Source organism: Podarcis tiliguerta (assembly GCF_965153285.1).
Source record: "Podarcis tiliguerta genome assembly, chromosome: 3".
NCBI classification, from domain to species: domain Eukaryota; kingdom Metazoa; phylum Chordata; class Lepidosauria; order Squamata; family Lacertidae; genus Podarcis; species Podarcis tiliguerta.
This window is the reverse complement of record NC_139536.1, coordinates 5,015,975-5,151,862: the sequence shown is the minus strand read 5'-3', so window position 1 is coordinate 5,151,862 and position 135,888 is coordinate 5,015,975. Positions and strand designations below refer to the sequence as shown.

At 46.9% G+C, this 135,888-nt stretch overlaps 3 protein-coding genes and 1 pseudogene across 7 annotated transcripts; 3 read left to right on the top strand and 1 right to left on the bottom strand.

The window, feature by feature from the left end:
- Nucleotides 1-887: 887 nt before the first annotated feature.
- On the top strand, nucleotides 888-8,579 carry SOX7 (SRY-box transcription factor 7). Its single transcript, XM_083432757.1, has 2 exons — nucleotides 888-1,246; nucleotides 7,157-8,579. Exons 1-2 carry the CDS (start codon nucleotides 1,006-1,008, stop codon nucleotides 8,035-8,037), a joined length of 1,122 nt encoding a protein of 373 aa, XP_083288883.1. The 5' UTR covers nucleotides 888-1,005; the 3' UTR covers nucleotides 8,038-8,579.
- Nucleotides 8,580-33,330: 24,751 nt separating this feature from the next.
- On the bottom strand, nucleotides 33,331-116,398 carry LOC310673929 (uncharacterized protein C8orf74 homolog). 2 transcript variants are annotated; one of them, XM_083432765.1, is made up of 7 exons: nucleotides 116,342-116,398; nucleotides 109,800-110,099; nucleotides 100,970-101,076; nucleotides 80,297-80,376; nucleotides 74,628-74,820; nucleotides 37,366-37,766; nucleotides 33,331-34,279 (listed from the first exon to the last, which is right to left on the bottom strand). In XM_083432765.1, exons 4-7 carry the CDS (start codon nucleotides 80,342-80,344, stop codon nucleotides 33,914-33,916), a joined length of 1,008 nt encoding a protein of 335 aa, XP_083288891.1. In that variant the 5' UTR covers nucleotides 80,345-80,376; nucleotides 100,970-101,076; nucleotides 109,800-110,099; nucleotides 116,342-116,398; the 3' UTR covers nucleotides 33,331-33,913. The 2 variants fall into 2 exon arrangements, with proteins under 2 accessions (XP_083288891.1, XP_083288892.1); XM_083432766.1 differs by lacking the exons at nucleotides 100,970-101,076; nucleotides 109,800-110,099; nucleotides 116,342-116,398 and having other exon boundaries at nucleotides 74,628-74,817; nucleotides 80,297-80,359.
- LOC310674897 lies at nucleotides 64,941-65,404 on the top strand (annotated as a pseudogene). Its single transcript has one exon. The product of its transcript is annotated as an uncharacterized misc_RNA (transcript).
- On the top strand, nucleotides 83,784-133,559 carry RP1L1 (RP1 like 1). Of its 3 annotated transcripts, none has more exons than XM_083432408.1 (5): nucleotides 83,784-84,299; nucleotides 95,931-96,070; nucleotides 109,463-110,123; nucleotides 123,242-123,410; nucleotides 126,318-133,559. In XM_083432408.1, exons 3-5 carry the CDS (start codon nucleotides 109,485-109,487, stop codon nucleotides 132,740-132,742), a joined length of 7,233 nt encoding a protein of 2,410 aa, XP_083288534.1. In that variant the 5' UTR covers nucleotides 83,784-84,299; nucleotides 95,931-96,070; nucleotides 109,463-109,484; the 3' UTR covers nucleotides 132,743-133,559. The 3 variants fall into 3 exon arrangements, with proteins under 3 accessions (XP_083288534.1, XP_083288535.1, XP_083288536.1); XM_083432409.1 differs by lacking the exon at nucleotides 83,784-84,299 and adding an exon at nucleotides 94,163-94,266; XM_083432410.1 differs by lacking the exon at nucleotides 83,784-84,299 and having other exon boundaries at nucleotides 95,855-96,070; nucleotides 126,318-129,838; nucleotides 129,914-133,559.
- Nucleotides 133,560-135,888: the final 2,329 nt, after the last annotated feature.

The window sequence follows — 135,888 nt, the reverse complement described above, 5'->3', positions numbered from 1 at the left end:
AAGGGGGCGCTCTGCACTTGCTCAGGCATACTGTCCTCCTGGCTTCACATTTGCCCTAATAAAATCCAGCCCGGCTGTGAAAAGAGGGGCGCTCTGCACTTGCTCAGGGGTACTGTCCTCCTGGCTTCACATTTGCCCTAATAAAATCCAGCCCGGCTGTGAAAAGAGGGGCGCTCTGCACTTGCTCAGGGGTACTGTCCTCCTGGCTTTTGTTGTCGTTTAGTCATGTCCGACTCTTTGAGACCCCATGGACCAGAGCACGCCCGGCACTCCTGTCTTCCACTGCCTCCCGCAGTTTGGTCAAACTCATGCTGGCAGCTTCGAGAACACTGTCCCACCATCTTGTCCTCTGTCGTCCCCTCCTCCTTGTGACCTCCATCTTTCCCAACATCAGGGTCTTTTCCAGAGAGTCTTCTCTTCTCCTGAGGTGGCCAAAGTCTTGGAGCCTCAGCTTCACAATCGGTCCTTCCAGTGAGCACTCAGGGCTGATTTCCTTCAGAATGGAGAGGTTTGATCTTCTTGCAGTCCATGGGACTCTCAAGAGTCTCCTCCAGCACCAGAATTCAAAAGCATCAATTCTTCTGCGACCTCCTGGCTTCACATTTGCCCTAATAAAATCCAGCCTGGCTGTGAAAAGAGGGGCGCTCTGCACTTGCTCAGGGACACTGTCCCCCTGCCTCCCCCCTACCCACTTAATGGTTGGAAAGGAAGCTACCCGAGCCCTGGAGGCCCCCCGCGTCCCTTCCCCACGCCTCCCTCCCGACGGCGCCAGGCCCTCCTACCCCTCCCCGCGTTCTCTTCCTCCGGCGAGGCAGGCAGGGCGCGCCCGAGGCGGAGCCGGTCCCTCCCCAGGCGGCCCGGGAGGAAGCTCATAAATAGAGCGCGGCCGGGCGGAGGAGGGCGCCTGCCGGAGCGTAGTGCAGTGGATAGAGGGGGACGCCGCCCGTTTGCGCGCCCGCCTGCCGGGGACTCGCCGGTTCGAGACCCGCCAGCCGCCCTCCTGGCATGGCTTCGCTGCTGGGCTCATACGCCTGGTCCGAGAGACTGGAGTGCTCCCCGCTGGAGCTGCCCGACGGGGGCGCAGCATCCGCCGGCGCCGTCGGAGGGAGCCGGCCCGAGAAGGGGTCCCCCGAAAGCCGCATCCGACGCCCCATGAACGCCTTCATGGTATGGGCCAAAGACGAGAGGAAGCGATTGGCTGTCCAGAACCCGGATCTGCACAACGCCGAGCTGAGCAAGATGTTGGGTAAGGCGGACGCGGGAAAGAGCGCGCGCGCAAGGAGTGCGGGAAAGAGCGCACCTCGCCATTCGAGTTTTGTTTTTTTTTTAAAGTTTTCAGGTTTGATAACTTTTTTAAAGCTTTAACATTCGGTTCTGTGTTTTTAGATATCTCAGTTTGCTTTGCAGGCCGTCTGATTTAGCCCGCGCTCTGTGCGTAAAAATCCTTTCTGCGCGTAAAAATCGGTTCAGGGCGCGGGGTGACTGCCCAAAGGCGTTTAACAAGGAGGAAAGGCCTGATCCGGCCGCAGTTCAGCAACCTCTAAGCCCGTTGAGGTTTACTTGGTGGTCCGTTCCCGAGTTCCCATCAAAAACACCGACAAAAGAGCCCCGGGTTTGGCTGTAGCTTTGGAGTCAATGGGGACTTTGGAGTGATGGGGTTTGGTCGGCGCGCTGGGGAGTCGCTCCGAAACGGGTCCCTTTCCAATGGAAGTTCTTAGGTGGGGAAAATCCATCCGTCAGCTGCGGTTTGCTCAGCATATCGGATCGGGGCCCTCAGTATCTCGGAATCGGGAAAAGCCGGTGAAAAGGAATAGAGTCACTTTCTTTTTCACAAAAGATTTTCATTATAAGATTTCGCCATATTTAAAAAAAAAAAAAAGTGGGGAAAAGCGCGAGGATGGTGGGGGTTTTTTGCACGCGTCTCCCTATTTTTTATTTGCTTAAAGCTACTTTAAAACCGTGCGAAAGTTTAAAAGATGCCTCCCTAATTCCACACCCCCACCCCAATAAAATTAAAGCTAAATAAATAAATGACCGTGCTTTTTTATGATTAAGAGCTCACCTTTGCAAATAAGCCGTTGGGCAGAATGAGATCAGTTTTCCCGGAATAAAGGTGAGGGGAAAAGGCCTAAAAATTATTGCAAACTTGACGTGTCGCAAATGCACACAATAAATCCGGGGGGGGGGTGTTTTCTTAGCTATGTTCTGTATGTATTGTTCTGAAAAGTGTCAACGACCTAATACTGTATAAACAATATCGTACATATTTTAGGGGAGGTGCTTGGAAAACTTTGAAAGCTCTCTGTTTTCTTCCCGAAGTAGTATTAAAGGGCAGGAGGGAGGAATAGCCATACATAACATCACTTTTATTTTTATCTAGGAAATTAAATTACAGCTTTATTTATTTTTAAATAAATGAATAGGGCATTTAAATTTGGTTTTAATGTTGGATACGGCACACCAAGAAGAATACTGCCGCATATATATACATATTTTTAAGGAATGAAGGATATTTAAATCATGTATAATTAAATCAAAAACAACACAACAGCTGTGATGTACTTATTCATATTTGTATAGTCGTTGTTTATTAAACTCATGAGTCCCTCAAGTAAGCAAAAAGGTCTCCAAGCCACTGGCAACATATTTAAAAACATAAAGAAAGAGTAAATATTATACTAAAGTATAGACACATTTACACAGAAATGGATGTAATGATATATAAAAAAAAAATACACAAAGCAACCCCCAATGATAGCAGCAAAACAAAACAAAACAAAACAAAAACACACATTAAGAACAAGGAACAGCAAAGCGTCAATCAAAAGTCTAAGGAGAAAAGGTAGCATCTCCAGGTATTATTTTTATTTTTTTATATGAGCACTACATGTTAATAAATATTTATTTATCATCTTCCTAGCCATGTTCTACATAAAAAGTGCCTAAAGCAATACACTGTGCTAAAACATTTTTTTTTAAAAAACAAAAGTTCAACAGCAATAAGGACAAAAAACACTTATAAAATCAAGATAGCACAAACATATTCAACACTTAAAGCAATTCAGCACATCCCGTATCAAGCACAAATACCAAAGGTTTGTTACACCCGCAATTGCTTGATCTGAATTCGTTCTTTTTCTGGGGAGGTGCAGAGAGACACTTTCCCTTTCAAAACAATAATTTTATTTACAATAGAATTTGGGATCAATTTAAAATCACATGTGGGGAAGTGGTAATGAGTAGCTAGCTTGCAGTTTTCAGCGCTGAATACTTTTCTGCAGCTCTAGATGTAACCATTTAAGCCACTTATCCTAAGTTTATGTGTCCGTTGGAAGCAAATTCCACTGAAAGGTGCATTAAGCGCTTAGTCGGAACCAGTTTTCAATAGAGCACAAGGAACATTTAAATATTTGCATCAGTATTTCAGGTTTGCGCTGCCTCACCCTGACCAGGCTGACTTAGAAATAAATGCCTCTGATTTCAATTGCATTTACTTCCAAGTAAGCGTATGTAAGGTTACAGCCGTAACTTGCTACGGGGTTGTGCAAGCGTAATCTGCAGGGATATCTGTCCTTGAAAACATTTTTATGCCCGTGATGCTTTTCATTTGATTTCTCAAATGCTGGAAATTCAGCACATTTTCTTGGTGATCTTCATAACTATACAAACCTCTGTCCCACAGGTGAAGATCCTTTACCTGTAAATTAGGCTGCTGCCCCTTTCCCCCCACCTGTCCCCAGATTTTCAGCACCCTCTTGAAAGATGCTGTGCTCACAGTACCCATTGGGTTGCAATGCTGTGTTAGTTTCATGTCAGAGGCGATGCATCGAAATTAGCAGACGTCGCTTGAATTAGCAGACGTCCATGAATTTCAGTGGGACTTCTTCAACTAAAACTTACTTCAATACAACCCACTTTCCCAAGCAGAGATTTATATAAGGTTCGGCCACATCGGAGGTTCCATGTCGAACCCCTTTCCTAAAAATTCCTGCCCTGGGTTTTCCTTTATCACAGCTTCCACGCAGCGCCTTGACATTTCCCTCAAGCTCGGGCGTCATGACCCCAAGATCTATTTCCTGCGTAATCACTGCCAGTTCAGTGTATTGTTTTCATTTAGGGTTTGGTTTTATTTTCCTCCACTGTGGACCACTTTACAGCTCGGGGCACTGAATCTCCTGAAGACCCATTTTGCTGCCTGATTCCCCAGTTTGGAGACATCTTTTGGGGGCTCTTTGTGGTCTGTTCGTGGTTTCGCGCTCCTGAGTCACTTAATGTTGTCTGCAGACCTGATTCCCACACCGTTCGACTCCTCGTTCTGCACTCCATCGCGCTGTGTTACGGAGGATCAAGCCCCAGTAAAAATCTCTGCATCCAAAGGAAATTCCATCAATAGGAATGCCTTGGAACCCTGGGAATTCTACAGTTTTTTGGTTTTTAAAACAAGATCCCCCCAGAGTCTATGACCAGACACTCTTATGCTGGTGATAAATGATACAAGCTGGACTTCATCTGCACTGTACATTAATTAATTTGCAGGTTCTAGAAGAATAGCTGCGCAGGAGCGAAAAGGGCTGAGGAGTTAACAAGGTTTTCATTTCTGTATCACTTATCATTTCCATTGGTAGACAGCTTGTTATCTGAGATCTCAAAGAGTAGTTTGCAATAGATAAATACCATATTTTTCGCTCTATAAGACGCACCAGACCACAAGACACACCTAGTTTTTGGAGGAGGAAAGCAAGAAAAAAAATATTCTGAATCTCAGAAGCCAGAACAGCAAGAGGGATCACTAAGCGGTGAAAACAGCAATCCCTCTTGCTGTTCTGGCTTCTGGGATAGCTGCGCAGCCTGCATTCACTCCATAAGACGCGCACACATTTCCCCTTACTTTTTAGGAGGGGAAAAGTGAGTCTTATAAAGCAAAAAATACGGCAAGTACAAACACAGTAAGTGCCATGAAATCCATATTCTTATTATTATTTATTAAGTGTAAATCAAACGATCTGCCAGACAAAAATATATAAACAATATCCTTGCGCAGAAACACAAAATTAATACCAACACAAAATCAATACAAAAATCAGAGAGTCTTACAATGCAAAATTTCAAACAACGTAACATGCAATATTCACATGACCTCTCAAGTCAAGGCAGGATAGAAACGGCACAGATTTGCCAAGCTCATGGTAAAGATTCTTGCTTTAAAACGAAGTGTGGTGCTGATAATGCCGAGGTCGTAGGTTCGATCCCCGTATGGGACAACTGCGTATTCCTGCACTTTCAGGGGGTCAGACTAGATGATCCTCAGAGTCCCTTCCAACTCTACAATTCTATGATCCTAAGCAAAATTTGATATTCCTCCCTCCTCCCCGCCCCAGGAGCATCGCTCAGCATTTAAAACATCAGGCTCAGATTCGGATTGGTGGCTTTGCATGTGGGTTGATCGTCTGTCCTTAACCAAGTTGATGTCCATAGTAGGAACACAGACAGCTGTTTTAGGCAGAGTCAGGCCACTGGGTCCATCTAGTATCGTTGACACTGACTGGCAACAGCTCTCCAGGGTCTCCCTCCCAGCCTTACCTGAACATGCATACTGGGGAGTGAACAGCCACTCAGCTGCATCTAAATCCACCTTTTGCTCTTTCTGCGATGCTGCAGATTAGAGTGGCCAAAGGTGCGTAAATTCACCCACGGAAGCTTTTGCTCCTTGCGAGGAGGAGAAGCTGCCTCTTGACATTTCCTTTTTCCTTCCTTGACGCAGCAACACTCCAGGAACAAAAGTGCTCTCAACCCACAAACCTGTCGATTACATTTGAGCTCGCTAATTAAATTAGCCCTGATCCGGCTATAAACAACGCCATCTGTTGCCAAATTATTTCAGATTTATCTCTCGACCTTCATTGATTTTGCTCTCTTCTCAAATTTTGGGTATATTTGGGTGTCGAGAATGAAATGTTGAGTGACGGCAAAAGTGTGCTCACTCAGGAACATTTAGGTGTAAAGCGGGTTTTAAGGGGGGGGGGTCATCAGTTTGCTCTGAGGCTGCCGGCACACTTGGCAACTGTGGAAGTGGAGCATGCTTAGCAAAGTCCATTGAGTTCAATAGGTCTACTCTGAGTACAGCTAGCGCTGGACATCCCCCTGTAAAGCCTTAAAGTTGCATTTCCCAGTTTTCCAGGGGTGTGCAAAGAATCGCCTCTCCCCATATGAACTGACCCAGACCCTGTGATCAGCCTCTCAGGGTCTTCTTCATGAGCCACACAGTACCCCTTCCACATTTATAAGAACTTGATTGTTTAGTGTGGCAGCCCCTGAACTTTGGAACTCCCTGCCACTTGAAATCAAGAGGTGCCTTTGCTTTTCTTTTTTCGGCACCTGCCAAAAACCATTCTTGTTTAGACAAACCTGTCCAGATGCTTAGAAACTTGAGGTGATTTCCAGATGTTTTGTTTTTTGTATGTTTTTAAGTTTGGCTGTGAATTTTTCTCGGTTTTATTATTTCATCTTTTCGTAAACCGCTTTGAGGGTTTTTTTCAAAAACAATCAAGCGGTGTAAAAAATGTATGAAATAAATGAATAGGTTGCACCAAACAAGCTGAATCATTATTATTTAATTTGCGCAGAACAGACAATGTTAAATGCGTAGCATTGGCGGTGTAACATAATAATAAATTTTTATTTATACCCCGCCCTTCCTGGTTCAGAAAACCGGGCTCAGGGTGGCTGACAACAAATTTAAAACACTTAATTGATGCAACAAAACAGCATAAAATACAGTATAAAATGTGAGTAACAATAAATTCAAATTCAAAAATCAATTTAGGGGGGAAATCCATCCAATAAACATTAGATGATCACCAGGGCTAGCTGGCTAAATTGGTCCTATTTGGGCCAGCGAGGAGACCAGGGGAGAACATAAGCCGAAACTTTAAAATGACCGCAGTCCTCTGCCCCAAGCAGCTTACAATCTCATCACAAACAGTCTGACTATAACAGGCACATAGAGGAGAGGACTGGAAAGGGAGCCGATGTTAACAGAGGGTGACTGTGAGCCAGTGTGCCGAGTCCAGCTGATTGCAGCTCATGCTTTGCTGAATTTCCTGTGTGTGTGCCATCCTTACAGGCGTTTTCCTCCTCCTCCTTGCTCTCCCTGCAGGCAAATCCTGGAAGGCTTTAACGCTGTCCCAGAAGCGGCCGTACGTGGAAGAGGCTGAAAGGCTGAGGGTTCAGCACATGCAAGACTACCCCAACTACAAGTACCGGCCGCGGAGGAAGAAGCAGATCAAGCGGATCTGCAAGCGAGTGGATCCGGGTTTCCTGCTGGGCCACCTCTCCAGGGACCAGGACTCCGCGCCGGAGAAACGCAGGGAGAAAGACGGGCAGGCTGACTACTCTCCCGGTCCGGTGCTGCCCAGCCTTGGGAGATACCGGGAGGTTCAGAGCAGCGGCGCCGGTACCCCCATGGACACCTACCCCTACGGCCTGCCCACCCCCCCAGAAATGTCCCCCTTGGATGCGATAGACCCTGAGCAGAGCTTCTTCTCCTCCGCCTGCTCCGAAGACCCTTGCCGCTCCAACCTGCCCGGGGGGCCCTACTCTCTGGAGTACGCCGGCGGCTCCCTGCAGTGCGGCCGCCCTCTGGGCCACCTGCCCATCTCTCAAACCGCCCACCCTGCTTCTTCCCCTTGCTCGGCTCCCCCCTCATGCAACTACTACCCCCCTCCATCTTTCCACCCGGCCATGCAGCCCCACGGCCTCCACCCTCACCTGGGCCAGCTGTCGCCGCCTCCTGAGCACCACCAGAACTTCGACAGCCTGGAACAACTGAGCCAAGCGGAGCTGTTGGAGGAGATGGACCGCGATGAGTTTGACCAGTACCTGAATGCCCCCGGACACCCGGAGCCTGGCGGGTTGGTGGTCAATGGGCATGTGCAGGTGTCTCAGGTGCCGGGCGGCTCCCATTCCTCCGAGACCAGCCTCATTTCCGTCCTTGCCGACGCGACGGCCACTTACTACAACAGCTACAGCGTTTCTTAGGCCCATGGGGCGAGATCAGCTCCACAAGCTGACTGAGGACAGGCTTTGGGGTGTTTTGCCGGACGATAAAAACCTGTGTGCCACCTTTGGCCTCGCTCTACCCTTTCTCCTCAGGGTTTCTCTCCCCCGTCTGATCTGAATTCGCCTTGGACGTTGCCTGCTAGGCTTAAGGACTCCTAACATCTTAACTTCAGAAAGGCCGTTTGAAAGTTTTAGTTTGAAAGGCCTTTTCGGTTCCACTTCAAAGGGCCGTGGGAACCTTTTGATGGCCAGATGCGTCTTAATCGGGAAGCATTCTTGTCCCTCCCACTGGATCGAAGGGTCTGCTCTGATTTTTAGGGTGAATGGAGGGGCAGGGGAACCATGGGACTCTTGCCACAATAGGGGCCTGAAATGCTTGGGGGTGCCCCCGTTGGATTTGCAAACTGGAGTTGAAGATGGGGAACTCAAAACTGGCCTCTGTATTGATCTGAGCAGTTTCCTTCCCACCCTTTAACTCTCGCCCAGGCAGCAGGGGAACAAAAATAAATCTGGAAAGTGAATCTGCTTGGCTGCTCCTCTTGCTTCTCTAAGACGGCAATCGCCATAACCAAAGATGTTCTTGGGTGTAACGCCTTGGAACTAACTCCTAGGCCGATGGTGGGGGGGCCTGTGTCCCTCCAGGTTTTTCTGGACACACACACCCTTGTCCCCATCAGCATGGCCGGTGATCGGGGATGATGGGAATTGTATTCCGGCAACATCTGGAGGGCCAAAGCTTTTCCCCTCCCTGACCTAGGCAGCCCCCGTTAAACAGAGTGTGGTTTGTGCCTTGGTACCATCAGGCAGAGCTGGATCTACACCAGGGGTCAGCAAGGTTTATCTTCCCTGGGCCGGATCGGTCCCGCAGAGATCCCTTCGTGGGTCGGATTGTGTGTGTGAGCGCCCACGATTTTTGGCATGTGCCTCTGCGGAGACGCAATTTTTGGTGCCGCAGAAGCGAGTCCCCGCGCTGTGCCGATTTAGTGCCGTGCGCAAGCAGGCAGCTCAGTTCGGGGCAGCTCAGGGGCCGGTCAAACATCCTCCAAGGGCCGTTTCCAGCCCATGGGCATTAGGTTGCTAACCCCTGATCTACACCGACATGTTAAATGTCATTTCCCCCTACTGGAACAATATTAGATATGTCATTCTAAAATGACACAGGGCATACTTGTCAATTAAAATGTTTTTCACCTCGGTCCCAGTCCCCCCGGTCAAATGTAAGTAATCCCCGACTGGTTACCGGTTACTACACTCCTCCAGTTTCGCATTTTAATTCTTCCTTCCTCTCTCTCTCCTTCAGTTCAGGGGAAACTGAACACCGCCCCTTGAATACCATTGGAACGGGGCGGGGTTGTCTGTTGGAGTTTGAATGGAGTAAAAAAATAATAAGTAAAACACTACATGGGGACACAGGAACAGTGTTTCACCGATAGAGCAGTAAAAAACATTTAAAAATTAAGTGAAAGACAAGGCACAACACAACAATGATGTGTTATGAACATAGAACGTCATGTGTCCCTCTGAGTCATCGAAACCATTCCTTAACGATCCCTTGACGTTAAAAACCGTGAGTGTAGATCCGCTCCAGGTCTTCGTAACAGAGTAATGCAGGAGGTCTATGCTCAGATTTCTGTCCTTTCATTCCTTTTTGTGGGGCTGGCGTGGGATAGTTTCTCAGGTTGAAGCCAGAAATAGCCCGTCAGAAGGGTACCTGCCACCAACTAAAAAACCTCTTTTTAAAAATTATGTTAGTAGGATGAATATTCACACTTTGGAACCGATACCTCTCTCCTCCACTCCATAAAATCTGACCATCAGCATTGCAATAACTCCTTTGTAGATATGGACTTATTTGAAAGGCTTATTTTAGCACCTGTATTTTCAAACTGGGGAGCGTAGTTCATGTAGAAAGCAGTGAGGGGTTGGTTTGTTTTTAGGTAGGGCAAGATCCCTGAAAACGTAGCTGTTTCACCCCTGGGAGAAAGTGCATGCTTGAGTCATCGGGATTGCTGATCCCCAGAGCAATCACAGCAGCAGGAAGAGAAGGGATACTATGGGACTCCTCAATGATGGGTGCAGCATTTCTGGAAATAAAAAATAAAATGCAGTAATGCCACCAAGTCTCAACATGCGCCCTGCATCTTGGGAAACACAAAAATCCCTTAAGTGTGCCTTGTGAAAGGCAACCTTTGCATCATGGGATTTTTTTCCAGAGCAAGGGTGAAGTTGGTTGACTTCCAGGGATGTCAATCTTTCATGCACGCATCTGCAGAATGACTAAGCTGCACAGGGAGAATTTCACTTCTGACGCTTGGCGCAGGATCCTTCCCTGGCGAAAGGGTCCCACTCGGGTCTCCTCCATAGCAAGAAAGCAGAGAGAGAGAGAGCGCTGCTGGTCCAGCCCGTTTGGGCCAGCATCCTATTCTCACATTAGACAACATGAAACCTACAAGCAGATATTGAGCAGAATACCACTCTCCTCACCTAGTTGTTGTTGTTTAGTCGTGTCCGCCTCTTCGTGACCCCATGGACCAGAGCACACCAGGCACTCCTGTCTTCCACTGCCTCCCGCAGTTTGGTCACTCATGTTGGTAGCTTTGAGAACACTGTCCCACCATCTCGCCCTCTGTCGTCCCCTTCTCCTTGTGCCCTCCGTCTTTCCCAACATCAGGGTCTTTTCCAGGGAGTCTTCTCTTCTCATGAGGTGGCCAAAGTCTTGGAGTCTCAGCTTCAGGATCTGTCCTTCCAGTGAGCACTCAGGGCTGATTTCCTTCAGAATGGATAGGTTTGATCTTCTTGCAGTCCATGGGACTCTCAAGAGTCTCCTCCAGCACCAGAATTCAAAAGCATCCATTCTTCACCTAGTAGCTGTGGTTATTCTTTGACTCCAGTGCCTGGCATTCAAGGATACATTGCCTCTGAACCTGAAGGTTCTGTTTAGATCATCAAGCCTTTGAGACGTCTGTCCTCTGTCAATCTGCCCTAAGCCCCTTTGCAGGTTCTTTGAGTCACTGGCAATGGTGGCAACTCAAACAGTGAATGCTCAATGTTTTCTGTGCCTTGTGCAAAGAAGCATTTTATTTCGTCCGCCAGGAGTCGACTGCTCGTCAGCCTTGCTTGGTGACCCCCAGATCTCATCTGGAAGGAGGAGGAGGAGGAAGCAAATTTCTCCCTCTAACCCCAGATTTCTTCTCACCATGCATACTTTTTTATAAACCTCTGTTTACATTTCATCAACAGATAGTACCGAATTAGGGTATTTTCAACGGGGACCAGTGCTTCAGAGCAGACCGTTTGCTAGGCAAGGTGAAGTTTGGATGCTCTCCAAGAGCCCTGATAGAAGTCACCTGGCGACCAGCCAACTGTCTCCTCTAAGAAACCTCCCCCAAGACAGCTGCCCAATGATGGCAACAGAGAAAGTGGACACACCCATAGAGAAAATCCCCTCTCTTGTAAGGCCAGAACTATCCAATGCAGCTGAATGTTGGAAGGTTCAGGCCAGATTAAAGGAAGCATTTCTTCAAGGAATGCCATAGTTCACCTGTGGAACTCCCTGCCACAAGAGGCAGCTGTGGCCAGTAACTTGGGTGGCTTTGGAAGAGGATTAGACAAATTCCTGGAGGAGGAAGGGCTCTTGTGCTCAAGACCTGCTTGCAAGTTTCCCACAGGCATCTGACTGGCCGCTGCGGAGGAGACGGTCCACTGTTCTGATCCGGCCAGCTCTTCTAAGGTTCTTAATCGTCCTTCCCTAGAAGCTCCCAGTCTTCCAAGCCAGCTCGTTCCATCACTTAATGCAGGCTTCCTCAACCTCGGCCCTCCAGATGTTTTGAGACTACAATTCCATCATCCCGGACCACTGGTCCTGCTAGCTAGGAATCATGGGAGTTGTAGGCCAAAAATATCTGGAGGGCCGAGGCTGAGGAAGTCTGACTTAATGGCTCTCTTGGCAGTGACGTTTTTGCCCAAACCTTTTAATCCAAATCAAAACAAAAAAAACTCCAGTAGCACCTTAGAGACCAACTAAGTTTGTTCTTGGCATGAGCTTTCGTGTGCATGCACACTTCTTCAGATACACTGAAACAGAAGTCACCAGACCCTTATATATAGTGAGAGGGTGGGGAGGAGTATTACTCAGAAGGGTGGTGGGAGATGGGTGATTGGCTGATAGGTGTGGTAAGCCTGTTAACGACTGCAATTGGTCTTACAGGAAAAAGCAAGCGGTGAGATGGCCAGAAATAGCTTTATCATGAATAATGAGATGAGAATCCAATGTCTCTATTCAGACCAGCTCTCTCCATGGTTTTAAGTTTGGTAATAAGTTGCAATTCAGCAACTTCTCTTTCCAGTCTATTTCTGAAATTCTTTTGAAATATGACAGCTACTTTTTAGATCTTGTATAGGGTTAGATCTTTCTCATCCCTTGCTTTTTCCTCACCCTTCTGAGTAATACCCCTCCCCACCCTCTCACTATATATAAGGTTCTGGTGACTTCTGTTTCAGTGTATCTTAAGAAGTGTGCATGCACAAGAAAGCTCATACCAAGAACAAACTTAGTTCGTCTCTAAGGTGCTTGTTTAGTCGTTTAGTCGTGTCCAACTCTTTGTGACCCCATGGACCAGAGCACGCCAGGCACTCCTGTCTTCCACTGCCTCCTGCAGTTTGGTCAAACTCATGCTGGTAGCTTCAAGAACACTGTCCAACCATCTCGTCCTCTGTCGCCCCCTTCTCCTTGTGCCCTCCATCTTTCCCAACATCAGGGTCTTTTCCAGGGAGTCTTCTCTTCTCATGAGGTGGCCCAAGTCTTGGAGCCTCAGCTTCAGGATCTGTCTTTCCAGTGAGCACTCAGGGGTGATTTCCTTCAGAATGGAGAGGTTTGATCTTCTTGCAGTCCATGGGACTCTCAAGAGTCTCCTCCAGCACCAGAATTCAAAAGCATCAATTCTTCGGCGATCAGCCTTCTTTATGGTCCAGCTCTCACTTCCATACATCACTACTGGGAAAACCATAGCTTTTACTATACGGACCTTTGTTGGCAAGGTGATGTCTCTACTAGAAGGATTTTTTTAATTTTGTTTCAACTACGGCAGACCAACACGACTTGCTACCTATAACGAGAACTTTTAATCCAAATGTAACTTGGGGGAGGGGCTTTTTTCCGCCCCCCCCCCCCAGCTCCTGTGCTTTGTGCCTCTGGAACATCCTTTTTCAGTATGGAGAGGACCTATTGTCTCGTCTCCTCCTGCGTCATTTGTTTTTGTCCTGGTCAGCATTCATTAAATTAGATGGTAGGGTGACAAGCAAACCACTCCCTGATCCGCCACTCTGGGCCATTTCCACACTTCATGAAACGGCTCTTTGTAGGCCCAGCGTGGCAGATCAGGTCAGGGTGTGGCTTGTCATCCACAAGCACTCCTCCGCCTTCACGTTGCTTTGCCGTGCTCGGTGTGGCAAGAAAACCAGAGAGGTTTCCATGTCCCGGCCATCTGCAGCAGCCGTTGTGTTGCAAGTCGAACCATCCCATTCTTCTCTGAATCTAAACCGGGGTTTCCCAAACTTGGGTCTCCTGGTGTTGTTGCGCTACAACTGCCACCATCCCTAGCTAGCAGGACCAGTGGTCAGGGATGATGGGGACTGTAGTCCAAAAACCACAGGAGGCCCAAGTTTGCGAAACCCAGCAGGGCTCCTCTTAGTTTCTTAAGGCTACAAACTGGTGGATCTAGGAAAGGGGGATAAATTTGTGTTTGATTTCCTTTTATTGAGAAACTGCCCCATTTGCCTCTTCTTGAGCCAATATGCAAACTGAGACGTCTTTGTCCTTTGAAATGAGGGTTTGAATTTTGCAGTGCCACCCCTCAACCAAACAGTCTGTGCCCTGCTGCATATATTGGGGAAAGTGCACCCAAAATGTGTATCTTAGCAAAAAAAAACCCACCACATTTTATTGGGGGAAGCAGCTTGCCGAAATGTGTACGTTACTCAAAAACTGGATGCAAAAAATGTGTTCTTTCAGAGGAATTGGCGCTGAAGTGTGGATGAATTTTCATGGGGAATAATAATTTCAAAAATGCAAATTTCTGCCAGTGGAAAAACGAGAAAATGAAAAGATCCTTCCGGTCCTGCTTTCTATGTTTCATTTTGCGGTGCGCACGTGAGTTGCGCACTGAAAATGTGTGTCTTTTAAATTGGAAGTTAAAGGGGGAAATACGTGAAACAGGAATTCTCTTTCCTTTGGCAGAGACGGCAGGCAAATTCTCACCCTCTCTCTCTAAGAGGGACATTTCCCATGTAAGCAGCTATGTTCTGGCAGCCTCTGTGGTCCAGCCTCTCCAAAGACTTTGCCATTTTAAAGATGATAAGTTGTTGTCCTTGTTTCTTCCCGCGATCCGGCGACTGCTTCCACACTGTTCCAACCCCACTGACGTGAGTGGGAATGCCATAGAGTAAATGATTGACGGCCCCGTCTTTAAAAGTCACCGCCCAAGTTAAATGTGTGTCAAGGGTGCGGTTTCATGAGCAGACTAAAATTCGGGGGGCCTTGCAGAAATAGTGTGTCACTTTTGCAGGCTGACGCTGCCAGTTGAAAAGTTCAGACGTTTCAGGTGCTTTGCGATTCATTTCAGAGGCTGGCTATTGGGATAGCAGATTCTCAGAGATGTGATTCATTCGTGTGCTCCAGGGCTGAGTCTTGGCTTTAACTAGATCCCCTGACTGTGTGAAATTAATTAATTTAACAGCCTGTTCTGTACACACACACACACACACACCCAATTAATCTTCTCCGTTTCACATCCAAATGTCTTCCTCATCACTGGCACAAAGTCTCTGCAAAGCTTTGCTGGAAAGGATTCCACAACCTCACAACGCTCTGGTGTTTTTATCAAACTGTCACTGAAGGAAGATGCTTTTGATGTTTTCACTTGTCCCTTTCTCCGCATCAGTGTATCTCTGCCTGAAATGACATTGTACATATCTGCTTCACAGGATCTCCCCCTTTTCCACCATTTCTGGGACTTTCTTGTATCGGTGGAAATTGACTGGTTCCTGCTTCCTCCTTTTCTAATCAGTTATTTAATAGAGTTATTCTTATTGTAATGATTAGTTAGCGGGTTTATATCATTCTTGTTTTTTGTTTTTCTAATAATGTCCCTGAAGTGTGTGATTTAATATACAAATAATACTTATATATATAAATATATATAAAAATAAATGAATTAAACACCACAATGTTTAAGCTAAAACGTTCCTTTTAATTTTGCTTCCCTCTGTGATCTTAAGTGTGGACATTTTCCATTGGCATAAAGTATTTAAGTTAAATAAATGCATTTTTATATGAAAATTGTCATTTTTTTTTCAGAGAGCGGAAGGCTTGAGGAAGCTGGATTCTCATTCCTTTCACAGAGATAAAAGGCCACACGCTACATTTGAAACACTTATTGGAATTCTTCTATAAAATGTTAATAGAAAACAAAATTAAAAAGAAGAAAAATACATTTAAAGCGCTCTAATGCCACTTTAAACAGATGTGGCACCCCCTAAAAAAAATTCTGGGAGCTGTAGAGTAATAAAGCTACTGAGATTTGTTAGGATCTCCCTCCCAGACTTCCCTGAGGACGGATTGATTGACAAACGACTCAGGGAATTGTAGCTCAGGCGTGGGGAGGGGCTGAACAAGGGTTTCCTAGCAACTCTCAGCGCCTTTCACAAACTATAGCTCCCATAATTCTGTGGAGGAAGCCATGGCTGTTTAAAGCAGCGGTTCTCAAAGGGTGCGGCAGGAGAGGATGGCAAGTGTGGCAGGAAGATTCAAGGGCAATCAAAAAAATATTTAAACATAGAGTTGGAAGGGGCCGCTAGAGTCATCTAGTCCAACCCCCTGAAATGCAGGGATCTTTTGCCCAATGTGGGACTCAAACCCCCAACGCTAGGATTAAGAGTCTCAAGCTTCAGTGTAGTGTAGTAGTAGAGCCAGTGTGGTGTAGTGGTTAAGAGCGGTAGTCTCGTAATCTGGGGAACCGGGTTCGCGTCTCCGCTCCTCCACATGCAGCTGCTGGGTGACCTTGGGCCAGTCACACTTCTCTGAAGTCTCTCAGCCCCACTCACCTCACAGAGTGTTTGTTGTGGGGGAGGAAGGGAAAGGAGAATGTGAGCCACTTTGAGACTCCTGAAGGGGAGTGAAAGGTGGGATATCAAATCCAAACTCTTCTTCTCTTCTTCTAGTTGCGTGGCGAGTCCCCCCACCCAGTGAAAATAAAGACACATGACACAATTATTTAAGGTTAATGGGCTAAAAATGGCCACAACTTTATTGGTTACAGGTGATGAGCGGTATTGGCTTAGGCATCGGTCCTAACTGACTATATCCAACTCCAGCCTGTCTGCTTGAAGTCCGGGAAGGGTTAACCACCAGTAGGGGGAGTCCTGCTGATGCACATCAACTAGGAACTCCCCCGGGGTCACCGATAGGGGGCGTGGCTTAGGCCCTCACCTCCATAGGCTTCGGACAGGGCCACGCCCCCCGGAATCCTGTAACGGAATACCCTTCAATATGTGGGGCAGGCGATGGCGCTTCCTCCCCTCTTCCATCTACAAAACAATACCAATACCAATGCCTAATTGCCAATACCAAGAAAGTTGTGAAGATTTACTATGAGGTAGGTGAAAACCAAGTGGCTGGTGCCAATTTGCTGAGTGGAAAAATTCCTACCAGGCCCCTCAATGGCGACCAACCAAGGTCCATAGCAAGGTCAAGGAACAAAAACCTTGTAGGGCAGGAGGGTGGGAAACAGGAACAGCTGGTAGGGGGGAAAAGAGGGAGATCTCCGGCCGCGCCTGCATTTAAATCAGGTGGGCACGCCTCCAAGCCAGCTGATTGGTTGGCCAGGGGGTGACACGGCCAGGGATTCCCCCAATCGTGTGGGGACTGGGCTCCGGCCACCGCGCACATGGTGGGGCCATGATGTCCGCAATCTCACCTCCTCTGCAGGGCAGAAGTGCTTAGTAATAATAATAATAATAAATTTTATTTATATCCCGCCCTCCCCAGCCAAAGCCGGGCTCAGAGTGGCTAACATCATACAAGTAAGACAATGCATAAAAACAAGTGATTGATAAATTAAGATACATCCCACAATTAATTCAAACAAATTAAAGTTAAAGTTAAAACTGGGCAAGTGGCAATCTTCAGGTTAAAATTGAAGGCGGTTGCTAACTGTTTCCACTGATACTATAAGCACCTGTGAGTGGGCTAGAAACCTCCTTCCTGCTTGTTCTTATACAAGGAGAAAATGAGTACAAGGAGTAGAATATCAAAATATTATTTTGTTGTCTTTAGTTGTGTTCTAGGTTAGGGTTGCCATATTTCAGAAAGTGAAAAACCAGGACACCCCTGAATTGTTTAACTTTCTTTAAGAAAAACCCCAAAACTGTTGAGTTTTGTTTTGTTTTTTACAGGCTCCGGAAAGACGCAACTTTGGATTGCTTCAGATGCAATTCAAAGTGCCTTTGAAATCCCAGTAATGTTTAAGAAAATCTGGATATGTATGGTAGCCCTATTCTAAATCAGGCACTGCTGGGAGTTTCTTCTTTTCGTTTTCCGATGTATTTCTTGCCCCCCCCCCCCCCAATTGATGTGGCACAAGCAAATTTTTATTCCGAAAGTGTAGAGTGGAGAAAAAAGTTTGAGAACCAAGTGATATCATTGTGTTTTAAATGGATAGTGTGGATGAGGCCTAAGTTCCTTACCTTTCAGATGCGTAAAGGTAAAGGGGCCCCTGACCATTAGGTCCAGTCGTGACCGACTCTGGGGTTGCAGCGCTCATCTCGCTTTATTGGCCGAGGGAGCTGGCGTACAGCTTCTGGGTCATGTGGCCAGCATGACTAAGCCGCTTCTGGCGAACCAGAGCAGCGCACGGAAACGCCATTTACCTTCCCGCCGGAGTGGTACCTATTTATCTACCTGCACTTTGACGTGCTTTCGAACTGCTAGGTTGGCAGGAGCAGGGACCGAGCAACGGGAGCTCACCCCGTCGCGGGGATTTGAACCGCCGACCTTCTGATCAGCAAGTCCTAGGCTCTGTGGTTTAACCCACAGTGCCACCTGCGTCCCTTTCAGATGCATAGCTTCCCCCAAATAATCCAGGGAACTCAACTCCCCACCAGTGCCACAGAGCTACAATTCCCAGCACCCTTAACAAACTACACTTCGTCGCATGCTTTGGATGAAGCCATGCACTTCAAATGCGCTTTAAATGTATGCTGTGTGCATGACACACACATACAGTGGTACCTCAGGTTAAGAACTTAATTCGTTCCTAACCTGAAACTGTTCTTAACCTGAAGCACCACTTTAGCTAATGGGGCCTCCCGCTGCCGCCGCGCCACCGGAACACAATTTCTGTTCTCATCCTGAAGCAAAGTTCTTAACCCAAGGTACTGTTTCTGGGTTAGCGGAGTCTGTAACCTGAAGCGTATGTAACCTGAAGCATCTGTAACCCAAGGTACCACTGTATTCACAAAACTTTAGCAAAGAGGGAGGATGTTCATGGGATTTTCTCTCTTTGGATGTATTAACACTGAATCATAGAATAGAATCATAGAATCATAGAGTTGGAAGAGACCACAAGGGCCATCGAGTCCAACCCCCTGCCAAGCAGGAAACACCATCAGAGCACTCCTGACATATGGTTGTCAAGCCTCTGCTTAAAGACCTCCAAAGAAGGAGACTCCACCACACTCCTTGGCAGCAAATTCCACTGTCAAACAGCTCTTACTGTCAGGAAGTTCTTCCTAATGTTTAGGTGGAATCTTCTTTCTTGTAGTTTGGATCCATTGCGCCATGTTCGCTTCGGGAACATGGATTGTATACGGGATTGACCCGCTGGAGAGAGTGTCTGGGCGAAATTTCAGAAAATCTCAAAAAAATCTGGGGAAACCCAGAGGTACGGCAGCCTTACCATATTGGAAGTGTTGTGTTTTTCTTGAATTTCCTTAAAATAGCTGAATGAAAAAGTACATTCCAATTATAGTAATATAATAAAAATAATGTATTCTTTTTACCCCGCCCATCTGGCTGGGTTTCCCCAGCCACTCTGGGCGGCTTCCAACAAAATATTAAAATACAGTGGTCTGTTAAACATTAAAAGCTTCCCTAAAGAGGGCTGCCTTCAGATGTCTTCTAAAAGTCTGGTAGTTGTTCTTCTCTTTGACATCTGATGGGAGGGGGTTTCACAGGGCGGGTGCCACTACCGAGAAGGCCCCCTGCCTAGTTCCCTGTAACTTGACTTCTCGAAGTGAGGGAATCGCCAGAAGGCCCTCCGCGCTGGACCTCATTACTCTTTTAGAGATTTTTTTTTGGGGGGGGGAATCTCAACAACTGTGCCCCAAAAAGCTCAACAACAACAACATCAAATTATTTATAACCCGCCCCAGGCACTCTGGACGGCTCCCAACAGAATATGAAAAACCTGATAAAACATCAAACATTAAAAACTTCCCTAAACTGTCCCCTTGGAACTGGCAGAGAGCGTTATTTCTCTAGGTGCATTTACCCACAACTTATTTTAATTGTTCAGTTCAACAGCACCCCCTCCCTCACATACACACAGCCAGGGAATACTGGAGAGCCACGACGGAGCAGGGTTGTGGAGGAGATCTTCCCGGAAAGTTTCCTTCGCTGCTATTTACGCCCTCGGTTCTCCAGATGGAACAAAAGCAAAGTGCATGTTAAAAGCGATGGTCTGGTTTGCTTGTTTGTTTATTTCATAAAAGTCATATGCCACTTGGTTGTCATAAAAACCTCAAAGTGGGTTACGGAGAGAATAAAGCAAGTAAATAGTTAAAAACATTCCAGGGAAACAAAATCAGCAATGAAATAAAAATGGATTAAAACACACGCCAACATTCTACACATCCAGTGGCGTAGCGTGGGGGGTGCAGGGGGGCCCGGCCGCACCGGGCGCAACATCTGGGGGTTAGGGTTAGGGGGCGCAAATCCACGGGTTAGGGGGCGCAAATTACTTGCCTTGCCCCGGGTGCTGACAACCCACGCTACGCCACTGTACACATCTGAGTAGACCTATCTAAACAAGAAGAAGAAGAAGAAGAGTTTGGATTTGATATCCCGCCTTTCACTCCCCTTCAGGAGTCTCAAAGCGGCTCACATTCTCCTTTCCCTTCCTTCCCCACAACAAACACTCTGTGGGGTGAGTGGGGCTGAGAGACTTCAGAGAAGTGTGACTGGCCCAAGGTCACCCAGCAGCTGCATGTAGAGGAGTGGAGACGCGAACCCGGTTCCCCAGATTATGAGACTACCGCTCTTAACCACTACACCACACTGGCTTTAGCAGGCACCAAAGAGCACACAGCTTGATATCAATAGGCGGGGAGTTCCAAAGTGTAGCCACTGCCGGACTAAAAAATGATTTCTTACAAACGTGGAACAGGTATTATGTGGGACTTGCAATAGTGCTGGTTCTGTGGTGATGGCAAGAGGTTATTACTGTACTTTTCCGTGTATAAGACTAGGGTTTTTTTTACTCTGAAATAATGTTCAAAATCTGGGCTCGTCTTATACATGGAGAGTATCTCCCCCCATTTTCTTAAATCGTAGTCCCCCAAAATATGGGGCGTCTTATACATGGGGGTGTCTTATAGACGGAAAAATACGGTATAGCCCCATTGAAATGCATTGGGGATGCCTCTCTTACTTCATCTGCCAGCCCTAGGAACTGCTGCGGAAGGAATCGCATTAAATATCGAGCAATTCTGAGAACATGGAATGCAATGCAGAGGCGGTTTGTTGATCTGCGTTCGTGTGTTGCTTTGAAGAGGGTTTATGCAACTGCTGGGCGGGACGATGCTATCTTCGTGATAAAGGAGCTATCGACATCATTTGCCTCACCTGCAATCGAGGCACTTTGAACGAGCCTATTCTGCATCTTAGGTCTGGGTAGAGAAAACCGGCGGTTGCCAAATAGTTCATCCTCCCTGCCCCCCCCCACGCCCCCTGCTAAAAGGCACCCATCAATCAACAAGTCGTTGATAAACCTGGCGGGCTGATGATTGCGTGTCAACCTTTGCGAAGAGCAATCTAACCGCAGCAACCCAATTAAGCCCAATCAAGTAATGATAACGTTACAGGTCATAAAAAAATAATGACACGTTTGGACATTGCTTCCAAAAGCATTCCATGTGCACATCAGAACATCAGAATAGACTGCAGGATCAGGCCAAGGGCCTGTCTTAGTGCAGCATCCTGTAGACCGGGCATTTCCAAACTTGGTCCTCCAGCTGTTTGGGGACTACAGTTCCCATCATTCCTGACCGCTGGTCCTGTTAGCTGGATGATGGGAGTTGTAGTCCCAAAACAGCTGGAGGGGCAAGTTTGGCCCTGCCTGGTGTAGACAATCAGGTGCTTCAATGGGAACCATAGAAGCAGGATCTGAGAACAAGAGCCCTCTCGCGTCCTGTGGTTTCCAGCAAATGGAATTCAGAAATGAGAGCATTGCCATCACAGCTAAAAGCCATTTCTCCAAACTAAAAAGCGGCAATTGCGTTCCATCGACCGGCCTTCTCCCGCCAATCTCAGGGAAAATCCATGCCATGGAACTGAGGTGGGTTAACCTGGCATTCCCTGGGAACTGGTAGCTGAAACCCTACTGCTCATTTCACAGCAGGGACAATGGTACCATCTCCCGGGAAGTTGTCCTAAACGGCCTCGGCCCAGTATACCTGAAGGAGCATCTCCATCCCCATCGTTCTGCCTGGGCACTAAGGTCCAGCTCCGAGGGCCTTCTGGTGGTTCCCTCCCTGCGAGAAGTGATGTTACAGCGAACCAGGCAGAGGGCCTTCTCGGTGGTGGCGCCCGCCCTGTGGAACACCCTCCCATCAGATGTCAAGGAAATAAACAACTATCTGACTTTTAGAAGACATCTGAAGACAGCCATGTTTAGGGAAGGTTTGTTTTTCCCCCCAATGCAAAATTACAACAAAAATTACAGACACTGAATCCAAAATAAAACAGTGCAAACAAGGGGGGGGGGGAGCAAAACACGAGAGAAAAAAACAGACAAACAAAAAACAAAAGCACACTTCTACAAATAAAACCATATCATCATTCCAATCATTATGTACATATACACATATTGACTTCCTTCCTTTGTTCTAAGACCTCGAAATTTTTACTCTTTCTAAATTGTTGTGTCTAATGTAGATTACCTCTATCTTTATACTTTTTGCACCATTTTTCTCTTTCTTTAACCCTGCAAAGCTTCATTCGTTACGTACCGATATGCTTACTCCAGGGGAGTTTTTAATGTTTGATGTTTTATTGTATTTTTAATATTTTGTTGGAAGCCGCCCAGAGTGGCTGGGGAAACCCAGCCAGACGAGTGGGGTATAAATAATAAGTTGTTTGTTTGTTGTTGTCAATCTTTTTTCTCAGCGGGGGACGTGGTGTATGTGTGTTATGTCAGCATGCAAGTCTGAGTTAAACTGCCGCTTTTATTTTGGAAAATAAAATCCAAAACCCTGTTAACAAAATAGCAAAACAACTTTTGGGTTCTCCAGAAAGAGTGGAGGATTGACAGGGCTCAATGATCAGCTTGTCTAGAAGTAGCCCCAGATGTTCCAAGGAGGGCTGGGAAGTTGCTGTCTGCAATGAGGCCTTCATGATCCTAGCGAGACAGAAGAAAAGAAGCTTTCTCCCTCTGGCACATTTTTGCAGCGGTCGCTCTGCTATGAAGCAATTAGAGGCAGCGCCTTCCAACGGTGAGAGCCACAAAGAGGGAGGGAGACAGGATTACCTGTCCAGTGTGGTGCAGTGGTTAAGAGCGGTAGACTCGTAATCTGGTGAACCGGGTTTGAGTCTCCGCTCCTCCACATGCAGCTGCTGGGTGACCTTGGGCCAGTCACACTTCTTTGAAGTCTCTCAGTCCCACTCACCTCACAGAGTGTTTGTTGTGGGGGAGGAAGTGAAAGGAGAATGTGAGCCGCTTTGAGAATCCTGAAGGGGAGTGAAAGGTGGGATATCAAATCCAAACTCTTCTTCTTCTTCATGTGTATGGCATGACCCACCAGTTGGGCTGGAGAAGAAATTCAATTCAGTTCACGCTGACAGTCAATCATACCCAATTTGCAATTTCCAAGACAACCCACAAACCAAAACACAGCCATCTTCCAAAATCCCCACTTCTCTGAATTTTGCAATGCAGTTCTCCAGCCAAGAAAATTGCAGATAGTTGGGTAAAGTGTTGTTGTTTAGTCATTTAGTAGTGTCCGCCTCTTTGTGACCGCATGGACCAGAGCACGCCAGGCACTTCTGTCTTCCACTGCCTCCCACAGTTTGGTCAAACTCATGCTGGTAGTTTCGAGAACACTGTCCAACCATCTTGTCCTCTGTCGTCCCTTTCTCCTTGTGCCTTCCATCTTTCCCAACATCAGGGTCTTTTCCAGGGAGTCTTCTCTTCTCCTGAGGTGGCCAAAGTATTGGAGCCTCAGCTTCAGGATCTGTCCTTCCAGTGAGCACTCAGGGCTGATTTCCTTAAGAATGGATAGGTTTGATCTTCTTGCTGTCCATGGGACTCTCAAGAGTCTCCTCCAGCACCATAATTCAAAAGCGTCAATTCTTCGGCGATCAGCCTTCTTTATGGTCCAGCTCTCACTTCCATACATCACTACTGGGAAAACCATAGCTTTTACTATACGGACCTTTGTTGGCAAGGTGATGTCTCTGCTTTTTAAGATGCTGTCTAGGTTTGTCATCGCTTTCCTCCTAAGAAGCAGGTGTCTTTTAATTTCATGACTGCTGTCATGTGCATATGTCAGTGCAAACATGCATTAGGGACGATTGCTTTGCAGAAATGCAAAAGAAGAATTGCATGCAACAATGCATACATTTGAAACGCTCGTGAATTTTCACGATGACTTTTTAAAAAGACAGTCACCAGTTCAGTAGTACCCTCTGGGGGTACTACTTGCAGAAGCTCATTTGAATTGTCAGGGGCTGCACCAAGATCCCTGAAGCTAGAGGAGCGGAAAGTCTATTTTACTTTTTTAAAAATAAAAAATTACCCATCATTCAGGTCCATCTGCAGCCGATATGATTGCCGTGCAGACTGCTGTGTTAGTAATCATGAGACATCATTACATCACCCTTCCCGGATAGCCGCTGGAACATGGCCCGTGTGTGTGAGTCCATCCCTGGAAGATCATTTCCTTGAATCTTGAGAATCGGGTAGTGATTACCACCACCCCCCCAACACCCTTGATTGCCAGCCCCAGAATTTCGGGAGTTAAAACCTTTGTCAGCCAAGAAAGGAAATGTTGTGGATGCTGCAGCCTTCGGATCAGGACTCTGCAAAATGCCTGCTCATAAGAGGAGCAACTTAGTTCTGATTTTAGAGTAGGCTGCAAATCGTGTTGTGTTCCTGCAAATCGTGTTTTCTGCTGCTCCAGAGAGTGGGGATTCAAATTGTAAGAAAAGGAGTTTCCAACTAAATCTCAGAAAGGACTTTCTGTTGGTAAAAGCTGCTTGACAGTGGAGCGGATTCTCTCACTGGACTCTGCTCCTTTCCTTGGCGGTTTTGAAGCAGAGGCCGTGGGCGCTTTAGCTGAAATTCCACAATACACAAAGGATAACAACTGTGGAAATTTTACTGGTTATTTCCTATCGTAAAGGTCTAGCCCAATATGTGCAACATATACAGTTCGTTCATATGTACAGTGTATAACTTATGAGGCTAATTCCAATATAAATTTATTTCTTCTTTTCTTATCTTTTCTTACTGCCTCTTCTTGTAAGTTCCTGTGTAACACAATCCTTAGGTTACTTACAAGAAGTAACTTACAGGAAATAACCATAAAATTTTCACAGTTACAGTGGTACCTCGGGTTAAGTACTTAATTCGTTCTGGAAGTCCACTCATAATAATAATAATAATAATAATAATAATAATAATAATAATAATAATAATTTATTTGTACCCCGCCCATCTGGCTGGGTTTCCCCAGCCACTCTGGGCGGCTTCCAACATAGATGAAAAATACACTAAAATGTCACATATTAAAAACTTCCCTGAACAGGGCTGCATTCAGATGTCTTCTGAATGTCAGGTAGTTGTTTATTGCTTTGACATCTGCTGGGAGGGCGTTCCACAGGGCGGGCGCCACTACCGAGAAGGCCCTCTGCCTGGTTTCCTGTAACTTGGCCTCTCGCAGTGAGGGAACCGCCAGAAGGCCCTCGGCGCTGGACCTCAGTGTCCGGGCAGAACGATGGGAGTGGAGACGCTCCTTCAGATATACTGGACCAAGGCCATTTAGGGCTTTAAAGGTCAGCACCAACACTTTGAATTGTGCTCGGAAACGTACAATTCTCTTAACCTGAAACTGTTCTAAATGGCACTGCGTCACTGGAGCACGATTTCTGTTCTCATCCTGAAGCAAAGTTCTTAACCTGAGGTACTATTTCTGGGTTAGCAGAGTCTGTAACCTGAAGCGTATGTAACCTGAAGCGTATGTAACCCGAGGTACTACCGTTTTATCATTCAGCCTGTTGCGCTCTTTGAATTGTGACAACTGTATATGCATAGCAAGGTACGGAACTTGTTTTAGCTGAGATTCCTGCATAACAGGGGGTCGAACTAGATAATAATAATATAATATTAATGAATTTTATTTATGCTCCGCCCTCCCTGGCCAGAGACGGGCTTGGGGTGGCTAACACCAGTAAAATTACAGTAAAAACATAATGGGGGGGGAGCCAATTTAAAATACAGGTCAAAATGCAATTCAAAATGCAGCCTCATTTTAAAGTAGCCGATAAATCAAGACCATAAGGGGAGGGAAACATAAGGGTCAGACTGAGTCCAAACCACAGGCCAGGAAGAACAGCTCTGTCTTGCAGGCCCTGCGGAAAGATGTCAAGTCCCACAGGGCCCTAGTCTCTTGTGACAGAGCATTCCACCAAGTCGGGGCCAGTACTGAAAGGGCCCTGGCCCTAGTTGAGACCAATCTAACCTCCTTGCAACATGGGACCTCCAAAATGTTGTCATTTGTGGACCTTAGGGTAAAGGGACCCCTGACCATTAGGTCCAGTCGTGACCGACTCTGGGGTTGCGGCGCTCATCTCACTTTATTGGCCGAGGGAGCCAACGTACATGTGGCTAGCATGACTAAGCCGCTTCTGGTGAACCAGAGCAGCGCACGGAAACTCCGTTTACCTTCCCGCCAGAGTGGTACCTATTTTTCTACTTGCCCTTTGATGTGTTTTCGAACTGCTAGGGTGGCAGGAGCAGGGACCGAGCAACAGGAGCTCACCCCGTCACGGGGATTCGAACCGCCGACCTTCTGATCAGCAGGTCCTAGGCTCTGTGGTTTAACCCACAGCACCACCCGCGTCCTGAAGGTCCTATAATTCCATGAAAGAGGTCAATCTTTATCATAGGCCTCTCAAAGCTGGGTTTGCGGCCACCTCTGGGACAGGTCCACTAGGCGAGACATTAGCCGTACAGATCCGCCTGCTTTCCCAAGTCAGAAAACTTTCTCTTGCTCTAATCTGTTAGGGAAGGCAATATATTTTCCCCGCCCCGAGCTGCAGAGGCACGGCTCCTGCTGAGCAAAAGGCGAAGGAATCAAGGCACAACACTCGTGTTTTCCTGCCAGATCTTGCCACTGAAGGTGGCTTGGGCTGCCGAGGCGAAGGAGCGGATGTATCCAGAGCTGTTTCCTGCCTGATAACAGAAGCCGGCCCCTCGAGCCGGATGTTATGAGCCCTGGTACTGCCTTCATGTTTAAGCAAAGGGCCGAGGAGGAGAAATCACGGCTTGTTTATTCTTCGGGGAAAATAGCCGCCCCCTCTTTCTCTCTCGCTCTCTTTCTTCCTCCTCATGAACACACGTAGAGGGGCTGCCTTGAAGGCACGGGGAAATAAATGGTTCCGTTTCTCTCAGTTCCTCGTTTTGCCCCGATCTTAGATTCTGCACTAATTTGCAAACTGGGTTTTTTTAAAAAAGTGCCCATGAAAATCCACCAGCATTTTAGCATGAATGTCTCTCCCAATAACACACATTTTTGTACCATTGTCCTTACACAGATTTTGGAGAAAGCTCTCCTCTTTGTCCTGATTTTTGATGCTTGAGGTGCAATGCTGTTAGAATCCACCTCATTTGCATGGTTATAAATTGTTTTTGATTTTGTTTTTAATGCTGTAACCTGCTTTGGGACCTTAGGGTGAAGGCCAGGTAATAAACACAGCCAGACCTCTCCTTAGGTCCGCCTCCGTTTCTGTCCATTATGCCCAACGTCCACGGCAAACCCAGAAGTAACCAGCAGTTTTGCCGCTGGTCGGACATGCGCAGGAGCGGCGATCACCGTTCGCGCATGCGCATGGCCGGCAGTTGCTGCCAGCGCCTGCCCACAATGGCACCTCTCCCAACAGCCCATTTCGACCTCTGGACGGACCTCCAGAATGGATTATGGTCGCAGGTAGAAGTTCCACTGTAAATAGGTAAAGGTAAAGGACCCCTGGACAGTTAAGTCCAGTTAAAAGTGACTATAGGGTTGTGGCAGGATGCGGGTGGCGCTGTGGGTTAAACCACAGAGCCTAGGACTTGCCGATCAGAAGGTTGGCGGTTCGAATCCCCGCGATGGGGTGAGCTCCCGTTGCTCGGTCCCTGCTCCTGCCAACCTAGCAGTTCGAAAGCACATCAAAGTGCAAGTAGATAAATAGGTACCACTCCGGTGGGAAGGTGAACGGCGTTTCCATGAGCTGCTCTGGTTCGCCAGAAGCGGCTTAGTCATGCTGGCCACATGACCCGGAAGCTGTACGCCGGCTCCCTCGGCCAATAAAGCGAGATAAGCGCCGCAACCCTAGAGTCGGTCATGACTGGACCTAATGGTCAGGGGTCCCTTTACCCTTTACCTTTATAGGGTTGTGGTGCTCATCTCGCTTTCAGCCCAAGGGAGCCGGCGTTTGTCCACAGACAGCTTTCCGGGTCATGTGGCCAGCAGGACTAAACCACTTCTGGCGGACGGAGGACTGTGACAAGTGCCAGAGCGCACGGAAAACGCCATTTACCTTTCCGCAGCAGCGGTACCTTTTTATCTACTTGCACTTTGACATGCTTTCGAACTGCTAGGTTCGCAGGAGCAGGGACCGAGCAACAGGAGCTCACCCCATCGCAGGGATTTGAACCGCCAACCTTTCAATCGGCAAGCCCGAGGCTCAGTGGTTTAGACCACAGCACCACCCCTGTCCCTTAATAAATAAATAAAAATAATGTGCCCCCTTTTTTGCAAAGCAATTTTTATAATCCCCAGTGGAGATTTGAACCCTGGTCTGCAAAGTCTCAGTCTGACACCAGAACCACAAAACCACACTGGCTCTGCTAACCATGATACTATACTGCAAGTTATCACAGCCTCCTGTTCTTACAAGACACATAACTCGCAACTTGAGCACGCTTCAAATGAGCGATTTCAACTTTATGTGATTGAAGATTGTATACCCATAGATCTTGAGGCAGTTCACAACACACACAAAATACAAGATAAAAAAAAAACCACACACCACAAAATACATAATAAAAATAAGATTTGGATAACGTTTAAAACTGCATCGGATGTCCATCTGCCAAAGGCCTGGTCAAATAGGAACATTTTTGCCTGGATGTTTAGGGACACGGGTGGCACTGTGGGTTAAACCACAGAGCCTAGGACTTGCCAATCAGAAGGTCAGCAGTTCGAATCCCCGCAATGGGGTGAGCTCCCGTTGCTTGGTCCCTGCTCCTGCCAACCTAGCAGTTCGCAAGCACAAAGGGCAAGTAGATAAATAGGTACCGCTCTGGTGGGAAGGTAAACGGCGTTTCCGTGCGCTGCTCTGGTTCGCCAGAAGCGGCTTAGTCATGCTGGCCACATGACCCGGAAGTTGTATGCCAGCTCCCTCGGCCAATAAAGCGAGATGAGCGCCGCAACCCCAGAGTGGGTCACGACTGGACCTAATGGTCAGGGGTCCCTTTACCTTTACTTTAAGGGTGTTTAATGAAGGTGCCAGGTGAACCTCTCTGGGGAGAGCGTTTCACAAATGGAGAGCCACCGCAGAAAAGGCCCCGTTCTCTTGTTGCTGCCCTCTAGCCCTCTCATTGAGGGCATGAAGAAGGGCCTCAGAGGATGACCACAGGGACTGGGAAGAGGCAGTTCTTGAGGTATTGCAGTCCTGAGCCATTTAAGGCTTTATAGGTCAAAACCAGCACTTTGAATTGGGTATGGAAACTAATTGGTAGCCAGTGCAGTCGGACCAGGATCGGTGCAATATGCTCAGACCATCTTGCCTTGGTGAGCAACCTGGTTGCTGAATTCTGCACCAGCCAAAGTTCCTGAGCTGTCTTCAAGGCAGCCCCATGTATAACGCGTTGCAGTAATCTAACCTTGAAGCCTAGACAACAGTAGTTAGGCAGTCCCTGTCCAAATAGGGGCATAGCTGGGCCACCAGCCGAAGCTGATGGAAGGCGCTCTGGGCCACTGAGGCCACCTGAGTCTCAAGCGACAGCAAAAGATCCAGGAGCACCCCCAAGCTATGAACCCGCTCCGTCAGAGGGAGAGTAACCTCACCAACACCCTAGAGGTCCCGGGCCCTAAGGAAGTCAGGTTAGCCTCAACCAGAGACAGGGACTTTTCAACACTGGCACCGGCCTGGTGGAACACTCTGTCTCATGAGACCAGGGCCCTGCAGGATCTGATTTTTTCCGCAGGGCCTGTAAAACAGAGTTGTTCCGCCTGGCCTTTGGCTTGGAGCCAATTTGATTCCCTCCCTCCCTCCCTCTTTCCTTTTTCCTTCTGTGATGGAACCCCTATTTGGGGACTTCCCTGGCCTTTTTCTGGCCCACGTAGGACCAGTCTGGATAGTTGGCCTTGGTGAAGATTTGACATTTTCATCCCCAAAATGTTTGAGTTTCTACTGAAATGAGGCTGCATTGTAATGTTGCATTTTAATCTTGTTTTTAAGTTGTATTTCAATCAATTGTTTTTATACCTGGTGTTAGTCGCCTTGAGCCTGGTCTTGGCTGGGGAGGGCGGGGTATAAATAAAATTTCTTCTTATTATTACCCTCCGAAGCAGCAGAAAACGACAGGATCTTCCACGGGACAGCCCATCTTTGAAGATGGCTATCATGTCATATCACACCCTGAAGTCTAAGGGCCAATTCCCTGGGGAATAATGTCTCTTCCTGGAAGTTCTTTATGCCATAATTAACAAGGCTGGGGTTGCTCCTCAATTACCTTCATTAACTGCGGCATCACTGTTTGAACACAGCCTGGAAAAGAGAAGACTCAAGGGAGATAGGATAGCCATCTTCAAATTCCTCAAGGGCTGTCACATGGAAGATGGAGCAAGCTTGTTTTCTCCCACTCTGGAGGGTTGGACTCGAACCCATGGCTCCAAGTTACAAGTAGGGAGATTCTGACTAAACATATGCAGAAACTTTCTGACAGCAAGAGCTGTTTGACAGTGGAACTGACTCCCTTGGGAGGTTGTGAATTCTCCTCCTTGGAGGTTTTTAAGCAGAGGTTGGGTGGCCATCTGTCAGGGATCATAGAATCATAGAATCATAGAGTTGGAAGAGACCACAAGGGCCATCGAGTCCAACCCCCTGCCAAGCAGGAAACACCATCAGAGCACTCCGGACATATGGTTGTCAAGCCTCTGCTTAAAGACCTCCAAAGAAGGAGACTCCACCACACTCCTTGGCAGCAAATTCCACCGTCAAACAGCTCTTACTGTCAGGAAGTTCTTCCTAATGTTTAGGTGGAATCTTCTTTCTTGTAGTTTGGATCCATTGCTCCGTGTCTGCTTCTCTGGAGCAGCAGAAAACAACCTTTCTCCCTCCTCTATGTGACATCCTTTTCTATATTTGAACATGGCTATCATATCACCCCTTAACCTCCTCTTCTCCAGGCTAAACATGCCCAGCTCCCTTAGCCGTTCCTCATAAGGCATCGTTTCCAGGCCTTTGACCATTTTGGTTGCCCTCCTCTGGACACGTTCCAGTTTGTCAGTGTCCTTCTTGAACTGTGGTGCCCAGAACTGGACACAGAACTCCAGGTGAGGTCTGACCAGAGCAGAATACTATTGTGGCACTATTACTTCCCTTGATCTAGATGCTATACTCCTATTGATGCTTTAGCTGAGATTCCTGCCTTGCAGGGGGTTGGACTAGATGACCCTCGGGTCCCTTCCAACTCTTAAGATTCTATGAACATATCCCCATTCAACTGATGCTTCTTTCATCTTAGATATTTCCATCGTATTAGTTCCTCTCCCCACCCCTCAACCACAGACCTTTCCCTCTTATTTCCAGTAAGTTCTGGGTCTTGGGGACCCTGTCATGGTGATCACATCCCTCCCTATGAGCTCTGGGGAGAGTGGGGGGGGTGTTATTTCCTAACCTTGGATCCTAGAACAATAGACAAGTAGGATCCTAGAACGCAACACCTGGTTGGCTTGCAGGAAAAGACCAATCAGGCTCCAGGAGGGAAGCAGAATCAGCCAATCAGACGGGACTCATTGTGTAAATAATGTATATAAAAGCCTGAGGTTTGAGGGGCAATTCAGTCATTGTTTTACACGCTGCAATAAAGAGCATGAAATCACTACAGGACTCCGAGTATATTTCAAGGACATTAGTCGTCTTGCCGTGGTCTCAGGAAGGAAATTGCCCAATCTGCTTGGATTCAGGGCACCAGCCCCAACCGATGTCTGATCTTCCCCTGAAACCCCACGGAAGGCGAGAGCAAGACTCCCGAAAATATGGCTCAGAAGTCGAAAGCAATGGATGGGGTGTTTGGAAAGGGTGGGGTCTCCAAGGCTGACTTACCTTCCTGTTTGATTTGTTTACGAAAGGGCAGAAGCGAGAGGAAGACCTGAGCGGAATGAGAGGTTAAATGCCACTGGATTTGCTTAAAATATCTGGATTTGTTTTACGTGCTTTTAAATAGTGTGTGTATGTGTGTGTGATATTTACTCCCTACTGCAACATAGTGTGCACACTCGCTTACTTAGTTTTCCAAACATTCTCCCTGAATGCTGAAGACTGGATAATAACAATGCATTGAAATAACCAGACTGATTCAGTTTACGTTGATTACACCCCATCCAACATTTCTCTGATGAAAATAGGGAGTCCTATTCCATACCCTCCAACATTTCTCTGATGAAAATAGGGACATACCATTCCATACCCTCCAACATTTCTCCAGTGAAAATAGGGACGTCCTTTTCCATACCCTCCAACATTTCTCTGATGAAAATAGGGACGTCCCATTCCATACCCTCCAACATTTCTCTGATGAAAATAGGGACATACCATTCCATACCCTCCAACATTTCTCCAGTGAAAATAGGGACGTCCTTTTCCATACCCTCCAAAATTTCTCTGATGAAAATAGGGAGTCCTTTTCCATACCCTCCAACATTTCTCTGATGAAAATAGGGACATACCATTCCATACTCTCCAACATTTCTCTGATGAAAATAGGGACGTCCCATTCCATACCCTCCAACATTTCTCCAATGAAAATAGGGAGTCCTTTTCCATACCCTCCAACATTTCTCTGATGAAAATAGGGAGTCCTTTTCCATACCCTCCAACATTTCTCTGATGAAAATAGGGACATACCATTCCATACCCTCCAACATTTCTCCAGTGAAAATAGGGACGTCCCATTCCATACCCTCCAACATTTTTCTGATGAAAATAGGGACGTCCCATTCCATACCCTCCAACATTTCTCCAATGAAAATAGGGAAGTCCTTTTCCAACATTTCTCCAATGAAAATAGGAACGTCCTTTTCCATACCCTCCAACATTTCTCCAATGAAAATAGGGACGTCCCATTCCATACCCTCCAACACTTCTCCGACGAAATCAGGGATGTCCGGAGGAAAAGCAGGGCATTCTGGGATTAAATCAGAAACTGGGATGGCTTCTGTAATAGAGACACTTGGAGGGTCTGTGGTCAGTATGTGTGCAACTGGGATTCTGTGCCCATTATCACCCACAGATGTGGTCTATCCCTTTGAATGGGATGTGTCACATTTTGACAAATTCCCAGCCACGCTCTGTGTGCAGCCAGAAGCTGGATCGGGACCGAAGGCTGCGAACTAGCAAACAGGGCTACGCCGGCTTAAGCAGATTGTTCTCAGGATTGCCTGCCAGGGGGAACTCAGGGGGCTATTTAAAACAATGCCCCCCCAAAAAAAAACCCCACACGCCAGCTTGAGTTGAAAGAAATATTAAATGTTTTAGTTTATTTGGAACAGTAAAGACAGAGGGAAATCATGATGAACGCCTTTGCAACATCCAAAACAGTCTCTTCATCCTTCCATAGGCCTGGCAGGAAGAATTTTTGTTGAGAAAGATGGAACGAAAACCTCTGATGTTTTGGTGAATGTTGCACCTACATTTAGGTGCACACATCTGTTTGGGTTTCTCTGTAAATCTCTACCCCTGTGAACAAAGAGACTTCGGCTTTGTTCTCAGTGAGGGAGTTAACCCGTGTCTGGACGAGACAGCTGAAGGCTGCAAGTTGGAGGGGTTCGCGAGAGAAAATTATCTCCATGGAAAACCAGCGTGTCAGAGAAGAAGGCAAGGGACTTCTCCCCTGACGCACAAGTTTTCTATGGGATGTATCTGAAGGAAAGTGAGGTCCCACCTGCAGTCTGAGGTGGGGAAGCCCCAGGCACAGATTTACTGTGGCCCTGAGAATCCTCCTCAAGACCAGAGGATGAAGAAGACCTGGAAAAGAGGAGACAGGCATGGGATTGAGAATGTCAGGGCATGCCTGGGAGAACCTGAACACTGCCCTCACTTCTTTTTCTTCTTTGACTTCTCCTCTTTCGCAGCCTTCTGCGCCGCCTTCTGCGCCTTCTTCTCCGCCTTCTTCTCCTTCTCTCTCTCCTTCTCCCTCTCCTTCTCCTTCTCCCTCTCCTCCTTCTCCTTCTCCTTAATCTGAGCCTCCAATATTAAGTCCTTCAGCCTCTTCTGCTTGCTGGCCTTCCTCCCATCAGGGCTGTAGGGTGGCGGGTAAGGGGCAGGCGGGTTGAGGAGCAAGGCCTTCTTCTGGAGCCGGAGCTGAAGGATTTCAAAGGTGGCCTGGATCTCGTTTTGGATGATATCGTGCAGACTCTGGACCTGGGCCTTAATCGCTTCTCGGACAAGAGACATCAGAGTCTGGAAAACAAACACAGGGCATTGTGGCTTCTGACATTTCCGCTAGACTTAGAATGAACCTGGGCTTGCTGCCCGGGCTTCCAAAATGGTTACCTAGCACAGCAAGGTCGTTTGAGGTTGTTGAGCATGTCAACCTCAACCTCAAATTGTTATTGGCATATACAGTCGTACCTCAGGTTACAGACACTTCAGGTTACAGTCGCTTCAGGTTACAGACTCCGCTAACCCAGAAATAGTACCTCGGGTTAAGAACTTTGCTTCAGGATGAGAACAGAAATCGCGCAGCGGTGGCAGCAGGAGGCCCCATTAGCTAAAGTGGTGCTTCATGTTAAGAACAGTTTCTTTTTTAAAAAAATAACATTTTATTAAGACTTTCACATAGAAAAAAGAAAAAGGAAAATACAAAAAGAAAAAGAAAAACAAGTAAAAACAATTCCATTTTCATAGTATTTCTTACATTTGCTTGTTTCCCAGACTTCCCCACACCTCCCCTCTCTGTATTCCAATTCAAATATTTAATCAGCAAATCCCTTCCCTCTGTCTTATCCTTATCTTTATCTTAGTGTATTATACCTTTAATTCTTCATCTTTTTAACCTTCGAATTTTCCATACTCCTTCACCACATTATTACTAATAACCCTTTAACCTCCATCCAACATCATTCTAACATTCATTAATTTTATAATATTTCTGTAAATAGTCTTTAAATTTCCAGGTTTAGAACAGTTTCAGGTTAAGAACGGACCTCCAGAACAAATTAAGTTCTTAACCCGAGGTACCACAAAATTCTGAAAGCTTCAGTGCAATAAAATCACCCGGCAAAATCGGCACCTAACAATTAAAACGCTGTGGTACGGCATTCGCGAATCCTCATTGCATGCCACAGAAACTTGGCAACCATCTCCATCTTAACGTGTTCTCCGAGATGTGGAAAAAGGAAAAATGGGACATTTCCAGATCAAATCAGAAACTAGGACTGCTTCTGTGATTCCTGGACTTTCCCTGGAAAATCGGGACACTTGGAGGGTATCCACTGTTAAAATTAGATTCCCACGCCTGCTTGCAAAACAGGTGCATCGTAAACAAACATGGCCGCCGCCGGCCGCCATGTTTGCCCCCGATATTTGCAAGGCCTGCCGCTTCTCAGCAACTAGCTCTGCAAAGGTTTTGACCTTGCGCATTCCGAGAAGCCAGGGTGGAGCTTGGGAACTGGCAAGCAGGCCGGGGAGGGGCCGGGGAGAGAGTGTGGGGGCCAATGTGGGTCAGGGATGCAACATTTGTGATACTTGTCAGCAGAAGCCGTCAGGCAGCTGTGAGGACTGGCCTCTTGCCAAGCTCCCAGGAGCTGATCGAGGTTGGAAGAGAGCCATCGGATCTCGAGGACGTCCACGGCAGCGGGACCCAAGCCCAGGAACCGGGAAGGATGGGTGCTGGGGTTCCCCCCCCCCCATTTGCGCACAGGGTGGTACACTGAACAACCCACTGAGCACTCCAGGATAGACGTCTCGGCTCGAGTTCAAAAGGTGACGTTCTCTGAACTCACCCGCGGCCGTTTCTGGCAGCGCGTTGAGGAGCACACGTGTAAGCATTAATTGCCAATTAATTCCACTCCGTAGATGGGCTGGCAGTAATAGTAAAAACACGTCGGAGTTTCATTCGATTTCCTCAAACAGTGCGCTCCCAGGCAGGGAAGCAAGTCTCGGCAAGGATCAGATTTTCCATCTCGAGGGCGATAAGACGCGTCGCAGCTTGATTATGCAGATCAGGGCTGGGGAGAAAGTTTTGGACGAGGCAGCCACAGATGTAACTCTGAAGTGCTGTCAACAGGCTGCTGGAACCGGGAGACTCAAAGGCCGTAGTTTTCCAGCGAGTGGAACCTGTGGTGCAAACTGGGATCGACGCACCAGATCCCTAAGTGAGAAGTACCACACCCTGGGGGGGGGGGATTACCTAGGGGGCTGGAGGTTTGAATCAGGGTGCCAAGGGCCACTAAGCGCTACTACTAGAGGCAGTGAGCTTCCGAACCCCAGTTGCCAGGAACTGAAGTGTCAAGTTCCAGATGCTACTATTAGCATAAAGGGGTGGCGATGTGGGTTAAACCACAGAGCCTAGGACTTGCCGATCAGAAGGTTGGCAGTTCGAATCCCCGTGACGGGGTGAGCTCCCATTGCTCAGTCCCTGCTCCTGCCAACCTAGCAATTCGAAAGCATGTCAAAGTGCAAGTAGATAAATAGGTACCGCTCCGGCGGGAAGGTAAACGGGGTTTCCGTGCGCTGCTCTGGTTCGCCAGAAGTGGCTTAGTCATGCTGGCCACATGACCCGGAAGCTGTACGCCGGCTCCCTCGGCCAGTAAAACGAGATGAGTGCTGCAACCCCAGAGTCGGCCACGACTGGACCTAATGGTCAGGGGTCCCTTTACCTTTACCTTTAAAGGTACCCCGACCATTAGGTCCAGTCACGAATGACTCGGGGTTTGAACCGCCGACCTTCTGATCGGCAAGTCCTAGGCTCAGTGGTTTAGACCACAGCACCACCTGCGTCTCTTTACTATTAGCATAGAAAGACGTTAACAGCTGGGGGCGACCTTGTGCACAAGATCGCCTTACCCCGACAGGTGCCCACTCGACCGCTTCGATCCACGGAATTGCCACTACAAATGCCACGCAATACCCCGACCCCCATTTACTGGCTCTTGGTCATTTGGTGCCCTTTGGAACTCCCCGCCTATTGATCTCAAGCAGGTGCCTTCACCATATTCTTTTTGGCGTCTGCTGAAGGCATTCCTGTTTAGACAAGCCTACCCAGCTGCTTAGGGACGCAGGTGGTGCTGTGGGTTAAACCACAGAGCCTAGGACTTGCCGATCAGAAGGTCGGCGGTTCAAATCCCCGCGACGGGGTGAGCTCACGTTGCTCGGTCCCTGCTCCTGTCAACCTAGCAGTTCGAAAGCACGTCAAAGTGCAAGTAGATAAATAGGTACCACTCCAGCGGGAAGGTAAACGGGGTTTCCGTGCGCTGCTCTGGTTCGCCAGAAGTGGCTTAGTCATGCTGACCACATGACCCGGAAGCTGTACGCCCCAAGCTCACCTCTTTCTCCAGGGTCGCCGTTTGCGTCCGGACGCTCCTGTAGACCTCCTCCAGCATGTTCTCCCTCTCTTTGCACAAGGTGGCCCTGATCCGCTCCATTTCGGCCTGCTTTTCCTCCTCCGCTGCAGAGACTGCGGCCAGCTGCTGCTGGTACTTCCAGGCCCTGATTTCCGTCCCCCGCCTCAGAGGCAGGGGCTTGGGGGGAGCGTAGACCTCCAGGCTGGCAAAGGTCTGGCAGCGGTCCCTCTCCTGCGCCAGGACAAACTGGTGCAGCCCATAATGTTTGATGAAGGTGTTGTGGAAGTAATCGCAGACGGCACGCAGGTGGAAGTCCGGAAGAGTCACCCGGAAGGCAGCGAGCTTTTCCTGCAGGAGTTTGATGGCTTGTGAGACGGGCAGACCTGGAGCAGAAGGGAAGAAACTCTCTTTTTTTTGCATTTATACCCCACTTTTTCTCCCCTAAGGGGCTCAATTCAGTGTGCATGGTTTCTCCCCACCCCCATTTAATCCCCCCCCTAATTTTTATTAAATTTTCTTTTTACATTTTAGAATATTCATTTAAACAACCGTTATGTACTGAGTTGAATAGGATCCAAAAGGCAGCAGTCTGATTGGTCCTAGAACAATAGGACTCAGAATGCAGCAGTCTGATTGGTCCTAGAACAATAGGACCCAGAATGCAGCAGTCTGATTGGTCCTAGAACAATAGGACCCAGAATGCAGCAGTCTGATTGGTCCTAGAACAATAGGATTCAGAATGCAGCAGTCTGATTAGTCCTAGAACAATAGGACCCAGAATGCAGCAGTCTGATTGGTCCTAGAACAATAGGACCCAGAATGCAGCAGTCTGATTGGTCCTAGAACAATAGGATTCCGAATGCAGCAGTCTGATTGGTCCACAGGAGCCACCCAATCCAGCTCCAGATGGAAGTAAATCCACAACCTGATTGGCCTACAGGTGAATCCCGGAATTAACCAATCACGTGGGGCCCATTGTGTAAATAATGTATATAAAGCAGACATTCTGGGGGAACTTCCATTCTTCCTCACCACTATGAGCTGAATAAAGAGCATGAAATCCACACTTGACTCCGAGTATATTTCAACAACCTTAATATGTCGATGACTTCCCTTCGTCTGTCTCCGTGGTTCATTTTGTGTAACATAAATCTAAAAGCCTTTTAAAACAGTCATATACTACACGTGCATTACAGGGAATTATTTTAAACTCTCTTCACATATAAAGTTGTTTTTAATCGCTTTTTACGTTTTTTTTCCTGTGACGTTGCCTTGAGATATTTCACAGGAAGGAATCCTTGGATGGAATCAAATAAACCGACAGTATCCAGATTACAGATTTAATAAATAACATTGTGGTTTTTAATTCCTTTGTGGGGAGCTTAGAGCAGCTTACATGTGCCTCTCAGGCTGGTTTCTCGGGCTGCAAAGACGACGATTTGATGTTTTGCTTATATTATTCTATTTTTTAAAAAATCACTGCGTGTAACTGTGTTTAAGGGGTCTGAGGTCACTGCCCCAAGCAGCTCACAATCGGAACTGGGTGACAGAGAGGCATCCACAAGAAAAAGTCTGTGGGAAAAGGGGCAGGAGAAAATTGGAGGGGGCGGGGAGAAGATGTGATTACACCCTTTTAGGGTGACCATGGCAATGCGTTATATGTAGGGCTGCCTCTGGAGACGGTTTGGAAACTTCATGTTATGTACTGAAGTTTTCACCCTGGGCCAGCAGGGGGATACTGTAGATAGTTTTCACTCAGGTCCGCATATGCATATAAGGAATTGAAAGTGACGTTCAGTGATTGGATAGTTACAGAAAGTTGTTACTGTTGCTTTTAGTTGAGCTCTATATTAGCAGGTTGGCTGAACCCTTCAGTTCTGTTCTGTTCTGGCCTATGAATAAACAAGAGCTGTCTGAAAAATCGCTGTGTCGTCTGATATGTTCATCCACAACTTAACACTTCAGCCAGTGGAGATTTCAGCGGCCAAGTTGCACAACAGAGCAAGACAGTCTGAGCATATTGCACCGATCCTGGTATGACTGCACTGGCTACCAATTAGTTTCCGGGCTCAATCCAAAGTGCTGGTTTTGACCTATAAAACTTTCAATGGCTCAGGACCGCAATACCTCAAGGACCACCTCTTTCCATATGAACCTACCTGGAACCTGAGATCATCTTCTGAGGCCCTCCTTTGTGTGCCTCCTCCTCAAGAGGTCTGGAGGGTGGCAACAAGAGAGCAGGGCCTTCTCTGTGGTGGCTCCCTGTCTGTGGAATGCTCTCCCCAGGGAAGTTCGCCTGACACCTTCATTATACACCTTAAAAACGTTCCTTTTTAACCAGGCTTTTGGTGGACCTGATTGACATCCTATACCCTTTTAAAATGTGGCTCTTTTGGGGGATTGGGGGATGTTATTGGGTTGTTGTTTTTATTCTGATTATATATATTGTGATCTTTTCTGTGAACTGCCCTGAAACCTCCTGGTATATGGTGGTATATAAACTCAATAAATTAATAATAAAAATAATGACAGAGTACAGTGGTGCCTTGGTTCTCAAACTTAATCCGTTCCGGAAGTCCATTCCAAAACCGAAGCATTCTAAAACCAAGGCTCACTTTCCCATAGAGAGTAATTCAAAATGGATTAATCTGTTCCAGACTTTTAAAAACAACCCCTAAAACAGCAATTTAACATGAATTTTACTATCTAAAGAAGCCATTGGTCCATAAAATGAAAGCAATATTCAATGTACTGTACTATAAAATAAATAAGATACTATTGTATTGTACTATTGTGTATATATATATATATTCCCTTACATACACTGATGATAGTCATTGTTTGGATGGGGGGCTTTTATCCATTTCTGCAGTCATGCAATCAATCAATCAATCAATCAATCAGTAGCTGAAATGGGTTCCACACAGTCACAAAAACAAGTCACAGAAATGAAGTCACAAGGCACAGTCGCAAAAACAAAGTCACAAGTCACAGTCACAAGTTAGTCCCATAAAATGAAGAACAAGTCACAGTCAAAAAACAGAAAAAGCCACACAAAGAAAAACTTGTACTTTTCCTATACATTTTTGCTGACAACAAATTTATTTATACCCTGTCCATCTGAATGGGTTGCCTCCTTGAGAGTTGTGTGTTTCGGGGGGTCCTCCACGAGCCTAAAAGAGGTAATGATATCTATGTGACAACAGCTGCCAAGATGCTCATAAAAATTGGAAAGGGAGAAAAATTCCACCAATGAAAGAATGGCAAATTAAAATTTGTGAATATATACATCTGGCAAGACTCACAGCATTCATAAAGGGGACAATCGGACCCAAAATTATTAAAAGAATGGGGATGTGCTAAAGAGTATATGTGAAAACATTGTTCTGGAGTAAGTATATCGGTATGTAACGAATGAAACTTTGCAGGGTTAAAGAAAGAGGAAAATGGTGCAAAAAGTACAACGATAGAGGCAATCTACATTAGACACAATTTAGAAAGAGTAAAAATTTCAAGGTCTTAGAACAAAGGAAGGAAGTCAATATGTGTATACGTACGTAACAATCAGAATGATGATATGGATTTATTTGTAGATGTGTGCTTTTGTTTTTTTTCTAGTGTTTTGTTTTGTTTTGCTTGTTTGTATTGCTTTATTTTGGATTCAGTGTTTGTAATTTTTGTTGTAATTTTGCATTGGAAAAAAAGGGGGTGGGGGAGAGGCAATGACAAAAGCATTCCTTAAAAAATGCTCCCTGGATTCGGAAAATCCAACTAATTACCGGCCAGTTGCTCATGTTCCCTTCTTGGGCATGGACCCTGAGTGTGGGTCAGATCCAGGCTCTCTTGGAGGAAACCACTCTTCTCTTTTTTAAAAAAACAAACATTTTTATTAAGTTTTACAATAAGTATAAGACAACAAAAACAAGAAAATAAACTACAACACAACAAAAACAAAAGAATACAACAACACACAAACACAAAACAGCAAAAAATACAATAAAGAAAATTTTTATCCTCATTACCTTCTTGGCATTAACTTATTTCTCCGACCTCCCCAGACCTCCCTTCCCTGTATTCCAGATCATATATTCTATCAGCAAATTCCTTCCCTCTGTCTTAATTTGATTTTGTCATAATTTTTATATCCTAATATAACTGTATTTCCTTCTATCTTAAAATATTAGTTCTTTTTTACTCTTTACATTTTTTTACTAATAACCTTTTACATTCAATCTGGAGTCATCAGACATTCATATCTTATAGTGTTTCTGTAGATAGTCCTTGAACTTCTTCCAATCTTCCTTCACCGTTTCTCCTCCCTGGTCTCTGATTCTGCCAGTCAGCTCTGCCAGTTCCATATAGTCCATAACTTTCATCTGCCATTCTTCCAGCGTGGGTAGCTCCTGTGTCTTCCAATACTGTGTGATGAGAATTCTTGCTGCAGTAGTAGCATACATAAAAAATGTCCTATCCTTCTTATGCACCTGTTGGCTAACCATGCCCAGGAGAAAGGCCTCTGGTTTCTTCGGGAAGGTGTATTTAAACACATTTTTCAGTTCATTATAGATCATCTCCCAGAAGGGGAGGAAACCACTCTTCTCGACCCATTTCAACTGGGGTTTGGGTTTTGACATGGAGATGCCTTTGGTAACCCTGTGTGATGACCTTTGCCAGGAGAAATATGCTGGAGGAGACTCTTGGGAGTCCCATGGACTGCAAGAAGATCAAACCTATCCATTTGGAAGGAAATCAGCCCTGAGTGCTCACTGGAAGGACAGATCCTGAAGCTGAGGCTCCAAGACTTTGGCCACCTCATGAGAAGAGAAGACTCCCTGGAAAAGACCCTGATGCTGGGAAAGATGGAGGGCACAAGGAGAAGGGGACGACAGAGGACGAGATGGTGGGACAGTGTTCTCGAAGCTACCAGCATGAGTTTGACCAAACTGCGGGAGGCAGTGGAAGACAGGAGTGCCTGGCGTGCTCTGGTCCATGGGGTCACGAAGAGTCGGGCACAACTAAATGACTAAACAACAGCAAGTGTCTCTTGAAATCCTGCTCGGTCACCCAGCGGTTGTCAATATCATTGAGCATGTTATTTTCCCAGAGCGGCTTCCTACATGGATGGCTGTCTCCAGAGTGCGGTGCTTGGGAAGTGTTCTTCTGCCCCATGGAGTCTCCGGTGTGGGGTTCCACAGGGTTAAATTTTAACACCCACACACCCACACACCCGCATGAAACTGCTGAGTGGGGCCACCTGGAGTCTCAGAGCACGTTGCCAGCAACACCTTGATGATCCCGAGCTCTGCTTCTCCTTGACACCTGCAGGTGTGGCAGGGGGTGTGCTAGACTGAAGTCTGGCCTCAGCAATGGACTGGACGAGAGCCAACAAACATTTATGCTCAATCCGGGCAAGATTGAAGCACTATTAGTGGGTGGCTCCCTAGACAGGATGGGCAGGGTGTGGCCTGCTCCAGATGGGGTTACACTCTCTCTGAAGGAGCAGGGACATAGCTTGTGGGTATTTCTGGATCCACAAAAAAGCTCAGATGACTTTGGTAGGGCAAAGAGCCTTCCATCAGCTTCGGCTGGTGGCCCAGCTACACTCCAATCTGAACGGGCATAGCCCAGTTTCTGGTGTCTTTGTTCTGGCAGTCTTTGCATTAGTTTACATGGAATCTTCTTCTTCTTCTTCTTCTTCTTCTTCTTCTTCTTCTTCTTCTTCTTCTTCTTCTGCAATCCCTTATAGCTGAGTAAGATTGTCTTCCATAAACATAGTTTTAACACTGAGCCCATAAATGACTGTGGAGGCCAATTCTGGATCCACACATCCTTCCACAGTGGGGACATAGTTTTCTGGGCAGGAGTTGATCACGGTGATGGTTTGCCAAGCGTGCCTTCCTCTTAGCACGTTTCTTCCTTGCATCCTGAGTTTGAGTGTCTTCAAAGTCCATGACACCTTTGGTAAAGGCTATTCTCCAGCTGAAGTGCTCGCCGGCCAGTGTTTCCCAGTTGTCGGTGTTTATACTACATTTTTTTTCGACTTGCCTTGAGAGAGTCGTTCAATATCTTTTGTTGACCACCCGCATTACACTTTCCCTTTTTAAGTTTGGAATAGAGTAGTCACTTTGGAAGATGATAATCAGGCACCTGCCCAACATGACCAGTCCAACGAAGTTGACGTTGAAGAATCATTGCTTCGACACTGGTGATCTTTGCTCCTTCCAGTACACTGATATTAGTTCGCCTGTCTTCCCAAGCGATGTGTACAATTTTTTGGAGACACCGTTGATGGAATCTTTCGAGGAGTTGGAGATGGCATTTATGGTCCCCGTTTCACAAGCAAACAGTAAATAGAACCATAGACCTGTACAGTCAGAATCATAGAGTTGGAAGAGACCACAAGGGCCATCGAGTCCAACCCCCTGCCAAGCAGGAAACACCATCAGAGCACTCCGGACATATGGTTGTCAAGCCTCTGCTTAAAGACCTCCAAAGAAGGAGACTCCACCACACTCCTTGGCAGCAAATCACACTGTTGAACAGCTCTTACTGTCAGGAAGTTCTTCCTAGTGTTTAGGTGGAATCTTCTTTCTTGTAGTTTGGATCCATTGCTCCGTGTCCGCTTCTCTGGAGCAGCAGAAAACAACCTTTCTCCCTCCTCTATGTGACATTCTTTTATATATTTGAGCATGGCTATCATATCACCCCTTAACCTCCTCTTCTCCAGGCTAAACATGCCCAGCTCCCTTCGCCGTTCCTCATAAGGCATCGTTTCCAGGCCTTTGAAGGGACCCAAAGGGCCATTAAATTCAACCCCCTGCAATGCAGGCAAAACTTTATACTTATGCTTGTGCAGAAGACCATGGGATCTGGTGTGTCAGATGACCCATCTCCACCACTGGCTGGGAGTGGGACTGACAGGAAGAATCTCAAACTCCTGCCCGTTGCCCGCATTACTCCCAAATATTTCCATCTCTGCAGAAGAACTTGAGGTGTCTCAAGAGGACAGCAGACATCTGGGAGCCAGTATTTGAACAACATAGCAATTAATACTGAGCAATATTTATCTAATGGGATACTACAGCTGACATCATTTATTATCTCTCCCATTTTATATTTAAAGGCTCTTGTCTCAGGGCGGGTGGCGATGAGAGATCCTTGTTCCTTTCGGCTATTGTTTAGAGAGCGACGTTGAGTCAATAAGGCGGAGCTGTAAAGATCCCAATAAATATGGATTTGGGATTTTATTGGCTGCAGAGAGAAGAAGGCGGCTGCCTCCTGTCCGCAAGGCTCGAAACAAATCAAGAGTTTGAGAAATGGTCTCAAGGCAAACAATGAGACGGTCATTTTCACAGCTTCTTGTCCCCTGTCCTTTATTTTTTTGATGCACTAGTAGCGCCAATCATTTCGCTCGACAGGAAAGAGCAGGCAAATGAAGCTCTGCTCATTTTAGATGCCTAACCTAAAGCTTATCTTGTCCACAATCACGAAAAAAGAATGACATTGGAGCACAGATTCCACTAAATGTAAAATACCGCAGCTTCACCAATTTTAGGCTGGTTCGGGAGGGTTTAGAACATTGCTCTGGTTACCAAGGCTGCGTGCTTTTCGAGAGGTTTTGCTGCAGGGAACAGAATGATTAGATTACTTTAAAACTGATTCTTTGCAACATCGCCGTCGTCCTCAATAGCTGTAGAATTACTTGGAATAACAAGTTTCAGGACGAAACAGCAAAGAGTCTTGTGACACCCGAAAAGCCAGCAAATATATTATGGCACTTTCATGGGCTTTATGCCTACTTCATCAGATTCATGGGTTGTTATCCTGAATTACACACAAAAACACACACAGTTATGGGGTGTGTGCAATTGTACACGGTGGGTTCAGAAGGAAATGAAAGGCAGAAAATTATAGGTGGTGATAATTACCTTATAATAAGGGCCATTAAAAAACAGTTGTTGATAACGCAGACATCTTGGCATCGGTAAACCAATTAAGGCATAAAGTGTGATTAAAATCGATTATGCTGATTCAATACACAAGGGAAACTCTTGCTCTGGTGCACATCCAATGACTTTATGCTGCAATGTGACTTTGGAGATCCTTAGTTCAGTGACCTTAAGGTCAGCTGCAGAATATTCTGGGAGGCTGAAATGCCCGCTTCCCTGATTATTAGTATTATATAAATTATGAGGGACGCGGGTGGCACTGTGGTCTAAACCACTGAGCCTTTTGGGTTTGTTGATTGGAAGGTCGGCGGTTCAAATCCCGCGACGGGGGAAATTCCCATTGCTCTGGTCCCAGCTCCCGCCAACCTAGCAGTTTGGAAGCATACCAGTGCAAGCAGATAAATAGGTACCACTGCGGTGGGAAGGTAAATGGTGTTTCCGTGCACTCTGGTTTCCGTCACAGTGTCCCGTTGCGCCAGAAGCAGTTTAGTCCTGCTGGCCACATGACCCGGAAAGCTGTCTGCGGATTCCCTTGGCCTGAAGGCGAGATGAGCACCACAACCCTATAGTCGCCTGGAACTGGACTTAACTGTCCAGGGGTCCTTTACCTTTACCTATTTAGTGGAACCTCTACCTGCGACCATAATCCATTCCGGAGGTCCATCCGGAGGTCAAAACGGGTTGCTGGGAGAGGTGCCATTGTGTGCAGGCACGGGCGGGAATTGCTGCTTCTGTGCAGGCGCGAACGGCGATCACCGCTCTTGTGCATGCGCAACCAGCGGCAAACCCACCAGTTACTTCTGGGTTTGCCACAGACAGTGGGTGAAATGGACGCAAGCATCCAGGAATCCTTTACCTTATAAATAATTCTATTAAATTTTATTAAATTTGAATACTCCCCTTCATCTGAAGATCCCGCGGCGGTTCACAACAGAAAAACTGTGTTGTTTTAATTTGTGTGAGCCACCTTGAGTCCTGGTCTTGAGGAAATGCAAGATACAAAAAAATATCTCAGGTGTGGAGTCCCGAAGGAGGTTGGATGGTGCCTTGCACCACTGGTGGAGAAAAGGGGGATGCAGCGGGGGGTGGTCCACCCCATGTGTCATCCCTGAAGGGGGGTGACATCACCACTGCCACCCCCCCCGGGACACGCACCGGTGCACCCCCATAGGACCAGTGGCGTAGCGTGGGTTGTCAGCACCCGAGGCAAGGCAAGTAATTTGCGCCCCCTAACCTGTGGATTTGCGCCCCCTAACCCTAACCCCCAGATGTTGTGCCCAGTGCGGCCGGCCCCCCTGCACCCCCCACGCTACGCCACTGCATAGGACGCCACCACCGGTGCCCCCTCTGGAACACGCACCGCCACTGCCGAACACCCCTGGGACACCCCCTGCCACCAGCGCACCCCCGCGGGCTGCTAGCCACGTCCCCAAGGGCCGCTGCGGGTGCTGGAGGAGCTAGCTCCACCTCTGCCTTGTACGCCTCCTTCCAGCAACTCCTGCAGCCCAGCTGGTTCCCAACGTGTTGTTCTGCTTTACTTTGGACCACAGCCATGAGGCCAAGTGGAGAGTCTTGTTGTCCGAGCAGCCCAGGACCTCCATACACACTGCCCAGGCTTGGGTCCCAGGGAGGTCACTTTGGTGCTGCAGAAGCAGCATTTGACTTCATCCCCAGAGGCTCACTCCCTTGTCTCTCGAGACAGGCGGGTACCAAATCCATCTATCTACCAGTGAGAGCCAGTGTGGTGTAGTGGTTAAGAGCGGTAGTCTCGTAATCTGGGGAACCAGGTTCGCTTCCCCGCTCCTCCACCTGCAGCTGCTGGGTGACCTTGGGCCAGTCACACTTCTTTGAAGTCTCTCAGCCCCACTCACCTCACAGAGTGTTTGTTGTGGGGGAGGAAGGGAAAGGAGAATGTGAGCCGCTTTGAGACTCCTTAAAGGGAGTGAAAGGCGGGATATAAAATCCAAAACTCTTCTTCTCTTCTTCTCTACCTATGTCTCAATCATCTATCTATCCCCTGCCTTTTTTTACCCAGCAGGGACTCCAGGGACCTTACAGATACAGCAAGAATTTAACCTCTTGCTGGATTTAACCTCCTTCCGCCGGCCTGTTAGGCAGAGCTATTCCGCCTGTCCCTTAATTTGAATTCAGCCTGATCTTTTATTTCCCTTCTCTTACCTCCCCCTCCCCTTTTATGAAGATCACCCGCTCTGAGACCCCACAGCTAATTCTCCCCTGGCCTCCTCGCTGGCCCAAGTAGGACCAATTCAGCCAGCTAGCCCTGGGGATTATCTAATTGATTTTTGATTTTTAGTGTTATTCATGTTTTTATACCATATTTTATGCTGCTTTTATAATTAAGTGTTTTAAAGTGTTTTAAATTTGTTGTTAGCCGCCCTGAGCCCGATTTTTGAACCGGGGAGGGCGGGGTATAAATAAAAAATTATTATTATTATTATTATTATTATTATTATTATTATTATTATTATTATTATTATATTATTATTATTATTATTATTATTATTATTATTATTACTACTACTACTATAGAAGAAGAAGAAGAAGAAGAGGAAGAAGAAGAAGAAGAAGAAGAAGAAGAAGAAGAACAACAACAACAACAACAACAACAACAACAATTCTGGTTCAGTCGGCAGAGCCTCTTAACCTCAGGGTTTTGGGTTTGAACCCCATGTTGGGCGAAAGATTCCTGCATTGCAAGGGGTTGGACTAGATGACCCTTGGGACCCCTTCCAACTTTGCAGTTCTATGGTGAAACAATACGCAACCCAGAACCCTTTGACATCCACACGTCTCCAAACACAAAGAATCAAACAGCAGGCGAAATTTGCACCAGAATGCCGAGAGGACTTTCCGAAAGGATTGAAGAGAGAATCACAAACCGGCGCAGAAACATGAAGAAAAGCAAGTTGAAGGTTGCTAAAGTGAGAAACGGAAATGGGCGGGTTCTCCCGCGACAAGACGCCTCTTGTCGTTCCCCTTCAGCACCTCGCAGGCATCCCACCTACGAGGACATCACAGGTCTTTCCTCCAGAAATTGGCCTGGTTCCCGCTTGAACAAAGCCCTCCCTTTGAGAGCCGCCACTCACGATTCCCACCGGGGTGAGTTGAGGAAGTGGCACGTTGTTTGTGGGGGCTCCTTTGGAAAGCTGGGGAGGGGGTGGAAATACAGATGCTGAAAATGAGAGCCGCACCGGGACACCAAGGGGTCGAGGGGTCTTCAGGCCCCCCAATAAAGCATTTGAGGGGGTTGATGGGTATTGCAATTTGAATGGTGTGTGTGCGTGTGCCATGTCATGTGATTGATTACATGGCATGAGGGTTACCTGGCTCCCCCAATATTTCATTCTAGTTGCCATCCCTGCCAGGCAGCAAACTGGCATCAGGGGTTGGGAGCACCTCTCCTAGAATCATAGAATCATAGAGTTGGAAGAGACCACAAGGGCCATCGAGTCCAACCCCCTGCCAAGCAGGAAACACCATCAGAGCACTCCTGACATATGGTTGTCAAGCCTCTGCTTAAAGACCTCCAAAGAAGGAGACTCCACCACACTCCTTGGCAGCAAATTCCACTGTCCAACAGCTCTTACTGTCAGGAAGTTCTTCCTAATGTTTAGGTGGAATCTTCTTTCCATTGCTCCATGTCCGCTTCTCTGGAGCAGCAGAAAACAACCTTTCTCCCTCCTCTATGTGACATCCTTTTATATATTTGAACATGGCTATCATATCCCCCCCTTAACCTCCTCTTCTCCAGGCTAAACATGCCCAGCTCCCTTAGCCGTTCCTCATAAGGCATCGTTTCCAGGCCTTTGACCATTTTGGTTGCCCTCCTCTGGACACGTTCCAGTTTGTCAGTGTCCTTCTTGAACTGTGGTGCCCAGAACTGGACACAGTACTCCAGGTGAGGTCTGACCAGAGCAGAATACAGTGGCACTATTACTTCCCTTGATCTAGATGCTATACTCCTATTGATGCAGGCCAGAGGTTTGGGGTATCTTAGAACAGACAGCCAACAATTGCCTGAGGGAGGGGGGGTGGTAGAGAGAGAGAGAGGAGTCTGCCAGCCGCAAGAGCAACAGCCAGGCCTCTTTAACTCCCAGCCAAATCCCCATTAACAGGATCTTGTCTCTTAAGCTGGGAAATGTGAAGGCTTGTTTGTTTGCCTTGATCTGCAGAGTTTGAGGATGACACTCTTGCAAACAGAGAGTGTGCAGGGTAAAGGTGACCCAAAGGACATCTCCCCACTTCCCCATAGCATTGCAAAAGTGCGTTTGTGGGCCTAAATGTCCCTACCAAGGGATTGGGAAGAAATCTGGCTTGGCTTTGCCACTGCCATGCCCACCTCAAAAACCACGCGCAAACAAAACGTTGCAGTTCTCTTGATTTTAAGACGTTCCCCAACAGAGAGGTAAAAGGACCCCTGGATGGTTAAGTTCAGTCTAAGGCGACTATGGGGTTGCGGCGCTCATCTTGCTTTCAGGCTGAGGGAGCTGGCGTTTGTCTGCAGACAGCTTTCCGGGTCGTGTGTCCAACAGGAAGCCACATTCCACAGATCCCCAAAGAGAGGCAGCCAGCACCCTCAAATTCACCCAAACTCCCTTCTTTTTCTTTGAGGAGAAAGCTCAGCCCCTTGCCCTTCCTCCTCCTCCTCCTCCTCCACCTTTTAACACGGTTTTAAGAATGAGTCCGTGACTGTGGAGGCCAATTCTGGATCCACACGTCCTTCCACAGTGGGGACATAGGTTCCCGGGCAGGAGCTGATCACGGTGTGGATTTGCCAAGCGTGCCTTCCTCTTAGCACGTTTCTCCCTTGCGTCCTGAGTTCGAGTGTCTTCAAAGCCCAGGTCACCTTTGGTAAAGGCTGTTCTCCAACTGGAGCACTCGCAGGCCAGTGTTTCTCATTTGTCAGTGGTTATGTTTTTGGAGGACACCTGTGCGTGAATTTGTTTTATTTGTTTAGATCGGGGCATGCTGACCAACACACAGTCTTCGCAGTAGGGCTCTGTTCCGATGGCATGAGTAGTCACGACAAACCGGTAGATTCCTATCTGCTGCAGCCTTCATCCGCCTTCACAGCCATTGTAACATATCGCTTGTTATCACCTGCCTGTTCTGCCGTTGAGAACTTCTTGGGTCATTCTTTGTCTAGCTCCTTCCCTTTGACCTCACCACCTTGGGTGACCCTGCTGGGAGTACAGTGGTACCTCAAGTTAAGTGCTTAATTCATTTCGGATGTCTGTTCTTAACCTGAAACTGTTCTTAACCTGAAGCACCACTTTAGCTAATGGGGCCTCCTGCTGCTGCTGCGCCGCCGGAGCACGATTTCTGTTCTCATCCTGAAGCAAAGCTCTTAACCTGAGGTACTATTTCTGGGTTAGCGGAGTCTGTAACCTGAAGCGTATGTAACCTGAAGCATATGTAACCCGAGGTACCACTGTACGAGATTCCTGACGGCTTCTCTCACAAGGGTCAAAGGAACATGCAAGCCCACTCACCATGACGAGGTGATGATCCAGGGCACATAAGAAGAGGATCCTTTTCTCACAATGGGCAGCTAGAGCTCTGTGGGAATCCAACAAGACAGACCTTCCATGTGTCCCTATTTTTAAGGGGCAGTCCTGGATTTACAGAAGCCATCCCAGAATCAAATCTGATGTCCCTGTTTTCAGTTGAGAAACATGGGAGGTGAAATATACTCGGAGTTGAGTGTGGATTTGGAGCCCACGTGATGCATAGTGGTGTAGGGTATTTAGAGTGTGGGTCAAGGGCCTGGGAGACCTGGGTTCAAATCCCCACTCCCTCTCGGCCTAACCTACCTCGCAGGGTACCACTTGTATTGTCTACTCTGGCTGGCAGCTGCTCTCCAGGGTCCCAGGCAGGGAGTCTTTTCCAGCCCAACCTGAAGATGCCAGGATGATCGAACCTGGAACTTCCAGCAGGCAAGACAGACGTTCTGACACGGAGCTATAGCCTATAGAGAGTGTGGTGTAGTGGTTAAGAGCGGTAGACTCATAATCTGGGGAACCGGGTTCGCGTCTCCGCTCCTCCACATGCAGCTGCTGGGTGACCTTGGGCCAGTCACACTTCTCTGAAGTCTCTCAGCCCCACTCACCTCACAGAGTGTTTGTTGTGGGGGAGGAAGGGAAAGGAGAATGTTGGCCGCTTTGAGACTCCTTTTGGTTGTGATAAAGTGGGATATCAAATCCAAACACCTCCTCCTCCTCCTCCTCCTCCTCCTCCTCCTCCTCCTCCTCTTCTTCTTCTTCTTCTTCTTCTTCTTCTTCTTCTTCTATTGCATAAAGCTATCTCTGGTTACTAGTTACGATGGCTGCTGCCGGCCTTAGAGACAATTTGCCTCTGAATCTCAGTGGCTGGGAAACACAAGCGGCAGAGGACTTTCGCACTCAGATCTTGCTTGTGGGCTTCCCAGAGGCATCCGGTTGGCCCCATGAAAGCAGAAGACTGGCTGGGTTAGATCTTTAGTCCAGTTGCGGACCTACGTTTTGTGGGCCCTAGAACTTGAACTGCTATGGGGGCCCCTTCGCAGCCAGCAACGAGATCTGGCTAACCACTGTTTTCTTCTTTCTTTTCGTATCATTTTTATAAAGTCTCCAAAAATATTTCAAAGCCTTCCATAAAGCAGGGGTCAGCAAACTTTTTCAGCAGGGGGCTGGTCCATTGTCTCTCAGACCTTCTGGGGGGCTGGACTATATTTTGGAGGGGGGGAATGAACGAATTCCTATGCCCCACAAATTACCCAGAGATGCATTTTAAATAAAAGGACACATTCTACTCACGTAAAAACATGCTAATTCCCGGACCGTCCGCGGGCTGGATTTAGAAGGCGATTGGGCCGGATCCGGCCCCCGGGCCTTAGTTTGCCTGTTGTTGTTGTTTAGTCATTTAGTCGTGTCCAACTCTTCGTGACCCCATGGACCAGAGCATGCCAGGCACTCCTGTCTTAAGGTAAAGGTAAAGGGACCCCTGACCATTAGGTCCAGTCGTGACCGACTCTGGGGTTGTGGCGCTCATCTCGCTTTACTGGATGAGGGATCCGGCGTACAGCTTCCGGGTCATGTGGCCAGCATGACTAAGCCGCTTCTGGCGAACCAGAGCAGCGCACAGAAATGCCATTTACCTTCCCGCCGGAGCGGTACCTATTTATCTACTTGCACTTTGATGTTCTTTCGAACTCCTAGGTTGGCAGGAGCAGGGACCGAGCAACGGGAGCTCACCCCGTCACGGGGATTCGAACTGCTGACCTTCTGATCGGCAAGTCCTAGGCTCTGTGGTTTAACCCACAGCCCCACCCTGTCTTACCCATGCTTCAATACCTTTCATTTCATCCCGCTGCCTTCCCCTGGGGAAAACCACTCTATAGCGGTCAGTTGGAGCAAACGGCAATTCAGGTTTTCTCTGCGTGGACGTTTGCTCTGATTCAGCGGGTTTTCCCTGGGAAAGGAGCAATTCTAAGGGGGAAAGTGCCCAGACCCATGCTTTCTATACATGGAACAAGTGGCTGAGCCCAGAATGGCAAGGGAACAAGAATTCTAACCAGTGGCGAAAGGATCAAGACTCCCATTCCTCCTGTCTTTTTTCTTGAGACTGGCTTTGGCTTGTGTTTGGAACGGGCGGGGAGCCATCAGGGGAATGTTACACATCTAATTTGCCCCCGAGCCAAATGTGTAACATCTAATTTGGCCCTCAGCCCGGCGAGCGAGTCTCTGGGTGGTTGTGTATCCTTGCACAGCCGTGTCAAAAGACTCCGCCGCTGTGTGTTTTCCAAAGCCCCCTGCACACAAAAAAAAGTCGGTTCACGTTGCGATGTTTTTTTACGCTTAATCTGAAATGGATTCTTGTTTGGTTTTGCCCCCCACAAACTTTTGTTTCTGGGGATTAGCTCCCTGGCTCACCCTGCCTCTTTTGCAAGACTTCAATCAGTCGTTTTATCATCTCACACTTCCCTCTCCCCCCCCCCCAGTAGGCTAAATTGGAAAGCGCAGGACTGATTTTTATTTTTTAATGGCAGGGCAAGGGAGGTGCAAGTCCCTTCCTGACTGCTCCAGCATGCCCCTGGCTCTTCTCACCCTCCCTCTGACACTCGCCAGGTGAAAGCAGGTAGATAAGATTTCCACGGCAGGATAGGCTCAGGGGTGCTGTGACAAGCCTCTCGGGGGTTCGTCGAACATGTGACAGAAAAACAGGGATCATGCCAAGGCCTACTGCCCCTGAACCATTTCAGAGAGCTGGACCATAAAGAAGGCTGATCGCTGAAGAATGGATGCTTTTGAATTATGGTGCTGGAGGAGACTCTTGAGAGTCCCATTAACTGCAAGAAGATCAAACGCATCCATTCTGAAGGAAATCAGCCCTGAGTGCTCACTGGAAGGACAGATCCTGAAGCTGAGGCTCCACGACTTTGGCCACCTCATGAGAAGAGAAGACTCCCTGGAAAAGACCCTGATGTTGGGAAAGATGGAGAGCACAAGGAGAAGGGGACGACAGAGGACAAATGGTTGGATAGTGTTCTTGAAGCTACAAATGTGAGTTTGACCAAACTGCAGGAGGCAGTGGAAGACAGAAGTGTCTGGCGTGCTCTGGTCCATGGGGTCACGAAGAGTTGGACATGACTAAACGACTAAACAAGCTTCTCTTGAGAGCTTTTCTCGTGGCTGAAAGGTGCAGTACAAATGCTCCAAATAAATAAAACAGGTTTGTTCCCTCCCCCACCCCCCGAAATTGACGTGCCACGTGGCCCATTTAGCGTTTGCATAAATGGCAACAGCACTGGGGAATCTCCAGCCTATGGGTCTGAGTAGGCCCAGCAAGTGAGGACCATGTTCCCCCATATATTCCTCTCTGGCAAGGGGCACTGCTGAGGCCAACACAGAGCTGCGCTTAGTTCCTTCTACAAACACAACTTTTAGTGTTGTACTTCCAGCCCTCTGGAACAAGTTACTAGCTGAAATTATACAAGTGCCTAGCATTATGATGAATGCTTTAGGTGAGATTCCCACATTTCAGGGGCTTGGACTATTCCAACAATCCATTCAACACCTGAAGATGTTTTTGCTTGAGAAGGCATCCCTGGTGTGTGGCTCATTTTAACCGTGCTTTTGTAGAAATGGCTTTGTTTTTAGACTTTGTGGAAATGGTTTGGTTCATTTTAAAGGGCTTGCGTTTGCGGCAAGAGGGCATTTCATCTTATTGTAGTCTTGTGCAGTAATAAGACAATAATTGTCTTATTATAACGTGCAGAACGTGTGCAGAAGAGGGCGACCAAGATATCGAAGAGTCTGGAAACCAGGCCTGATGAGGAACGATTGAGGGAGTTGGGTATATTTAGCCTGGAAAAGAGAAGACCTGGAAAAGAGGCAATATGACAGTCATCATCAACTTTCCAAAGGGCTGTTCCATATCCCATGGAAGACAGAGCCAGATTGTTTTCTGGTGCTCCAGAGGGCAGGACTAGACCAATGAATTAAAATTTAAAGGGAGATACCTACTAAATATTCAAAAGAACTCTCTTCCTCGGGAGGTTTGAATGGCCACCTGGGCTTGGACTAGGTGACACTTGCAGTCCCTTCCAATCCTACACTTCTATAAATTTGTAAAATAAATGATGGCAGAGCTTTGGGGAAGGTAAAGACACAGCGCCCTGCAGAAAGAGGGTTTGCTATGCAAGATTCACTGTACACTGGTACCTCGGGATGAGAACAGGATCCATTCCGGAGCCCCGTTCGCATCCTGAACATAACGTAAGATGTGACAGCATGTCTGCACATGTGCGGGTCATGTTTCGCCACTTCCGCGCATGCGTGTGATGTCATTTTGACCGCCTGCGCATGCGCGAGTGGCAAAACCTGGAAGTAACGGAGCACTGTTACTTCCAGGTTGCTGCAGAGCACAACCCGAAAGCGCTCAACCTGAAGCGTATTTATCCCGAGGTATGACTGTACAGGGGATGTGGGTGGCACTGTGGGTTAAACAACAGAGCCCAGGACTTGCCGATCAGAAGGTTGGCAGTTCGAATCCCCGTGACGGGGTGAGCTCCTGTTGCTCGGTCCCTGCTCCTGCCAACCTAGCAGTTCGAAAGCATGTCAAAATGCAAGTAGATAAATAGGTACCGCTCCGTGCGCTGCTCTGGTTCGCCAGAAGTGGCTTAGTCCTGCTGGCCACATGACCCGGAAGCTGTACGCCGGCTCCCTTGGCCAATAAAGAGAGATGAGTGCCACAACCCCAGAGTCAGTCACGACTGGACCTAACGGTCAAGGATCCCTTTACCTTTATAACTGTACAAGGCACCTGCTTCATGGAGTTTTCCAACAGGGCAAACACAGTTGGAGCCAACCCAGAGATTTCTTTTTGCGTGGAAAAGCCGTATGCCCGTTGAGCCTCTTTCACACTGGCACACAGTGGGCAGGGACTGGGGGCATGGCCGATGGACACACCAGCATCCGATGGTGGGGTACGCACCTGTGATCTTGCTCCCCCTTCAAGCTTTCACTGGATATGTACAGATGCAGGTATAATAGGTAAAGAGGTACCAAGAGAGGATAAGGACTTCTTCATGTGTGCAAGGACAGCAGCGAGAATGCTACTTGCCCAGAAAGGAGAAGTACCGACCAAAGAAGAATGGAAGACGAAACTGATGGGAATATGTGGAGATGGCGAAACTGACGGGGGAGATGTGAAACCAGGAAGATTTCTAAAAGACCGGAGTAAATTTTTAATTTATTTAAAAGACCACCATAAACAGTTAAAACCACTGGCAGGGATGTAATGACACTTCTAAAGTGGGATCAGCTATGGTAACTATCGATAGATAACAGCTGGACAATGGTAATAAGATGCAGTAAATTTAATCTTAAATATGGAACCCCTGGAGGGAGGGAAGGAGTGCAATAAAGATGAGGATTCACCTAATAAACTGTATACACTGGTCACATATGTGCCAGTTACCACTTTCAGAAGCCTACAGACTGTTAATGTGGATGAAAACTAATCTTTCATTACAATAAAAATGTTATGACATTTTTTTCCAAAAAGGAACATTTTAATGTAATGTTTGAAATGGTTAAAGTTAAAATTGTGACAAACTAAATTTTTTTTTAAGGGAAACAAAACCCAAAACCCAAAATGCACGCTTCTTCCATGATGCATGCAGTGACACATATACGGGGTCGAAAGATAAAGGGTCACAGCGCAACAGCAACTGATCTGCCGCAAGTGAATCACGCTATAAATCCTATTTAAATATCCCACCCCTAAATGCAGGAATCTAATCCTTCTGGGCTGAGGGGGTGGTAGAGACAGAGCCACACCTTCCTTGTGCCCAAATCAGGTGATGCTTCGCCTGCTCTGACTTGGTGACCTATTTAGGAGCTGAGCAGCACAGAACCAGGAAGAGTCTCTCTCTCTCTCTCTCTCTCTCTCTCTCTCTCTTTCTTTCTTTCTTTCTTTCTCTCTCTCTCTCTCTCTCTCTCTCTCTCTCTGCCCTGCTGGTTTCTCTGTGCGACAGTGTTTGTATTCTTGAATAATCACCATCTTTCTCTCTAGGGATGACAAACCTGTGGCACTACAGCATGAAAGCTCTCATTCCCAGCCCCCCAGCTGTGGACCATACCCTCCGACATTTCTCCGATGAAAATAGAGATGCACCCCCTTCAACATTTCTCCAATAGAAAGGGGGACTCCCTATTCCATACCCTCTAAAATTTATCCAGTGAAAATAGGGACACCCTACTAAAGGGATGTGGGTGGCGCTGTGGGTTAAACCACAGAGCCTAGGACTTTCAGATCAGAAGGTCGGCGGTTCGAATCCCCGCGACGGGGTGAGCTCCCGTTGCTCGGTCCCTGCTCCTGCCAAGCTAGCAGTTCGAAAGCACATCAAAGTGCAGGTAGATAAATAGGCACTGCTCCAGCAGGTAGGTAAACGGTATTTCTGTGCGCTGCTCTGGTTCGCCAGAAGCGGCTTAGTCATGCTGGCCACATGACCCAGAAGCTGTCTACGGACAAACGCCGGCTCCCTCAGCCAATAAAGCAAGATGAGCGCCACAACCCCAGAGTCGTCCACGACTGGACCTAACAGTCAGGTGTACCTTTACCTTTACACCTTCTGGAGGATTCATGGGGGGGGGGGAATCCCTGACCAAGTCACCCCCTGGCCAGCCAATTGGCTGGCTCTGGGGGCGTGGCCTACCCTATTTAACGCAGGTGCGGCCGGGGATCTCCCTCTTTTCCCGCCTACCAGCTGTTCCTGTTTTTCCTACCCTCCCATCCTATAAGATTTTCGTTCCTTGACTTTGCTATGGACCTTGGTTGGTCGCCGTTGAGGGGCCTGGTAGGAATTTTTCCACTTGGCAAATTGGCACCAGCCCTTGGTTTTCGCCTACCTCGTAGAAAATCGTCACAACTTTTTGGGTATTGGCGGTTAGGCATTGGTATTGTTCTGTAGATGGAAGAGGGGAGGAAGTGCCGTCACCTGCCCCACATATTGAAGTGTAGCCTGCACCACAAGCTCTTCTTGTTGACCACACCTTTGGGTGGAGACTCCCTCACACATCCCCCCCCCCAGTACCCACTTTTTAAGCAGAGAGGTTCGGTGGCCACCTGTCTCGGATGCTTTCGTTGAGATTCCAGCATTGCAGGGGGTTGGAATGGATGACCTTTGTGGCCCCTACCAATTCTGCGGTTCCATGATCCTTAAGGAGCAGGCTGTAGTTCATCGGTGGAGCCCATAGCACTTTGGAAGCTGTTCAATCAAAGTTTCTAAGGCAGATTTTTTTCTGCACCGCCATGCGTCCCAAACGCATCATTGCGACTGGAGGCAAGTCTCCCTTCAGTAGAAGTATGGACTTGGCAAAGAACTCTTAACTTCTGGCTCCGCCTAAACTCAAATTCCCCCAGTTTACAATCCCTAGTACTTCAAGACTCCCATAAAAGTGCCTGGCTTAAAACAGTCTATCAAAAACTTCACTAGTGGCCTATCCTCACAACATCTACATCTACCCACTAAAGCAAACAGTCGAATTGGTCAACGTCTAAAAGATATCGAGCATCAGAACAACCTGGCCACTATAAGGAAATTCTGCCCCTGGTATGTTCATTTTCCACCTCTCCATTTTGATTCTCTGGCCCCATATCTGCACAAACCTATTATCCCAAAATAGTAAAGGTAAAGGGACCCCTGACCATTAGGTCCAGTCATGACCGACTCTGGTGTTGTGGCGCTCATCTCACTTTATTGCCCGGGGGAGCCAGCGTACAGCTTCCAGGTCATGTGGCGAACCAGAGCAGTGCACGGCAACGCCACTTACCTTCCCGCTGGAGTGGTACCTATTTATCTACTTGCACTTTGATGTGCTTTTGAACTGCTAGGTTGGCAGGAGCAGGGACCGAGCAACGGGAGCTCACCCCGTCGCAGGGATTCAAACCACCGACCTTCTGATTGGCAAGTCCTAGGCTCTGTGGTTTAATCCACAGCACCACCCACGTCCCTTATCCCAAAATACAGACGTGCTTTTACACTTGCAAGACTGGATGTTTTGCCATCTGCGGTACTTGAGGGTCGATTCCAAAAGATCCCACCTGAGAAACGTCTTTGCCCCTGTGGAGATGGTAGCACCGAAACAGTGGCACACGTCCTCATGTCTTGCGCTCTCTACAAAGACCTGAGGAACAAGATCCGTACTAACCATCCCAGGGCGCTCAACCACTGCCACAATGTCCTTTCTTCTATCAGATCAAAATGAGCAGATAACAGCAAAGGTGGCTAGGTTCACAGCAGGGGCATTCAGAACAAGGGCCACTGACTGATTGCTGATTCAGGACTTTAAATTGTGCTCTTATATCAAATTTCCTTTTCTGCGTATGCTGTAATGTTTCACTGTTGCTATGGCCATTGGCTAATGCGAATAAAGTTTTATAAAAGTCAATCCTTTATTAGGCATAGCAAACCACACATTATGAAACAAACACCGTATACAAATTGTGCAAAATACGAGCTCAGCATAACAAGGTTTGTCCCAGTCAGATCTTTAACTCCAGAGAAAATCAATTTGCATAAATAACACAATATCACACTACCACATCACCGATCAATTAAGAACCACTAAATCTCTTTATAATGGCCCACTCTTTCTACACGGACAGCACTCAAAAATTCAGCCACTATTAAAGTAATTTGATCATTCCTGTCCGAGAGCAGATCCTGAACCGCTGGTGGCATAGAATTGAGTATGTTAAGTTGTAAGGCCTCTAATCATTATCTTTTGGCATAAATGCCAAAATCACAAGAAAAGAAAATGTGCTCCAAAGTATCAGGTTCCTGTTTACTACATTTGCAGAGATGCTCTGCTTCTGGGACAGCTAAATATCTTCCTCTTACCATCATCGAGGGAAACATATTAAATCTGGCTAACATAAACAGCCTGCACAATTCATGATTCTTCAGATTTGTCATGTATCCCTTTTGAAAATCTCTACACAATTCTAATCTAAAAATCATTGGTGGAGCGCAAGAGGTCCCACCAGGCAGGAAAGGGAGAGACCCCCTTTCGGAAACCATGGAAGGTCCCTGACCCAATATTAGGTGACTCCCCATCTTCCTCCAAGCCCTGATCAGCCCTGATCCATGGAGGAGAAGGTGTGTCTTTTTGGCTCCTAGTTCTGGAAGGTGAAATGGACTCTCCTGGTGAGAAGCAGTGGCAGGAGAAACGTGTGGGTTTCTTGAAAGGATCCTCTGGGTAGCTACTGTGTGAAACAGGATGCTCTGCCGCACGGATCCTTGACCTAATCTTGCAAGGCTCTTTTTATCTTCAGAGCCAGCAGAGGTATTAGGGCAGCTCTATAGACACAGGATAACGTTGAGAGAACAAACAGCCTTTGCCGTGACACCTGGCCTCTGAAATCTCTCCGTCAAGCCTCTTCTGTCCCCCCCACCGTGCCCTAAAACCGATGTGAACCAGCCTGGCTTCTCCTGTAAATATTTATCCATTGATTATTTAAAGAATTTCTATCCCGCTCTTCAACCAAAAAAGAAAAAGGACACACACATTCACACAGACAGGGGAAAGCTTACAGATCACTTTTTTCTTTTTCTTTTTTAAAAAAGACGGTTCTCTGCTTTCGTGTTTACAATCTTAAAAGATATGGCACAAAAGGAAAATGGATCAGGAGGGAGGAAGAAAACAAGAGCCGAGTTTTCAGTTGTAAGCCAATAAACAGCAGCTAAGCCTGGGGGAGGGTGGCGGTGCCCCGACCGGTACTTTGCTGATCTCAGGGATGGCACACACACACACACGCCGTGTCCCCACCACACCCCTAAAAAATGTCTCATGCTCCCTATGTAACGGATTCCTAGGGGGTCGTGCAAGTCTCTGAGCATGGATTAGCTGTGTGTGTGTGTGTGTGTGTACATTGCAAAACCCAGTGGTAGCAGTAAATCTGAAAATGGAAGTTTCGATGTTTTCCGCCTGGGTGTAAGCCTCTGTAGTGGCGGGTTAATCTCTCTTGATAGTAGGATAATCTGTATTACCGACTCTCTCCCGTGTGGGCGGAAACCTTATCGCAGCATCACCTGGCAGGTAAGCCCGAGCTGAAGGGAATTGGGAAACCGGGAGATTCTCCTCAGTAAAGAAAACATCTTGTCCAATCTTCTTGCCACTGTTCCCAACCTGGTGCCCGCTGGACTATCCTTCACTCGGGGTTTTTTAGAGCTCAGTTGGGTACCCGTCTGTCAGGAAATCTTCAGCTACGATTCCTGCGTTTTTACGGGGTGGAATGACCTTTGGGGTCCCCTCCAGCTTTACAGTTCTCTGATTCTCTAATCCAGTGATTCCAGCCACCCCCAAAACACTCTGGGTACCTAGAAGGGTACCTAGTAGAGACCTCACCTTGCCAACAAAGGTCCGTATAGTAAAAGCTATGGTTTTCCCAGTAGTGATGTATGGAAGTGAGAGCTGGACCATGAAGAAGGCTGATCGCCAAAGAATTGATGCTTTTGAATTGTGGTGCTGGAAGAGACTCTTGAGAGTCCCATGGACTGCAAGAAGATCCAACCTCTCCATTCTGAAGGAACTCAGCCCTGAGTGCTCACTGGAAGGACAGATCTTGAAGCTGAGGCTCCAATACTTTGGCCACCTCATGAGAAGAGAAGACTCCCTGGAAAAGACCCTGATGTTGGGAAAGATGGAGGGCGAAAGGAGAATGGGACGACAGAGGACGAGATGGTGGGACAGTGTTCTCGAAGCTACCAGCATGAGTTTGACCAAACTGCGGGTGGCAGTGGAAGACAGGAGTGCCTGGCGTGCTCTGGTCCATGGGGTCACGAAGAGTCGGACACGACTGAACGACTAGACAACAACAACAACCTAGAAGGGCCCTTGAGGGGCGTGACTTGGAGAGGGCCAGACAGGGATGATCAGAGGGGCACATCTGCCCCATAGAACTTCAAGATTCACAGCGAGGTCCTGGGTGTAGAGAGTTCAGGGCCTCCTCAACCCCTCATCTCTTTAAGCCCAGAGCTAAGCCACACCTTAGCTCAGTGTGAACTGATGGTATTATCTCGTCTTCAAACAAAAGCAGCGCTGGATTGCTTCTAATTCACTTCTTGGCAATGATATGGGGGCGAAAGCAAAGGCGAAGGAGGGTGGGTGGGTGGGAGAAAACACACAAGCCCTCCTCTCGGGGGAAGAGGTCAGGGCAAATTCCGTTGTGTGTGTTTATCGAGAGGCAGTGTATACACAACCGAAAGCGTGTCCGTGCCTGTTTAAATGCCAATCCGCTAATGGGACTGAATAGATGGATCTCAACGAGGCTGGAGTCTGCGTTGGGATGGGGCTGGCAGCCGAGACGCCTAGCAGGAGCGGTGTCAGGCAGAGGCATTTTGGTGCCTAAGGTGGACAAGTTGACACACACACACCCATTTCAGTCTGGCCACAGTGATGCATGTGACGCTCACCTCCAGACTTGATTATTGTAACTTGCTCTACGCGGGGCTGCCCTTGAAGCTGACCCAGAAACTCCAGCGGGTGCAGAATGCCACAGTGAGGCTCCTTACGGGGTCCTTGCCACGGGATCACATTCATCCAGTGCTTTACCAACTGCACTGGCTCCCGGTGGAATACAGGGTCAGGTTTAAGGTGCTGCTTTTGACCTTTAAAGCCCTATGCGGCCTAGGACCCACGTACCTACGGGACTGCCTCTTCTGGTATGCCCAGCGGAGGACCGTAAGGTCCACAAATAACAACACTTTGGAGGTCTCGAGCCTCAAGGAGGTTAGATTGGTCTCAAGTAGGGCCAGGGCCCTTTCAGCACTGGCCCCAACGTGGTGGAATGCTCTGTCCCAAGAGACTAGGGCCCTGCGGGACTTGACATCTTTCTGCAGGGCCTGCAAGACAGAGCTGTTCCTCCTGGCCTTTCGTTTGGACTCGGTCTGACCATTATGTTTCCCTCCCCTTATGGTCTTGATTTATCAGCTATTTTAAAATGAGGCTGCATTTTAAATTGCATTTTAACCTGTATTTTAAATTGGGGTGTTTTTTTTCTTTCTTCCTCTCTTTTCCCCCTATTATGTTTTTACTGTGATTTTATTTTATTGGTGTTAGCCGCCCTGAGCCCGGCTCTGGCTGGGGAGGGCAGGGTATAAATAAAAATTTATTTATTTATTTATTTATCAATCATCATCATCATCATTACACACACACACACACACACACACACACACCGCTGCAGCAGCTCTTAATTCCATGCACAGAAACAGGGTGGGGTTATTGAATGCTCACTGATTTCTTCAAAGCCAGATTATACGGCATCATATGAAGCAGTTGTTATCCCACACTTTCCAGTAGATTTCCCCAGCACTTTCCTTACTTGTTTTAAAGGTATCTGTAGTTTTGTGTGTGTTTTAACTGGGGTGTGGGATTTTTCCTAGCTCTTTTTAGTGCACTTCAGCTTGAGATGGCCACGTAGAAGACGATTAATAAGTTAATCATCCCCATCAAATTAAGTACAGTGGTACCTTGGTTCTCAAACGCCTTGGAACTCAAACAACTCGGAACTCAAACACTGCAAACCCGGAAGTAAGTGTTCTGGTTTGCGAACTTTTTCCGGAAGCTGAATGTGCTTCATTTTGAGTCTTACACTAATGATTTGAGTGCCACACTTCTGTTTTGAGTGTTATGCAGAGGTCTGTCAGTTTTTGCTATTTATTTTGCGTTTTTTGTGGCTTTTTTGTGACTGTGTGGAACCCAGTTCAGCTACTGACTGATTGATTGTGTGACTGCAGTACATTGTTTATTGCTTTCATTTACGGATCAGTGGTCTCGTTAGATAGTAAAATTCATGTTAAACTGCTGTTTTAGGGGTTGTTTTTAAAAGTCTGGAACGGATTAATCCATTTTGCATTACTTTCTATGGGAAAGTGTGCCTTGGTTTTGGAACGTTTTGGTTTTGGAACGGACTTCCGGAACGGATTAAGTTTGAGAACCAAGGGACCACTGTACACGGTTATATAAGCAGGTTATCACTGCCATTTTTTTGGCTGCAAATGACCCATCAGCCACCACTTTGTCATCATTTTTTTCTCACAGGCATGGATACTGCGCCCTATTCTGCACTTTGGCCTTCCACCCCAGAAGGCTGTTTTTGACAGAAAGTCTCCAGACTATGTGCCTTTTTTTCTCTCTCCCCTCATTTACTTCTCTCTCAGTCCTCCACGACTTTCCCCACCCCCTGGGCAGGTGCACAGTTATTTCTGTTGCTCTGCACCTGTAAAAAATAAATTAATCTTGAGCTGTGCAATAGCCCAAGAGGGGGTGCTATTTGGACCTGTAAAAGAGTATTGGGAAATAATCCATAATGAATTGGAAAAAGAATGTTTAAAAGTACTTTTTCAAAAAAACCAAAACAGAGTCCTTTTTGTTGGGGATAATTCAGATGGTAATCCCCAGGTGTCAAAAATGGTTGTTTATGTATGCTGCTACTGTGGCCCGTGTTTTGTTAGCCCCAAAATGGAAGCTGAGAGAAGTCCCAACTAAAGAAGATTGGCAACTTCAATTGATGGAATACCGTATTTTGCGCCCCATAGGACGCACCGGCCCATAGGACGCACCTAGTTTTTTTTGGGGGGGGGGAATAAAGAAAAACATTTTTCTTTCCCCCCCAGCTGCGGGGCTGGAAGAACCAGGTCGGCGAACAGCGGGAAGGTGCACTCCGCCTCCCCGCTGTCCCCCGAGCTTGTGGGGCTGGCGATGGGTAGAAGTGCGCTGCAGGCAGCTCTGCAGCCATCGGGAGCCGGGCGGGACTCATAAATTTTGTTATAGAGGGAAAACATATTCTGAGAAATTTCAGCCTGGCTCTAGAGAACAGGGATGCAGTATGTGATTGCTTCCAATGCGAGCACTTAGTCTTAATTGCAGGCTGCAGACGAGGCATGGTCTGCATCCAGTCATGTTGTGTGAAGAAGAGGAAGAAGAAGAAGAAGAGGAAGAAGAAGAGGAGGAGGAGGAAGAAGAAGTGGAAGAAGAGGAAGAAGAAGAAGAGGGGGAGGAGGAAGAAGAAGAAGAGGAAGAAGAAGAAGAGGGGGAGGGGGAGGAGGAAGAAGAGGAAGAAAAAGATGATGAGGAAGAAGAGGAAAAGAAGATGATGAGGAAGAAGAGGGGGAGGATGAGGAAGAAGAGGAAGAAGAAGAAGAAGAAGAAGAAGAAGAAGAAGAAGAAGAAGAAGAAGAAGAGGAGGAGGAGGAGGAAGAGGAAGAGGAAGAGGAAGAAGAAGAAGAAGAAGAAGAAGAAGAAGGGGAGGAGGAGAAGGTGGAAGAGGAAGAAGAAGATGAGGAGGAAGAAGAGGAGGAGGAGGAAGAGGAGGAAGAGGGGGAGGAGGAAGAAGAAGAGGAAAAAGAAGAAGAAGAGGGGGAGGAGGAAGAAGAGGAAGAAGAAGATGATGAGGAAGAAGAGGAGGAGGAGGAGGAGGAAGAAGAGGAAGAAGAAGAAGAAGAGGGGGAGGAGGAGGAAGAAGAAGAAGAGGAGGAAGAAGAAAGTATGAATTTCTGCTAGAAGAATGAAGAAGACTTGAGTGGTGATGAGAAGCTTCAAGAAGCATCAGCTTTTTTTCAGCTATAATAAATAAATAAATAGCCCACAGCCACAGCTAAGATGAATCCCTATGGAAATTCAGAGGAAGACCCAAATTCATCAAATGCCAAAAAAAGCAAAACATCAGAGGGGCTATTTCTCTTGTGGCCTCCTAGATACTTTGTGCCCTAAACCATCTTCCACCCAGATTCCTCTTGACAGGGTTTTTTCTACTTTTAAACAGTTTCTAAATAAAGTTCTGTTATTTCAAGAAGAAGAAAAGGGGTATTTCTGCTGTTAACAGGTTGGCATCGTAGCCACAAGAGGGAGATGTGTCACAGATTTGTGTAGCCGCCAAAGGATGTCAGCTCATGCGAGCTCTGAGGGGGAACCGAGACAAGAATTCTCCACCATCAACAATAAGGAGCCCATGATTATTATCCTTATTAATCATCATCATTAAGTTATCCTCTGCTGTCGTGTTGCTTTTGTGCATTGCTGTTGTATCAGTGCTATTCTTCTAGGGGGGGGAAAGAGGTGCCAGAACACACCAGGAAAAAAACCTCCCTTGTTTTCTTATAACAGCAATGATTTCCACCTCAGAGGTGATGGAACAGATTTCTAGCAAGTTCCAGCTGGGGGGGGGGGGATGCTGAGTTGTTTGTTTTTTTGCTTTTTAAAAGAACCCTTTGCTTTTTAATTGGTTTTGGCTGTTTTTAGTTCACGTTCTAAAGTTGCTCTGAAACATTTTTTGTACATAAAAAGTGACTGTCAAAAGTAATCGGTCAATATTGCTACTTTCACATACAGTGGTGCCTCAGGTTAAGAACTTAATTCGTTCCGGAGGTCCGTTCCTAACCTGAAACTGTTCTTAACCTGAAGGACCACTTTAGCCAATGGGGCCTCCCGCTGCCATCAGGCGATTTCTGTTCTCATCCTGAAGCAAAGTTCTTAACCTGAGGTAATATTTCTGGGTTAGTGGAGCCTGTAACCTGAAGCGTCTGTAACCCGAGGTACCGTTGTATTGCTGTCCTGTTCTGAAGGCAGCCCTGTTTAGGGAAGTTTTTAATGTCTGGTGTTTGATCATGTTTTTAATGTTTGATCATGTCTGATGTTTGATCATGTTTTTTAATATTCTGCTGGGAGTAGCCCAGAGTGGCTGGGGAAACCCAGCCAGATGGATGGGGTATAAATAATAAATTATTATTATTATTCAAACACATATACTAAATAAATTTAAGGGAGGGTGATTTTTTAATGGGGGTTGTTATCAATATTAATTTTGTGTGGCTTTATTTTAGATCTTATTATGAGTTATGTGGCAATTGATTGATTTGGTTCTGCACTTTTTGATATGTTGTATTTATTGTTTATGGCTGCTTTTGATAAGTTTGCAATCCTGTGTTATTTTCATGTTGTAAGCTGCCTTGAGGTTTTTTTGTGTGCGCTTTAATGTTTTGTTGGACGGCATATTTTTAAACCTCTTTTGTTGACCACCAGCATCACGCTTTCCATTTTTAAGTTCTGAATAGAGTAGTTGCTTTGGAAGACGATCATCAGGCATCCGCACAACATGACCAGTCCAACGAAGTTGATGTTGAAGAACCATCGCTTCAACACTGGTGATCTTTGCTTCTTCCAGTACACTGGCATTAGTTCATCTGTCTTCCCAAATGATGTGTAAATTTTTTCGGAGACACCATTGATGGAATCTTTTGAGAAGTTGGAGACGGCGTTTATAAGTGGTCCATGTTTCACAAGCATACAGTAAAGTTGGTAGTACAATAACTTTGTAAACAAGCATTTTGGTTTCCCTGCGAATGTCCCGGTCCTCAAACACTCTGCACTTCAATCAGGAAAAAGCTGAACTTGCAGAGCTCAGGCGATGCTGGATTTCAGCATCCATGTCGGCCCTTGTGGAAAGATAACTGCCCAGGTAGGAAAAGTGATTGACATATCCAGAGGAGGGGCAACCAAAATGGTCAAAGGCCTGGAAACGATGCCTTATGAGGAACGGCTAAGGGAGCTGGGCATGTTTAGCCTGGAGAAGAGGAGGTTAAGGGGTGATATGATAGCCATGTTCAAATATATAAAAGGATGTCACATAGAGGAGGGAGAAAGGTTGTTTTCTGCTGCTCCAGAGAAGTGGACACGGAGCAATGGATCCGAACTACAAGAAAGAGGATTCCACCTCAACATTAGGAAGAACTTCCTGACAGTAAGAGCTGTTCGACAGTGGAATTTGCTGCCAAGGAGTGTGGTGGAGTCTCCTTCTTTGGAGGTCTTTAAGCAGAGGCTTGACAACCATATGTCAGGAGTGCTCTGATGGTGTTTCCTGCTTGGCAGGGGGTTGGACTCGATGGCCCTTGTGGTCTCTTCCAACTCTATGATTCTATGACATTTTCCAATGTTACTCCATTGAGTTGGATTTGTGGCACGCTTGGCAAATCCACACCGTGATCAACTCCTGCCTGGAAACCAATGTCCCCACTGTGGAAGGACATGTGGATCCAGAATTGGCCTCCACAGTCACTTATGGACTCATTGTTAAAACCGTGTTTATGGAAGACAATCTTACTCGGCTACGAGCGATCGCCAGAGAAGAAGATATCAATAACAAAAATGATGATGCATGGTTTTATCTACAGAAAGACGGCATGCAAATAAAATTAACCCTCAAATGCCAAAAGGCTGAGCAAAGGCGTGTTCCTTCAGCATCGCCTGAAACAAAAGCCTTGTACAATGCATCTGAAGGGAGGGAGTTTTGCAGTTTAAAGGCTGCCACAGAGAATGATCCCAGTGTGAGAGCCAGTGTGGTGTAGTGGTTAAGAGCGGTAGTCACGTAATTGGGTAACCGGGTTCGCGTCTCCGCTCCTCCACATGCAGCTGCTGGGTGACCTTGGGCCAGTCACAGTCTCTCAGCCCCACTCACCTCACAGAGTGTTTGTTGTGGGGGAGGAAGGGAAAGGAGAATGTTAGCCGCTTTGAGACTCCTTAAAGGGAGTGAAAGGCGGGATATCAAATCCAAACTCTTCTTCTTCTTCTTCTTCCCAGACATCTTGTTGTTCTTCCTTCTACTGATAAAGGAAATCACCTGGATTTCTACCAGAAGATTCTGATCTACCTTCTTCCCGCCCCTGCCTTAGGGCAGATCAGACAAGGTCACATCCCCATAGGTAACTCTGTGGCATATTCAGCATGTTCCAAACACCTCCGGGTCAAGGAAGCACAACATGGGATGACAAGCCTGGGCGAGACACATTCAGGATTTGGGGTTGCCAAAGGGGCCTTCGGCATCAGGAAGGGGCAAGGGGTGTGTGGGAGATACAGCCTGTGAGCACCCGAGAACCGTGCAAGCAAACCAAGGCTCTCTCTGCACTATGCATTTAAAGCAGCCTCACATCATTCCAGACTCTCCAAGTGCCCCTGTTTTCCAGGGAGAGTCCCAGATTTACAGAAGACATCCCGGTTGCTGATCTGATCCCCGAAAGCCCTGCTTTTCCTAAGCCCATCCCTATTTACGGGACTGCCTCTCCTGCTCTGCCCCGCAGAGGACCTTAAGGTCCAGGAATAATCATAGTTTAGAGGTCCCGGGCCCTAAGGAAGTCAGACTATCCTCCACCAGGGCCAGGGCCTTCTCAGTGATGGCTGGTGGTATGCTCTGTCCCATGAGACCAGGGCCCTGCAGGATTTAACCTCCTTCCACAGAGCCTGTAAGACAGAGCTATTCCGCCTGGCTTTTGATTTGAATTCAGCCTGATCTTTTATTTCCCTTCTTTTCCCTCCCCCTCCCCTTTTATGAAGATCACCCACTCTGAGATCCCACAGCTAATTCTCCCCATGCCTCTTTGCTGGCCCAAGTAGGACCAATTCAGCCAGCTAGCCCTGGGGATTATTTAATTGATTTTTTATTTTTATTGTTATTCATGTTTTTATACTGTTGTTATGCTGCTTTTATAATTAAGTGTTTTAGAGTGTTTAAAATTTGTTGTTAGCTGCCCTGGGCCCGGTTTTTGAACTGGGAAGGGCGGGGTATAAATAAAAATTTATTATTATTATTATTATTTATTATTATTTTTGTCAGAGAAATGTTGGAGGGTTGTTGTTGTTGGAAGAGACCCCAAGGGTCATCTAGTCCAACCCCCCCTGCACTGAAGGAATGGAATATCCCTATTTTCACCGGAGGAATGTTAGAGGGCATGCCACTCTAAGCAGTCAAAGACTGCTCCCCCCCCCCCTCGAAGACTCCTGGGGTCTATAGTTTGCAATATGTGCCAAGTTGCTAAGAAGCTCCCTATTCCCCTATTAGCTAAGATTTCTGCGTCAAAGGGGGTTGGACTAGATGACCCACAGGGTCCCTCCCAACTGTATGATTCTATTATACAGTGGTACCTTGGTTCTCAAACTTAATCCGATCCGGAAGTCCATTCCAAAACCAAAGTGTTCCAAAACCAAGGCGCACTTTCCCATAGAAAGTAATGCAAAACGGATTAATCTGTTCCAGACTTTTAAAAACAACCCCTAAAACAGCAATTTAACATGACATTTACTATATAACGAGACCATTGATCCATAAAGTGAAAGCAATAAACAATATACTGTACAGTGGTACCTCGGGTTACAGACGCTTCAGGTTACAGACGCTTCAGGTTACAGACTCCGCTAACCCAGAAATAGTACCTTGGGTTAAGAACTTTGCTTCAGGATGAGAACAGAAATTGTATGACAGCGGCGCAGCGGGAGGCCCCATTAGCTAAAGTGGTGTCTCAGGTTAAAAACAGTTTCAGGTTAAGAACGGACCTCTGGAACGAATTAAGTTCTTAACCCGAGGTACCAGTGTACTAAAAAATAAATAAGACAGTGTTGTAGATGATAAAAATCATCACCCACACAGTCACAAAAACAAATTGACCGAAAAAGCCTCAAAAACAAAAACGCAAAAACAAAAGTGCCAAACTTAATCCATTCCGGGAGTCCGTTTGACTTCCGAAATGTTTGAAAACCAAGGTGCAGTTTCTGGTTGGTGCAGGCACCTTGGAAACAATAGCCGACAACTGTATCGGATGTTCGGCTTCCGAAAAATGTTTGAAAACCGGAACACTTACTTCCTGGTTTTCCGCGTTTGGGAACCAAGGCGTTTGAGAACCAAGGTACCATAGTAATTCCTGAGGACTGGAGAGGCCTGGTCCCATCACTCTCAGCCAGGTCATGATAGCTGTTGTGCCTCTTCATATTATTTCAGGGACCTCTGCCTTGCTTTCCTCCCCAGCTCGCTGCTGAGCCAATGAGGATGTGTTGGTACCAGCATCAAATTGAAGCCGGTGGAAGTCTTTTAAAAACAAACAAACAAAAAACCACACTTTTTAAGGTAGATAAGGACAAGATGCGTGTGGTGCTGGAGGAGACTCTTGAGAGTCCCATGGACTGCAAGAAGATCAAACCTCTCCATTCTGAAGGAAATCAGCCCTGAGTGCTCACTGGAAGGACAGATCCTGAAGCTGAGGCTCCAAGGCTTTGGCCACCTCAGGAGAAGAGAAGACTCCCTGGAAAACACCCTGATGTTGGGAAAGATGGAGGGCACAAGGAGAAGGGGACGACAGAGGACGAGATGGTGGGACAGTGTTCTCAAAGCTACCAGCATGAGTTTGACCAAACTGCAGGAGACAGTGGAAGACAGGAGGGCCTGGCATGCTCTGGTCCATGGGGCCATGAAGAGTCGGACACGACTAAACGACTAAACAACAACAAGGACAAGATGAAATTATACAATTGAATATAAATATAGATGGGAAACCACTATGTATAGTGAATACTTATCTACTTTTAAACATTTTCACCTACGATCCTTTTCTTTTACTTCTTTATTTTTTCTTTGCTCTTTTTTCCTTTTTTCTGATATCTTATCTTTCATTTCACTCCTTTATTGTGAATAGCATTTTATAGAGGTATAAACAGCTGTAAATATGAAAAGAGGCAAAGTTTTCTCTAATTTTTTTCCTTGGGTATATGTATTTTCTTTTTCTTTTGTTGTAAATATGTATGTTTTCTAATTTGTACTTAATAAAAATTTAAAATTTAAAAAACAAAAACACAAATTGAAGCCCACCTGCCCCAGTCATCGTCCCCCCCCCCCCACCTCCCAGAAAACAGATCAGCCGAGATCTAGGTCTTAATCAGAAACTGTCAGGCTTGCGCAAGGAGCGGCAGAGATGTGTCAGCCAGCCTGTGGCACAGGGCAGGGTCCGTTTCCTAGATCTGCAGCCTGGATTACTCACGGGCAAAAAAAAAAAAAAAAAAGTTGCCCACGGTACAGGGTCACCCGCCTTTTTTCTGGCAACTTGCTTGGATGGAAAAGTCAGCTGGGAACCAGGAGAACTTGCAAAGCGTCTCTCTCTTGGGATGCTGAGCTCAGCTGCTTGGGCTGGAGGCTTCCCCAGCTCTGGGTCTCAGCCCCACGGATTGGGGAAGGGATTCTCTACGCACCCAGCTACTTGCCGCCTTTGCAGTTCACCGCCCGGGTGCAATCCCTGCCAGCGCAATCTGCTGGCGGCTGATAACCACAGGATTGATAACCAAGCGAAGGCGGATCGTAAAAGAGGAATTTCCACAGGTGTCGTCTGGAGAGGGTGGGACCTGGCACGGGTGCCACTGACACCCTCCTGCAAAAATTCTTGCAAGGCTACTGGGGGTGTAGTTTCTGTTGCTCGTTGTTGCCTTATCTGTTGATAAGGTTTGCTCCTATTAACAACCATTCTCATTAACCCAAGGGGAATTGATTCCCAGCAAGGGGATTGCTTCACTTCTGCCGCGCCCGCACGGTGTTTTACTGTCTCTGCTCCTCCGCCTCTGACAGCAGCCTGACACGTTGCAGAGGGTTAGGCTGGATGACCTCTGGGGTTCCTTCCAACTGCGTTTCTCTGGTTCCAGTTACATTACAAAATCAGGAGATCGAACCTTTCCGGGCTTGTTTCCAGGCCAGGAAAAACTCCGCTTGTGACGTTCCTGCATGCCAGGCTGCTTTCAGGGGCACAGGAGCAGAACTAGCTTTTTAAAAGGATGTTGGGAACGCTCCCTAGGCAGGGATAGATAAAAGCTGCCAATTTTGGTCTCTCATTTTTGCAGGCCTCAGTTCCACACTCGAGGCAGTTTACAGATGAAAATAACAACAGCCAAAAAATATAGGAAAAAATCATTAAAACTACACAAACACACACACATACTCTCCAAGTGGCACAAGGGGGTTGGACTAGATGACCCCTGGGGTCTCTTCCAATTTGACAATGCTATGATTCTTAGAAATCTATTCAAACCATACCGATAATTGCAATAAAAACAGCACCAGCCCTTTCATTAAAAGCAGCCAATTCCCAAAGGCTTGTTGGAAGCAGAAAGTCTTTTTATATATATATATTTTTATATTAATAATTTCAGCACAACAATTTATCAAAAACACATCACCTTCATTTTTCCACCTTCTCCCCACTCCCCAAACCAGAAATCGACCCTCCCACCCCACCCCCCAGACTTCCCTCCGCTCCTCTCTCTCGTTTTTCAGCACACGTTAATCTCTGCATATAATAAAACTGTAAAGATCCTTAATTTATCTATCTATATGTTACCAATAATAAATTTGTGTATGTTTATTCAAAACCTGCCAAGGAGTCCAGTTCAGCTGGTTGTTTCTTTAAGTACTTTGTAAAAGGTTCCCATTCTTCTTTAAAGTCACAGTTGTCAAGGAGAAGGAAGCAGAAAGTCTTCACCCGCTGGCAGAATGACAGCAAAGAGGGAGCCAGTTCCAAAGTAGTTCGGGAGCAACCACCGAGAAGGCACTGTCCTGCGTCCCCCCTAAGATCTTAGAGTCCAGGGAATTATGTGTGAGGGAATATGGTCCTGCAGATAGCTTGGACCTCAACTGTGTAGAACTTTATAGTTCTTAACCAGCACTTTGAATTGTGTCCCCAAACCAGACTAGTAGCTAGTGGAGCTTATTGGAACAATCTGCTCCCGATAACCAGCCCTGGTCAGCAATTTTTCTCCAGCTCTTTGAGCAAGTTGAAGTTTCTGAGCACTTGCCAAAGGCAGCCCCATGTAGAGCAGGTTGTTGTTGTTGTTATTGTTGTTACTACTAATATTATATTTATTAAATTGGTTTACCAATCACAAGGCAGTTCACAGCATAAAAACACAAAACGAAAACACAAAATACCGAATGAAACAAAAACAAACCAATGACCAATAAACACTATTAAAGACCGTAGAATGTTAATCAGCCAAAGAGAAACATTTCCTCCCAGTGCCTAAAGATATGTAACGAAGGTGCCAGGCAAGCCTCTCTGGAGAGAGCATTCCTCAAACCAGGGGAGCCACCACAGAAAAGGCCCTGTTCTCATGCTGCCACCCTCCGGGCCTTTTGTGGAGGAGGCACACGAAAATAGGCCTCAGGCGATGATCGCAGGATTCAATATTTGGATTACAGGAATCAAAGTAGGACAGAGAGAGAGAGGGTTATGAGATCTATGGAAACATACAGATCATGAAAATACAATAGGTACCTTGGTTCTCAAACTTAATCCATTCTGGAAGTCGGTTCCAAAACCAAAGCATGCTTTCCCATAGAAAGTAACGCAAAACAAATTAATCCATTCCAGACTTTTAAAAACAACCCCCAAAACAGCAATTAAACATGAATTTTACTATCTATCGAAACCATTGATCCATAAAATGAAAGCAACAATCAATGTACTGTATTATAAAAGAAATAAGATAGTGTTGTAGATGATGAAAATTAAAATTTATTTTTTTTCTTCTTCCCTGCACTGATGATAGTCATTGTTTGGATGGGGGGCTTTTATCCATTTTCGCAGTCACACGATCCATCAGTCAGTAGCTGAACTGGGTTCCACACAGTCACAAAAACAAATGAATCGAAAAAGCCTCAGAAACAAAAAAAACGCAAAATAAATAGCAAAAACAAAAGCGCCAAACTTAATCCATGCCGGAAGTCCGTTTGACTTCCGAAATGTTCAAAAACTAAGGCGCAGCTTCTGACTGACAATAGCCGACAGCCACATCGGACGTTCGGCTTCCAAAAATCGTTCGAAAACACTTACTTCCGGGTTTTTGGAGTTTGAGAACCAAGGCGTTTGAGAACCAAGGTACCAGTGTAAATAAATAAGTTAGCAAAGTGAAATTCTCCTTGACTCACCTATGGTTTCTTCCAGCAGCTCCCCTGCCACCCTTCCCACTTCCGCCACAGCCACCCACGACAAGCCTTTCTCGGTGGCAAACACCAGGCTGCGGTAATAGATGTCAAGGCAGATGCTTTGCCGCAGATCCCGGACCTCGTCAAACTCATCCCAGCCCAGCAAATCCCTCAGGTGCTGGCGGCCCGTTTTCTGCTGATGGAGAGGATGGGATGAAGGAGGAAGAAACGTGAGTGACGCATTTATTATTTATTATTATTATTATTATTATTATTATTATTATTATTATTATTATTTAGAGTTGGAAGAAGAGACCACAAGGGCCATCGAGTCCAACCCCCTGCCAAGCAGGAAACACCATCAGAGCACTCCTGACATATGGTTGTCAAGCCTCTGCTTAAAGACCTCCAAAGAAGGAGACTCCACCACACTCCTTGGCAGCAAATTCCACTGTCGAACAGCTCTTACTGTCAGGAAGTTCTTCCGAATGTTTAGGTGGAATCTTCTTTCTTGTAGTTTGGATCCATTGCTCCGTGTCCGCTTCTCTGGAGCAGCAGAAAACAACCTTTCTCCCTCCTCTAGGTGACATCCTTTTATATATTTGAACATGGCTATCATATCACCCCTTAACCCCCTCTTAACAGGCATTGAGGCCTGTTATTCCAAACACCCACCTGCCCCATGCCCAGAAACCCTCCGCGATATTTTACCCGCCTGCCTACGAAATTGCCTTCCCCCACGCGTGACTGCTTGACCCCATCGTTCGGTGGAACTGGCGGCAAGACAGGTGCCACGTGCTGCCTGTTCCGCATATGTAAGAACTCAGATATGTTTGGGTGGCAGTACCTATGGAACTCCCTGCCTATTGATACCAGGCAAACGCCTTCATTGTGCTGTTTTTGAGGCTTGCTGAAAACATTTCTGTTGAGGCCTAGCCTACCTAAGTGCTTAGAAAGCTGTTGCGAGGTTAAATCTGTTTGTAGCCTATAGTCATTTTAACTTTTCATTAAAAGTCTTAAATAATTCCTGTTAACTTTCCTATTTACTGTTTTATCTTTTTTGTAAACCGCTTTGAGAGGCTTAGTTGTTTTTTTTACAATCAAGCGGTATGTCGATTTTGTGATGATTGACTGATTGATATATGAATCAACTACTTAATTCACATTTCAAGAGAAATAACTAAGCAGTTTACATATTTTGAGTGCCTGTTTTGAATTGTTTTAGTTTTGTTTGAAACGTATGGCCTCCTTTTTAGTCTTTTCAGCTGTTATTTTGCTCTTTTTCTTGTCCATCGCATTGAGCTGATTGTGTAGGAAGTGATTAACAAATTATCAATGATGATGATCTCTTGACAAAAGGGGGAACAATCCCAGACTTTTGCCACCCTTTATGGGCTAACAACTACAGTTCAGAGCTGCAACACATTGCATGCTTCGAATACAGAAGTTTCAGGGTTCAAGCCTCACATCTTAAGAAGCCTTGGTCACACCACTCCTGGAAAACTGTGTCCAGTTCTGGGCACCACAACTGGACAAGCTGGAAGGTGCGCAGAGGAGGGCGACCAAGATGATCAAGGGTCTGGAAACCAAGCCTGATGACTGGGCCAAAGATTTGGGGTATAATATACAGCTGAGTGATTGGGTGAAATTATGGAAGGACGAGATGGTGGGACAGTGTTCTCAAAGCTACTAACATGAGTTTGACCAAACTGCGGGAGGCAGTGGAAGACAGGAGTGCCTGGCGTGCTCTGGTCCAGGGGGTCACAAAGAGTCGGACACGACTAAACGACTAAACAACATAGGGTCTGTGTTCAATTGGATTCACCCCCCACTGAGCTATCACCAGCCACACACCCTGTTCTGCATCAGTTGCTGGAACATGGGCAAGATTTTCTGCCGATGAAACACTCTCCTCAGGAGGCAGGCTGGTGCTGATGGGAGTTGTGGTCCAAATCAACTGGATGGTTCCATTTTAGCAAAGGTTGTGTATATGTGTGTGAGAGAGAGACTGTGGGTTTTCTGAAAGCAGGAATCGAAATGGGAATAAGGGTGCAAAAGTCCTGATGCCAAGGGCTGTGGAGAGAGATTAGCAGCATACGAAAGACTCCTGCTGCGATCTGCCCTGTATTCAAGCTAATTCACCTAAAGACTCAGTTAATTATGCCCTTCATTTAAGAGGCCTTGTTATGAGCACAGCTAATGCCGCTGGCTCTCTTTGGTTCACCTTGAGCAGAAAAATTTTGCTGAGAAACACAAGCAGGCAAAGGTGGGTTGTTGTTTTTTTAATTTCACACATATGTTCATGGGTTTGTTACTGGCAGTGATGGACCAGGAATAAGACCTTGGGGTCATAATAGAATAGCTCAGTGAGTATACAGCTGTCCATGGAGGCGCAGGTCAATTCTGTGTCCAGGGCAGCTGTTTATCAGCTCCATCTGGTATGCAGAATTAGACCCTACCTGCCTGCGGACTGTCTTGCCGGAGTGGTGCATGCTCTGGTTATCTCCCGCTGAGACTACTGCAATGCGCTCTACGTGGGGCTACCTTTGAAGGTGACCGGAAACTACAACTAATCCAGAATGCGGCAGCTAGACGGGTGACTGGGAGCAGCTGCCGAGACCACATAACACCGGTCTTGAAAGACCTACACTGGCTCCCAGTATGTTTCGAGCACAATTCAAAGCGTTAGTGCTGACCTTGAAAGCCCTAAACGGCCTTGGCCCTGTATACCTGAAGGAGCATCTCCACCCCCATCGTTCTGCCCAGACACTGAGGTCCAGCGCCGAGGGCCTTCTGGCGGTTCCCTCCTCTGCGAGAAGCCAAGTTACAGGGAACCAGACAGAGGGCCTTCTCGGTGGTGGCGCCCTCCCTGTGGAACACCTTCCCTTTAGATGTCAAGGAAATAAATACTATCTGACTTTTAGAAGGCAACTGAAGGGGAAGTTTTTAATGTTTGATGTTTTGTTGTGTTTTTAAAATTCTGTTGGAAGCCGCCCAGAGTGGCTGGAGAAACCTAGCCAAATGGGCAGGGTAATAATAATAATAATAATAATAATAATAATAATAATAATGGGCTGTCCCCTGAGTCCACTACATGACATCACAAGGGATCATTGCCTTAGGAGAGCGACAAAAATTCTCAGGGACGATTCACACCCCGGCCAGCACCTCTTTAATCTTCTTCCCTCGGGCAGGAGATATAGAAGTATAATCAGTCGTACCAACAGGCTAAAAAACAGTTTCTATCCGTGGGCTGTTAGGCTGCTGAACGGAAAATAATATAGTGCAACTGACTTTCAGGGTTGGTGTGTTGTGCGACAAACACACAGAGCGCAATGAGATTGAGTGTTTTGGGGGAGGGAGGCTTGGTTAATTTCATTGTACACAAGTTGTGTACATTGACAATAAAGGTACTATTACTATTATGTCAAATAAGCAATTTGTTTTCCTTCCCAAAGGTAGAAATCCACACCCTTTCGCTTCTGAAACTCAGATTTCCACAAGCCAACTCAAAGCCTTATCAAAAACGTTTGCACGTGAAGACCCCTCCAAAGGAAGCAGCATTTTAAGGAAACTGCGTCTCCCATTTTTACAGCACTTGGAGGAGGGTTACAGGAGCAGGAGACTTTGTGGCATTCGGCAACACATTTCCAGCTCATTGGTTTATTATTTTATTTATGCCTGAGTGGATATCAGCTGCAGATCACTGACGACACCAAAATAAAGGTAAAGGTAAAGGTACCCCTGCCCGTACGGGCCAGTCTTGACAGACTCTAGGGTTGTGCGCCCATCTCACTCAAAGAGGCCAGGGGCCAGCGCTGTCCGGAGACACTTCCGGGTCACGTGGCCAGCGTGACATCGCTGCTCTGGTGAGCCAGAGCCGCACACGGAAACGCCGTTTACCTTCCCGCTAGTAAGCGGTCCCTATTTATCTACTTGCACCCGAGAGTGCTTTCGAACTGCTAGGTTGGCAGGCGCTGGGACCGAACAACGGGAGCGCACCCCGCCGCGGGGATTCGAACCGCCGACCTTTCGATCGGCAAGCCCTAGGTGCTGAGGCTTTAACCCACAGCGCCACCCGCGTCCCCCCGACACCAAAATAGATTTCGTTAAAAGCTAATCACCAATAGATATACACCAATGAGCCCTCAGATACCATAACTCAACGAGAAAGTGGATGTTCTTTATTAAGGAGGTGTGGCTTTGCCCTTTATGAAGGTATTTCCTGTAACAGTGACTTCTAACTTGATTGTCATTTTCTCTTACATGCTGCCCAGAGAGCAGGTGTTATAGGGCAGCTTGTGAACCGAATAAATAAGCAAACAAATGCAATCTTCATATCAGAAGACTCCCGCCATGCCATTCTTTATTTCCCCGAGCACTATGTTGTCAGAATTTGACCTTTCTCCCCTCTGTCTCAACCACATACATACAAAAACTATACACAACATTCGCATATCCGACCAAATCTGAAAAAAAATCATTCCCAACTGAAGATATCAAATGGTTGACCCCGAACAGTGCCGAATTTACGTCCTGTGTAAGCTAATCAAGCTATAGCTTAGGGCCCCACTCTCTTGGGGGCCACAAAAAAATTAAAGGGGGGGGAAACTTGATGCACATTTCCAAAATATAAGATAAAAAACAAATAAAATAAAACCTACATACAGCAACAGTGTTTAGTGTTGTGTAGGCTCCTATGATGTAAGTCATGGGCCCCGCCTGCTAGCCTGCTCCCTAAAATACCACTGGTTTGCTCCTTTCTGTATATAGGGTGCCTACATTCTGCATGGACTGGTTGCATGGCAACATGTGCAAATGGGTTGAGATACCTGTTAGGTCCATAAATTAGCATATATTCTTCAGTAGCTTAGGGCCCCATCAAACCTAAATCCGGCCCTGACCCTGAATAAAAGGTAAAGGTACCCCTGCCCGTACGGGCCAGTCTTGACAGACTCTAGGGTTGTGCGCCCATCCCACTCAAGAGGCCGGGGGCCAGCGCTGTCCGGAGACACTTCCGGGTCATGTGGCCAGCGTGACATCGCTGCTCTGGCGAGCCAGAGCTGCACACGGAAACGCCGTTTACCTTCCCGCTAGTAAGTGGTCCCTATTTATCTACTTGCACCCGAGAGTGCTTTCGAACTGCTAGGTTGGCAGGCGCTGGGACCGAACAGCGGGAGCGCACCCCGCCACGGGGATTCGAACCGCCGACCTTACGATCGGCAAGCCCTAGGCGCTGAGGCTTTTACCCACAGCGCCACCCGCGTCCTGAATACTCAGTTCCAAAACTTGAGTTGTCGCAGAAAGCTGAGACAGATCTCTGTTCCATCTAGTTCAGTATTGTCCACACTGGCTGGCAGCAGCTCTCCAGGGCTGGAGGCAAGGAGTTTGACTCTCCCAGCCCTGTCAGAAATCAGACATGGGACTTTCTACATACAAAACACAAGCTCTACCGCTGAGCTGTGACTCTCCCAGCACAAAGCTGTCCGCCTGCAAATCTGCCGGGTAATTTTTTTCTTCCCAAAATTAATCGGCCTCGTCTTTATATTCCGGTTCCTGAGAAAGTGAAACTTGGCAAGCCTTTTGTGTGTTGCATTTCAGGGCGACGGCCTCCACCCCCTCCACCCCCGTCCGCAAAGCTCAGCCTCGACCTCGCTTCCCTTTTTATTTACCGGCAGCTGGAAGAGTTCTTCGACACCCTCTGCTGATAATTTGGCCATCCTTCCTGGGACTGGTTGCTAGGAGACGCTGGCTTGTGATGCACAACCATGGAATGAATAGGGAAAAGGAAAGGTTCTGTTAGACGCTCACCGTTCCAGATCGGGCGGCTTCAGGTGAAACCTCAGCAAGGGGGAAAACAAAGGCAGCCTCAAACAAAAGTGTCAGCCAGAAACACTTGGAGATTTGGGGAAGGGTCTAGGATTTCAAGTCTTGCCAAGGGTGCCATTCTGCAGCTCGCCTTTGGAAAACAGACATTGGGCTGGTTTTCTGAAAGCCCCAGACAACCCTCTGTCTGCAAGGAAGAGGAATTCACACAGAGACGGCTGAACACGACGTTTTCACTATGGTTCTCATAAAACTGTTGGGCCTTCTCGGTAATGGCACCCACCCTACGGAACGCCCTCCCAACGGATGTCAAGGAGATAAATAACTGCGCAACTTTTAGAAGACATCTGAAGGCAGCCCCCTTTTTCGGGAAGTTTTTAATGTTTGATGTTTTTATGTGTGTGTTGGAATAGAGTAGTTGGGGCAGCCCAACCAGATGGGTGGGCTATAAGTAATAAAATTGTTGTTGTTGTTGTTGTTGTTGCACCTTTCCCAATGAACTGCAATGGTGTGTTTTTTCTCTTGGAAGAGCAGCACTAGGGCTTGTCCACACTGGACCAAAATGTGGATTTGTACTAGCCTGCCTCACTGTCCATTACATCCTCCCCAGTGATGCCCCATACTTCATAGACCCATAGAACCATAGAGTTGAAAGGGACCACAAGGAGCCAGTGTGGATTAAGAGTGGTGGACTCGTAATCTGGTGAACCGGGTTCGCTTCCCCGCGCCTCCACATGCAGCTGCTGGGTGACCTTGGGCCAGTCACACTTCTCTGAAGTCTCTCAGCCTCACTAACCTCACAGAGTGTTTGTTGTGAGGGAGGAAGGGAAAGGAGAATGTTAGCCGCTTTGAGACTCCTGAAGGGGAGTGATAAAGCGGGATATCAAATCCAAACTCTTCTTCTTCATCATCTAGCCCAACCCCCTGCAATGCAGGAATCTTTCATCCAACGTGGGACTCAAATTCACAACCCTGATGTTATGTACGGAGTTGAATAGGATCCAAAATGCAGCAGTCTGATTGGTCCTAGAACAATAGGATTCAGAATGCAGCAGTCTGATTGGTCCGCAGGAGCCACCAAATCCAGCTTCAGGTGGAATTGAATCCGCAACCTGATTGGCCTACAGGAGAATCCCGGAATTAGCCAATCATGTGCGGCGCATTGTGTAAATAATGGATATAAAGCAGATATGTTGGGGGAACTTTCATTCCTCACTACTATGAGCTGAATAAATAACATAAAATCCACACTCGACTCTGAGTATATTTCACCTGAGATCAAGAGTCTCACGCTCTACCAACTGAGCTATCCCCCATTTGAATGCAGGGGTCTTTTTTATGTTTGGAATGTCCCCAAAAGGCTAGTGTAAACACACACAAACCCCAAATAACCTGCATTTAAAGGCAGAAAAGACCCTGGAATAGGGTCTACATTTTGCTCTGGTGTGGACAGGCCCAAGGCCCTAGTCCTCAGTGAGAGGGTTTGGCCTGTGTCTGGACTGTGCCACTGAGGGGCTCAAATGAATGAGCATTCCTCCATTAAAAAGAAAAGAAAAGAACAGCCCCAAGCTATCATGTCAGGAAAGAGAGGTCGTCTTAGCCTTTGCAAAGCCCTCAACTGTGATATAAGGGGCAATAATATTGACTTTCTTAGCATTCCTGGCTGTCATAAGGATTCGGAGATAAAGTGCTTTGAGCTCTAAAAGGACGACATGCACTTTGGAGAGACAGCGTAGTGCAATGCTTAGAGTGCTGGGCTAGGAGGTGGGAGAGACCTGGATTCAAATCCTCACTCAGCCATGGGCCACTGATTCTCAGCATCACCTGACAATAACAAGTTTGTTATTGGAATTAACTGGGAAACAGGAGAACCATTGGAGCTCCTTGGAGGAAAATGTGGGGTGTAGATGCAATAGATAAATGTTGTTGTTTAGTCGTTTAGTCGTGTCCGACTCTTCGTGACCCCATGCACCAGAGCACGCCAGGCACTCCTGTCTTCCACTGCCTCCCGCAGTTTGGTCAAACTCATGCTGGTAGCTTCGAGAACACTGTCCCACCATCTCGTCCTCTGTCGTCCCCTTCTCCTTGTGCCCTCCATCTTTCCCAACATCAGGGTCTTTTCCAGGGAGTCTTCTCTTCTCATGAGGTGGCCAAAGTTTTGGAGCCTCAGCTTCAGGATCTGTCCTTCCAATGAGCACTCAGGGCTGATTTCCTTCAGAATGGAGAGGTTGGATCTTCTTGCAGTCCACGGGACTCTCAAGAGTCTCCTCCAGCACCAGAATTCAAAAGCATCCATTCTTCAGTGATCAGCCTTCTTTATGGTCCAGCTCTCACTTCCATACATCACTCCTGGGAAAACCATAGCTTTGACTATACGGGCCTTTGTTGGCAAGGTGATATCTCTGCTTTTTAAGATGCTGTCTAGGTCTGTCATTGCTTTTCTTAGATAATAAATAATAGATAAATAAATGTTTTTCTTAGATAATAAATAAATAAATAGATAAATAAATACAGCCAACTATCATTTTCTTTTTAAAATATAAAAGCAAGCATGATCTGTGTTTGCTTTTTCCCTTAAAAAAAAAATTCACTGGGAAAAAAGGATGTCCTCACTTTGTAGAGCTGGAGCCAATATCACCTGGCACATTTTGAAGATGATGGAGGTTTTTAAGCAGACATTGGGTGGCCATCTAGTTGAGATTGCTGCATTGCTTATCGCAAAGTATTGGAAAAAACAAGATCTACCCACCTAGGAAGAATGGCAGATGAAGCTGATGGACTACATGGAAATGGCGAAAATGACTGGCAGAATCCGAGACCAGGGAGAAGAGTCGATGGAAGAAGATTGGAAAAAATTTAAAGTATATTTACAGAAATACTGCAAAATTAATGAATGTTAGAAGAATGCTGGAATGAAGTTATATGGTTTCAGCAGAAACGTTATAAAGAATTAAGCAAAAACTGATTGTTAATGGGACAAAGTGGAATATTTAAAGTTAGATTGTGTTAAGATAAACTATGGAACAAAAAATTGAGAAAGATGGAAAGGATTTGCTGAAATAACTAATTGAACTAGAATACAAACAAGGGAGGTGTGAGGAGGTCGATGAAACAAGTAAATGAAAGGTAAATATATGGAAATAATTGGATGTGTTTTTAAATGTTTTTGTTTTTCTTGTTGTGTTGATGTATTTTTTTGTTTTTGTTTTTATTTTTGATGTATTGTTTGTTAAATTTTTTATTGTTTCTTTTCCCCCCTTTTTTTCTGTAAATATTAAACTTCTAATAAATATTATTTTAAAAAAAAGAGAGATTGCTGCATTGCAGGGAGCTGGACTAAATGACCATTGCAGGTCCCTTCCAACTCTACCATTCTACGATGCCGGCGATGAAACCCTGCGATAGTGTCAGCCATGCCCAAGGGGCACCGGAAAGGCAAACAGAGAGATCTGGGCACCTTCTCTCCTCCCGGTCTTAGAAGCCCTTCTGCTTGCATAAACCTCAGGGCAGAAGAATGCTACGTGCTGGAGGCCTAAAACCTCCAGGTTAATCAGGATTTCAGATTAAGGCTGCTGATTATTACAGACAACGAAGAGGCCCAGGGGATACAGATCGCTCGGGCGCAGCTGTGGGGCCATCGCCAAATGCACTCCCAAGTAACTTTGCCGTGTACAGAGTCAGGCCAATTTGTCTCTGTATCACCTACACTGGCCAGCAGAGCCTTTCCAGGTTTTTAGATGACACTCCTAGCAGCATCTTTTACTAAACCAGAAGCTTTCTTTGTTCTACCACTGAGCTACAGTTCTTTCCCCCAAAACATGACGACCGCGGGACTCTTCATTTGCCCGGGTTAGTGAAGAATATCACAAGCTAAATAATTCCGTACAGGGGTACCTCGGGTTACATACGCTTCAGGTTACATACGCTTCGGGTTACAGACTCTGCTAACCCCGAAATAGTGCTTCAGGTTAAGAACTTTGCTTCAGGATGAGAACAGAAATCGTGCTCCGGCGGCAGCAGGAGGCCCCATTAGCTAAAGTGGTGCTTCAGGTTAAGAACAGTTTCAGGTTAAGAACGGACCTCCGGAACGAATTAAGTACTTAACCCAAGGTACCACTGTATATGGTTTAAAAGAGTTTTTAAAGTAAAAACCAGGACGTTGTCCCAAAAGTTGTTGAGCTTTGCTATTTTTGGACAAACCACACCCACAAATTTTCGATTGACTTTCCTAAGATCCAGGACAAAGCACCTTGGATGTCAATGCTGCCTTAGATATCCCAGCAATGTCCAGGGAAATGTACAAAAATTCAACACCTTCTATGACTTAGAGTCTGAAATGACATTTAGAAGGCCAAAATAATAATAATAAAAGACACAACTCAACATCTCAAAACCAAACAGTCCAATATTCTTGCAGTCAATCCAAGAGAATAATTCCCTCTGTGTATATTTGTTGCTGGTGCAACAAAATTTTAAAGTATGATGTTTTATCATGTTTTTAATATTCTGTTGGGAGCCGCCCAGAGTGGCTGGGAAGCCCAGCAAGATGGGTGGGGTATTAATAATAATAATAATAATAATAATAACAACAACAACAACAACAACAAGTTGTTATTGCAAGAATATTATTGTTATATTATACTGTTATATTATATGGCGCATACCCTCCAACATTTCTCCAATGAGAATGAGACATTCTATAATACACCAGGAGGCTTCTTCCACATGGAGGGTACTACCAGGGTGATTGTCCCGGGTGCAAAAGAAAATTAGGGGTGTGCCTCTGCAGCTGCTGCCTCCTTCCCACCCACCCCACTTGAGGAGCACACTGAGCAGGAGTTGGTAGAGGGTGGGCCCTTGTATCCCTTGGCCATGCAGTGTCCCCTACCGGAAGCACCGGTTAAGGGTGCAATGCTTGCCTTAGGGTGTGGAATACTTTCCTTGCCCCGGGCACTAGCAAGCCATGCTATGCCACTGCAGGTGAGGAATCAAGATCTACATTGAGAGCAGTCACCTCACCTAGTCTCCTGGGACATCTAACAGAACTTCTCCAGATAATCTTAGTGACCATGCTGAGATACAAGGACTCAGGTGGTTATCCTGGGCTCAGGGTGTCCAGGCCTTTGAATATTAATACACGAGCCTTGAACTTATCACAGTTCCTGCACATTTCTTCTAATATACATGGCTTTGCACAAAATCGTGCTTAAAACACATACTTTGCAAGCAATTCGCCCCCAATGCAATGCATTTTACATTAGTTCCACCAATAGATGCATTTTCAGGTATTCTTTCCCTGAAGGCATTATACCTGAAGGAGCGTCTCTACCCCCATCATTCATCCCAGACACAGAACACTAACTCCGAAGGCCTTCTGGCAGTTCCCTCACTGCGAGAAGCGAAGCTACAGGGAACCAGGCAGAGGGCCTTCTCGGTAGTGGCACCTACCCTGTGGAACACCCTCCCATCAGATGTCAAGGAAATAAGCAACTATCTGACATTTAGATGATATCTGAAAGCAGCCCAGTTTAGGAAAGTTTTTAATGTTTGATGTTTGTGTTTTTAATATTCTGTTGGGAGCCACCCAGAGTGGCTGGGGAAACCCAGCCAGATGGGCGGGGTATGTATGTATGTATGTATGTATGTATGTATAAAATGTTCGTTATACAAGGAAATCTAAAATGAAAACTATTTTTTTTTAAAAAAAAAAGATAATCCAGAGAAGTGCATGGTCTGCAAGATAGCTGCATTCTGGATGGCATACTGTTTTGGGAAGTGTGGATTGATAAGGTTCATATTATAATGCTAACCCAATGAAAGATCTTTCCATTCTTGTGTGTCGCAGCCATTGGTATTACTGTACAGTCATACTTTGGAAGTCAGACAGAATCCGTTCCGGAAGATCATTCAACTTCCAAAACGTTTGGAAACCAAAGCGCAGCTTCCGATTGACTGCGGGAAGCTCCCACAGCCAATCGGAAGCCATGGAAACCCCGTCGGACGTTCGGCTTCCAAAAATAGTTTGCAAACCGGAACAGTCACTTCCGGGTTTGCGGCATCTGGGAGCCAAAACGTTCGAGAACTAAGCTGTTCGGAAACCAAGGTACAACTGTATCTGTTGCTGTTGTTGTTGTTTAGTCGTTTAGTAGTGTCTGCCTCTTTGTGACCACATGGACCAGAGCATGCCAGGCACTCTTGTCTTCCACTGCCTCCCGCAGTTTGGTCAAACTCATGGTGGTAGCTTCAAGAACACTGTCCAACCATCTCATCCTCTGTCATCCCCTTCTCCTAGTGCCATCAATCTTTCCCAGCATCAGGGTCTTTTCCAGGGAGTCTTCTCTTCTCATGAGGTGGCCAAAGGATTGGAGCCTCAGCTTCAGGATCTGTCCTTCCAGTGAGCACTCAGGGCTGATTTCCTTCAGAATGGATAGGTTGGATCTTCTTGCAGTCCATGGGACTCTCAAGAGTCTCCTCCAGCACCAGAATTCAAAAGCATCAATTCTTCAGAGCCTTCTTTATGGTCTAGCTCTCACTTCCATACACCACTACTGAGAGAACCATAGCTTTAATAATACGGACTTCTGTCGGCAAGGTGCTATCTCTGCTTTTTAGGATGCTGTCTAGGTTTGTCATTGCTTTTCTCCCAAGAAGCAGGCGTCTTTTAATTTCGTGGCTGCTGTCACCATCTGCAGTGATCATGGAGCCCAAGAAAGTAAAATCTCTCACTGCCTCCATTTCTTCCCCTTCTATTTGCTAGGAGGTGATGGCAATATAGAGCCATTGTGCCCAAACACTTAAGATCACGACTTAACTCTTGCAAAGAAAAGGCGTTGGTACATTTTTTTTTGAGGCCCGCAACCTGCCGCAACCACCAGGATACGAATAATCTCCATAACCTCATTACTCTCATGAGTTTGCAGATGGTCTCTGGCCTGTAAGAAGCTTTCCTCCTCATCCTAATCCTATTCAGAGTGGCCATTGCCCAGCTAGAGGAACCTACCACTTTCTTCCCGCTTTTCCGGAGAAACAGGCCTCCTCTCACGTAGCCCAGGATGGAGCCAGGATCCTGGAGGGGAAAGGATGGGTTGAGTCCAGGACCACCGTAAAACTCCTTCCAGCCAGACTTGGGGAAAACAATGGGCTTCCCTCAAGAAACTGTAGAAACCTTTTCAGATTGAAAGCAATTTTTGTTCTGGAAACTGTGGATTTTCTACACTGTTCCCGGGAAGAGGAGAAAGGCTCCATTTTGGGTCTCAGCTCAGAACTAAGGGATGTCCTTGGGTGACCTTGGTAAGTCAAGAACAAGTTGTGTTTTAGATTTGTCAGGATGCTAAACATCAAACTGCAACTGGACTTTATCTGAGAATTTGGGCTGTTGGGGTCTATGGGGAGAGGGCTCCGATCCTCAGAACATTTACTCCAGAGCAGCCCTGTTAACAAGTCATGTGTGCTGTGGCTTAAGTTGGCAGCAATCCTAATTCTGACGCTTCATGGGTTTGTTGGTCGGTTGCCTGATTGAGTCAAAAGCTTCTGCAGCAGAATAGTATCTAATATCTGGCATGACGTGCGTGGCATCTTGAGAATCTCTTGCTTTCTTTTCCTTTTCATAAATATTGCAGGTTGCTAGACCTCATGAGGAACTGCCGCCATGCCATTTCCCCCTTTAGCAAAAGTGCTTTTTTAAAAAGCACTTTTTAAAAAAATACATGGATCATAGGAAATGAATATACCCGAGATAAAAGAAATCAATCTTTATTTAATTCTGGCTGCAGAATTTGGGTTTTTAAGGGACACAGGATCAAGGTGGGAGCAGAACTAGCCTATTTTGACCTCCTGAACCAAAAACACAGTTATCCTGCAATATTCTCCCTTCTGCAATCTTCATGATGCAGGTTCTCCGGTTGAAAATTGCTCGTAGAAAATATTGCTGTTATTATTAGTATTGTTAATGAATTAAACTTGTATGCTGCCCTTCAACCAAAGATCCCACTCATTAGGAGACATGTTCACCACTTCCAGAAGGTCCAGGTCTGTTAATAAGGCATCGCCTGCCCTTTGGAACTCCCTGCCTAGTGATATTCGTGGGGCACCTTCACTCAATTCTTTCCAGCGCCTGCTAAAAACAGTGTTGTTTAGGCAAGCCCATCCAGGCTTGTAGACTACTGATGTGTGCTTTAATCTGTTTTTAGCTTATGTACTGCCATTGAGCAAAAAAAAAATCTCAGGGCGGTGTACAATGCTAGAAACACATAACCAAACATCAGTGATAAAAACATCGTAAAAACATACTGACAGCCTAATAGTATAATAATAACAACAACAACAACAACAACAACAACAGTCCGCTCTCCTACACTTTCACAGGCCATAGGTTATTTCATAGAATCATAGAATGATAGAGTTGGAGGAGACCACAAGGGCCATCGAGTCCAACCCCCTGCCAAGCAGGAAACACCATCAGACCACTCCTGACATATGGTTGTCAAGCCTCTGCTTAAAGACCTCCAAAGAAGGAGACTCCACCACACGCCTTGGCAGCAAATTCCACTGTCAAACAGCTCTTACTGCCAGGAAGTTCTTCCTAATGTTCAGGTGGAATCTTCTTTCTTGTAGTTTGGATCCATTGCTCCATGTCCACTTCTCTGGAGCAGCAGAAAACAACCTTTCTCCCTCCTCTATGTGACATCCTTTTATATATTTGAACATGGCTATCATATCACCCCTTAACCTCCTCTTCTCCAGGCTAAACATGCCCAGCTCCCTTAGCCGTTCCTCATAAGGCATCGTTTCCAGGCCTTTGACCATTTTTTATTTATTTAATTATTTTATTTATTTATTTATTTATATTTATTTATTTATATTTATTTATGTATTTAATAGTCCACATATTTATTTAATAGTCCACAACTTCCCAAGGGAGTCCGATCTGCCATCAAATACTAGAACGTTCTTCCTGATGTTTAGCCAGAATCTCTTTCTTGCGACTTGAATCCGTTGGTTTGGGTCCTACCCTGTGGAGCAGGAGAAAATAAGCTTGCTCCATCCTCCCTGTGACAGCCCATAATATATTTGAAGATCTCTCATCTCTCCTCTCAGTCGCCTCTTTCCCAGGTTAAACATACCCAGCTCCTTCAACCGTTCCTCATCAGGCTTAGTTTCCAGACCCTTGATCATTTTTTTACAAGGTTTTCACATATTACATTACAATACAGATATGCCAACACCATTTCCTCCCCATACATTTACATTTATATTTCCTCAATCCATCGTATTATTCTTTTCTCCCTCCTCCCACTTCCATCCGCCACCCCCTCGATTTCCTCCCATTATACAATTTACAATAGTCTTCGCATTAGACAGTCTCCTCAAATCGTCTATATATTCTTATTATCTTTCCTTACTAATTTTTCTTCCATCCAGTACTTCGCATTTTAATCTAGGCATATTAGCGTATCTTTTTTTTAAGCAATATTTTGCCATAAAACTCATCAAAACATTCAATTTTTGATTCGACTGATTTCTTATTATAGCAGTCAATTTTGCGAAAATTAAATATTCGTTTAGTTTACAAATCCATTCCTCCTTTGTGGGTATAGCTTGTGACTTCCACCTAGTAGCAATCACTATTCTACTAGCTGAACTTGCATATAGAAAAATTATTTCCCCCCCCCCCACTCCCCGTGGTATCTCTTCATCTATCAATCCAAGGAGATACATCTCTGGTTTCTTTGTAATTATTATTATTTATTTATTTATTTATTTATACCCCGCCCATCTGGATGGGCTTCCCCAGCCACTCTGGGCGGCTTCCAACAAAATATTAAAATACCGTAATACATCAAACATTAAAAGCTTCCCTAAACAGGGCTGCCTTCAGATGTCTTCTAAAAGTCTGGTAGTTGTTGTTCTCTTTGATATCTGGTGGGAGGGCGTTCCACAGGGCGGGTGCCACTACCGAGAAGGCCCTCTGCCTGGTTCCCTGTAGCTTTGCTTCTTGCATTGAGGGAACCGCCAGAAGGCCCTTGGAGCTGGACCTCAGTGTCCGGGCTGAACGATGGGGGTGGAGACGCTCCTTCAGGTATAAAGGTAGATGGGGCACTGCCCCACCAACCGCCACCTGTCCTCAGCCATCTCTCACCTGCTTGCTATCTTACCCACAAGCTATTCCAGAGGGCGGCACTGACTGTTGGCTTAGTCTCAATGTTGCCTCTTTAGAACTCAGCAGGAAGGAAGGGGATGGGGACAAATTAGAAAGAGTTGTCGCTGTCTGTCACTGGCCCTCTGGCGCCACCTGCTGTTCAGCTCCTTGCCTTCTGTCCCACCATCATCCCCTGGGCCCAATACTTTATGTTCCCCTAAAACCTATAAGGTAGAAAGGAAAAGGCACACTCAGAGAAAGGGGGGTGGAATGCCAGGGCAAAAGCTGTCACAATCCCTCTAATGACCCCAGACACCGAGAGCTGCTAAAATGGCAGGTGCCAGAATGGGGCCCTTTTTTGTGGCCCCAAAGCTTTGGAATGCGCTTCCTAGGGAAATATGTGCAGCCCAACTATGCGCCAACATTTGGGTGCAAATTTCTCCCAATATTTTTGAATGCAATTTCACCTGACGTACACAGTTTTGCAATGACATGCTTCCTCATATAATGTGTTTCATTGTGGTATTTTCACTAACATTTACTCACGTCCATACACACATCCATATTTATCTACTTGCACTTTGACGTGCTTTCGAACTGCTAGGTTGGCAGGAGCAGGGACCGAGCAACGGGAGCTCACCCCGTCACGGGGATTCGAACCGCTGACCTTCTGATCGGCAAGCCCTAGGCTATGTGGTTTAACCCACAGTGCCACCCGCGTCCCTTTCTGCCCTCCAGCCAGGCATGCAAAAGGCATTATCAGAGCTCAAGGAGACACCCCAGGGAAGAAAAACCACTTCGGGAAGCAAGGGGGGCAGTGAGGGGTGTGGCCGGAGGAGAGAGGGGGTGTGGCCTGGGAAGAGTTCCATGGGCCATATAAAGAGATTTCGAGGGCCGCATTTGGCTCTCTGGCCCACAGGTTCCCCACCCATGGGGTGTTGTTGTGGGGCTGCAGACTTTATCATTTAGCAAATTATTAAGCGTCTCCACCCCCATCATTCTGCCCGGACACTGAGGTCCAGCGCCGAGGGCCTTCTGGCAGTTCCCTCCCTGCGAGAAGCCAAGTTACAGGGAACCAGGCAGAGGGCCTTCTCGGTGGTGGCACCCGGCCTGTGGAACACCCTCCCACCAGATGTCAAAGAGAACAACAACTACCATACTTTTAGAAGACATCTGAAGGCAGCCCTGTTTAGGGAAGCTTTTAATGTTTGATGTATTACGGTATTTTAATATTTTGTTGGAAGCCGCCCAGAGTGGCTGGAGAAACCCAGCCAGATGTGTGGCGTATAAATTATTATTATTATTATTATTATTATTATTATTATTATTATTGCCAGAGAAATGCAATGAATGCCCAGTGAAAACTTCCTCTTTGCAAGCTGTTGTGCATTTCAGTGTACCTGTTACTGCAAACCAGCCCAGAAACCCCGAATTAAGCTCCACCTGTGAATTTATGCCTCATCACTGGGAGACTCCTTCGCCCACAGATTATTGCACTGTCAGTCTTATTCTTCCGCATGTGGTTAAAAGGTTCTGCAGGACATTATCTTGCTTCAGCTGTGAACCGCCCTGCCGGGTCAGGCTAAAGTACTTAATGCTTCGACTCCTGTCACAGGTAATCACGGCTAAGACGCCACTCATTTTGCTTCACAAGTGACCTCTTCCGGCTATATTAGGAGTGGCGGGGGGAGCAAGTCCTACTTTCATTTAGAAAGCCCTTATTTTTTTATTTCAACAATCTGTGTACCTCTTAATTTCACACGTTCCAGTTTGTCAAAATCCTTCTTAAGCTGTTGCACCCAGAACTGGACACAATATTCCAGGTGTGGTCTGACCAAGGCAGAATAGACCGGGACTATGACTTCCCTTCATCCGGAGCCTCAACTTCTCTTGATGCAGCCTAGAATAGCATTTGCCTTTTTTGATGCTGCATCACGCTGTTGACTCATGTTAAGCTTGTGGTCTACTACTACTAATAATAATAAATTTTATTTATACCCCGCCCTCCCCGGCCAGAGGGAGAGGCCAGGGCGGCTAACACCAATAAAATCACAGTAAAAACATAATGGGGGGGGAGAGAGGGGGGGACCCCCAATTTAAAATACAGGTCAAAATGCAATTTAAAATGCAGCCTCTTTTTAAAATAGCTGATAAATCAAGACCATAAGAGGAAGGAAACATAAGGGTCAGACTGAGTCCAAACCAAAGGCCAGGAGGAACAGCTCTGTCTTGCAGGTCCTGCGGAAACATGTCAAGTCCTGCAGGGCCCTAGTTTCTTGTGACTGAGCGTTCCACCATGTTGGGGCCAGTGCTGAAAAGGCCCTGGCCCTAGTTAAAACCAATCTAACCTCCCTGAGGCTTGGGCCCTCCAAAGTGTTATTTGTGGACCTTAAGGTCTTTCGCGGGGCATACCAGGAGAGGCGGTCCCGTAGGTACGTGGGTCCTAGGCCGCATAGGGATTTAAAGGTTAAAACCAGCACCTTAAACCTGATCCTGTACTCCACCGGGAGCCAGTGCAGCTGGTATAGCACCGGGTGAATATGATCTTGCAGTGAAGACCCCGTAAGGAGTCTCGCCGCGGCATTCTGCACCCGCTGGAGTTTCTGGGTCAGTCTCAAGGGCAGCTCCACGTAGAGTGAGTTAAACACAGACAACTGGGAAACACTGGCCTGCGAGCGTTCCACTTGGAGAACAGCCTTTACCAAAGGTGTCATGAACTTTGAAGACACTTGAACTAAGGACGCAAGGGAGAAATGTGCTAAGAGGAAGGCACGCTTGGTAAATCCACACCATGATCAACTCCCGTCCGGAAACCTATGTCCCCACTGTGGAAGGACGTGTGGATCCAGAATTGGCCTCCACAGCCAATTACGGAGTCATTGTTAAAACCGTGTTTATGGAAGACAGTCTTACTTGGCTACGAGTGATCGTCAAAGAAGAGATCCTGATAATGCCAAGGTTGCTGGTTTGATCCCCATATGGGACAGCTGCACATTTCTGCATTGCAGGGGGTTGGACTGGATGACCCCACAGGGTCCCTTCCAACTCTACAGCGGATGCCGGGTGCAGCGGGTGTGTCCTGCAACTGGCGGGTGGGCGAGCTGCCCATGGGGGCAGGGTGCGCTATGTGGAGCCTCTCCACCGTGCCCCCCTCAGCTGTAGGGCAGTTGAGAGAGAGGCGATGGGCAGATGCAGGACGGAGCCTGCAGTGCCCAAGCCACCACGTCACTCCCAGGAGAGGCGCGTGGCTTGGGCACGCTGAAGGCCCAGCGATAAGTGCTGACCCCCATGGTGTGGTGCCCAGTGGTGGTATAATAATAATAATAATAATAATAATAATAATAATAATAATTTATTATTTGTACACCACCCATCTGGCTGGGTTTCCCCAGCCACTCTAGGAGACTTCCAACAAAAATTAAAAATACATCAAAAGGTCATACAGTAAAAACTTCCCTGAACAGGGTTTGCCTTCAGATGTTTTCTAAATGTCAGGTAGTTGTTTTTCTCTTTGACATCTGGTGGGAGGTCGTTCCACAGGGCGGGTGCCACTACCGAGAAGGCCCTCTGCCTGGTTCCCTATAACTTGGCTTCTCACAGTGAGGGAACTGCCAGAAGGCCCTCGGAACCAGACCTCAGCATCTGGGCAGAATGATGGGGGTGGAGACGCTCCTTCAGGTATCCTGGACCGAGGCTGTTTAGGGCTTTAAAGGTCAGCACCAATGCTTTGAATTGTGCTCGGAAACATACTGGGAGCCAATGTAGGTCTTTCAGGACTGATGTTATGTGGTCTCGGCCGCCGCCCCCAGTCACCAGTCTAGCTGCCGCATTCTGGATTAGTTGTAGTTTCCGGGTCACCTTCAAAGGTAGCCCCATGTAGAGCGCATTGCAGTAGTCCAAGCGGGAGATAACTAGAGCATGCACCACTCTGGGGAGACAGTCCGCGGGCAGGTAGGGTCTCAGCCTGCATACCAGATGGAGCTGGTAGACAGCCGCCCTGGACACAGAATTGACCTGCGCCTCCATGGACAGCTGTGAGTCCAAAATGACTCCCAGGCTGCGCACCTGGTCTTTCAGGGGCACAGCTATCCCATTCAGGACCAGAGAGTCCTCCACACCCACCCGCCCCCTGTCCCCCAAACACAGTACTTCTGTAGCCACGTTTCGTTGCATTTGTTGGCTGAACTACAGTGGTACCTCTGGTTATGAACTTAATTCATTACGGTGGTCCGTTCTTAAGCTGAAACCGTTCCTATCCTGAGGCGCACTTTCGCTAATGGGGCCTCCCGCCGTGGCCTGCCTCTGGCACTCAATTTCCGTTAGCCTCCTGGGGCAAAGTTTGCAACCAGAAGCAGCTACTTCCTGGTTAGTGGAGCTCGTAAGAACCATTCGTAACCTGTAAAAAGTTTTGTGAGCCCATTTTTTTAAAAAAAAAAAAACTCATCTTTTTGTCATTTTGTCAAACCCTCCCCCAAGTGATGGCATCTGGGGCAGCCCACCCACACCCACAATCCCTTCCTCCGCCACCGTCCCCATCTAGTTATAGGTAGGTAGCCGTGTTGGTCTGCTGTAGTCGAAACAAAATAAAAAAATTCCTTCCAGTAGCACCTTAGTAAAGGTAAAGGGACTCCTGGCCATTAGGTCCAGTTGCGGACAACTCTGGGGTTGCAGTGCTCATCTCACTTTACTGGCTGATGGAGCCAGCGTATAGCTTCTGGGTCATGTGGCCAGTTTGACTAAGCCGCTTCTGGCGAACCAGAGCAGTGCACGGAAACGCCGTTTACCTTCCCGCTGAAGCGGTACCTATTTATCTACTTGCCCTTTATAATATAATAATTTATTATTTGTACCCCGCCCATCTGGCTGGGTTTCCCCAGCTTTGACGTGCTTTCGAACTGCTAGGTGGGCAGGAGCAGGGACCGAGCAACGGAAGCTCACCCCATCGCGGGGATTCGAACTGCCGACCTTCTGATCGGCAAGCCCTAGGCTCTGTGGTTTAACCCACAGCGCCACCTGCGTCCCTTTAGTAGCACCTTAGAGACCAACTAAGTTTGTTATTGGTACGAACCTTTGTGTGCATGCACACTTCTTCAGATGCATCTCTGAAGAAAAGATGCATCTTCATATCTGAAGAAGAGTGCATGCACATGAAAGCTCATACCAATAACAAACTTAGTTGGTCTCTAAGGTGCTACTGGAAGGGGTTTTTTTATGTTGTCTCCATCTAGTTATTCCTGGCTAAGTGCAGAACCTTACAGTTGTCACTATTGAAATTCTTTCGGTTAGTTTCAGCCCAGTTCTCCAATGTGTTAAGGTCACCTTGAATCCCGATTTTGTTTCAGCGTTATTGGCTACCCCTCCCAGTTTGGTGCCGCCTGAAAATTTGATGAGCCTCCCCTCAATACCTCCATCCAAGTCGGCTATAAATACCTATGGATTTTGGACACCTTACTTGGCTGGATAACCGTGCTCCACAATTCATGTAAGTACACATTTTAAAGGATGGCTGTGTTTTGGTTCACTGATTGCTTTGGAAATTGGCACTTCGGGAAAATTTGTTGAATATCTGGAGAGTATAAGTGAGGGCCAAATAACGCTAGAGGGATTTAAAAAAGCACTGTGAAAATGTAAGAGGTATTGTTAAAAGGGAATAGAGGGGAAAAAGTTTAAACAATGACAATATAAACAAAAGAAATGCGTAAATTAATAATGACTACGAAAGATTTACGGAAAAGCTGAAGGAAGTCCAGAAAAGAAAGATTTGGGGGAAATCGAGATGTGAAAATAATGTATGTTTTGTTTTGTTTTTGTTGTAAATTAATAAAAATTATTTATTTTTTTTTAAAAAAGGAAATTGGCACTTCGGTAAGATTGCCTTTAAATCCAAACTGGATTGAATATCCCTCCAAAGATTTGGCATAGAACCACATTATTTATTTGTTGATTTATTAAATATCTATACTGCTCTCCATCTGAGGATCACTGGGTGGTTTGCAATATATTTTTTAAAAAATAATAATAATAATACCGTATTTTTCGCTACATAAGACGCACCTGACCATAAGATGCACCTAGTTTTTAGAGGAGGAAAACAAGAAAAAAAATATGCTGAACAAAACAGTGGATGTATGATTTTTGTGGATATGTGATTAGACGGTGAGTTTGGGGTAGCCCAATGCAAAGATCCTGAGAACCCATGTGGACCCGTGCTTTGTAACCATGTTTTTGCGCCATTGCGGCCCCACAAAACAGTGGATGCGTGTGTGTTTTGGTGCAGGCTGTAGCCATGGACATGCTATGTGATCTGATGGTGAATTTGGGATGGCCCAATGCAAAAATCCTGAGGATCCATGTGCTTTTACCTCCCCACTCCCAGGCAGCCTCCTTTATCTCTAGAGTCCCTTATCTATCTCCCAATCCCTTGCCTATCAGCTGCTCTGTTTCAACACCCACTTCCCTCTTTCTAGAAAAAAAAAGCACAATCTGCTTTTTGCCCCTGGGCAATTTGGCTCCAGGGACCACACATTCGCTCCATAAGACGCACATACATTTCCCCTTACTTTTTAGGAGGAAAAAGTGCATGTTATGGAGCGAAAAATACGGTATATAAAATAATAACAAAGCAATAACCCTCCACCCCACCCCAGTTTAAAAGGTCATAGATTGTTTAATTAGCCAAAGGCCTATAGAAAACAGTTTTGTCTGACACCTAATGTTATGCAATGAAGGCACCAGGCGAGCCTCCCTGGGGAGAGCATCACGCAAGTGGGGAGCCACCACAGAAAAGGCCGGGTCTTGTGTTGCCACCCTCTGGACCTCTCATGGAAAAGGCAAACCAAGAAGGGCCTCTGTTAAGTTGTGGGTGAACATATCAGACAACACAACGATTCTTCAAACAGCTCTTGTTTATTCACAGGCCAGGCAGAACTGAACTGAAGGGTTCAGCCAGCCTGCTTATATAGAGCTCCACTACAACGCAACAGTAACCACTTTCTGTAACTATCCAATCACTAAACGTCACTTTCAATTCCTTATTTGCATATGTGGACCTGAGTGAAAACTATCTACAGTATATCCCCCTGCTGGCCCAGGGTGAGAACTTCAGTACATAACAGCCTCAAATTAATTGGGCCCAGAAACTAAATATCTGCAGTAGAGTTATCCCAAGAGCATCCGTTGACAGGGAAGGGCTGTAGCTCAGTGGTAGAGAAATTCCAGAGAGTGGCTGCTGGTCTGTACGGACCAATGGGACCGAGAACCTCAGGTCCCAGGAGAGGGGAGGTAGGTTTTGTGCTGGCCTTGCCCCCACCTCCAGCCCTAGGAGCCTTCATAGGGGAGCAGTTTACAGAGGAAGACCTGAGAGGGGAGATAGACCCTGTTTGCCATCAGGTGGTGGTTGGTTTGGACTTGTGCTGTCCCAACTCCAGCCCAAGGAAGCTTCAGAAGGGAGCCACTGGCTGCTGCTATAAGCATTATGTGTACTTATCATCATCATCATCATCATCATCATCATAATTTATTATTTATACTCCGCCCATCTGGCTGGGTTTCCCCAGCCACTCTGGGCGGCTTCCAACAAAACAATAAAATACAATAATGTATTAAACATTAAAAGCTTCCCTAAAGAGGGCTGCCTTCAGATGTCTTCTAAATGTCAGGTAGTTATTTTTCTCTTTGACATCTGATGGGAGGGCGTTCCACAGGGTGAGGCCAAGAAGGCCCTCTGCCTGCCTCCCTGTAACTTGGCTTCTCGTAGCGAGGGAACCGCCAGAAGGCCCTCAGCATTGGACCTCAGTGTCCAGGCAGAACAATGGGGGTGGAGAAGCTCCTTCAGGTATACTGGACCAAGGCCGTTTAGGGCTTTCAAGGTCAGCACCAACACTTTGAATTGTGCTCGGAAACGTACTGGGAGCCAATGTAGGTCTTTCAAGACTGGTGTTATATGGTCCCAGCGGCCGCTCCCAGTCAGACAGTTAGATGGACAGGGTACTGTTGTTGTTGTTGTTGTTCTTAGCTGAACAGAGTGAAAGATTATGAGTCACGGGGTTGTGGAGAATGTGTGCATCAACTGCTTGGTTTATCTTTTGGCTGCTATTCTGCTAATGTTGTTGATACAGTGGTACCTCTGGTTGTGAACAGGATCCATTCCGGGGGCCTGTTCGCAACATGAAAAGAGCGCAGCCTGCAGCGGCGCGTCTGCACACACGAGGGTTGTGATTCAATGCTTCTATGCATGCGCGTGATGTCATTTTGCACTTCTGCGCATGCGCGAGCGGCGAAACCCGGAAGTAACCCTTTCCGGTACTTCCCAGTCACCACAGGACGTAACCTGAAAGAACATAACATGAAGCAAACGTAACATGAGGTATGACTGTATTGTTTTATAGATTAAAAATGCCGTATTTTTTAATCGTACATGCCATATTTTTTTAATCGTACAGTGGTACCTCAGGTTACAAACTCTTCGGGTTACAAACGCTTCAGGTTACAGACTCCGCTAACCCAGAAATAGTACCTCAGGTTAAGAACTTTGCTTCAGGATGAGAACCGAAATTGTGCAGCGGCAGCGGGAGGCCCTATTAGCTAAAGTGGTACCTCAGGTCAAGAACAGTTTCAGGTTAAGAATGGGCCTCCAGAACAAATTAAGTTCTTAACCAGAGGTACCACTGTATAATATGACTTTTGCTTTAATTGTGATGTTTAGCTTATTTCTTAGTTGCTGCTTCATTAAGTGTTTCATAGATTGCAATTGTTTCTCTTACAATATGTTAATTATTCTGTACGATTTGTTCGGTATTCGTGATGTTCTCTTATTATGAGCTGTCATACCATTGCTATTTATTGTTTGTAAGCCGCTTTGGAATTCATTTGAATTAAAAGCGGAAAAGAAATCTAATCAATCAAATTGGCGGCTGAATGCAGTCATCCAGGCCTGGCTGGACTGTTCCCTCAAACACTGATAATGTCTTTTCCTTGCCTGGTTGGACGATAAGAGTGGGCCACTGTATATAGGAACTAGTACACTGTCAAATAGTGAGCCGGCAGTACAGTTGTACCTTGGAAGTCAAACGGAATCTGTTCCGGAAGTCTGTTTGACTTCCAAAACATTGGAAAACCAAAGTGTGGCTTCCGGTTGGCTGCAGGAAGTTCCTGCAGCCAATCAGAAGCCAGTGAAGCCCTATCAGACATTCGGCTTCCAAAAATCATTCAAAACCCAGAACACTCACTTCCAGGTTTTGATCGTTTGGGAGCCGATTTGTTTGGGAGCCAAGGCGTTTGAGATCCAAGGTACGACTGTAAATCACTACGTTGAAAGTTGGAGTTACTGTATTTTTCGCTCTATAAGATGCACCAGACCATAAGACGCACCTAGTTTTTGGAGGAGGAAAACAAGGGAAAAAAATATTCTGAATCTCAGAAGCCAGAACAGCAAGAGGGATCGCTGCGCAGCAAAAGCAGCGATCCCTCTTCCTGTTCTGGCTTCTGGGATAGCTGTGCAGCCTGCATTCGCTCCATAAGATGCACACATAGAATCATAGAATCATAGAGTTGGAAGAGACCACAAGGGCCATCGAGTCCAACCCCCTGCCAAGCAGGAAACACCATCAGAGCACTCCTGACATATGGTTGTCAAGCCTCTGCTTAAAGACCTCCAAAGAAGGAGACTCCACCACACTCCTTGGCAGCAAATTCCACGGTCGAACAGCTCTTACTGTCAGGAAGTTCTTCCTCATGTTTAGGTGGAATCTTCTTTCTTGTAGTTTGGATCCATTGCTCCATGTCCACTTCTCTGGAGCAGCAGAAAACAACCTTTCTCCCTCCTCTATGTGACATCCTTTTATATACGTATTTGAACATGGCTATCATATCACCCCTTAACCTCCTCTTCTCCAGGCTAAACATGCCCAGCTCCCTTAGCCGTTCCTCATAAGGCATCGTTTCCAGGCCTTTGACCATTTTGGTTGCCCTCCTCTGGACACGTTCCAGTTTGTCAGAGTCCTTCTTGAACTGTGGTGCCCAGAACTGGACACAGTACTGCAGGTGAGGTCTGACCAGAGCAGAATACAGTGGCACTATTACTTCCCTTGATCTAGATGCTATACTCCTATTGATGCAGCCCAGAATTGCATTGGCTTTTTTAGCTGCCGCGTCACACTGTAGGCTCATGCCAAGTTTGTGGTCAACCAAGACTCCTAGACTTCCCCTTACTTTTTAGGAGGGAAAAAGTGATTCTTATTGAGCAACAAATACGGTAACTCTTTATTAGCAAAAACCTGATCTTCACAGACTTGGCTGAGCATCAGGTCTTTATGAGCACAGCAGCCCATTCCTCATGGGTCTTACTGCATGAAATCAGTTGCCAAGACAAGAAAGTCCCTACCTCCCCACAGCCGTCGAAGTCCCCTCCTCTCGAAGGCGTTTCCCAGGCAGAGACTGCGCCTGCATGCAGCCGGTCACTGCTTCACTCATTTCAGCCCTCTTCTGGTTCTGGGAAACAGGGCAGGTGAGCTTGTTGCGGCAGGAGAGGAAGACACCCTTGACTCATCCCCAGCCTGACTCACCTCTGCCTGACTCTCCTTTCTTGGAGGTTTTCAAACAGAGGTTGGATGGCCATCTGTCATGGATGCTTCAGCTGAGATTCCTGCATTGCAGGGGGTTGGACTAGATGACCCTTAGGGTCCCTTCCAACTCTACGATTCTATGATTCTTGGCCTCCTTCCTCCCACTTTCCTGCTTTAGCTTCTGCCTCTGATTCCACCACAGACTCTCCCTGCTCACTAAATACTGTTACCTCTTCCCAGTCTTCTCTTTTTTTAAAAAAATAATATTTATTAGATATTTTATAATTATAAAAAGGAAAAAAACAGTCAAAATATATATACATGAATTCAACAAAAAAAACCACAATAAAAAGAATACAATACAACAATACAGCATAAAAACCAAAAAAACAAAAACACACATCCAAATTTTATATCTATATCTTTCATTAGCTTATTTCCTCGACTTCCTCGCACCTCCCTTTTTTGTATTCTGGTTCAAATTAACTGGTTCAACAAATCCTTTCCCTCTTCTTCAATTTTTGTTCTATAATTTACCCTAACACAATTTAACTTTAAATTTTCCACTTTATCACATTAACCCTTAATATTCATATAATTCTTAATAACACTTCTGCTAAAACCCTTTCTCCAGTCTTCTCCTTCCAACCACACGTCATTGTCCCACTAAAAGATTCCTGCATTGCGGGCGGGCTGGACTAGATGACTCTGGGTGTCCCTTCCAACTCTATGACTGAAATCAGGAAAGACTTTCCGACAGTAAGACTGTTCAACCGTGGAACAGACTCCCTTCCCTCATTGGCAGTTTTTAAGCCAAAAAAATCTCCCAGAGTAAATTGCCATGATAATCATCTTCATCATTTATTTGTACAATCTAAAAGACTCATAACAAAAGAAAAGCAGTATTGGGAGGGAGGAGGAATAAACCACTTGAGTACGACTCTTGAGAATCTTGATTCTTTCCCTGCCCCAAGTGGAGGGAATTTGAAATATTTTCCTATGTTAAACAGGAGCCAGATGGGCGGGGTATAAATAATAATAATTATTGGACAAACCCGTCATTTTAATGTGTTAAATCTGGCCCTCGTGACTGCCATTTCCTTTAAGGATGCCCAGAAGCTGTGGACTTAAAATAAGCAGTTTCTTCTTTGGCCTTGGCCTCGCCTAAAGAATGGATAACGGAATGGGACTTTGGGCTTAGAAAGGGGGAGCAGTTTCCCCCTTGCCCTGCTCCTTTCCAAGGGAAAAACCCACTCTTTTGTGATAATCCAGAACAAACAGCAATCTGGGGAAAACCCAAATTGCCATTTGCGCCAAGGATGCTTTCGCTGTGGGGGTTGGACTGGATGACCCCTGGAGGTCCCTTCCAACTCTGCAATTCTATGATTCTTTGATTCTGCACCAGAGCAAGGTGTGTGTGTGTGTGTGTGTGTGTGAGAGAGAGAGAGAGAGAGAGAGAGAGAGAGAGAGAGAGAACCAGCAGTATCAGCTGCCTCCAAAGTTGAAGGTGGCTTTGAATACCTCCCCGAAGCGATTACATGGCTTTGCTGTCTAATGTTAGCAGCAATGTCCCGATTAACCCTGAGAGCTGCATGCTCAGTTATTTCGAGGGCAGGGCAAGCGGCAGTGCAGAGCAGGTGCCCGTGCCCCTGGCTTTGAAGCCCAGCCTTGCGTAAGGGCCTGCGGACATTTTACTTAACGGCTGGCCCCTTCACTGGGCAGCGGAAAGGAACGAGGCACTGCGGACCACCAAAACACAGCATGAAGCCAACTCGTGTAAGTACAGGCACGTATATTTTCCCTGCTTGTGATCCAGAGTTGTATACCTGTCTTGCATTTGAGTTGTGGCCCCTGTTACGTCACCCACCCCCAAACCCCAGAATCCTTGACATGGCTTTTCCTCCCGTTATCCCACCCAGACCTTATCTGACCTACCCCCAAACACACACATAGTTGTCAGGTGCAAAGGGTTTCCTGATGAACCAACCCATCTTGGTTTTGGGGGAGAGGGATACCTGTGGGAACCAGGCAGAGGGCCTTCTCGGTAGTGGCGCCCACCCTGTGGAAAGCCCTCCCATCAGATGTCAAGGAGATAAGTTAACTATGCAACCTTTAGAAGACACTGAATAGGGAAGTTTTCAATGTTTGGTGTTTTATTATGTTTCTGTATAGGCTGGAAGTCACTCAGAGTGGCTGGGGCACGATTTATTATTATTATTATTATTATTATTATTATTATTATTATTACAGTGGTACCTCGGGTTAAGTACTTAATACGTTCCAGAGGTCCGTTCTTAACGTGAAACAGTTCTTAACCTGAAGCACCACTTTAGCTAATGGGGCCTCCCACTGCCGCTGTGCTGCCATCGGGTGATTTCTGTTCTCATCCTGAAGCAAAGTTCTTAACCCGAGGTAATATTTCTGGGTTAGCGGAGTCTGTAACCTGAAACATCTGTAACCTGAAGTGTATGTAACCCGAGGTATCACTGTATTATTATGCTATCACTCGTAGCTGAGTAAGATTGTCTTCCATGAACACAGTGTTAACAGTGAGTTCGTAAGTGACGGTGGAGGCCAGTTCTGGATCCACAAGTCTTTCCACGCTGGGGACATTGGTTTCCGGGCAGGAGTTGATCACGGTGAGGGTTTGCCAAGCCTGCCTTCCTCTTAGCACATTTCTCCTTTACGTCCTGAGTTTGAGCGTCTTCAAAGCCCATGACACCTTTGGTAAAGGCTGTTCTCCAACTGGAACGCACACAGGCCAGTGTTTCCCAGTTGTCGGTTTTTATACTACATTTTAAAAGATTTGCCTTGAGAGAGTCTTTGAACCTCTTTTGTTGACCACCAGCGTTACGCTTACCATTTTTAATTATTATTGTAAAGAACGGCTTCCTGGTTTTCGACGAGCACCCAAAAGGCTAGGCAGCACCCTTGAACCTCTCTGTGCAATGGATGCGCTTGTTTTTGCAAGGAAAGTTCTGTGAAAAGGGGCACAACCTTTTTTTCAGCATTAGCCCCGGGTCGGTTTCAGCATCCATTACTGGATTTGGACTGAAAACCCCAAGCTGTCAGCTAGGGCGTTGCTAACCTATCCAGTAATCTGGCCCCTGTCAAAACAAACCGTGATCTCTGTCGTCAGAAAAAGCACATATTATTCCCGGAAGTTCTGCAGCCTTTCCCACCAATCACCTGAACGAGACTTGTGGGTGGCAGGGATGCCAAAATGAATAAAATATTGAGGGGCCCACCAACCCTTTTTGTTTGGTGGGGTGGCCGCCCTCAAACATTTTAGGGTGTCCCTAAGAGTTGGTGCCTATTCTGGGTGGTTGTCAGTCGCATATTGAGAGCCTCTGGTGTAGAAAATACTGGGCTGGTTGGAGCAAGGAGCTGACTTTCTGTGAGGCAGATTCTGAAATTCCTAAGATGGTGGCAGGAAGCCATGTGGTTTTGCTCCTCAGCGATCTGTAAATGCCTCACACACACACACACACACACACACACACACACACATCACACTCTTGCTGGCTGTGGCCTGAGGACCACAGAAGGGCAGAGCCCAGAATCGTGAAGCACAGATTTAATGATAACCTTCAGGCTTTTATGTTTCACCTTTTGATTTATCTCTTATTTCCTCGAGCCCCCTCTCTTCATATTTGTCAGAGCTGGCTCCGGGTCCCAGCTCACCAAGGACCAACGCTAGCCGGTAGTACAGTATCAAAGTCTTTATTGAAGAATAGTGTCCATTTACAAGTCTCCGCGTCCCAGCTCTACGTCTGAGCTTTAGACCGGCGAAGCTCTATCTGGATCTCCGCCCCCTGTGCACCAGCTTAACACTCTAATCTTACTCCACCTCTTCCTTCTCTCCCTCTTCCTCTGGGTCTTACTACCCCCCGGTGTCTCTTCCCTCCTGGACTCTTCTGACGCAGAGCTTGACCCCTCTGACTCCTCCCCCTCTCTTCGGCGAGCTTTAGGACCTGGCTCCCTACCCGGGCTGCTCACCTTGCCGCCCTCCTGTACATTTGAACTTGGCGCGCGCGCGCGTTTAACTTTCCTGATGACCGTTTCCTCGCTCCCTGACGAGGGTGTGGCCACTCCTGCCTCACGTTCTCCCTCTGCCTGCGCGCTCCCTGATCCCGATGCCTTGGACTCCTCCCCCCTACTGCACTCTGGGGGGGAAGCTGGTCCGGATTTCCAGCTGCTGCTCTCTGAGTCCCCTCTGGCCCCTTCTTCCCGAGGTGTCCCCCTTGCCCTGACCATGGGGGCCCCTTTCTGTGAATCCTCCGAGTCACTGGAGAGACTCAGAGACCTCGGACTACTGTCGTCGCTGACATTTCCTTCAGACTCCTCCCCCTCGCTCTCCGTTTCCTGCCTCTCCTGCGACTCTTCTCCTGAACCCCTGACAATATTCTTCTCCCAAGCTCCTCTATTTTCCAAGAAGGCTTTGACAAAACCCCTTAGCCCCATCCTAACCACATGCTGGAAGTTTCCTGGGAAGAGGGAACCAGGCAGAGGGCCTTCTCGGTAGTGGCACCCATCTTGTGGAACGCCCACCCATCAGATGTTAAGGAGTAACTATGTAACCTTTAGAAGACACCTGAAGGCAGTTTTTTAATGTGTAATGTTTTATTATGTTATGTTTTTATATATGTTGGAAGCCTCCCAGAGTGGCTGGACCAACCTAGCCAGATGGGCGGAGTAATAATAATAATAATAATAATAATGGATAAACCACTCTGGGAATTGTGGCCCTGAGGAGGGAATATGAGGAGCCTCCTAACAACTCCCAGCACCCTTAAAAATCTACATTTCCCTGGATTCTTTTTGGGAAAGCTATTAATAGTCGTGGCTTTAAATAAAGTGGCACAGTGCTGCTTTAAATGCACAGTGAAGATAGAGCCACTCTTGCAAGAAATTGATTCTTTAGCTTGGCAGCCCCTACTCTGTGGAACTCCCTGCCAATTGATGCTAGGCACACACCTGCACTGCATTGTTTTCACCAACTGCTAAAAACGTTCTTCTTTCAGAAAGCCTAACCAGTCATGCCACACTATTGTGTATTCTTGTTTTTAAACTGCTGGTTTTATCAATATTTTTCGTATTTTTATGCCTACTTGTTTGTAGTGCTGATTTTTTTTACATGAATAGTTTATATTGTTTTATGAAAAACTGAGTACAGTGGTACCTCGGGTTACATACGCTTCAGGTTACATACGCTTCAGGTTACAGACTCCGCTAACCCAGAAATAGTACCTCGGGTTAAGAACTTTGCTTCAGGATGAGAACAGAAATCGCGCAGCAGCGGTGCAGCGGCAGCAGGAGGCCCCATTAGCTAAACTGGAGCTTCAGGTTAAGAACAGTTTCAGGTTAAGAACGGACCTCCGGAATGAATTAAGTTCTTTACCCGAGGTACCACTGTAGAGGTTTCCGTTGATTAAGCAGTATATAAACCTGGTTAAACAAGAAAGAATAAACAAATTTTGAAAAATCTAGAAATGGGAAATTAGGCTCCAGTTCAGGTCCCTGCAATAACCTGACCCATGCTTGGTTGAAGTAAAGCACAACCATTTACTTAATTTAAAATGTATGCTGACTGTAAATGCATTAACATGGACCATAATATATTGAATTGTTGTATGCTTAACGGTCGGCTCAGCTCAAGTCTTATTCGACTGTCGATAGGGACCAAACCATCAAGTTAATGGCCTAATTAGAAAGCAAAACAATGAGCAAGGTGAATTAGAAATCATTAGCATACCTGATCAGATGGAAAGCTCAGGTCCAAGATTTTGCTTTCGCCCCACTGCTCTCCCCCAGAAAACCCACCCTTTAGCAATAAATCGGATCAAACGTCAATCTGGAGAAAACCTGATTGGCACTTGCTCCAATTCAGCAGTAGAGATCAGGTTTTCCTGGGGGGAAAGCAGTGGTGCAAGGTCTGGATCAGACCAAAGTTAGAATCATAGAGTTGGAAGAGACCCCAAGGGCCATCGAGTCCAACCCCCTGCCAAGCAGGAAACACCATCAGAGCACTCCTGACATATGGTTGTTAAGCCTCTGCTTAAAGACCTCCAAAGAAGGAGACTCCACCACACTCCTTGGCAGCAAATTCCACTGTCGAACAGCTCTTACTGTCAGGAAGTTCTTCCTAATGTTTAGGTGGAATCTTCTTTCTTGTAGTTTGGATCCATTGCTCCGTGTCCGCTTCTCTGGAGCAGTTACTCTCCAGCTTGGGAAAATTAATTTCACTTTGCCGCTTTAAAAATGTACAGTGCTGCCAAATTGAATGGCAGAGTGCTTTGCTTTGATCTATCAAGCCAATGGTGAGATATCAGGGTTCAAGGCAGGAGCAAGGAGAAATAGCAGCCTCAAAATGGGGTGCCCTCCGCTGGGAGAGTTGTCAAACGGCCACTCTGGAAACTCTTAGAGCAGGTGTTCGGCCTAACTTGGCAAGAGAGTAACTGGTTGCATGAGGACATGCGTGGAGGGGATCTCTGGGGCCAAATACGGCCCTCCATGTCTCTTCCTCTGGTCCCAAGAACTCCCCCAGGCCACTTAACTCCATACCCAAATGGGGCACCCCCAAGGGAAGGGGGCTCAGAGTCCAGGGAGTGGTGGTGGGGATGACAACGAGTGGTCAGAGGGAGAAGACTGGGAAGAAAAGGTGTCGGAAGCTGAAGAGCAAACAGGGCTTAGTGAGCTGGGAGAGTCTGTGGCAGAGAGTAGTCTAGAATCAGAGGCAGAAGGTAAAGCAGGGGATTAGGGAGGCCAAGAGGCAGAAAGGAGTCAGGCCGGTGCAAAATCACAGGTTTCTTCCCCTCCTGCTGCAACAAACTCCCAGAACCAGTAGAGGTGTGAAAGGGGCAGAGGAGAGGTTGGCTTCATGCAGGCACAGTCCCGGATTGCTTGGGGGGGGGGACCCAGGAAAGAAGGGAACTTAAATGGTTTTGGGTTAACTTTCAGTCTCCGCAACTGATCTATGGGGCAAGACCTAGTGGGGATGAGCGGCTGTTCTCATTAGGCCTGCCACTCTGCCTGGTCTGTGCAGATGGTGTTCTTGTGAATAAAGAGTTAACTTCTCTTTGCAGAGTGAGATTTACTGCTGCCTCACTAATGGACCCGTGTGTGTGTGTGTGTGTGTGTGTGTACGTGTTTTAGCAAATATAAACCATAAGACCCTCGTACCTACGGGACCGCCTCTCCCGGTATGCCCACGGAGGACCTTAAGGTCCATAAATAGCAACACCCTAGAGGTCCCAGGCTCTAAGGAAGTCAGATTAACCTCAACCTGAGACAGGGCCTTTTCAACACTGGCTCCGGCCTGGTGGAACGCTCTGTCTCATGAGACTAGGGCCCTGCAGGATCTGATTTCTTTCTGAAGGGCCTGTAAGACAGAGTTGTTCCGCCTGGCCTTTGGCTTGGAATCAACTTGATCCCCTTCCCCTCTTTCCTTTTTCCTTTCTCCTTCTGTGATGGAACTCCTAATTGGGGAATTCCCTGGCTTTTTTCTGGCCCACATAGGACCAGTCTGGATAGTTGGCCTTGGTGAAGATTTGACCTTTTCATCCCCCAAAAGTTTTTGATTTGAGTTTCTACTGAAATGAGGCTGCATTTTAATGTTGTATTTTAATCTTGTTTTTAAGTTGTATTTTAATCAATTGTTTTTATACCTGGTGTTAGCCGCCCTGAGACGGGTCTTGGCAGGGGAGGGTGGGGTATAAATAAAATTTATTATTATAAAAAATTAGAAATTACTTGAAAGAAACAAATAGGCCTGGGTTAAACTAAGTTATAATTAAATAAATGGGATTTAGAATATTAAGAAATGGACTATAACTAGAAATTGTTTTAGTTCAATAATGATAATGACTTTCAACTACAAGGAAACTCAGAAGGGAGGGACTAGAGGAAGTCAACCAAGATGTTTAAAAGGTTGGATTTGTAAAGAATTAAGTTTGGTGTTATTGTTTAACTGTTTATTGTTCAGGGAAGTTTTTAATATGTGACATTTTAGTGTATTTTTCATCTTTGTTGGAAGCCGCCCAGAGTGGCTGGGGAAACCCAGCCAGATGGGCGGGGTACAAATAATAAATTAGTATTATTATTGTTGTTGTTGTTCCTTTTTTCCCCTTTTGTTCATTGATATATTTTTCTTCCCCCCTTTTTTTTCTTTTTTCTGTTTTCTGTTTTTGTGTGATATTCCGCTTTGTGGTTTTTGTTATTATTGTGGAAAATCCAATAAATTAGAAATAAAATAAAAATTATTATTATTATTATTATACGATTCATAGACACCTCTTGTTCTCGCCTTGCAGTTACCTCTAAACGTTCGCCAGGATGACACAGGAGCCCGCTGACCCCCTCTCCGCCGCCAGCCCCTACAACTATGAACAGCCCCTTCCCCCCGTGGCTCGGACCAATGCCTTCACCCAGGTCGCCCCTGCCAAGAAGATAACATTTTACAAGAGCGGGGACCCTCAGTTTGGAGGGGTCAAGATGGCCATCAACCAGCGCAGCTTCAAGAGCTTCAACGCCCTGATGGACGACCTCTCCCACAGGGTCCCCCTGCCTTTCGGGGTGAGGACCATCACAACGCCGCGAGGGATACATTGCATCAGCACCCTGGACCAGCTGGAGGACGGAGGGTGTTACCTGTGCTCCGATAAGAAGTACGTCACGCCCATCAGTATTGGTCCCGCCGGCCGGAGAGCAGCTCCTCAGAAGGTGGGCCAGCCGGCCAGCGCGTTGCGGAGGGCAGCCCAAGACATCAAGCGTGAAGACAACCCGGCCGCTTTCGCCCAGCAGAGTCCGCGGATACCCAAGAAAGTCACTCTGGTTAAGAACGGGGATGTGGGCACCAGGCGGCCGATAATCCTCAACCGCAGGAACGCGCGGAGCTTCAAGACTCTCTTGGATGAGATTTCGGAGATCATGCAGTTCACGGTGAAGAAGCTGTACACATTGGACGGGAAGAGGGTGAGTCTTTGTGGCGCAGAGGGTGGGACGGAGGATAAACCCCAGATTGCCGTGAGGCCCAGATAACAATAAGAGCAAGAGATCTGAAAAGACTGTCTGGCAGAGGCTTAGGCTCAGGGTCGGTGGAAGTACCGTATTTTTTGCTCTATAAATAAGACTCACTTTTCCCCTCCTTAAAAGTAAGGGGAAATGTGTGTGCATCTTACGGAGCAAATGCAGGCTGTGCAGCTATCCCAGAAGCCAGAACAGCAAGAGGGATTGCTGCTTTCACTGTGCAGTGATCCCTCTTGCTGTTCTGGCTTCTGAGATAATTTTTTCTTGTTTTCCTCCTCCAAAAACTAGGTGCGTCTTGTGGTCTGGTGCATCTTATAGAGCGAAAAATACGGTAAGCTTGAAAGGTTAGAGGCAAAAACCTAAAGCTATACTTTGGGGACCAGGGTCTTGAAAAGCCAAGACAGGAGGAACAGTGTTGAGAGTAAAGTTCTCTTATTTAATTAATTAGTGAAAATACTGACTCACTCCATTCTGGAGAAGAGAATGATAATCCCCAGGGGGAGGACTTTTCTGTAGCGATCACACAGGGTCCCCGGATGTTTCACCGTCTATTGATCCCTGTGCCACCACTTTATTTCTCGCTGCCACCACCCAGGCTCTACCTGGGAGAATACTGAGTCCAGTCAGGGTTAAATTGGAAGATAAACTTCTGTTTATTTATTGCAGTTTAACAAGCGTGTGGTTTCATAAACGGTATCAGTGAATTACAATCATGGGGTGCCTATCCAGACCTATAACTTCTGCTACCTGCTCTCACTCACTAAACCACCTCTCAGATATTTACCGTATTTTTCGCTCTATAAGACGCACCAGACCACAAGACGCACCTAGTTTTTGGAGGAGGAAAACAAGAAAAAAAAAATATTCTGAATCTCAGAAGCCAGAACAGCAAGAGGGATCGCTGCGCAGTAAAAGCAGCAATCCCTCTTGCTGTTCTGGCTTCTGGGATAGCTGCGCAGCCTGCATTCGCTCCATAAGACGCACACACATTTCCCCTTACTTTTTAGGAGGGGAAAAGTGAGTCTTATAGAGCAAAAAATACGGTACTTGTCTTCCTAGCTCCTAACTGTTCCTGACTCAACTTATTTCGCTACACTCACTCAACCTGCCCACAGACTCTATCCCAATTCACTCCCACTCCAACCAACCACCCAACTCCCAACAAACTCCTCCCAGAGCTGGTTTTATAGTCCCTCTGACCAGTGGCGTAGCGTGGGTTGTCAGCACCCGGGGCAAGGAAAGTAATTTGCGCCCCCTAACTCGTGGATTTGCGCCCCCTAACCCTAACCCCCAGATGTTGCGCCCGATGCGGCCGGCACCCCCTGCACCCCCCACGCTACGCCACTGACTGCTGCCCAGATGACAGCCCCCCTCTCGGCCTCACTGATGAAGGTGTTCCAGGTGCCATCCAACCATGTTGGGGACTCCACTCGGTATTTGTGTAGTGTTTACTCCTGAGCCTTTTCTTCTCTCATAGAATCACAGAGCTGGAAGGGACCCAAGGGTCATCTAGCCCAACCCCCTCAATGCAGGAATCTCAGCTAAAGCATTCATGACAGGTGGCCAACCGACCTGTTTAAAAACCTCCAAGGAAGGAAACTCCACCACTGGGAGATCTCTCCCAAGGCAGCAGATGTTTAGGATAAGAGTTTTCTTTCTCCTAGGTGGGCTGCCTTTCCAGGTGGACAAGCTCTTCTGCCCAACCAGAGGCTACTCAGGAGCAAACCACATGGAAGTTAGGGTCAATGTGGGGGGTCGGTGCCCCCTGGGACTGGTATGGCAGGAGGGAGACAAGCGGTAGGGGGGCGCCAGAGCCAAAGAGACTCCGCAGAACCAACTCAAACTAGTTTTGCCCTTCTCCGCTGAGTTCTCCGAGGGGGAAGGAAGACGTGGGCCGGCAGGCTGTAGCCGGCCGCCGGCGCCTGTCGAACCGGAGCCCCGATCGGTCCCGAGCATCGCGCCTCCTCCTGGACGGGCCCGCTCTCCTCCCGGCTTTGCTGCTCCACCTCCTCCTCCACCTCCTCCTCCCTGCTGCTGCTGCGCGGCTCTTTTCCCTCCCGCTTCCTCGAGGGGGGCCGGCCAAACGGAGACGACATCCCTCACCCCAACCAAGCCTCGATTGCTTGTCCCTTCCCACTGGACTTGCGCCCCCCCAAATGTTGCGCCCGGTGCGGCTCGCACCCCTGGCACCCCCCACGCTACGCCACTGCCTCTGACTCCACCCCCCTGGGTTCTGATTGGGTAACCTGTTTAACTATTTCACCTCCAGCACACTCTCACATGTTAACGTCATATGAGAGAGTGGATGAGTCTTTGTGTCACAGAGCACTTCATAGAATAATAGCCTGACTTGGATGCTTCGGTCCAAAGCATGTGTACTCTACACGCTCAAAAGTGCAGGGTGCAAATTGCGGCATGGTGGAAGTCCCAGCAGTCCAAGAAAAGCTTGATGGCTTCTCTACTAGAACCAGGCAAAAGCTGAGCTGATCAAGCAGTGGTTCTCAGAGTGGGTGGTAGTGCTTCCTGGAGGGGGGGGCAATGGGATGGCTAAGGGGGGGGTGCTAAGATGCAGCAGAGTGGCAGGGAGGTGCTGGAAGTGTAAATTACCACCAGTTTGAAAAGCTGGTATCGATGGATCAAGTTCTTCCATTTTGTTGATCTAATTAAACTGAATACAGTCATACCTCAGGTTACAGATGCTTCAGGTTGCCTTTTTTTGGGTTAAATGTAAAGGTAAAGGGACCCCTGACCATTAGGTCCAGTTGTGACCGACTCTAGGGTTGCAGTGCTCATCTTGCTTTATTGGCCAAGGGAGCTGGCGTACAGCTTCCGGGTCATGTGGCCTGTAGGACTAAGCCGCTTCTGGCGAACCAGAGCAGCGCATGGAAATGCCGTTTACCTTCCCGCTGGAGCGGTACCTATTTATCTACTTGCACATTGATGTGCTTTCGAACTGCTAGGTTGGCAGGAGCAGGGACCGAGCAACGGGAGCTCACCCCGTCACTGGGATTCAAACCGCCAACCTTCTGATCAGCAAGTCCTAGGCTCTGTGGTTTAGCTCACAGTGCCACCCGCGTCCCTGGTACGGACAGTTTTCGGGTTATGGACCGCCAAAACCCAGAAGTGCTGGAACGGGTTATTTCCAGGTTTCGGCGGTCACGCATGTGCAGCAGTGCTAAATTGCACACAGAAGTGCCAAATTGCAAACCTGTGCATGCACAGACGTGCCGCTGTGGGTTGTGAACATGCATCCCGCTCGGATCACGTTCGCAACCCGAGCGTCCACTGTAGTTTAAACTGGATTTTGAATAAATGGGCAATTAATGAGCAATTGAATTTATTCTTGCTGCTCTCTTCCTTAAGGGTTCCCCCCCTCCCCAATTTTGTCCTTAAAGCAACTTTGTGAGATATATTAAGGCCAGAGATTTTCAACCTTTTTGAGTCCACGGCTCCCTTGACCAATTGCATTCTTTCTGCGGCAGCCTTGGGGGGCTCAGGGGCCCAGTTGCGGCACCCCTTGCCTGCAGAGCTGGCAGCCTCTCACCCTTTTTCGAACACTCAGGCTCCTCTCCCCTCTTCCTTGGGAGTCTTTTGGGCAGCCGCTGCTGCTGCCCCTGGCCTCTGAGTTACCCCTCCTGACCCAAAGAGAGATGCCTCCTCAAATTGCACCACTGAAGCCTGTGACTTGTCTGTCCATCCCAAAAGCAAGGGCTGGCGGACTGGCTGGCTGGGTTCCCACACCTGCTTGCTTGCTTACTCCGAGGCTGCCTCTGTTCCTGGCACCCAGCACCCCCTGGCCAGCCCCAGAGGCACCATTCGCCTGTGGAGTTTGTGGCCAGGGCTGCTGCAACAAACAGCTGTGCAAGCCTTTGGGAGGCAGAGACGGGAGAGTTTCACCAGAGGAGGGAGGGAAGGAAAAAGGAGCCAGACACTCAGTAAGTGAGAATTTGAATCCAGGTCTCCCCACTCTGAGGTCATATTCACACCTTGCATTTAAAGAAGAAGAAGAGGAAGAAGAGTTTGGATTTGATATCCTGCCTTTCACTCCCTTTAAGGAGTCTCAAAGCGGCTAACATTCTCCTTTCCCTTCCTCCCCCACAACAAACACTCTGTGAGGTGAGTGGGGCTGAGAGACTTCAGAGAAGTGTGACTGGCCCAAGGTCACCCAGCGGCTGCATGTGGAGAAGCGGGGAAGCGAACCCGGTTCCCCAGATTACGAGACTACCGCTCTTAACCACTACACCACACTGGCTGCCGTGATACCACTTTAAACATTCATGGCTTCTCCCAAAGAATTCTGGGAGCTGTAGTTTGTTAAGGGTACTGCTGAGAATCATTAAGGTTCTCCTATTTCACTCCCAAAACTACAGTTTCCAGAGTTCCCTGTGAGGAGGTGTTGATTGTAAAACCTCTCCATGAAGGGAATGGGGGACTCCTAGCATTTCTCAGAAACCTTAAGAAACTACAGCTCCCATAATTCTTTGTGGGAAGCCATGACTATTTGAAGTGCTTTAAATGTGCTTAATCTTTTTTAAAAAAAAAAAATTATAAGCTATGTAACCTTCTTGCTCAATTCAGTCTTTTTACATGGTTTTTAAAAAATGCATTGGGATATTTTATTATTGTAATTTTGTGGTTGTTTTTATTGATTATAAATTAATAACAATCTATTGTAATTGTCGAGAGTGAATTTATGTTCAATTATGTGTTGATATGTTGTGGGTTAATTTTATTGGGTATATTTTAATGGATTACTGGATATTGCGTCATTTGATAAAAGTTGTTTACATTGTCATATTTTTATTATGATTTATTCGTATTGGATCAGATTGCTACAAGATGAGCGGCGTTTTATATTTTGTTGCTTTTTCAGCTTGTGAACTGCCTTGTGCATAGTAATATAGAAAGGCGGTATAAAAATTAAAAGTGAAACAAAACGAAATGGCGTGAATGTAACCTAAGTCCATCTTTCACATGACACTGACTCTTAAATCAGTTTGTGTCAGAACAGAAGGCCTGGCGTCAAGGTGGCAAGATTCAAAGGGGCAGCAGATCCTGAGTTAGATCTTTATTTCCCCCGTGTTCCTAATGTAGATCTTCACTCAACTCTTCTTTCCTGGTAGGGAGAGAGCCACCATTTTGTGATTCGATTCAGGTGCCAAATTTATTGGGCCAGCCTGCCTGGCATATATGGGACCCAGAAGACATGGAGGTCAGTGGCTAAACCAGTGGATACAGTCCTGATCTTCCATGCCTCCTCTTTCTACATTTGACAAGAGTATCTTAGAATCATAGAATCATAGAGTTGAATAGACCACAAGGGCCATCGAGTCCAACCCCCTGCCAAGCAGGAAACACCATCAGAGCACTCCTGACATATGGTTGTCAAGCCTTTGCTTAAAGACCTCCAAAGAAGGAGACTCCACCACACTCCTTGGCAGCAAATTCCACTATCGAACAGCTCTTACTGTCAGGAAGTTCTTCCTAATGTTCAGGTGGAATCTTCTTTCTTGTAGTTTGGATCCATTGCTCCGTGTCCGCTTCTCTGGAGCAGCAGAAAACAACCTTTCTCCCTCCTCTATGTGACATCCTTTTATATATTTGAACATGGCTATCATATCACCCCTTAACCTCCTCTTCTCCAGGCTAAACATGCCCAGCTCCCTTAGCCGTTCCTCATAAGGCATCGTTTCCAGGCCTTTGACCATTTTGGTTGCCCTCCTCTGGACACGTTCCAGTTTGTCAGTGTCCTTCTTGAACTGTGGTGCCCAGAACTGGACACAGTACTCCAGGTGAGGTCTGACCAGAGCAGAATACAGTGGCACTATTACTTCCCTTGATCTAGATGCTATACTCCTATTGATGCAGCCCATCTATGTGTATTTGGTCCTTCAAGGAGAGCATACCTTCTTGTTTGCTTCTCAGTTTATCTCCTCGCCTTTGCTGAGAACGCAACAGGACCCCAAAGACATCTGGAGATGGGGGAAATCAGAGGTTCTCCAGATGGTACTAGAAAACAACTGCCTTTATCGGGGTCTGTGCCAGCTGATGGGAGATGGAGCCAGCACCATCTGGAAGGCCACAGCTTCCCTTGTGAGGGGCTTGTCAATGTGTTCACACGAGCACAGCTTATATTGACATCTACCTTCTACTTTTCAACTCACCTCCTCTTCCTTTCTCCTTCATCCAGCTCCCCAACTCCTCTCCTGAGCTCACTTCCCAAGAGCCGTTTCCCCCGCAATCCCAACAGTCACAGAATCTTGGAATGTTCCTTTCCAGTGCTTGTAAAATAGGGAAGACGTATAGTAAAAGGTCCGTATAGTACAAGCTATGGTTTTCCCAGTAGTGATGTATGGAAGTGAGAGCTGGACCATAAAGAAGGCTGATTGCCGAAGAATAGATGCTTTTGAATTATGGTGCTGGAGGAGACTCTTGAGAGTCCCATGGACTGCAAGAAGATCAAACCTATCCATTCTGAAGGAAATCAGCCCTGAGTGCTCACTAGAAGGACAGATCCTGAAGCTGAGGCTCCAATAATTTTGCCACCTCATGAGAAGGGAAGACTCCCTGGAAAAGACCCTGATGTTGGGAAAGATGGAGGGCACAAGGAGAAGGGGATGACAGAGAACGAGATGGTTGGATAGTGTTCTTGAAGTACCAGCATTAGTTTGACCAAACTGCAGGAGGCAGTGGGTGACAGGAGTGCCTGGCGTGCTCTGGTCCATGGGGCCACGAAGAGTTGGACACGACTAAACGACTAAACAACAAAAGGCCTATTTATCTCTTTGCTCGGTTGAGTAGTAAATCTCAGTGGGTCACAGAATTGACCCATAGAATTGTAGAGACGGAAGGGACCCCAAGAGTATCTAGTTTTCCCAGATGTTGAGTCAGAATCGCCTTTCTTGTAATTAAAATCCATTAATTCGTTTCCTACTCAAAGTATCAGCATACCCATCACCCTCAACTGCTCCTCATGACTCTTGGTTTCCAGACCCTTGATCATCTTGGTTGTCCTCATTTGTACATGTTCCAGCTTGTCATAGAATTATTGTCAATATCCTTCTTAATCTGCAGTGCCCAGAAGTGGACACATTATTCCAGGTGTGGTCTAACCAGGGCAGAATAGAGCAGTATCATAATCTGGACACTAGACCTCTGTTGATGCAGCCTAGAATATCACTTTTTTCTCTTCTTCTTCTTCTTCTTCTTCTTCTTCTTCCTCTTCCTCTTCCTCTTCCTCTTCCTCTTCTCTTTGGCAATCACTTGTAGCCACACTATTTTGACTGCATTAACACAGAATTTGACAATGAAAACCATTTCCAGATCTGGCTATTATCAGCTGCTTGCACTCTGCTTTGGTATATGGCTGAAGGAGTCAAATGCCCCAAATGGCTGGTTTACAGCTATAAAATCAAAACACAATTAAAATAGAAAATAACATAAAAACATTATTATTATTATTATTATTATTATTATTATTATTATTATTACCCCGCCCATCTGGCTGGGTTTCTCCAGCTCCCAACAGAATAATAATAATTAATAATAATAATAATAATAAATAAATAAAGTGATACCCTTTTTGGTGCCTGCTAAAAACATTCTTGTTTAGAGAAGGCTACCCAGATCTTTAGAAAGTTGATGCAAGTTATAATCTGTTTTATCTATTGTTATTTAAACTTTTTGAACATTTGAAATGATTGTTGTTGATTTTTCTGACTGATAATTATATTGTTTTATCTTTTTAAAAAAGTCCTTTGAGGGTTGTTGCCTTTTTACAATCAGTTCATAGATCAGGGACATCCAACAGGTCGATTGCGATCTTCCCTTACCTTAGCGGCGTTAAAATTGAATACGGTCCCGCTCCCCCCCAAAAGGGGGTAAATCACTGCCAGTTTTTAATTCTGTAAGTAGATCGCAGTCTCGTGGAAGTTGGCCACCCCTGAAATAGATAGATAGATAGGCAGACAGACAATAAAATAAACAGTTAAAACTGTTTTAATACAATTACATCAACAAGTTCTGGAGAATTGCTTGCCTAGACTGTTATCTATCTTCAGCGGCCGAGGGAATGCCAATGTTGATGGAGCCTCTTGTATTCCAGCAGCAAGGACTTTTCAGTGTTTCCCCTAACATAATGCCGTTTTGTACATCATTTTCACTAACGCCTGCATTTTCATGCACGGTTCAGGGTGGAAAACCTCGGCACAACATCTGTATAAGTGCCAGTTTTGAAGGACAGATGTTCTTTGGTTTGCTTATGGATCCCTAATGGCATTGCACCCACCTGACACGTGCCAGAACAGAGTTCCAGCTGGGGGGAAAAGTCCTCCCCTCGCCATTTGCAAATGGTAGATGGTGAGCTGAGAACTGAGGGAAAGAGCAATGGCTTGCCCAGGGCCTATACAACAAGATGCTGGCAAAGATAGGCTTCGAATGAGGATTTTCTGCTTTGTAGCTCAGGGGCAAATCAGGTGTACCGTGGTACCTCAGTTTTCGAACATCTCCATTGACGAATGTTTTGGTTTTCAAACGCCGTTAACCCAGAAGTAAATGCTTCGGATTTCAAACACTTTTCAGAAGTCAAACGTGCCACTCGGCTTCTGTATTGAGTTTTGCATAAGTGAATGCTTCTGGAACTAAATGCTTTGGTTTTCAAACATTTCAGAACTCGAACAGTCTTCAGGAACAGATTACATTTGAAAACTGAGGTACCATTGTATTTATTTTTGGTACTTCTTCCTTGCCTGGGTAGGGACGCGGCTGGTGCTGTGGGTTAAACCACAGAGCCTAGGACTTGCCGATCAGAAGGTCGGTGGTTCGAATCCCCGCGACAGGGTGAGCTCCCGTTGCTCGGTCCCAGCTCCTGCGAACCTAGCAGTTCGAAAGCACGTCAAAGTGCAAGTAGATAAATAGGTACCGCTCCAGCAGGAAGGTAAACGGCGTTTCCGTGCGCTGCTCTGGTTCGCCAGAAGCGGCTTAGTCATGTTGGCCGCATGACCCGGAAGCCGTACGCCGGCTCCCTCGGCCAATAAAGCGAGATGAGCACTGCAACCCCAGAGTCGGTCACGACTGGACCTAATGGTCAGGGGTCCCTTTACCTTTACCTTGCCTGGGTATCCAGGGAATGTGCAGAAAGTATGCTATGGCACAGAGATAACATTTACATTCATTGTTCCACCAACTTATTATGATTGATTGATTGATTGATTTCATTGCATTTGTATCCCACCCTTTTCATTTAATCCCCACAACAACCCTCCAAAGGAGGCTGGGCAGAGAGGCAATGATTGTCCCTAAATACCCCAGTGGGTTTCATAGCCAAATGGAGATTTGAACCCCAGCCTCCCAGGTCCTAGTCGGACACTCTAGCCACTAACACTAAACTGGCTCTCTTTTTGCTTCTGGCCCTGCTCACCACTGGGATGTGGCCCCAGATGGATGTCTGGCCCTCAGGGGGGCAAGTTTTTTCTCCTCGCCCCAGATATACAAAATATCCAGCGTGACATACAACATTTGAAAAAATATAAACTGAGAGAACCTGAGAGCATGGGAGAGGATCGCCTGACATGTATTAATTTGTAAAAATATTATCTCGTGACTTTTAATGTAATTTTCTATTAATGTTCCTGGGCTTTGTTTTAGGGTGGTAGGTTGTGTTTATCCCTTACGAAGGAGTTATCTCGCAATTGGGTGAATTGATTCTTTGGCAGGTTGATTTGCTCTCATTTTCCTATCTCTGGGTTCTGGATTCCCGTGATTGTGGATTGTATCATGCACGACTTGTGCTTTGGGAGTTGCTTAACCCAGCGACGTACATCACCCATAGAACGTATGATATGGGGCAAGGAGAGATTATTATTATTATTATTATTATTATTATTATTATTATTATTATTATTTATACCCCGCCCTCCCCAGCCAAGACCAGGCTCAGGGCAGCTAACACCCGATATAAAAACAAATTGATTGAAATACAACTTAAAAACAAGATTAAAATACAGCATTAAAATGCAGCCTCATTTCAGTAGAAACTCAAATCAAAAACTTTTGGGGGGATGAAAACGTCAAGTCTTCTCCAAGGCTAACTTTCCAGACTGGTCCTACGTGGGCCAGAAAAAAGCCAGGGAAGTCCCCAAATAGGATTTCCATCACAGAAGAAGAAAGGAAAAAAGAAGAGGGGGAGGGAATCAAATTGACTCCAAGCCAAAGGCCAGGCGGAACAACTCTGTCTTACAGGCCCTGCAGAAAGAAATCAGTTCCTGCAGGGCCCTGGTCTCATGAGACAGAGCGTTCCACCAGGTCGGGGCCAGTGTTGAAAAGGCCCTGGCTCTGGTTGAGGCTGATCTGACTTCCTTAGGGCCCGGGACCTCTAATGTGTTGCTATTTATGGACCTTGAGGTCCTCTGTGGGGCATAATCAATAACCAATCCATAAAAGCCTCTGAAATAGGAGGGGAAATGGACTGGAACTGTAAGGAAGCGAGTAATAGAATCAGATAAACAGAGAATTGTAGAGTTGGGAGGGATCACAAGGGTCAATGCAGGAATCGCAACTACAGTGGTACCTTGGTTCTCAAACTTAATCCATTCCGGAAATTCGTTCCAAAACCAAAGCGTCCCAAAACCAAGGCGTACTTTCCCATAGAAAGTAATGCAAGATGGATTAATCCAATACAGACTTTTAAAAACAACCCCTAAAACAGCAATTTAACATGAATTTTACTATCTATCTAACGAGACCATTGATCCATAAAATGAAAGCAATAAACAATGTACTGCAGTCGCAGAATCAATCAATCAGTAGCTGAACTGGGTTCCACACAGTCGCAAAAACAAAACAAAAAAGAGCCGCAAAAACAAAAACACAAAATAAATAGCAGACCGACCTCAGCGTAACACTCAAAATGGAAGCATGGCACTCAAAACAGAAGCGTAAGACTCAAAATGGAGCACGTTTGGCTGCTGAAAACAGTTCGCAAACCGGAACACTTCTGGGTTTGCAGTGTTGTTTGAGTACCAAGGCGTTTGAGAACCAAGGTACCACTGTAATCCTTTCCTTTCTCTGCGATGTTTGGGAATTTAAACCCCCTTGGAGTTATCCCAAGTGGGATAGCTCACTCAGGGCTGTGGATTTGAGCCCCATAGCGGGCAATAAGATTCCTGCATCTCAGGGGGTTGGACTTGTGGTCCTTTCCATTTCCACATTTCTATGATTCTATGATTAGCCTGAGAACAGGTGGGTGGGGAAGGCAGTTCTCAGTTATGCTGGGCAACGTTATGGCAGAAGACCCGTGGCTTTGGGACTGTGACCGCGGGAACTTCAGGCTCCTTGTTGAGGTTCCTTTGTGAGGCCTGGGCTTCCCATCTGCTACTAGGCCAGATTCAGGGTTCCTAAGCTAGATAGATAGATAGTTTATTTCGGCCATAGGCCCATATTCAATACATCATACAGCAACACAGGTATAACAAGATAAAATTAATAAATTATATCACGTTAAAATCAAGTACATCTCAGACCATAGGTTTCTGAATTCCATTAAAATAAGAACAATATAGCACTTAAAATATCAAATTATCAGTATAAATCAATATTATTTAGGCAAAATCAATAATCATAGAGTAATCCATTTTTCCTTTTATAGGCTAATACTGTTATCAGAAATCTGGCAACAGAAAGGGACCTACTCGGATCAGAATCTTGCAATAAATGCATTAACTGTGTTTCCAAGGAGTCACCTGAGATTTCCAATAAAAAAGGGGACAAAAATCTGATCCGAGAAACTGAATGTAGTGAACAACAGAATAGTATATGTTGTAAAGATTCTATAGATCTATTATCACATGCACACACCGCTGAGATCCGACCATTGGATCCTAAGCTAGTGTGCAAAACCCTAAACAATTCGGGACACCTCGCGCTGAAATTTTTATCAGGTTTCCATAACTTTAACCAATTAATTTCAAGTTTTTCATACATTTCTCTTATGATTTGATTTCTGACCTTTCCTTCTATGCTGTTTGTAAACCCATCCCTTTTACATACTGCATAATACAGTCATACCTCGGGTTACAGACGCTTCAGTTTGCGTTTTTCCAGGTTACGGACCCGCTGAAACCCAGAAGTACTGGAACAGGTTACTTCTGGGTGTTGGGGGCCGACCATGCGCAGAAGTGCTAAATCATGCTTTGCGCATGCGCAGAAGTGCCAAATCTCAACCCGCACATGCGCAGACGCGTCGCTGCGTGTTGCGAACATGCCTCCTGCATGGATCACGTTCACAACCGAAGCGTCCACTGTATCACCTGTTTAATCTAATACACCGTCCTCTATTTCATATGTTATCATTTTCTTCCCGTTGCTCAGATTTCAAATGCTGCCCGCAATTTCCTCTTAGCACATTTCCTTCCTCTTAGTACATTTCTCCCTTTTGTCCTGAGTTCGAGTGTCTTCAAAGCCCATGACACCTTTGGTAAAGGCTGTTCTCCAACTGGAGCACTCGCAGGCCAGCGTTTCCCAGTTGTCAGTGTTTATACTACATTTTTAAAGATTTGCCTTGAGAGAGTTTTGAACCTCTTTTGTTGACCACCAGCATTGCGCTTTCCATTTTTAAGTTCAGAATAGAGTAGTTGCTTTGGAAGATGATCATCCGCACAACATGACCAGTCCAACCAAGTTGATGTTGAAGAACCATTGCTTTGACACTGAAGAAGAGTTTGGATTTGATATCCCGCTTTATCACTACCCGAAGGAGTCTCAAAGCAGCTAACATTCTCCTTTCCCTTCCTCCCCCACAACAAACACTCTGTGAGGTGAGTGGGGCTGAGAGACTTCTGAGAAGTGTGACTAGCCCAAGGTCACCCAGCAGCTGCATGTGGAGGAGCGGGGAAGCGAACCCGGTTCCCCAGATTACAAGTCTAACGCTCTTAACCACTACACCACACTGGCTCTCTCATTGATGATCTTTGCTCCTTCCAGTACACTGGAATTAGCTCACCTGTCTTCCCAAGTGGTGTGTAAGATAAGTCCAGTTTTGACGTCTGCTGTGCTTGCCTCCCCTCCAGATTGACAACATGCAAGCTCTGCTGCACTGCCCCAATGTCCTCGTCTGTGTGGGGAGAGAGCCCTTCAAACCCATCGTGGTGGAAAACCCCCGGAAGCCCTCCTCAGAGAAGCTGCCCGGTCTACCTTCACAGTCCAACAGCAGAGGCAACGTTGGCGAAAACCACGAAAGTAAGAAGGAGGGCAGGGGGCTGGATTTGGGTTGGTGGTTTGGAAGCAGTTTGTTCTTTTTCTGGAAAACGAATTGATCACCCACCCCATCCAAAGGTCTTGGGGTGGGGTGACAAAATCTGGGTGGCCTTCCTGGATCAGAATGAGGATCCATGTAGGTCACTCAGCGGCCACTCAGATGCCTTGGGAAAGGCTTGGTTATATTCCAGCATCTGGCAAGCCAAGGTACATTGCCCCTGACCATGGATGTTCCATTTAACTTATCCTGGCTGAAATGAATTCCGTTTGTTTAAATGATGACGTGATATCAGGAAGAGCAGTGGAGGGGGTAGGCATAAGAAATACGTTGCCAGTTGGAAGAAATTTAAAGACTATTTACAGAAACACTGCAAAATTAATGAATGTTAGAATGATGCTGGATTGAAGTTAAGTGGGGGTTTTTAGCAGCAATGTTAAGGAACATGTAAAAATGGATTGTTAACGGGTGATAATCTAAAGCTATAATATATTAAGATAAAAGATTAAGATTAAATTAAAGAGGGAAAGGATTTGCTGAATTAACCAACTGAACTGGAATACAAGAAAGGGCGGTGTGAGGAGGTCAGGGAAACAAGTAAATGAAAGATAAGATATAGAAAGACTGAATTGTTTTTAATTGTTCATTTTGTATTTCTTTTTCTTTTTATTCTTTTTTATTCTTTCTAATTTTTGTAATATGTTGAAATCTCAATAAATATCTTTTTTTAAAAAAAGGAAAAAAAGGAATACGTTGCCAGTGTCTGCCACCTTAGACGAAATAATTTGAACAAAAGATACTGTATGCACAGAACTATCACCATTTATTTTTATAATGAATTTTTAGTTTATACTACTAGGATGTTGGGCAACCTAATAGGGTGATACCAATCTGGTTCAAACACAATTAAGGATTTAACGGATGGACAAAATGTAGCCAAGTTATTTGATGAGACCACAAGTGTTATGGGTGGCAAACCAACTCGCCTATTTCAGTGTTTTTGGATCAGGGGAGCTGTATTCTCCTCATGAAGAAAGCATGAAAATATACAGGGAGATAGCAAATGCGAGGTGCTATTTAAATTAACAACCAGCAGACAAATTAACGCAGCAGTTTGATTTCACCCCCGGAGGCATATTCCATTGTCTCTTGAGACAGACGTGTGCCAGCAACAATATTTTGGGGGCTGGAAGATAAAGAAGTTGCCATTGTGAGGAATTGGGGGGAAGGACTGGAAATGGAAGGGGCCAAACCACTATCAAACCTGGTTTCTGCAGATCTGATGGAAAAATACCTTAAATCACAGTTCATTCATTGATTGGTTTATTTATATACCACTTCTTTGCACGAGGGCCCCCAAAGAGGTGAATGGATGAGTACAAAATAAAATTCATTAAAACTACAGTTTGTACAAGATCGCAATATAAATACCTGAAGAAGCGTCTCCACCCCCATCGTTCTGCCGGGACACTGAGCTCCAGCGCCGAGGGCCTTCTGGTGGTTCCCTCACTGCGAGAAGTGAGGTTACAGGGAACCAGGCAGAGGGCCTTCTCAGTGGTGGCACCCACCCTGTGGAATGCCCTCCCATCAGATGTGAAGGAAATGTTTATTTGGGAGGGCATTTCACAGGGCGGGTGCCACTACCGAGAAGGCCCTCTGCCTGACTTTTAGGAGACATACCTGACTTTTAGGAGACATCTGAAGGCAACTCTGTTTAGGGAAGTTTAGGTCTTTCAGGTTTTCTCGATGGGCAGGTGCCAGGGGGCTCCAGCTCCTGGTCCCCCAACAGGCCGTTGTTCTGCAGGTTCAGTAAAGAAGGGACAGGGAAGCGGAAGTTGGCACAAGTACCTCCACCTGCTTAAAAAGGACTTCCTGTCCATCTCCTCCCCAAATCTGCTTGGGAGGCTTAAGGGAACGATTCAGTAACAGTGATACTTAACACAACAGAGACTAAATCAGTTGCATTCAACATTGAGCAGATTTTAGACCTATATTTTGGGAGTGCTCAATCTTTGAAACACGTGGGATTTTATATATATATATATATATATATATATATATATATATATATATATATAATATTTTATTACCAGCAGAAATACTAGTACTGGGTTGTTTGAAGCATTTAGTCCTGGAAACAGATTGAGAAGAACTGGTAAATCTGCTTCCTGCTGCCAAAAATAAAAAAGTACCATACTTTTCCATGTCTAAGATTAGGGTTCTTTTACGTTAAAATAATAGAAAAAAATTGGGGTTGTCTTATACACAGGGCAATCTCGCCCCCTCCCATTTTCTTAATTTTGAGTCCCCCAAAATAAGGGGTGTCTTATACACGGGGGGGGGGGGTGTTATACACAGAAAAATACGGTATTTCAAAAAATGAAGGGGGGAGGGGAAATAATGTTCCAATGCAAGAAGAATGGTTTTTTTAAAAAAAAAAAAAAATGTTAAACATTAAACGCTTCCCTAAACAGGGCTGCCTTCAGATGTCTTCTAAAAGTCTGGTAGTTGTTCTTCTCTTTGACATCTGGTGGGAGGGTGTTCCTTAGGGCGGGTGCCACTACCGAGAAGGCCCTCTGCCTGGTTCCCTGTAACCTCACTTATCACAGTGAGGGAACCACCAGAAGGCCCTCAGCCTGGACCTCAGTGTCCGGGCAGAACGATGGGGGTGGTGACACTCCTTCAGGTATACTGAACCGAGGCCTTTTAGGGCTTGAATGGTCAGCACCAACACTTTGAATTGTGCTTGGAAACGTACTGGGAGCCAATAATAATAACAATATCACTGAGCTCCGAGTTTACTGTCCTAAGTGTCGCTGTATGCTTGGCATAATTCCTTATAATTTCCCTTTTTGTGTTTCCTCAACACCCCCATCTCCTTCAAACTCCAGTGAACTTTGGACTCAAAGCCAAGAAAAGCGTGATCCACCCGCGGTCGGCCTTGAGCAATCGCTCCGCGAGATTCTCTTTGTCGTCGGAAAAATCCTATCCAAACGGCCTCGTGACATCGCCGGAGAATGGCGCCCCCTGCTTGAGCCACTGCCCGCACTCCAAAGCGGGCAACCTGGTTCATTCCTTGGTCAACGATGACGTCGAGAAGAGGGTGCACGTGAACAAAGATGGCAGCCTGTCCGTTGAGATGAAAGTCCGCTTCCGCCTGCTCAACGATGAGACGCTCCAGTGGTCCACACATATCCAGAAGTCCAGTCTGAGGGGCAAGGTGTCCTGTGAAGAGATGGGCATAGACGAAGACAATGGAACTGACCCCGCAGAGAAAGAGAACCCAGAGGTCAGCTCCGAGGTGGACGACTCATTATACCCCTGCGATGCCGATTCTTACATCTCGAACCTTGACGTGTCCGAAAATGAGGAGGCGTGTTGCCACAATTGTGGCAAGCCATGCAAAGAGTATGACATTTGGAAGAACCCCATGCATGCTTCCCAGAAAGAGGAGCCATGGGTCAAGAAGACTTGGTACACCCACTCTTCTTGCTCAAGCACGTCGTCCCACCGTAGGGTCGTCCGCAAAAAGACGGCCTCCGTCGAGAGCAGCCGCACCTCGTCCAGCGGAGAAGAATATTCCAAGCATGTCGTACGGGAATCCTCTTGCTACTCGGAGACTGTAGAGAACAGGGTAGAATACCACAAGGTGCAAAAATGCCGTTGTCGACACGGCCAGAGCAACACGAGCAAAAGGGGGTCACCTGTGGAAATGGATTCCGCAGCTTGCTTAGCCAATTCCCAAAATGAGGACAATTCCACGACGACCGCAGAAGGAACAGAGGGCAACGGCAGCAGGGCGGGGAGCAGCGGGTCGAAATCGTCTCACTGTTCCGTGGAAAGCCAGATCGAAGTGTGCGAGGAGAGCAGTAGCGTGGTGAGGACCATCTCCTCCCGTAGCATCAAGGCGAGGGAAGAGGTTGACTTGGAAGAGGCCAGCTGCCCATCCTCTCCAAAGAGCGCCTACAGCCAGTCCATTCAGCGGACAACACCTGAGACAAGGGACAACCCAGATGAGCTTTCAGAAGACGCTCAGCCAATCTCTTCGTTCTCCGTGGAGGAAGAGGTGGACAAGGAACAAGAGGAGACCAGCAAAGTTCATTCCACCTTGGAAAATGTGGCGTCCAACCAATCGGTCAGCGATGACGTCAGCGAGTGCGGGAGGTGCTCCACAGAACAGTCCTTCCGTTCCAAAGCTTGCGATGGGAATAGCCAGAGAGAAGACAGCAACGAAACGCAGGTGTGCAGCGCGGCAGCTTCCTCTTCCTCCAGGAGGAGCAAGCACAGCCACAGTCACCGAGAGGCAGGCACCAAAGTCTCCAGGGTGTCCACCATCAAGAAAAAGAGGACAAAACGGTCTCTGCATGCAGAAGATGCACAGTCGAGCAGCAGGGGCTCTTGCTACTCCAAAAGTTCCCCAGAGATGGAGGGAAGAGAGGGAGAATGCCATGCATCTCACGACTCAAGCTCTCCTCGTTCCAACGTGTCGTCCTTAAGCGAAGCAGCGGCACCTCCCGCCGGCAACGTGGAGAGTGGAAGCAGCTCTTCCGGGCATTGCAGCCAGTCCTCCAAGAGCATCCAGGAGGGCGGCCAGCCGTATTCCTCCAGCAAGGAATCATCTGCTGGCTCCAGCTTCTCCAATTCCAATGGGAAAAACGGAACTGACAAAGCATCAAGGCCGGGGAGCGTGTTCGAATCCACGTGCTCCAAATGTGGTTGCACGGCAGCAGCAAGAAACAAAGGCCTTGGGAGCATCCAGTCGATTGTGTCTTCCCGTTCAGAGAGTAAATGCGCAGAGACAGAGGCATCAGGGAGGAGCGAGCATGCTAGCTCACAGTCGAGCGTGGCGCAGTCCTCGAAGCCAAGGAGGAAGAAAAGCAGCCTCCACTCCAACGCGGAACGCTCTAGCCAAGCTTTGGCATCAGAATCTGCGTCCATGTACAGTTTGCACTGCCCAGCTCCCCCGAAAGGGAAGCCGAGCGGCAAAAAAAGTCGGTCTGCGGTGCTGAAGAAGAAATCGAACAATGCCAGCGCCGCTGGGTCGGCGCCAACTGTGAGCAAGGAGGAAGAGGAAGCAGCCCATTCGCAGCCCACTGAAATGGAGGAGGAGAACGGGCCGGGGGATCCTTCTGAAGCGCTGCATAACGAGGCAGGAGAGGCTGAGGTGGAAGGCGATGAGGACATCATCCCTTCTTCTCTTCCCAACACCTCTCCGGAAGAAGTCGTCCATGAGTGGTTGAGGAAGATCCCCTCGGAGACTCTGCTGATGAAATGCGAGATGCAGGATGACGGAGATGGCCCAGAACTGGATGCTGAAATGCCCAGTTGCTCAAACAACCAGGAATCGTTGGGAGAGGAGTCGGAAGGAAAGAAAGAAGAGGAGGAGGAGGAAGAAGAAGTGGCAGCCGAGGAGGCAGCTGAGGAGGGGGCCGTTGAAGAGGGAGCCGACGAGGATCTCAATGACGAGGCAGCTTCCAAAGCAGTGTCAGAAGAGGCTAAGGCAGGCCAAGCAGAATGCAACCACTCTGTCATCTCTAGCCAGAACAACCACAAAAAGGACTTGCCCAGCACCATCCAGACTTCCGTGCAGATCATGAAGGCGCTGCTGGCTTCCAAGCAAGAAGCCAAGCTGGACCGATCACACAGCTTGCCCGAAGTCTCCCCTACGATGGGCAGAAAGCTCAGCAACTCGGCAAACATTCTGATCACGTGCCTGGCTAGCTTGCAGATCCTTGACGAAGAGCTGGACCCCTCAAGCAAGTCCAGCAAGTGCCTGAACAGGCCAAGGTACACTGAGCTTTTGAACATCTTCCAGGCTCTCTGGTTTGGGTGCACGTCAGAGAAAGGCGCCACGAGCTCAGGCCTCCAAGGAGAGGCCCCTGAAAAAGTGCCCTCCACTTTCAAGGAGCGTAAGGATGGCGACTTCACACCCTTGTCCTCTTCTGGAGTGGATGTGAGCAGTGGCGATGGAGGCTCAGGAGAGGGGAGCGTGGCTGGTGCCCGAGACTGTGCCTTGTCGCCAGAGAAAACGAACGGAGCCAAACCCACCAAAGAAGAGGCGAAAGAGGAGGCAGAGCAAGAGGGAGGCTGTAGTGAGGAAGAGGAAGAGGAGCATACCCAGCCTTGCTTAAAATCTGAAGGAGAAGAAAAGGCAGCCTCTACTGGAGGAGAGGACGTGACAGAAACCAATGAGAACCAGGGCAGTGACGTTGGCGAGGAGGAGGGAGATAAAGAAGTTGTTGGAGAAGAAGAAATGGAAGATGTCGAGGTGGAGCAGGCAGAAGCTGATGAGGCTGATGCAGACCCTGTTGAGCAGACCCAAGAGGACCCCGCTATCCAGGAAGTAGAAGAGAGTCCCAGTCAAGAGAACCCTGATGAAGCGGCTGAAGAGCCAAGCGATGACCAAGAGAATGTTGAAGCAGCTGAAGAGCCAAGCGATGATCAAGAAAATGTTGAAGCGGCTGAAGAGCCAAGCGATGACCAAGAGAATGTTGAAGTGGCTGAAGAGCCAAGCGATGATCAAGAGAATGTTGAAGCGGCTGAAGAGCCAAGCGATGATCAAGAGAATGTTGAAGTGGCTGAAGAGCCAAGCGATGATCAAGAGAATGTTGAAGCAGCTGAAGAGCCAAGTGATGATCAAGAGAATGTTGAAGTGGCTGAAGAGCCAAGCGATGATCAAGAGAATGTTGAAGCAGCTGAAGAGCCAAGCGATGACCAAGAGAATGTTGAAGTGGCTGAAGAGCCAAGCGATGATCAAGAGAATGTTGAAGCGGCTGAAGAGCCAAGCGATGATCAAGAGAATGTTGAAGAGGCTGAAGAGCCAAGCAACAACCAAGAGAATGCTGAAGAGCCAAGCAACAGTCAAGCTGAACCCGATCCAAACACAAATAAGAGCGAACCCCAAGAGAGTGTCGAAAAACAGCTGGTGGATGAGTCAGAAGCTGATACAGTCTCCAGCAACATAGTTTCTCGCCAACCCACAGCAAAAGCTTCCCTCATCACCCCACAGAAATCTATCGACCCCGACCCGGTTTGGGTATTGAAGCTTTTGAAGAAGATCGAGAAGGAATTTATGGCTCACTATGTCAGCGCCATGAATGATTTCAAGGTGAAGTGGAACTTGCCCAATAGTGAGGAGTTGGACTTGATGATTGCACAGCTGAAGGAGGAAGTGAGTCGGAGGATCCAAAAGAGCATTGAGAAAGAGTTAGGGAAAATCAGAAGCAGAGCGGGCAGGAGGGTCCCGAGGCCTCCGGACGAGCAGCTGCGCCGCGATTCTTCCATCCTGCAAGTGGAAAACCGAAGGCGCCGTTTGCAGAGCATTCACAAAATGTCCCTCTACAATGACCGCAGCAAGCCGCGCGAGACAAGGGAATTAGATGAGGAATTAGATTTTTTCAGTACGACCATCAGAGATGATACAAGTGACCCCCCTGGGGAAGAGGAATACTGCCCTTGCGATGCCTGCTTCCAGAAGAAAATGGAGGCCAAAGCTCTGCGGTCTCGAGGGCCGGTGGTGGCAGCCAATGCCCCCATTGTGAAGGCCTTTGACCTACAGCAAATCTTGAGGATGCAGAGGGGCAAGGCAGAGGAGGACATTGCAGAAGAGGAAGCAGAAGGGGAGGCCAATGAAGCTGAGGCAGAGCAGGAAGTGTTGGCTGACGAGCAGGAAGTGACCGAAGGTGAAGCAGTAGAAGCCCCAGCAGATGGGGAGGAAGAAAATCAGAACTGTGAGGAAGCCGAGGGGGAGGAAACTGTGAACGAAGAAGTAGGCGGGGAAGCACAAGAGGAAGCAATGGAGGAAGGAGGAGAGGGAGAGGAGGAAGGAGGAGAAAAGGGGGAAGAGGAAGAGGAAGCAGAAGAAGAAAAGGGAGAGGAAGTAGAAGAAAATGAGGAGGAAGTAGAAGAAAAGGAGGAAGTAGAAGAAAAGGAGGAGGAAGTAGAAGAAAAGGGGGAGGAAGTAGAAGAAAAGGGGGAGGAAGTAGAAGAAAAGGGGGAGGAGGAGGAAGAAGCAGCAGAAAAGGGGGAGGAAGTAGAAGTAAATGAGGAAGTAGAAGAAAAGGAGGAGGAAGTAGAAGAAAAGGAAGAAGTAGAAGAAAGGGGGGAGGAGGAAGTAGAAGAGGAAGCAGAAGAAGAAAAGGGGGAGGAAGTAGAAGAAAAGGGGGAGGAAGTAGAAGAAAATGAGGAGGAAGTAGAAGAAAATGAGGAGGTAGAAGAAAAGGGGGAGGAGGAAGAGGAAGTAGATGAAGAAAAGGAGGAGGAAGCAGCAGAAGAAAATGGGGAGGAAGTAGAAGAAAAGGGGGAGGAGGAAGAAGTAGAAAAGGGGGAGGAAGTAGAAGGAAAAGGGGAGGAGGAAGAGGAAGTAGATGAAGAAAAGGAGGAGGAAGTAGAAGAAAAGGGGGAGGAGGAAGCAGAAGAAGAAAAGGGGGAGGAAGTAGAAGAAAAGGAGGAAGCAGAAGAAAAGGAGGAGGAAGGGGAAGGAGAAGGTGAAGAAGAAAAAGAGGGAAGGGAAGAGGAAGAAGGGGGAGAGGAAGTGGAAGCAGAGGAACAAGAGGGGGGAAAGGAGGTTGCAATGGAAGAAGACGATGAGGAAGTGGGAGCCAAAAGTGAAGGAGAGGGGGAAATGAATGAGGAGGAAGAGGCAGTAGACGAAGAAGAAGAAGAAGCTGCAGAGGAACCTAAAACGGAAGATGAAACTGATGGTGCGGCAGCCGATCCAGAGGAGGCTGAAGGAGATAATGAACCTGAATGTGCAGCAAATGTTGACGATGGCAAGGTCTCTGAGGCACCAGCAGAAGCGGAGGAACAGCCTCCGGCAGACGGTGAAGAAGAGGATGAGGGCGATGCCAAGCCAGAGACAGAAGTGGAAGAAGCAGGAGAAAACGAAGCAGAGGCGAATGGCGAGGAAGCAGATGGCAGTGAAGACCCCAGAGAAACGGAAGAAGGAGCCACCGAGGGGGCAGAGACCCAGCGAAAAAGCTCCGCCTTCTCCTCTATGGGGAATTGTTCCCAGCAATCGCAGAAAGGGTCTGAGGAAGGGAGTGGCGATGAAGAAGAAGACTGTAAGGAATTGGAGGGTGGTGGTGGTGGTGGTGAGGATGGAGAGACAGCAGGCGACGCAGAGGTAAAACCCACAAAGATGTACCCAGATAGTGAAGAAGAGGAGGAAGAGGAAGAGGGAGAGGAAGAAGAAGACCAAGCATGCCCTCAGGCAAAGAAGAAACCCAAAACTGGCAAGAGCAAAGGCGGAAGCAGCCCAGTCCCTAAAAAGGAGGCGAGCTCAGAGGCGATTGATCAAGATGACCTGGACTTCTAGAATAAGCCACTCAAGGCTCTGGGGACCATCGGAGAAGCATTTGTTTTCTCAAGTCCTACTAAACCAGACATCTCTCACCCTGATTCCCTCGATGTTGTTTGCGTCTATCAGCAGCACAAATACCTGTGCATCTTTGTAACGGGGGAATCGGCCACAGCAGTGCAGATAAGCGACTTCCGGTTGCGAATATTGCAATGCAGGGAGTGTCTTCTCCACATGGCAAACTGGAATTTCTTCAGAGCCCCTTGCACTCAAGTCGTTAGGGCGAACAATTTGCTCCCAAGGGGATAGGGCATTTGCTTCTTGAATGAGAAGCTTTGCTTACGGACAAACCTGCAGGGAGTTCCACAGGTGTTTTGTGCGCATAGACAAAGTCACTCACACTTCCACTCGCTGACGACGTTTGCACATCATTTGAACGTCGCAGCTTGCTTGAACTTTTAAGATAATCCAACTTTGCTCAACAGATTATGTGTTTACCACGGAGACAATATGTCGTCCCTTTTACTTGAGGAGGGAAAGGCAGCAATTTCTATTTCTGCTCCCTGCCCCCCACCAAGCGAATTGTAGCTTTCCAGGGGGAAATGGTTGGTGGAAAAGGACAATCAAATCTCATTTGCACCGCTGTATAAAATGTGTCTGGTTCAAGCAGCAAGAAGGCTGTCTTTCCAAATGTGTGGGTTCCCCCTGCCTTTTTATATTTTAAAAAATAGCTTTTTTTTTAATTGTTTGTTTTTAGTCAAGCATGTAAATGTGAATGAAATGTGGAAAATGGATGTGCATCACATGAGAAAATAAAACAAAGCTGATTTGTTTATCTATGTTTTCTTTCTTTCTTTCTTTTTAAATGCCCCACCCCAATGGGAAGCTTTTATATGCCTGTTGTCTTTGTTCATGGAGATTTCTTGGCAGGGATACTGGAGTGGCTTGCCGGTTCCTGCTCCAGGTGGATCACGTTTGGTCAAAACTCTCCACTATGACCTGTTCATCTTGGGTGGCCCTGCATGGCATAGCTCATAGCTTCTCTGAGTTCTTCAAGCCCCTTCGCCACGGCAAGGCAGTGATCCATGAAGGGGAATACGTGAAGCTACAAACATGAATCTGACCAAACTGCGGGTGGCAGTGGAAGACAGGAGTGCCTGGCATGCTCTGCTCCATGGGGTCATGAAGAGTCAGACACCACTGAACGACTAAACAACAACAACAACAACAATGGGAAGCTAGAACCATGCACTTGGAAGGTATCTTAAAGGCCATTTGTCCCAATCCACTTCCAAGGAATCCTGCACCTTGTATTGCAGGCTGCTCCTCTGTCAAACAGCCAGTAGCACCAGAGGTAAAGGGACCCCTGACCATGAGGTCCAGTCGTGACCGACTCTGGGGTTGCGGCACTCATCTCGCTTTATTGGCAGTGGGAGCCGGCATACAGCTTCTGGGTCATGTGGCCAGCATGACTAAGCCGCTTCTGGCGAACCAGAGCAGCACACGAAAACACCGTTTACCTTCCCACCAGAGCGGTACCTATTTATCTACTTGCACTTTGTGCTTTCGAACTGCTAGGTTGGCAGGAGCAGGGACCGAGCAACGGGAGCTCACCCCGTCGCGGGGATTCGAACCGCCAACCTTCTGATTGGCAAGTCCTAGGCTCTGTGGTTTAACCCACAGGGCCACCCCCGTCCCTCTAATACCACCAGAGAGTTCCTCCTAAAGTCTAGACAAAATCCCTTTCCTTGTCATTTGAACCTGTTGGTTTGGATGGCGTGCAGGAAATCCCTGCCCAAATGAATTGAGAGGCTGGTGTGTGGGCAACCCCACCGGTCAGAATGACCCACTGGTACTATTTGTTGTTGTTGTTGTTGTTGTTGAAAAGGCCCTGGTCCTGGTTGAGGCTAATCTGACTTCCTTAGGGCCCGGGACCTCTAGGGTGTTGCTATTTATGGACCTTAAGGTCCTCCGTGGGGCATACCAGGAGAGGCGGTCCCGTAGGTACGAGGGTCCTAGGCCATGAAGGGCTGGTTCTCAGTTTAACCTGGCAGTGCGTCTAATTTTAGCTGCCTCCCTTGCTCTCAACCTTTGTGCTGCATGAGCTGCTTCTGTAGGTCAGCCAGGAAATGCTCTGGGGCTGAGCTCTCTAATTCTTTGCTCCTTGCATAAAAGAAGCCTCTCCTTGCTGCTAAGCATGAACATGGGCAGATACACCAGTAGCAGAGATGGGAGGAAGCCGGTGAGCTTTGATTCCCACAAATATTTCCTGCAAAGCGTCACCAAATGTCCACAGATCTCGGATTTCATCCCTAACTCAGCACAAGGAGAGCTTGGTTGCTTTTACCCTCGATTCTTTTCCTTCTCCAACCCTCCCCAAGTCTCCTCTTTGCCAGCCAGGCTCCAAAAATTGGATTTTCCAGTGAAACAAGGAAATGGTGTTGGGAGGAGACTGGAGATTGGAAGCTGCAGATGGACCTGATTCTGTACACACACACACACAAAAAAAATTGGTTTGCACTTTGGATGCAAAGACACTATTGGGATTCTTCCATTTTCCCTTCGACATTTAGGATGGGGGTTTCTTTCTTTTATATATATATACAGTGCTACCTCGGGTTAAGTACTTAATTCGTTCCAGAGGTCCGTTCTTAACCTGAAACTGTTCTTAACCTGAAGCTCCACTTTAGCTAATGGGGCCTCCTGCTGCCGCTGCGTCGCCAGAGCACGATTTCTGTTCTCATCCTGAAGCAAAGTTCTTAACTTGAAGCACTATTTCTGGGTTAGCAGAGTGTGTAACCTGAAGCGTATGTAACCCGAGGTACCACTGTATATAATTTTTTATTAGTTTTTTCAACATATCATTTTCAACAGTAATTAAACATACTTTTACATCTTATTCAAATTTTTGACTTCCATCAATCCTGTCTGAAAATTCTCCAGTCTAATCTCTCAGTATGCATTTCTTATCTTCCCTATTACATTTCAAACTCATAACCAATATCTCTATCTTTTTCTACTTTGTAACACTTCGTATATTTCTCCTTACAAAACTTCTTGTAGTCCTACTAGAGTAATTTGTTGATTACAGTTGCTCTTCAAATAATTCATATACTTCTTCCAATCTTCTGTAAATCTCTGGTCCCGCAGGTTTCGAATCCTTC

Coding starts and splice junctions, on each gene's coding strand:
- SOX7 (XM_083432757.1), top strand. CDS start 1,006: ATGGCTTCGCTGCTGGGCTCATACGCCTGGTCCGAGAGACTGGAGTGC. Junction 1,247..7,156: donor CGAGCTGAGCAAGATGTTGG/GTAAGGCGGACG, acceptor CTCTCCCTGCAG/GCAAATCCTGGAAGGCTTTA.
- RP1L1 (XM_083432408.1), top strand. CDS start 109,485: ATGACACAGGAGCCCGCTGACCCCCTCTCCGCCGCCAGCCCCTACAAC. Junction 110,124..123,241: donor ACACATTGGACGGGAAGAGG/GTGAGTCTTTGT, acceptor CCTCCCCTCCAG/ATTGACAACATGCAAGCTCT. Junction 123,411..126,317: donor CGTTGGCGAAAACCACGAAA/GTAAGAAGGAGG, acceptor TTCAAACTCCAG/TGAACTTTGGACTCAAAGCC.
- LOC310673929 (XM_083432765.1), bottom strand. CDS start 80,344: ATGGCCAAATTATCAGCAGAGGGTGTCGAAGAACTCTTCCAGCTGCCG. Junction 37,767..74,627: donor GCTGCTGGAAGAAACCATAG/GTGAGTCAAGGA, acceptor CTTCTGCTCCAG/GTCTGCCCGTCTCACAAGCC. Junction 34,280..37,365: donor CGGCGACCCTGGAGAAAGAG/GTGAGCTTGGGG, acceptor TTTGTTTTCCAG/ACTCTGATGTCTCTTGTCCG.